This window comes from Panicum virgatum, chromosome 5K (genome assembly GCF_016808335.1).
Source record: "Panicum virgatum strain AP13 chromosome 5K, P.virgatum_v5, whole genome shotgun sequence".
Classification (NCBI taxonomy): Eukaryota; Viridiplantae; Streptophyta; class Magnoliopsida; order Poales; family Poaceae; genus Panicum; species Panicum virgatum.
In genome coordinates, this window is record NC_053140.1 from 7284731 (window position 1) to 7416485 (window position 131755).

The following is a 131755-nucleotide window of genomic DNA, read 5'->3' on the forward strand; positions in this document are numbered from 1 at the left end:
AGAGTGTCCAGTTCGATGTTGCGGAGGATGCCATCATTGGCAGGCCGGCTCTCTACCGCTTCATGGCCATTGCCCATTATGGGTATTTGGTCCTGAAGATGCCTTCCCCTATCGGTGTCCTCACCGTGCGGGGTGACCGCACCACTGCCGTCACTGCAGTTGAGAAACTGCATGCTCTGGCGGCAGAGGCTGCACGTTCCGAGGAGGACCCATCCACCTCACGAGCCAGGGCGCCTGCAAAGGCACCTAAGGTTTAGCCGTCCGATCCGGACAATGTTCCCGTGAAGACCGTGCAGATCGGAGCGGACTCCTCCAGAACCACCCGCATCGCGGGAAACCTGGAAGAGAAATAGGAAGACGCGCTTCATCACTTTCCTCCGGGCAAATGTGGACGTGTTCGCCTGGGAACCGTCACAGATGCCCGGGATCCCCAGGGAAGTGATCGAGCACCATCTGAGGATCTACCCCGACACCACACCGGTACGCCAGAAACCTCGGAAGCAGTCCGTGGAGCGGCAGAACTTCATCCGTGAAGAAGTCCGCAAGCTGCTACACGCTGGCTTCATCGAGGAGGTCCACCACCCAAGTGGTTGGCCAACCCGGTCGTCGTCCCAAAGGCCAACGGGAAGGTTCGGATGTGCATCGATTACACCAGCCTCAACAAGGCATGTCCTAGAGACCCCTATCCTCTTCCATGTTTCGATCAGATTGTGGACTCCACCTCCAGGTGTGACCTTTTGTCTTTCCTAGATGCATACTCTGGTTTCCACCAGATTCAGATGTCTAGAGAGGATAGGAAACATACTGCTTTTGTAACAGTGGATGGACTTTATTGCTATATTGTCATACCATATGGTCTGCGGAATGCCTTACCCACGTTTGTGCGAGCTATGAACAAAACTTTCTGTAATCTAATTAGAGATATAGTTGAGGTGTATGTCAATGATATTGTGGTCAAGACTAAGGTAGGGTCAACACTAGTTGAGGACATGTCCCTCGTCTTCAACCGACTGCGCGCCACGCGCACGAAGCTGAATCCCGAGAAGTGCATTTTCGGCGTCTCGGCAGGGAAGCTGCTGGGTTTCCTGGTCTCACATCGAGGCATCGAGGCAAACCCAACCAAGATAAAGGCGATCGAGGCGATGAGGCCTCCTGGCCGCATCAAGGACGTCCAGAAGCTTACTGGATCTCTGGCCGCTCTTAGCCGCTTCATTTCGAGGCTGGCTGAGAGGGCCCTCCCCTTCTTCAAGCTATTGAGGAGGTCTGGTCCATTAACTTGGACTGAAGATTCTAAACAAGCCTTCTAGGAACTGAAGCAGTACCTCACCTCACTGCCAGTATTGGTGGCTCCAGAGCCAGGTGAGATGTTGTTTTTGTATCTTGTTGCGTCTGCAGAGGCAGTCAGCATGGTGCTGGTCGCCGAGAGGACGGAGCAAGCTCGCCAGGGGGACACCAGGGTCCCTCCGGCCAAGGATGGTGAGCTGGGCCACGGACATGGGGGTCTGGCCACCACTCCTCTGTCTGAAGGTCCGGACCCCGGACAAGGGGGTCCGAAGGAGCCTCGTCCCAGTGGGAACCTAGAACCGCTGGGGGCCCAAGGACCTGACGTGGTGGATAAGGGCGAGCCAGACACGGTGGCCAGGGTCCGGACCATCTAGAAGCCAGTCTACTACGTCAGCGAAGTCCTCCACGAGGCAATGGCCAGGTATCTTGAGACGCATAAGCTTATCTATGCCATACTTATTGCATCCAGGAAACTACGCCACTATTTTCAGGCACACAGAGTTGTCGTAGTGACCTCTTACCCGCTGAGAGCGATCCTGCACAACTCCAACGCCATGGGCAACATCGCCAAGTTGGCAGCAGAGTTGGCTGAGTTCCAGCTGAACTTCTAGCTCTGCCATGCAGTCAAAAGCCAAATCCTGGCTGATTTCATAGCAGAATGGACTCCTTCCCCAAGCAATTCTAGGGGTCCGGACCTCAACGCTGGACCCCCGGAGCCGGAAGTCAGGACACCAGTCTTCACCGAGCCCCACTGGACACTCTTCTTCGACAGGTCCGTCCGCAAGCAGTGGGCCGGAGCTGGTGTGGTCCTCATCGACCCAAACGGAGATCAGCTGAAGTACATGGTGCACCTTGAGTTCAAGGCCACCAACAACATGGCGGAGTATGAAGCTTTGATCTTTGGCCTGACATAAGCCCTGTCTCTGGGGGTCCGTCAGCTCCTGGTGAAGGGAGATTCTTAGCTAATCATCAAGCAGGTCCGAGGGGATTGCAATGCAACAATCCCCAGCTCGCGGCATACCTCATTCACGTGAGGAAGCTCGAGAAGGACTTTGACGCCTTGGAACTGCAACATGTTCCCCACGAATTCAACTCAGTAGCAGATGATCTCTCCGTGAGAGCATCTACCTGGGCATCCGTGCCCGAGGGCGTCTTCAAAAGACGGCTGCTGAGACCTACCGCCCAGCCTGCCGAACTGGGTGAAGGGGATCAAGCTAGCACCTCGAAGCTAGCGGTCCCGGCGGCATTCCATCTATGGTGCTCGCCCAGGGTTGTGTGCACTGTTGAGGACCCTGGAGACCCCATAGCGCCACTCCCACTTACTCAGGGAGGTCCCGATGCATGGATCTCCGAGATCCGGGACTACCTGAAAGACAATATCCTTCCTGATGACGATGTGTCCGCTGAGCGCATAGTACGATTGGCTAAACGCTACGCGGTGGTAGAAGGGGATCTGTACCACCGTGGCGCCAATGGTATCCTCATGCGGTGCATTTCCCAGGAAGAGGGCCGCGAGTTGCTCGCGGAGATCCATGGAGGCGAGTGTGGAAGTCATTCCTCATCTCGCACGCTTGTTGGTAAGGCCTTTCGGCATGGCTTCTACTGGCCGACAGCACTCCAGGATGCGTTTGAGCTGGTAAGGTCCTGCAAAGCATGCCAGTTCCATGCAAAACAAATACACACACTGGCTCAAGCTCTGCAAATGATCCCGCCCTCATGGCCATTTGCCGTATGGGGCGTGGATATCCTGGGGCCGTTCCCCCGGGCCGTCGGCGGGTACCGGTTCCTCTACGTCGCCATTGACAAATTCACAAAATGGCCGGAGGTTACCCCTGTGGTGAACATCACCAAAAAATCAGCAGTCGCATTTCTCAAGCCATTGTGTGTAGATTTGGCGTCCCAAACCGCATCATCGCGGACAACGGGACCCAATTCAAAAGCAGACTCTTCAAAGAGTACTGCGAGGACATCGGCATCCAGCTATGCTTTGCGTCCGTGGCACATCCCCGCAACAATGGATAGGTCGAGAGAGCGAATGCAGAGGTCCTTAGGGGACTCAAGACCCGCACCTATAACTGCTTAAAGAAGCATGGTGCAAAATGGGTTGATGAGCTTCCGTGTGTACTATGGGGCAACCGGACCACGCCCAGCCGAGCCACCGGGGAGACCCCATTCTTCCTGGTCTACGGGGCTGAAGCATGCATTCCCCTAGAAATTCACCTAGGCTCACCACTAATCCATGCAGGAACAACTGCGGCGTGACGATGTGGACTTCGTTGACAAACGAAGGTGGCGAGCAGCAATCCGAAATGCACGCTACAACCAGGCGCTCAGGCGCTATCATCAACGGTTCGTGCACAGTAGGGAGCTCCGGGCTGGGGACCTCGTCCTAAGGCGGATTCTGAACCGAGCAGGGCTCCAAAAACTCTCCCCCAGCTGGGAGGGTCCCTTCAAGGTTACAGAAGTATGCTGGCCCGGAAGCGTTCGCCTTGCCATAGAAGAAGGGGTGCCACTACCCAACCCATGGAACATAGAGCATCTGTGTAGGTTTTACACATATACAGAGTAGGAAAATGAATTTTTTTCTTTTGTAATAAGATAGAATTAGCGTGCGGTCCAGAGCGGTGGGGGTCCGTCCTCGTAAACCCGGCCTCTGGCATCCATCGCACCATCGGCTAGCATTAACGCGCGGTCCAGAGCGGTAGAGGTCCGCCCTCATAAACCCGGCCTCTGGCATCCATCGCGCAAGCCATGTATATCAAGTTGCAAAAGAAAAGATTTGCTCCCAGTTCTGTTTTTGTGTCAAAATTTTATTTCGCATTTCGATTCGCGAGCTTTTCCCTCTCTAACCCCCGCGCGGACTTCCACTCTTGTCGCTACAGCTAAGATCTGTATTGAGTTGCCGGACTGCTGTCCAGGTCCAGACCCCCTTGCTGCTGGGAGAGGGATCTAGACCCCTAGGGACCTGCTCTGGAGAGGGGGTGCTTGTTTCCTGGGGTGGTCCAGAGTCCTGTGTAGCCACTTAGCCGGTTCCGTACCCAAAGCCTACACACTCCACCACCCTGTAACAAGTGCTCTAGTACCCAGAGCTGGGTAATTAGGGGCCCAGACCTCGTTCTAGCTCAAGGGTTGGCTTCCTAAGTCCTACACGACAGTTCCAGCTCCATATCTCAAAGGATCGAGTACGACAGAATGGCCTCACCCACTGCTAGGGAGGGATCCGGAATGTCGGAGCCAGGTCCGGTAAAGTCGTGTTTGTTTCCTGGAGTGGTCCAGAGCCCTGTGTAGCGCCTTGGCCTGATTCCGTACTCTAAGCCTACACATTCCACCACTCTGTAACAAGCATTGTGCTGCCTGGACCTGCGTATCCAGAGCCCCGGACCTCATACTAGCTTGGGGGCCGGTCCAGAATAGGTCCCGCGGGCCTGCTACTAAGCTTTGACTTTGAGTGGTATGCAGGTTAGTCCTTGATTGGTGGTAGCTAGCCTCAAACCATTGAGCCTACCTACCAGGGGGTCCCGGCATCCGCTTTAAGGCTTCATGCAGATCAAGATCCAGTCTCAGTGGTAGACAGACTCAAAACAACTGAGCGTGTCTCCCAGGGGGCCCGGAGTATTCGCTTTGAACCAGACACCAAGAATCGATTCTGCATGCGTCAAACAGCTAAGTTGCAGTATCATTACTACCATCCCAGCGAGTTTGATTTTCCTCTCTATAGTTTTTTCTGCTATATAGGGAATAAGTCGCTCGTTTGACTTGCAATCTATGCTACACCTATGCCCAAAGACACTTGCTCAACCTCATACTGGGGTCCGGAGCATCTTCTCGACTCGGATGGCCGATAGGTTCTAACAACTGAACCTATCTACCAGGGGGCCAGGGCGCAGGGGTGATACATACCGCAAACCAGAGCAACTGACAAACAGCTAAGTTGAAATAAGCAAAAGTCGATGAAATAAGCAGCTACGAAGTCGACGACATCCCGCACGCTTTCCCGAGCGGAGGCCTCCGTCTCCGCCACTGGACCATCGATGATGGGGGCTAGCGAGATGGCAGGGTCATGGCTCCGGAGGCAGGTCAAAATGTACTCCGCCACCATCTAGCACAGCTCGCGACCCTCGGCTTCATGGTGGCCAGCAAGGATCGGCTCCAGGCGTCGGAGTCTATCTGAAGCAGAGTTCAGCACTGGGAGGGCGTCAGCAATTGAAGTTGGCGGCTCCGCCACTTGGATTGGCCTCATTCCAAGTGGCACCAGAGTTGAGCTTGCTTCGCTCGCCCAGTCGATGATTCGCTGGGCCCCCATGTGCTGGTCCTCCTGCAGCTTCCGGACTGCCTCCTGGACCGCCTCCTGCACCTGGGCATCCAGTGCTGCCTGAGCCGCCTCCAGCTGGCGGGCCTTCTCCTGGAGCGAGGCCTCCTTCCGCGCTGCTGACTCCTTCAAGGTCTTAAGACTCTCGCGCTAGCGCGCAAGGGCCTGCTCCATGCTGGTGGTGAGGGATTCCCGCCTGGCAAGGGACTTCCTCTCCCTCTTGAGCTCTATCTCGGCAACAGCCTGCTGGCTGGCGGTCTCCTGCAGCTCCTGGCGCCATTCATGCAGGGACTTGGAGAGTTTGTCGAGCTCCAGCTTGCGGACCTCGAGTCCGTGGCTGCGAGACTCGAACTCAAATCGCTGGGCCGCAAGGCTGGCCTCCTCCTTGGCAATGGCCTCCTCTCGCAGCGCCAGGGCTTTCTCTCGTCCCGACACAGCAAGCTCCCGGTCGAACACCTTCCGGAGCCCTTTCCTGTAGGACTCAAGGTCGGCCTCAAGCTCGGACCATGCGGTGGAGGCACGGGAGGCTTCGGCCTTCGTACGCTCCTCCAGGCGGATATGCCAGTCGCTGAGGTGCTGACGCTCGCTCTCTAGAGCTGCCCGCTCCCGCCGGACCCGGACCAGCACCCGAGGGAGGGGAACCGCATCCTCCTCTCGGGGACCCTACAAGAGCCGCCTACCAGAGACCACCTCCAGCTCTTCCTCTGCTGGAGGTTGGGAGCTGAGGGAGGGGATATCCGACGCAGACGTCGGGACCTCGGGTACCGAGGTGCTCTCCGTTGCCGCGCCCGCTGCCGCTGTGCTCGCCGTCGCCAAGCTCGGTGTCGGCGTGTCTGCTGCCATAGCCGGGGCCTCGGGGGCCACCGCGTCGGGCATTGCGGCGCCTGGCACTGGCAGATCCGCCACTGCCGCGTTGGGCACCATCGAGTTAGTGGAGGTCGCTGCACCCGAGCTCCCCACATCCGCCGTCACTTCTGCCGTTGCCGCCGAGGCGCCGGTCGCCTGGACCCCCGCTGACGAGCCAGTGGCGGTGGAAGAACTGCCTAGGCGAGAGGCCCTGGCAAACAAAGAGAAGAAGCCCTTCAACAAAAAGTGAAGCACCAGGAATAAGAGGAGTGAACAGAAGAACTCTTACCCCGAAGCGCCGGGTCTCCAGCGTCCACAGAGGCTGGGCGACTGCTGCTGCCGTGGCGGCGGCGGAGGCGCACCTCGTGGCTACTGTTGCTGCTACATTGGTGGTGGCGCTTGTGGTGGAGGCTGCTGCTACTGCCGGGGAGAGGCACCTCCCGGTGGTGATGGTGGCTGCCGTGGCGGCGGCGGAGGCGCACCTCGTGGCTGCTGCTGCTGCTGCTATTGCTGCCGGGGGGAGTCACCTCCCGGTGGTGGTGGTGGCGGCGCGGCTACTCCAGGGGTCCGCGTGAGACGGGGGCCCGGGAGCTACCCTGGCCCGCATCCTCAGCAGTCCTCTGACGCTTTGCGGTGGGCTCCATAACTGGGGTCCTGTCGCTGTGGTGCAACCTGCGCTGGCTCGCTTCCTCCGGCGATGCGCCGGAGCTGCTCTGGGCCTGACTGGGACCGCTCGCGGCGGAGCTACCAGCCACAGCCTGCTTGCCCTTCGCAGAAGAGCCAGACCCCGCGGCGCTCGGCACGGCCTGTTCCCAGGACGCACCAGAGATCCGGATCCCACGGTCCGGGTCGCCCCCAGTTTGGCGCGCTGCTAGCCCACCGTCGTCGAGGGTTGGCAGGGTGGCCAGCACCGCAGCCCTCAGCCTCGAGTCCTCGCAGATGGGAACGACACCCTGAGGGAGGATCAGGTGCTCCGGGATGAAGAACTCCCCCGTCACCGCCCGCACCAAGACCTCCAGGCCTTCCTGGGTCAGATCGCTGCCCTCCCAGCGGTGGGTCCTACTGCAGTCTTGGAGTCTGGTGAAGCTCCAGCCAGGACGTGGCCGCTACTTCAGAGGGGCGATCCGGCGCTTCAGGAAGTCCCCGAGCACGTGCAGCGAGGTGAGGCCGCTCTCCGTCAGTGCCTTGATCTTGCTCAGCACGGGGTCAAACTCCGACGGCAGGGACGGCTTGGCCCTCCAAGACTGGCGGTCGGAGACGGGTCCCCCGGTTGGCATGACGAGGCGCTCATTGGCTTCGGTGGTGGCGATCACCCACTCCTTGCGCCAATCCTCCCACTTCCCGCCAGTAAGCCCGGGAATGTAGGGCGTCCGCAAATCGCTCCTCGTCTGGAAGTAGTACGCCCCCACTTCATCCTTGCCCTTCCCAGACTTCACCAGGACGAAGAAGTGGCGGAAGAGAATGACGCAGGGCCACACCCCCACGAACATCTCGCATAGGTGGACGGAGATCGACGTCATGAGGATGGAGTGGGGTGTGAGATGCTGGAGCTGGAGGCCGAAATCCTCCAGCAGCAGCAGGAAGAACGAAGAGATCGGCAGCCCCAAGCCGGTGGAAATGTGTGAAATAAACAGCACAAATTCCCCGGCGCGCAGATCGCCGAGGGGAACCGAGCCTGCTCGAATCCCCCTGGTAGCCTCATGTGGACTCCACCTAAGCAGGCGGCGCACCGTGTTCAGTTCCTCCTCGGTTTGGAAACGACGGGGTCGAACGAGGGACGCCATCCTGCTGTGGAGGCGAGGAACAATCTGCGCAGAAGAGCAAGGGGCGAGGAGGCTTGAAGGCAAAGGGGCGCAAAGGTTTGGAAGGAAGAAGGCGAATGCGGAAAAGTAACCGCGGTTGCGGTTCGGCCCTTTATGAAGCCTGACCCAAACCGGCGCGCCCCGGAACCGTCGCTGGAAGCCAAGCGACGCTCACGCCTGGTGTTAACCGCCCGGTCCATGACAAGGGGGCCCAGGCCCATCTGTCAGGGAGGGCGGGTAACAAACAAAGGTGTGAAAAGGCGGGATATGAACCATCGCCCACGCGCGAAGCGAGGCGGAAGCTGAGCTGATGTGCGCGCACAAAGCGCTGACAAGACCAGGCTTTTCGGGAACTGCGCTGGTGGTAAAGATCCCATTTACCCCGGCCGCAACAATGTCGAGCGTCGCTCGCGTGACTAGGTGTACCACTGTATGTGGGGGCCACGAGTCAGTAAGCCGATGCGATGTGATGAGGCAGCGAGAAACTCGATGGATGGTCAAAGCCGGACAAGACTCCTGCAGCGTGCATAGTCTAACGCTAGAGGCTTCAGTTATGCAGAGCCAAATCACAGTAGTGGCCCCACCTGCGGGTTCGTCGCCTCTCCCGAGGTGGGCCCGGGGGCCACTATCGGTACCCTGTAGCAGGGATACCCACTCCTACTGCCGTAAGGCAGGACTCTCGTAGTCATCCGTAACTACGCCCTAAGGGGCGGAGCAGCCGGGCCCCACGGGTCAGGCTCTTACCTCAGCGGGCCAACTGCCCCGGACCCGCCCCCCGCTCTGGGACGGGTGTAAGGATCACCGGGGTGTCCGACCCTAGAGGTGGAGGGGGTGAATAGGGTCGCTAATCGCTTTTTAACCTATGGCTCAATCTACTTGCATAAGATAAACCTAACACGTCCTATACATGCTAGCTATGACTAAGCTTTATCTTTGCTACTCTCTACTTACCCCAAAAAACTTGCAACCTATAGCCAATCCTAAACAAACTAACTAGGAAAGTAAAGGCATGCAAGATAGAGTAAATGCGGAAACGTAATATGGTAAGTAAAGAGGTAAGTGCAAGAGGGATGCAAACTCCCGAGTAGATACGGTCATGTAACGTGGTTCGGCACAAACGCCTACGTCCATGGGACACCGAGGCTCTTCCGATCACCGTCTTACACTACGCCACCAAGGCGATACCGGCAAGCAAAGGCAAGTGCCCACAAGACACCGAGTCTCATGCACCGCCACCGTCTCTCTCGGTCACCCAGCCAAAATCCACTACGGAGCTTCTCCACCAAGGAGGGGGTCTCCTCTTCCCCCGCACAAAGTGTCGTTGCCACTCCACACCAAGTCGGAGGATCACACGACGGATCACAAGGATTGCTTGCCGCAGCAAGACTTCTCTCAAGGGAGCTCTCGCAAGAACTAATCCCTATTACAAGCACTAAGCACTCTCACAAGTGTGCTTAAGCCTATATGATGTACAATGAAGCACTATGGTGGTTGGAGATGATCTTTGGCTCTTGTAAACTTCCTTGGACTCCAGCCCTATCAAATGAGTCGTGGGGTGGCATATATATAGCCCACACACCCCAAACTAGCCGTTGGAAAAAGGCTGACAAAAAGAGCTATCACCGGTTAAACCGATGCTCCTGTTTTTGTCATCACCGGTTTAACCGGTGAGTGCATTTTCCAACTAGCCGTTAAACTTCAACGGCTACCTCAATCGACCGACGTAATCAACCAATGCAGCATCGGTTTAACCGGTGAGTATAGTTGCTGAAAAACTAACTCTCTGGACAACTGCACCGACGTTCACCAATATCTAATCGTCGGTTTAACCGGTGTATAGATTTTGCTTCAGCTGCTAGGTTCATTGCACCGACGTATTCAACTTTCCTGGCGTCGGTTCAACCGGTGTTACCAAAGCTCCCAGACGTGCTCCAAGTCAATGCATCGACGTATGTAAATTTCTTAGCATCGGTTCAACCGGTGATACTAAAATATCTCTGTCTTCGGGCCTAGCTACGCCTATCTTCTCTTTGTCATCACTTCAACCTAAAAGCCTGGGAATGTTCATCTTAACAATCATATTAGTCCAAGTGTTGTGTGTGTCATCAATCGCCAAAACATTATATTAAAATATGGCATGAGAGGCCATTTTCGCTACAACGGGTCCGGTGACGCCACGTGTCCCTGAGGAGGGGAAGCTTCGAGGCAACAGCCGAGGGCTCGGACCCCCCCCATAGGGGTCCGAGACCTCCCTGCGTCCGTCCAGACCTCCCACGCGCGTAGAACCAACATACCGCCGGGGCGGGGTCCGGGGGCGCCACGTGTCCCGCAGGCGCAGGCGCAGGCGCGAGTCTTCCGTTGGAAGACTCGCCCACCCACCGCATTCAATAAGGGTGGTTGAGGCGTGCTCTGCCGCCGCGGCACGCGGGACAGCCTTTGTCAGGCCTCACTGTAGACCGCATATTACCGAGGTACACAGTGCAGCCGCATGCGCCGCATCCGCGCAGAACCCGTCTGCCGCATTAAATGGATACGATGGCACGACACCTTTTCATCATACCGCCTACGCCGCAAGCTACACGGCCCGTTCAGCTACGCTACAGGCAACGCCGCAAGCTACACCCTGGCATCGTTTCGACAAGACAGGGCATGGCTATGCCGGACGGAGGATTCCCACGGGCAGAGCAAGGAAATTTAGGAATGAGATCTCCGTCGCCTGCAATGCCATAATGTCTGTACAGTATCTCATTTTATACAACATCGTTGGGCCCACCTGTCAGGGACTCAACGGCCATGTACGCGCCTCCCTTGAGATATAAAAGGGAGGCGCTCGCTGCACACAGGAGATAGGCTAAGAGACATGCCAAGACTCTCACAACACATGCTCGGTTTCACGCCGAACAACCCTGCTCTCAACCTCTTAGGAGCACAAGCAATACAACATACAGTGGACGTAGGGTATTACGCTCCGACGGCCCGAACCACTCTATACCTGCTGTGTTCATCGTGTTCTTGAACCGAGATTGAGCTAATTCTAGCTAACCCCCGAGTACTCACCCTCTGGGTTTGCACACCCGACTGTGGGTTTGCATACCACGACAAGCATCTAGCTCTTTTTTCCGCTTATCTTGCACCACCCTTTCAAAATGCTTAAGAAATCGAATGATATCAAAATCAGATTTGAAATGCCTCTTCAATTCACTATTTAGACTCTCACTCAATTGTGTACTTCTCATACCTAATGTGAGCACAGCCTTCATGTAACACTCAGCCCATTTTTCTTTCACCTTGTATATACTATCCAACCAACTTTGTTTGCTCGCCTTTGCCCTTATAGTGTTAAATGCTTGTTCAAATATTTCCTCATCTTCGTGCTCAAACATACATGCACTAAAATCTGCAAGAATACTTGGTTCTTTCTCATTGTCTTTGGTTGTCTGTTTGGGAGAACTACTAGATTCTTCCTCGTCGGCTTCAGCTAGATGTTTGACAGCATTCTACATAATATGAAAAGTGCACAAACCATGCCATGCTTCTAAAAACACTTCCTTAACTGCTTTTCCCATTGCAGCATCTTAATCAGTATAGATTATTTTAGGTTGCTTGCCATTATGTGCTTTTAGGAAGGTCTCAAATAACCACTTGAAGGACTCAAATGTCTCATCGTACATGAGAACAATACCAAAAACCACTGTTTCCCTGAACTGATTGAACCCAACAAATACACCAAAAGGCCTGCTTTCCTTGTTTGTTCCAAAAGTAGTGTCAAAACTGACAACATCACCAAAATATGCATAGTCCGTGATCATTTTGGCATCAACCCAAAATATGTTTGCTATTTGTTCATCCCGGTCCATATGCAATGCATATTGGAATGACGGGTTCTCGGCAATTTTGTCTTGAAAATACATGAGCATGCTTCCTGCCTAACCATATGCCATGTCTCGTTGACGCTTGCCTCATAAATAATTCATGTGGTCACGGAGAGTGTAACTGAGATTAAGTGAGCCACCAACTTGGATAATAGCCAACTCATGTGCTGCTTTTGGCCCAATTCCCGCATCATCGGCTGTCTCAATTTTGAAACCCTGTAACTCTGAAATTTTCCTTTGAGACACCATCAACTGCGAGGTTTCTAGCAACTGAAGGATGTGATTGTGCTCCAAAACTAGATCAGCCACTTTATATTTTCCCATCTCTTGATCTAGTACAACACCCATGCGAACTTGGCAATGGGTTCTAGTTTTAGCTCTTGGACACTTTATTAGATGATCCATTTTATCTTCCTTTCTATGACCCTTATTTGCACAAACATATCTGCAGGAGGTAACCTTCCCATCAGATTTTCTTTTGTTTGTGTACCTTTTTCTAACTTCAAACCCTTTTTGACCTCCATAGCGAATCCAAAACGTCCAAGCCTCATCAACAGTATTGAACTCCATGCCGATTTCAGGTAACAAACTAGGCAGCACACCCACTCTACAGGAACAAAAAAAAATGGTTGCGTGGTCATTGAACAAGTAAAATCAATCTGATCTAGTGAAAAAGTAACAAAAATGGCTTCACAAACCTAATTTCTTCCATCTTAAATATGCTGATTTAACCTTGCTCCAGGATTCTTTGATGAATTCCAATGGTCTAACGAGGGAAGGTGGAGGAGAATCAAATCACATACAAGAGTTTGCTGGAAACAATCAAGTCACGGAGAAGAAAAATGAGATAGACTGACCTGTCCGCGGCCGCCTAGTCCGATCGTTGCCGCGCACGGCTCATTGTCCAGGTACGCCGCCGCGCACGGTCGTCCTGGCGCCAAAACGACGAGGCGTGCCGCCAAATGCTCCTTTTCGCGGTAAAAACTGAGGACTCGGATCCTCCTATTGGGCCGAGGCCCAGTGTCGGGAGGAGCCAACCTCGCCAGCCGAGACGCGCGTGAATGAGCCCCGCAGCAGGAGAGCTGGGCGCGTGAGCCATCCCCGTCGCCTCGTTGGATCCTGGTTGGGCGGCCGGATTGCTTCAACTGCGTAGTGACATCGCGCCGCTAAATGTCAGACGATCTGAATCGGGGGGGGGGGGGGGGGGGGAGTGGAGGAGAAGAAGCTCCAGAACATGTCGAAAGCTTTTTGGCTGGAGGTAGAAGGTTGTTGTCGCCTTTGGATGCTGATCCAGCGGTGAATAAAAATTTGAGTGTAGAAGATTGCAAAATTGCTCGACAGTGTTATAGGTAACATAAACTATAACTGTTGTTTGTTTTTTATTGTTGTATACCTCGCGGTTTCTAAACACAACTCCAACATAGCCAACACAAGGTATTTTAAATGATAAAAGTGCTTGGTGGGTAGATGAAAATGCTTGGTGTAAAAAGTATTTGAATTTTGGTAGAAATATTTTTCTTCTGTCGGGTACCATAATTTGGGGCACCCTAACTTAGGGACTAAAACACCCCAAAATACGCTGAACACGATGAAGCTATTGGCCCAAATCCTTTCCACGAGCCAAAAAGCCCAAACGCGCACTCGAGCCACGGCCCAACACCACGGTACGACCCTTCCGAGGCCTCACCAGCCGTGGAGCGAACTCCGTCTTGCTCGAGGGCTCCATGCTGAGACCCCTCGAGGCGCAGGCAATCTCCGCCTCATCCGAGGCCCCCTGAGCAGAGCCCTTCACGTGGCCTCGGCGCGGGGGAATCTCCGCCTCGTTCGAGACCCCCCCCGGGCAGACTGGGGCTGTGTCCCAACCACCTGATGGGACTGGCTCATTTACTGCTAACCACTCCGCGGTATGAAGCGGGATGGCTCCGATCACCATGCCGCTATAACTGGCGCGGTGTGGATTAGCGGAACACCATGCGGACATGTCTGACACCGCCCCGCCACTGTGCCGCCAACTCCTTGTACTTCTCTCCTCTGCAGGATCCTTGGCAGGCATGGGCAGCGACCCTCGGACGCGGTACGGCCCCTGACCAGGGCAATACCGCCGTCAGCAGCACACTCGACGCCTCACCTCGTCAACGCGGCGCACTACGCACCTCTACAGCAACCTCCACGCCGCCGACTGATGCCACAGGGCAAGGACACACTCCGGGCCTGGTCAAAAGGATTCGCAAGGACGACGACCACGCTCTGCGGCACGCCCCACAGCACTCGGCAACTGGAGCTACTAACTGTTCCCCCCGATTCGGGGAGAAAGGGACAACTCCAGAAGATCACGTACGCATGTAATCCTTCCCTCCTTGGGTCTATAAAAGGAGGGAGGAGCACACGTTCGGGCACGGGCGGACATACGCAAATAGCCGCTCACATTCACCACTCCAGATATTGGCACTTGCCTCAATCAACTCTAGCGCATCCAAAGACTTAGGAACTTCTCTCCCTCTCTCGCTCAAGCTTGTACCCCCTACTAAAAGTACCCCAGTGCAAGATAATACAGTGCTCCCCTCTCTGCTGGACGTACGGCCTCATCGGCCGAAACCAGGATAAATCTAGTGTCTTTGTGTTATCTCTTGCATCAACCATCTAGGGACTGGGACACACAGCATTATTACTAGTTGGTGCTAGGCCGCAAGGTCCGGACACCGACATCTTCTATCAATTTCGTGGGCCTATATCCTCTTTCATCAAATCTCTGGCCTGACAAGTGGGACCTGTGTGAGAGGTATGCTGGGTCTAATCTTGGTGAGAAAATATTTCAATTTTTATAGTGTAGATAGATTTAGACGCTTGCATTATATTATTTCTTTTAGTGGCGGAGTCAGAATTAAAATCTACTTATGACGAACCTACGGACCTCCATGCAGGTTTCATGATACAGGAAGCTTACAGATGAATAGACCTTAAGAAGGTTTGTCGGCCAATAGATATGATGGCTGTCGTGGCTCGTCGTACTGGTGGCTCCACTGCTAGTTGCTTTTTAGGGCATGGCCAAAGGCGTCGTTAGGCTCTCGATAGCAAACCCACGTAGGAAAGAGAATGAAGGAGAGAGAAGATGCCATCGCTAGGCGTAGCGAATGCCGCTAGCACAAAGTTCCGTAAAAAGTGAGCTGACAAGTGAAAGGGGAGAAAACGGATTGGTGAGAGAAGAGAGAAGAGAGAAGATAGACTACAGCCTTAAAAATTTGTAGTACTATAGATAGTCTGTTGATAAATAAATTGTAGCACATGCTATATCCTAGATGGATCCTACGTGGACACTTCTATAGTAAGTATCTTACTATAACTGCTGCGGGTGCCCTTAAGTCCCTACAAGATTCAATACAATTTCCAAGAGGTTTGTTTGGGTGGCCGATGGGGCTTGGACTGATTATGCGGCTCTGACTACGGACCGACGGTGCATTAATATGATGGTTCTGTTTCCCGTACGTGAAAAGGGACTGCCGATGAAGGTTTTGCCAACCCGTGCCTGAAAAATACAAAGATCATATCGCCCACTCTCGGCAACGTTTTGATGATGAGTTTTACTATTTCTTTAGGAGCCACTTTAGCTCTTGCTCAGAGAAATAGTAAAAGAAGCCTAGCCTAGGAGTCACTTTAGCTCTTGCTCAGAGAAATAGAAAAAGAAGCCTAGCCTATTCTACGCATATCTCAATTGGGTTATATGATGTCAGCTCTAGGTATAGCTTCTTAAGAACCTGCTTTATTCCATTTGATCACTCATGATTATTCAAAAACTTTATTGTTCTTAGGATCCGGATTCGTTATTCATTCAATGGAATCTTTTGTTAGATATTCACCGGATAAAATAAAAGTTAGAATATGGTTGTTATGGGCTTGCAGTGAGTGGGCAGAGAAGCGGTATCGGGCGCATCATGATAAGATAAGCATAGTCTTGCCGGGCAGATTAAAGTAATCAAATGTTTATTTTGAACCAACAAGGCAGGAGATGGCAGTGACGACTGTGTTCAGTGGGGTCTTCCACGTTTCTTGCAACTAAAAATCAAGCATCATTTCGACAGCGTAATCATTCGATATACACATGGTCTGCAACAGCAGAGAGCCTCTCCTGATGCAACTTTTTGGTCCGTGCTTCGCTGCATCAACCAATGGGAAGAAGTGGGCAGAATTGAACTGCATGGCACGGTAACCCGGCGTCAATTTAAAGTATCTGATTTAAGTATAGAAGTATAGAACGGATACTAGCATCAAACTTGGCCACATATGAAAAGCTATCAGCGAACATTACACAACAAAGTACAACAACGGTGAAGAATTGTGCACTGGGCAGCATGGTACATCCATAACACTGCTATTGGCAACATTACATCAACATTGCACACTCCACAGATGTGATGCGGATGACTCATAAACTTTCATAGCAAATGTGTGCAAGCCCTCAAAGAGTTGTCTTGCTGATGTTCATAGAAACTATATTTCTGAACAACTACAAATTAATTAGAAAAAGATTGTGTTAGTCATCATCCTTAATTCTCTTCAGCAGTCTTGCAGCCCATCGGCGTAACCTTTTCTTGAGGGTGAACCCCACCACAACACCAACTGCAAAGCTAATAGCGCTGACCTTTGTACATGTTGCCAGAGAAACAACCCGGCTGCAATGCAGAATAAACTAACATTAGGAGAAAAAATAGCACTTCTGATGTCAGGCTTACATATAAACAACACTGTATTGTTGGTTTCATCAGGCTAGCCACATTTTCACATCAACACAAGCAAGAAGTGGTATATTTGGTCATGTCACACATATTAAGTATTAACAGAAACAACTACGGTTTTTTATGCCCCGGAGACTCTTCTGATATATAAATATGTGCAACATGAATATCAATCACTGATGTTAAGCTCTTCAGCTTTGCTGACACTGAAAGCCACAGAGAGACACGTGGCATGTTCTCAGTGTACTTTGTTACACATTTGCAGTTCGATGATACTACAGTTTGCTTCAGCTGAAACTGCAGTCAAAGTTGATCACCAACCAGAGATTAAGGATTTAAACCTCACAAAACTTCGATACACCAGCTTTGCTGAAAGGCTAGGCATACCTTCAATGAAACCACAAATAACTAGTAGTTGATTTATACATTTTAATAAGCATATAAAATTAATACATCAAGCAATTACTTTCAAGTTTCAACTTAACTTGGCTGCAACTGTGGGCTTCAACTTAAGTTACCCTTTCATATAATTTAAACTTCTGGGAATTAAGTTATAATAAAGTGCAATGCCTACTTAACCATGAATCATTCAGAAATTGCACGATACCTGGTACTAGTGTTGTAAACATAACAGACAGTATAAGCTAAGCCCATATGTTGCAGAATGCTGATTGGAAAGAAAGATTCAGAAATGCAGTTACCCTGCATTTATCCAGGATAAAACCAGAGCTTCATAACTCAATTTATGCATGGCTTGATCTTCTGTAACGTGGGCTCCTGTAAATCCTAGTTCTCTGTAAGCTTTGCTCTTTTTATTTTTTATATGAAAAAATCGATCTTGCTAGGGACCTTTTGCCCCACGGCTTCCCGTAAAAAAAAAAACATATGTAATCCAAACTGGCTGCAGTGAACTGATTCCATGAAGTACGGTAATAAGATCAGAAGAACTCTAATGCAGTAGGGGATAAAAACTCTTAAGGCCCTGTTTGGCAGTTGGGGATTGGAAGAAGTACACTGCGAATTCCAGGCGGTCGCAACAAATCAGGGCAAACAGCCGAGCAAGCATAAATCTTATGACCGAGGAAGCAGAAAAGGTAGGGGATGGAGGTAGGAGTCCGCGTTTAACGGCTTACCCGGCGGCCCTGGGCACAAGAACCTGCTGCGCCTGCTCGGAGAAGGCGGCGGCCGAGCGCGACGAGGAGTTGGCCGCGTCCTGCGCCGCCGCCTGTAGCCTCTCCACGGCCGACGCAACCGCAGCGGCTGCTGGCATCTCCGGGGATCCCTCGCTCTACCGCCGCCGCCGGCAAGCCGAGGTTTGACCTAGGGTTTAGCTTGGAGCGCCGAGCCGATGTGCAGAGACGCAAGGAGGGTACCCGTAAACTGAAGACTGCAAGTCTGCAACTTTTTTTTTTATAAGAAAAGGACTGCAACTTGAAAGCGGAGAAAGAAATGCAAGCTATGCCTTGTTGTGTTGTTTCGTTTCCAAGAAAATCGCCATAGCTTCAGTTTCTCAGCCATGTTTGGAACTGAAAGATTCCTTCAGCACTTCCAATGAAATTCCTGCGAAATTTCAGGACCCCAAGATGGAATACATACGGTCATACCTGCAACAAACTTTCACCTTGGGACTGATACGATACATGCATTGAAGAGAAGCAACAGGCGTGTCCCAAATACGAGCATTCTTTCAACCCGCAGGAACAGCAAAAGAAAAATAAAAGGCAAGGCAAGGTGTCCATTCACTTTCAATATATATGCAGGACGCAGCACAGAGCAAAAGAAAATAATCAAATCATGATGCGGTACCATTTCTGACATTGCCACCTTATCAATATACACGCAACAAAAAAAAAGGCAAAATTGTATTCCTTGCTGCTGCTGCAACTCATCTTACAACAGAGTAGTGTAGTAAAACAAATACATCACCAGAAAGATAATGATAAGTATCTCAGGCCTCACTAGTTAAGAACAGGCACGAAACAGCACGGTTTCCAGATCTCTAGATATAATCCACAGAACAGGGCAAATGGCCAACCCAGTACAACTACAAATGGGGGTACAAGAGCTAGTCATGGTCATGGTAACTGGAATCTCATTTTTATTTCTTTTGTCTGAGATGATTGAAGTCGTACTTTTTTTCACGCTTGTTTGACTTGTGCGATCCACGGCCGTTGCTTTGTGAAGACGACCTACCATCAACATTGGTCTTTTGTGGGGTATCAGAGGGTGTTTCCATATCAAGTTCAGGCTGTTTCCTCTTCAGTTCATTCAGAGATATGCTTTCTGAACTGTCAATGTCAAAACCTCTAAATCTTGATCCTGGTACATCATCCCCTCTGCATTTCATTGCAAATGTATCATGTTAATTCATTTCGTCCAAATACCAAACAGAAATGATGCATCCATAAATATGTAAAATTTCCAAAGCAAGTGCTCACTGCTCTTATGGTTAATACTGTGCCCACAGCCCTTTCTATGGAATCCTGGTGCATATTTTACTGATGACATTGAAGCTAATTTTGACTAGCAATATTTTTCCAAAACAAAAAACAAAGGTCAATTTTAAAAGCATGGGCATATGCTAGAATGAGCTTCATGTAACCATGTATGCAAATCATAAAACTTTTGTAGCACACATGCAAAACATTCAAAAATTAAGTTACCCTTGCAATTCTCATCATCCCATTCATTAATACAATCTAGCATAAGTATGTTAGCGGATACAAAGCTCGCATCTGGGTAGTCAAATAACATGTGCCTCAATAAAAGAATTTCACAGGTTCCCTAAACATTCTGATCCAGACATTGGTGTTCATTGTGAATATCTCAGTAACCCACGTGTTCCAACAAATTGAACTTGTGTCTTACCATGACCCTGACACACCTTGTGCTGACTGCTTAGTGATTAATTTAAGAGCTTCTGCTGTTTCTTATTTAGACAATTACTGAGTATCATTCATTAATTAAAGCTAAATGTATATTGCGACTAGGGGTGGTAATGGGCCATGGCCCTAGTGGCCTCTTCACAGCCCAACAAGGCCCTTAAATTATTTAGCTTAAAATTGTATAAGATTAAAGCCCGGCCCTTTTAGAGCCCGACCCTTAAATTTTCTAGTTCAAAATCTTGGGCCCTTTACCACCCCTAATTGCGACAGATGAAATTGCCAAATAACATAATAACAAGAAAGCTAACCTGCTAGAGTTTGCACTATCTTGATGATGATTGCTAGGCGAAGCGGATTTTGATTCACCATCACCTCTGGCCTCTTCATTTAGTTTCTACATATCTAGGCTTTTGTAAGGGAACACAAATCTACATGGGCACAATAGCCACAATGACATGTACAACAAAAAACCTTCAAGACTCACATCAATGGATGGATTGAAATTTTGGAATGACATTCGACCCTTGACAGCACCTGGATGTGGATTGCCCTCCATGATAACTATGCTGCATAGAGAAACAGTACTGGTTTGGTCAAGCACCTACAGGTAAAGCTAGCTGTAATCGTTCAAGAGTTTCGCATAACCTAAAAAAATGCTTGTATCTTTTATTGTACAAAGTGAATGTTGTACAACAGCCACACAGTATGTAACACTCTGCAAATGCATTCCAAATGCCACTCTGACTACATAACTGCATAAGCAACTTTCTCTTCATATAACTAAAGTTATTAATACTGTAACAAAAAACGGGTGCAATGTTTATCAAACTCCCATGTGCAGTTCAATTTAATTGGATCAAAATTAAAGGCATACCCAAAATGAAAAATCCACGTTCACGGCGCACAAAATTTTCATGCTCTCCATACAAATTCGGAGAATCCCAAATCTCACATACCATGCTGGTCAAATAGAAGACTACGACAACGAGAATGAATAAGAAACGAAGCTTCCAATCCCCATACCACTTCCTAGCGACCTGAGCCGACGAGCCGAATACTCCACTCGGCGCCGCCGCCACCACCTCCTCCTGCACCTCCACCTTGGCCTTCTCCTCCACCTTCTGCGCAGCCGCGCCGCGCTGCATAAACTGCACCCCCACGCCACACAAACACAGCCAACCCAGTGAGATGCCCAACCATCGCGACGGAATAACGGAGTGCGCACCAGACAGGGGGACTCCTCACCTTTAGATTCCTCAAGGTACTCGATATCTCCCGCTTAGCCGCCATCGCCGCCGCCGCCGGCGGTTCGATTCCTCCACACTCCCTCTAGGGTTAGGGTTTAGTGGGCTCGCGGCGTTGCGGAGCCGTCGGCGAGGCGGAGCACGAGAATAACCAGGGGGACCCAGATGGTATGCGGCTGCGTGCCGAACCCGCTTACCTCGACGGCAGAGAATGAAGTGTGGGACCCAGATGCCAGTGGGACAAAGCTCGCGTGTGTTTTCTCAAGTGCAGGTCCGCCGACATGTGGGCCCGGCTTGGTGTCCGGTGGGCTGTGGCCGTGTTCGAATCGGTTGTGGAGCGGAATCCGCCGCCGACTCCGGTCTGCGCCTGCGCCTCCCATAAATATGAGCCTTCACGTCGGCTTGCGATTCTACTAGGTTTTGTTCTTCGATTCGATGCCCGTGCGAAGTTGACAGAGAGATCAGAGAAGAGGATTGGATTCGGCCGGAGGAACGAGTCCCCGCAGATTTTCTGATGGTATGTACTGGCCTTATTCAGAACCCATCTCTCAAATTCCTTTTGGTTACGGTCAGTCGTTTTCCTCAATTCCTCAGAGTTCAATCAATCTGTGATGTGTTCTTGGTCGATCTTGTTCCTTTTGCTTGTTTTGCGAATCTGGGAAGGGATTGTTCTGCGATGCAGAAAAATAAATTGATTGATTAGGCTCATTGCTGAACTACTGCCGGTAGTTTGCATTGACAATTTGGGGAGCATGCCCTTGATCTTCAACTAACCGTGTTCTTCACGCGCAGGATTTCCAGGAGTACCTTTTTTTTTGAACGGCATGGGGGGGGGGGTTGAGAAACCCCACCTACTATTCATTGAACTGTAAGGTTGTTACAAAGTTTAACCTCGGCATTCCGAGGGGTGAGAAGTACATGAGAGGGTTAGAGAGAAGCAAAGAGAGAAGCTAGGTAAGACAGCCCGCCATCCACTCACGCCAAGCACGAACTTCAGAGCGAAGCTTCCTATACCGGCAGCTCCAAGCATCGACATCATGCAGCACTTTCCTGAGGACAGCAATCGGAGAGTTGGCATTCTGGTCGAAAATCAGTGCATTACGCGCCTTCCAAACGTGCCAGAGAATTAGGAGAAGCATATCAACCTACACTCCTTTCGGAAGATCTTGAGATAAGACAAGTTCCCAAGGTCGTCTGTAGACATCACCGTGGAAACAGATCTGCAGCAGGTCCCAGACCCCCCTAGCAGCACTGCAGTCACAAAAGATGTGTGCATCTGTTTCCAGCACCCCAGGACATTGCTCACACCAAGAGTCATCCAAGGTTCTGATATTCCGGTGCTAGAGATGAGCACGGGTGTTGAGACGGCCATGGAAGAGGAGCCACGCAAAGAACTTAATCTTGGTTGGCAGCTTGATATCCCAAATCTGCGAAACATCCGCCGGTATGGTTGGGCCCTGAAGTACCAAGTAAGCTTCACCGGTGGTAAAGGGGCTCCTATTAAGTGTCATGAGAGTGCGAACATCAGGCTTGTCCTGGAGAGTGATCTGTGCAAGACAGTTAGAGAGGATCAGAAATTCATCCTCGGCCGCACGCGTGAGGCGGGGGTGCAGAGAGGATCGGAGGCCTGAAGTCATGACTGTTCGAACAGCGACATCTTTCTGAATGCAGTGGGAGAACAGAACAGGAAAGGTTTCAGAGAGTGGTGAGTTCAGGATCCAATTGTCGAACCAAAATGATGTGCGAGCACCATCACCAAGCAGGACAGAGGTAAGGCCGCGATAGCGTGGGAGTTCCTCCTTCACAATCGAGCAGAGATACGAACCGGGAGTGCCAGTGAGACATGGCCCGGCGTGGGACAGAAACCACGACTTCCAAGGAAGCGCATCAGGCACATGTAATTTGTGGACGAACTTCATAAGCATGCAGTGATTCATGTTAGCCAAACTCTTGATGCCAAGACCTCCACATTCGCGCGCCCGACATACGCGGTCCCAAGCGATAAGGCAGTTAGCACCGGAGCACGCGTCCTCACCAGTCCAGAGGAACGCTCGGCGTTTGGCATCAAGAATCTCACACACACTTTTTGGTAGGAGAATGGAGGACATGTAGTATATGGGGAGGCTCCCAAGGATGGCATTGACCAGAACGATCCGGCCACCATAACTAAGCAGTCGCGCCTTCCACCTGGCTAGGAATCTATCGAAGGAGTCAAGAAGAGGTTGGTAGTCAGCAGGACGAAGTTTTTTGGGTGAGAGAGGGAGACCAAGATAGGTTTGAGGGAAGGATGACAGTGTGCAACCAAGCACATTTGCCATGGCAGAAGCAACATCTGGAGGCACATTCATCGGGACAAAAGTGGACTTGTGAAAGTTTATGGAGAGTCCGGTTGCCAGAGAAAAGTTTTCCAAGATTTGTTTCAGAGTTTGCATAGAGCCAACGTCTCCCCTAGTGAGAATAAGAGTGTCGTCCGCATATTGGAGAACGGGACAAGGGAGGGGGGGATCAACAGGATGACACAAGTCGCCAGCCCGGGAAGCTTTAGAAATGAGTTTTTGCAGCACGTCTGCAACTATGATGAACAAGTAGGGTGAGAGGGGGTCACCTTGACGGAGACCACGGTGACAGGTGATCCAGCGACCGGGAACGCCGTTCAGCAGCACAGAGGTTTTGCCACTGGAAAGGATGTTTGACACCCACAACCTCCATCTTTCGTCGAATCCACGCGCACAGAGGATTTTGTCCAAGCTGGACCATTCGACAGAATCAAAGGCTTTCTTGAAGTCTAACTTCAGAACTGCAGTGGGCACTTTCCTCTTGGAGCAGCAGCTCAAAAGGTCAGCGGCATACACAAAATTCTCTGCGATGCTTCTCCCATGAACAAAACCGGTTTGGTCAGCGTCCACGATGAGAGGGATAAAGGGTTTTAGCCGGTTGACCATCACCTTGGAGAAGAGCTTCATGGGACAATTTTGCAGAGAGATGGGGCGAAAGCCGTCAGCAGTACGGACTCCTTTTTTTTGGGATGAGGACCAATAGAGCTCGATTCAGACCATCCATGTTCAAAGACCCATCAAAGAAACTATTAAAGAGCTGCTGCACTTCATGACAAAGTGAAGGCCAAAACTTTCTGTAAAAGGAAGGACCAAATCCATCAGGCCCAGGGCTTGAACGAGTGTCCATAGCAAAAAGGGCGTGAGTGATATCAGTCAGAGTGAAAGGTTCAGAAAGAGGAGCCGAGGAGAGATCCAAATTGGGGTAAAGATCCTGGAGGTCGAAATGCCACACTGTGGTGCATGAACTCCCCAACAAATTCAGATAGAAGTCATGCAGAATGGAGCTCTTAGCATAATGTGAAGTAGCAGCAAGGCCATCGACCTCAAGACAAGCAATGGTGTTGTACCGACGCCGTCCAGAAGCTGCAGCGTGAAAAAATTGGGAGTTCTCATCCCAATCCAAAGCTAACCGAGTGTTGAAACGTTGACGCCAAAACTCAAGTTTTTCAGAGCGGATATCTTGCAAACTCCGCACGGCGAGGCAACGGAGAGCAGCTTCAGAGGCATGCAGCGGTCGTTCTTCTTCAAGAAGGTCAAGGGCGTCGATGACAATCTTAGTGTCACCCTCGCGTTGCTCCAAAGGTCGCTGGCGACGGGACCAAGAGCGGCAAGCACTACGGCAACGTTTCAACCTAAGCACAAATGTTTTTGCTGGGCAACCGTGAAGAGGTTGGTCGAGCACCGATTGCACCAACGTGGGAAACTGACTGTTGAGGAGCCAAGAATTTTCGAAACGAAAGCAAACGCTTCGAGGCACGCGCGTGCAAGCACAGGCTAGGAGTGGAACATGATCCGAAGCAAAGCGGGTCAGGGAAGAAAGAGTAGTGTTTGGGAAACAAGCATCCCAATCAAGATTGACGAAGCATCTGTCCAAGCGCACTAGAGTAGGATTGTCCCGACGGTTGCTCCATGTGTATGCCCGATCCACAAGAGGGATCTCGACCAGGGCGATGGAGCTGATGAGATCATTGAAGCGAGTAGCATCAGACAAGTTGAAGGAACCAGTGTTTTTGTCAGCAGGACTCCTTGTGAGGTTGAAGTCGCCAAGAATCAGCCAAGGTCCAGAGATCAGATCAGCAAGAGAGGCAAGCTCGGCCAAGAATGATGGCTTGTCCTCATGCAGGGTGGGTGCATAGACATTGGAGAAGGTAAAGGTTGAACCATCAGCCAGCACAGCGAAGCTTGTAGTGAGAGTGTAAGAGAGTTTAGTTACAGAAACAACAGAGCAAATGGATGCATCCCAAGCAGTAAGAACACCACCAGCAGAGCCCACAGCGTCAAGAGTTACGCAATTCTTGAGGCGCGCAGGGAGGAACGTGCGTCGTTTCAACGGGGACAGGCAAGAAAGTTTGGTCTCCTGGATTGCAGCCACAGAGGGGCGCGAGGAGATCAACTCCGCAAGAACATCGTCGCAGCGGCACGATTGCCCCAAGCCACGAACGTTCCAAGAGAAAAAAGACAGCGATTTCGTCAACATGGGACACTGGCAAGCACCAAGTAACAGAACGAACTTAACATAGTTGACGAGACGAACAAGAGAGCGTACAGGATACACCGGCCGCCTCTAAACCACCAAACGCGAACAAGAACCAACTGAAAGGTAAGCACACAACAAATCACCATACGCTCACGACCTAGCGTAGGGAGGCCGAGCAAAGCATCAAGCCAAACACACACGAGGCGTACCCACAGGCAGGGAAGCGACCCTCTAACTAGAACAGAAAGAACTACTGGACGCTCCCTAACGGAGCAGGTACAACCCAAACAGTAGGACAGAACCACCATCAAGCCACCGTGCCCACCTCCTCATCAGAGTCGGAGAGAGCAGGAAGGCCGCAAGCCCGTCCCAGGCAGCTCAGCTTGGCGGAGGAGATCCTGCGTGGTGGGGGGCGCTCGAGCATCCCTGACCGCACGAGCGCCTCCCGCATGCGTGCCGAGGCACGAGCGAGATCCAGCTGAGCAGCCTTGACGCGCGCCACCTTGGAAGTGGCATCGACGTAGAACGGGTCCTCCTTGGCAGCAAGGCGTAGACTGTGACGGCGCGTCCGGCGGCGGAGTCCTGAGCACGCTTGCGCTGAGCACGGCGGCGGCGGACGTTGACCTCGTGATCTTCCTCCGCCAATAGGTCCCCCAGGGAAGGAACAGCAGACGGCGACCCACGGGTCACACCTTCCTCAGCCGGGCGCGCACGAGTCGGCCACGACGAAGGCAGCACCGGCGACGGAAGATCGCGGATCACAACCTGCGGAACAGCAGCAAGCGACAGGGCACGCCACAAAGCCCAGGCAGCGCCCGAAACAAAGGACCATAAGGGGACAGAGGGGTACAGGGGACGCCCGAGGGCGCGGCAAGTCGCGTGGGCCGGCCCCGTTGGCCGCCCGGAGCCACGAAACTGACGCGGCCCATCCCGTGGGGAGGAGCGCAGGCCGGGGGGCGGCCCAGGTGGGGAGCGCTCAGACGAGTACCCGCCCGGCAAGGCGCTGTGCCCATCGTCGTCGTCCCCCCAGTCGGAGAAGTCCGCCTCAGCAGGGAGAGGCGCACCGTCTGGGTGCGCCCAGAAGCGCACAATGCGCACCTTGGCGATCCCAGCAAGGGAGCCGCCCAGGTTGCGCACCACCAGGGAGGGCTTCACCTCACGCTCGTCGTCGAGGAGTACCAGCACGCGAACAACAGAGTAGTCAGCGATGTCCGCCCCGGTGGCCGCTTCAGCCGAGCGGGCGGCCACCACCTTCAGGCACTCCTTGTCGATGCAGCAGACGTGCCCATAGGCCTGGAATGCACGCGTGATGCGCTCCCTGGTCCAGTGCTCGGGGGGGGGGTAGTTTGTTGCCGCGAGCACTGCGAGGCGGCGGTAGCGGCAGACGAAGCGGAATTCCGCCTCCTCATGGCGCACCAGGCGGAGGATGTGCTCGGCGAAGCAGATGGGCCCGCGGCGCAGAGTCTCCTCCCGGAAGAAGGGGTGGCGGAAGACCACCATCATGGCCCCGTGGGAGGAGGGAGCCAGCCTGACGGGAGGGTCGCCGCCACGCTGCTCCAGAGCGGAGCGGATGAAGAACCCTGGGTCAGGGCGCTCAGGCTCGATGAAGGCGTAGGCGAGGCGGCGACATGGCTCCATGTCCACTGGGGGCAAGTGGACCTCAACAAAGTCATCTCCAGTGGCGAAGTTATCGCCAGCGGATGGAGCAGTAGGAGCGGCGGGGAAGGGGGAGGCGGCACGCCAAGCACGGGGGCGGTGGAGGTGAATGGAGGTGGCGGCAGGAGAAAAGGCGACACCGGCAAAGCGGGTGGTTGGAATGCGGCGTCGTTCCCCGGGATCACCATCGACGCGGGTGTTGCGAGCGGGTGATGTGGTGGAGGAGAAGGCATCCAGGCTCTGCGCCTGGTCATCGACCGTCGGCGATCGCCCGAGCGCCGAACGCCCAGGCGGGAGTGCACCGGGAGGAGGTGGCACACGGGGGCGGGGCGGCGAGTCGGAGCCGTCGCTGTCCGGAAGCGCCGCCCTTCGAGCGACCCGCGCCCAGAGCGTGGCCGGGCCGGCCATCGAGCACGCCGCGCTGCGGTGGCCGTAGCGAAGGCACTGGCGACACCGAACGGGGTCGCGGCAGCTATCGACTTGGTGGTCCGTGGCCAGACACCGGAAGCACTGGTTGTGGAGGGAGGGTAGGGACTTGGCACGACGAAGACGGTTGCCAATGGCGGTTTTTATAAGCGAAGGAGCGGAGGAAAGCAGAGCCAGGAGGTATGGCCGCGCCATTCCAGGGTGGGACTCCACTCGGGAGTCCCCGGCGAGCGGCATGGCGGCAGTAGCCTCGATGTGACCTCCGTTCGGCGCGTGGGAAGACGGACATCCGCCCGGCGCGCGAGGTGACTGCCCACCCCTGGAGCTTGAGGGCGGAGCAGTGCCGCAGACAGTTCGCGGGGAGGGAGCGTCATGCGCAATTGAGGTCACCCTGATTTCCAGGAGATATGGAGCAGTGCCGCAGACAGTTCGCGGAGAGGGAGAGTCAAGCGCATCAATGGCGGCGAGCGACTCCTCTGTCGGGGGGTTGGCCGTGGAGTGAATGCCCGGGAGAGCCTCGGGCTCCTTAGTGGGCTCAAGTTGTGGGCTGCGTGCGGGCAGCCCAGACGAAGCGGGGGCCACCCCGGCCACCCGCCCCCCCCAGATTTTGAAACTGATTCGTGACGTCATCCCTGGCATGCTCAGTGCGAGCAACTCCGACGGCCATGGCGGAGGCAAGAGAGGGGAAGAGGAGAAGGGAGAGTCGTCCCACGACACAGCGCCCGCGCGAGACGATGTAGGCAGCCATATTCCTGTTCCCAGCGCGAGCAGAGAACAGATTTGGAGCGAGACAGAGCACATGAAACCGGATTCCGGGCCGGGAAAAGCTGAAATTCAGGGCGTTAGCAACCTGAAGCCTGGAGAGGGAGTTGAGGCCGGGCGCCGGACGGATCCAGAAAGTGCCCTCAGGGTTACCATCGCGAGCAACAGCAGGAACCGCCAGTTGTTGAAAGTGGAGCAGGGCGAAATCAGAGAAGCACACACCTGGCAGAGAGGAACCGAGCCGACGTCGTCTCCCATCCACGCGAAGGGGGGCACCCCCCGGGGGCGTAGGCCGGGGAACGCCGAGGAGCCCAGCGGGGGCACAGCACGTGGTTGGGGAGGACCGGCCGCATGGCGGTTGGCGCCTTCCGGGCGCCGAGAGGGGCGTCGCTGACGGCTGGGCAGTGGGACGGTGGCACCGAGGGGGGTGAAGTTGGGAGGAATGGAGGTGGGGAGCGGGAGGAGTGGGGGCGAGAGGAGTTAAGGCGGGGAAAAAAGGGCGGGGGAGTGCCGTGGTCGCCGGCGTCCAAGGGGCGGTCGCCGGCGTCGCCCGCAAGAGCGCCAGGGGCGCTCCCAGGGGGGCACATTTGAGTGGTTCAACCTATTTCCAGGAGTACCTCGACCTGCAGCATCGGACGTACGTGCAGTACTACCGCTGCCTGTCGATGTCTCTCCTGAACAAGGAGAATGTCGACGAGGACGGGAACTGGGGTAAAGCCTTGGCTTCGCTATGTTTCTTCCTCCAATTTCTTTCCTGCAGAACGCCGATTCTGATTCAAAAATTTTTTTTTTACCTTCTGATGATGATGTTGCTTGTAATGCTGCAGTTATCATGCCGCCATCTGCCCTTGATCGCCTCAGCCGCCTCAACGTCGACTACCCGATGCTGTTCCAGATCCAGAACCCCAGCACGGAGCGCGTCACGCACTGCGGCGTGCACGAGTTCGTCGCCGAGGAAGGGTTCATCCACATGCCGACCAGGGTAAGCATTTATCAGAGTTGCAGGCTTGCAACAGTTCTTGGATAATGATTTTCAATCGCCATGAAAACGAAACTGATGTAGCTTGCATCTCTACTCTTTTTCTTTTCTCCTGTTCAGCTGATGGCGCACCTGGGTGTCCAAGAGAACGAGCTCGTGCTGGTGAGGAACACGCTGCTGCCCACGGCCACCTTCGTCAAGCTGCAGCCGCACACCACGGACTTCCTCGACGTCTCCCAACACAAGGAACTGTGAGTGCCTGGCAACGAAAAGCTTTGATCTTTGTTTTTTTTTCTTCAGGCTTTGTGCCCTGGGTGAACATTCAGCTAACGTTTGTCCTCTGAATTCGCCCGTGCAGACTAGAGTACAACTTCCGCAAGTTCATCTGCCTGACCGCCGGCGAGACGATCGCGGTGACGGAGGGCGAGCGGCGGTACTACCTGGACGTGTTGGAGGCGCGGCCGGCCGACGCGGTCCGCACCATCGACACCCACTGCGCCGTGGACTTCGCGCCGCCGCTCGACTACGTGGAGCCGACGCCCGCGCCCGCGCCGGCCCCGGCGCCCGGCGCCAGCCAGGCCAGCGGCAACACTCCCCGGTTCACGGGCGTCGCGGCGCGAATGGACGGCAAACCGGTGGAGCAGGCGCCGCCCGCGCCGGTGCCCGTGGGCAGGCAGGGTGACCAGCCGCGGCAGCCGACCCATCAGTTCACCGGCGTCGCGGCGCGGATGGACGGCAAGCCGGTGGAGCTGCCGCCGCCTACGCCGTCTCCGGCGGCGGCGATCGCCGGCGCTCTGGGCGCACCGAAGAGCAAGGCTCGATTCGGCGCCCCATCGGCGGCTGGCAGCGGCAATGGGCGAGGCGTGAGCAAGGCGGAGGCGGCTGGAGGCAAGGAGCAGGAGAAGCGCTTTGTCGGGACTCAATATTCCTTGAAGGACTGATGAAATAAAGATCATCCTTCTTGTTTTGTAATTCTCGCGGCCATCTAGAACAGAGGTGTGAATTTGATTTGATTTCTCGAGGATTTCAGATTTGCTCCTGTATACTCTGGACAAGTTCAAGTGCATTGGAATTGAACTTGTAAAATCTTGTCTTAGCTCACATAAAAAGCGACGGCAAATTTTTGAGGTATTGTTTGCTCGTAAATTCTATGTAATTTTTTATTCTGCTGATTTTCTGCACTAAACTGTGCTCAACGAAAATTACGTTCAGAAATAAATTTTCAAATTGTTCTTTTAATGAAGTAATCTTTCATTGCAAGGGGATGTGTAGTGCCTAAAGTTGATTTGTGACCTTTGGGCATGTTTTGATGGAGCATCTCGAACAGATTACTCATCACTATTTTCAATATTTAAAAAAATGATGTGTTTGGTAATTGAAAATACCCCAGCCTTCACCAGATTACTAATCCAATCTCCATTGCCTAATTTTTTTTGGTAATTATCAAAACACACTCCCCTCTCACCTAAATGAGGAGGATTCATCCCTCTATCATATTTTTAGTGGTTGGATTTTGGAGGTATGCTGCACCCATTACAAAGATATAAAAGTAGTTATTGGTAATGGAGAAAGAGAGTATATTTTAGTATGAGGTATAAGTAATATGTTGGAGGTGGTCTATGGTCTGATATACTAACACGCTCTTGGTTCCATCCTAACCCAATATTGCATATGAATATATGTGAAAATTCAAATTGTTCGAGCAAAAAGCATCAACAAGAAAATAAAGTACAACGTATAGCACTTTGTAAAATTGTAGCATTCATATATGCATCATACTAAGTCACAATCGAGTGACACTTTGGTCACCGGAACAGCCTCCAAAATAGAGTTTAACTAATAACTTCTATAGAACATCTATGTTGGGATCTTCGGCTCGATCACCAAACAGAGGAAGTGAATTGCGGACGAAGGTTAAAACAAACAGAGACAAGTCACACGATTGCCCCAAATGTTCCAACCCGTACAACATTGGGTGGGGGGTATTTATACCCCCAACCTCATTACATCATTTCTGAAATGCCCCTCCGGTCCCCACAAAGGTCAAGAGATTACATCAGGGGTTTTTGGTAATTTCTCTAGGTTGGACAGTCTGACTTGAATACTCCTACTCGGATTACATGTTTCTTGACCTTGGTGGACCTTCGGAGACCTTCGGTAGTGGTGCTCGACCGGCTCCGTGCGGCGCCGCCTTCATCGTTCGCCGCTCTTGAGTCATCCTCTGCACCCGAAGGTTCTCGTCATGACCTCCGAGAGCATGCCCCCGAGTGGTCGTTGAAACCTCCGGGTTCCGTAGTGTGCGGTGGCCCTCAGCGACGACTTTCGACAAGTTTCGAGAGACTTCGCCTTTTCTCGTCCGTCACCTTCGCGCTGCCCGAAGCACCCCGAAGATTAGGGCATCACCTTCGGACGCCGGACCTTGGCGAGCTCGTTGATGCTTCGTATCTTCGTTAGACCTTCGCTCAACCTTTGGGTCGACCCACCTTCGCCAGCGGGCGATCCCCAACAATCTACAAGACACACATAAAGTTATACTTTTATCAAACTAAATTTAAAGGCAAATCTACTTGTATTATTTTCAAATATCCAAAACTAACACACACAAAATAATATGCATCCTAAGTTAGAAATGGCCTAGTACACAGCCCAAAAATGTTCTACGCCGTTATAGTTCAAAATCTTCTGAAGACTGAATTTTTAATTAGAACACATAGACCTCGAAGAAATCTCTTCTACAGCAACGTATCCAAGTGGAAACGACACGCGCATGTGCTGTGGTTGCAGAATTTGAACAGGCAAATACAGTATAATCAGCGAGTATTTATCTTGACTTTACTATACTGTACTGTACAGTCTGTACATGAGTACATCCAAAATGTTTAGGCCTTGTTTAGTTGCATAATTCCAAATTTCAAATTTCCAAACTATTACATGTATGAAGTATTAAATCTAGACAAAATAAAAAACTAATTGCACATTTTGCTTGTAAATTGCGAGACGAATCTAACGAACCTAAGTAGGCCGGGTTAGTTAGTTTCTTTAGATTCGTCTCGTAATTTACAGATGAGCTCTATAATTTGTTTTGAGATTAGTCTATATTTAACACTTCAAATGTTAAAAGATTCTCTTTCAAAATTTTTACGAAACGTCATCTATACGTATAGATGTCCATGTAGCCCGCAGCCCGTTAGCCCGCCCGAAGCACGGCCAATTTGGCCCGGCCCAAGCACGGCCCGGCCCGGTCCAAACCGTGCTCGGGCTGGCCCGGCCCGCTCCCCGTGCCCGGGCTTGGGCCGTCACCCCAGCCCGTGTGCTGGCACGGCCCGGCACGGAATTAGCAGGCCGGCCCGGTAGCGGCCCGCTAACTTCAAAGGCCTACCGAAGTATTAAACATACAGCCCAGCCCACAGCCAGTCAACCCTAGCGCCCCCATCCCCCGACACCGTCTGACTCCTCTATCCCCCGACTCGACTCCCCGCCGCCTCCTCGCGCAGTGCTCCTCCACTCCGCGGCTCCGGCGCTCCGCCCTCGCGCCGCAGGCCCCGCCCCACCCGACTCCTCGACTCCGTCGTCCGCCCTGCCACCTCCTCCGCTCTGCCGACCTCCTCCGCTCCGCTGACTCCGCCCCGCCGCCTCCTCGGCTCCGGCCGGCGGCGGCGGGCTTCCTCGGCTCCGCCCGCTGGTCGGCGGCGGCGGGCTTCCTCAACTCCTCGACGCCGCCCCTTGCGCAACCCTAGCCGGCTCGGCTAGCCCCTAGATCTAGCACCGCTTCGTGGGCTGCCGTCGCCGTGGCCGCGCCTCTCCGCCGCCACCGCCGTCGCCTCGCCGGTCCCGCGCCTCCTCTCCACCGCCGTCGCCGCCTCGCCGGTCCACCGCGCCGCCTCCCGCGGCCGAGCACCGGCGCCCCATCATGGGCCGCGGGGGGCCCGAGCCCGAGAAGCAGGCCGGGCTTTGCGGGCTGGCCGGGCTTTGCGGGCTGGCCTGGCACGAAACAGGCCCACGGGCCCGTGCCTGGGCCGTCAGCGGAGCCCGTGGGCTGACCCGGCACGGCCCGCTAATGAATAGGGCTGGGCCTGGCACGGCCCGGAGATGACCGGGCCTGGACGGGCCCGGGCGCAGGCCGGGCCAGGCGGCTCGAATGGACATCTATATCTATACAAGACCTTAGCATGTCAATTATGCGAAAAGACGGGGGGTTGTCCGCTAATATTTCGTGAACGCTGGAGGTCTGGAGCTCGCTAGTCGGGAGCGAAGAGCCGAAGAGGACGACGCAGCAAAAGGGGAAGGACAAGCCCCTGCCAAAAGCCCCAAACCCCTCTCCGCCCCCGCCTCCGGCGAGCCCTGCCGGCGGCGGCGGCGAGATGTCGTCGATGACCCGCCCACGGCGGGAGTCCGACTTCGCCAGCTTCCCGTCGTGCACCCCCATCGTCATCGACAACGGCGCCTCCACCTTCCGAATCGGGTACGAGGCCCCCGCCGCGCCGGGGGACTCCCCAAACCCTAACCCTAGCGGGCCTCCGAGGAATTCCTGTAACTCTGTGGTCGTCCCCCCCGTGCAGGTGGGCGGGCGAGACGGAGCCGCGCGTCGCGTTCCGCAACGTCGTGCAGAGGCCGCGCCACCGCAGCACGGGTACGCCGCATTACGTCTCTTAGCATGCTAATTCGTCGGTCTGGTGGCTGGTTGCTGTGTGAAGGTGTCGATTTTGTGTTCTGGTGTTTGCTCCCTGCTGTTCGGCTTCAGAAATTGAGTGTGCCGCTTCACGCTGGTGATCGAATTTTACTTTCTTCCTAGTTGTCTCGAACAGTCGTTATTGTTGTGGGGGATACAAGAGATTTCGCTGTTTTGTTTGTTTCTGTAACTTGTTCGGCAGCAAGTGGTCGTTTGGACGGTTACAGAGCTTGATTCCGACACCATTCAAGCTGATTCCAACTGGTTTGCTGCTTAGGTGCTGTCCGCCCCCTTCCCATTTGTCTACAGGAACTAATTATGTTGTAGTGCACGGGAACTGGATACAACATCAGAATTTAATCGGCTGTGTAGATTTGTTACTGTTGTTCTTTATGATCTCATGTTACTAATGGTCCATTTCCTGTACACGTACTGCAAGTAGTTCTGAAAGCATTCAAAAATACTGGATAATTGATAGTTAGTGTTTTGTTTGTCAAGCGCTTTGCAGGCTTCGTATTGTTTTAGATGAATATGTGAAGGGAACAGAATATTTTGTGTTGCCTATTTGAAGCTCTCATTACTGTTTCTGTTTGAGTCGACAGACTTGCAAGAGGATTCACGAAAGTTCACTCACTGTAATTTACTTTCCATGGTACAGGTGAAACTGTCTCAATTGTTGGGGACACTGATCCAGCTCTAATGAAGTTCTTTGATTGCACAAGATCGGCACTTCGCTCTCCATTCAACGATGATGTTGTCTATCAGTTCGAGTACATGGAATATGTTCGTTACTTCTCTAATATGATCACATTTAATTTTGAGATCGATCAACCAGTGATCAGTCTGTTTTGTTATCCTTCTCTAGAATTCATTAAAAACATCACATTTTTTTTATAAAGTACTCTACAGAATTTCTATTGGGTAAAATCATTTATGTATTAGAAATACACGTAAAATTATAGTTTCTTTGCGGTGGTTGAAAGTTGACAGTAAACAAAACATTAACAAAGCTAAATGATCCCTTTAAACTTATTGATAGAGTATTCTCTTTATTATTTAGCCAATTAGCCTAGTGGTTATCATTATCATAATTCATATGCCCCCCTCTAGAACAGCACTAGATACCTATTGCAATCTTATGGCTCAAAGACATAAAGGACAGCATGCAACATCTTTAATTTTCTGGATCATTATGCTTACACTCTACGGTGTATTCTGATACAATTTTATTTTTGTGCTCCAGATTCTCGACTATGGCTTTGATCGATTAGGTGCCACTTCCGAGGTAAATTTGCATTGTGTCCTTGCTTCTGTTCAAAATATTTTCTCTTTTTGTGTTGATATTGACTTGTTACTCTCTTCTCTTTTGTTTTTCATTTTTCTTTACATTGCATTTGAGATTTGACACATAAGAAAACTGCCAATTCAGCTAGCTCTTGTTGAACCACAGAGGATCATGGCTTGTTTATCAGTTTATGTATGATGGAATAAACTATAAGCAGTGTGTGATTTGATGATAGAGTTTTTCACTAGATACAGATTTTAGCATGGAAGGTCCTCATGTTGTAGACTTGTAGTTGATACAGAGTTAATCAGTAAAAATTTCAAGTCTAGTGTCTTAATGTTTTCAAGAGGAGCTGGAGTCCCAGCTTCTCATTACAGGTAATGCAAATACCAGAAACGAGTGGTATTGACTACTCTATTTTGACTACAAAATGAGCGTGGGTTATTAAATCTTTTAATAATTTTGTTCACCTTATCATCGCATGGTAACAGATATAGCCCATTAAGAGTTGGCTTCCTGAATCAGCACTTTCATGCTCGCATAGTGTAACCGCTGCACATTGCTTGAGTTACGTTTACTTCTTATTGGACATGCGTACACTTATTAAGTTCGAATGATCAGAATGCTTGCAGTTCCTACCATATACTATCTGTCTGTATATATCCTCTGAATCTTAGAACTTTGTGCCATTTCCTTCTTCAAACCAACTATTATTTGGTTGAGCGTGATTGGAAGTTAATGATGCTTGACAGGTGGGCCATCCAATTCTTATGACAGAATGTGAATGCAATCCATCCTTTTCTCGAGCCCGAATGGCAGAACTACTTTTTGAGACATATGGTGTGCCATCCATTGGTAATAGTTTCTGTGATCTTGATATGTGTCGTTATGAACTGCATCTAGTTGTAGTTACTATTTACCTTCTCATAAGGCTGGCAATGCTCATGCTGTTTCTTACTATCTGAATTGTAGCATTTGGCATCGACAATGCATTTAGTTACAAGTACAATCAGAAACTTGGGAACTGCGGCGAAGATGGGCTGGCTATTTCATGTGAACATGGAACATGCCATGTTATTCCAGTAAGTTCTTGTCCAAGATACGCCTTTCACCAATGGCCACCATATATAAATCCTTTTGGCATGTTTGCCTCATTTTTCCTTATTATATCCAGAAAAATAGTACGGTACATATGTGTAGGAGATAGCACTGAATGCATTACAATATTTACAAATCAGGTTGAATATATTTAACCACTAAAACTGTATATATTAATAAATGTGTTTTGAAAAATGAGAAACAACCACCGCCAAGACCTATTTGCTCATGGAGCTAGAGTTGGATGCATTTTTGTTGATATCCAAAGGCGCTCTCATTTTCCTTACATTTTTATGGGATTGTCCACTGATACTCCTAACCAAATAATTTTCTTCAAGTTTGCCTTAATCTAGTGTGTAATTCCAGGGAGCTTTGGGAAAAAAAATTATTTCAGTACTCTATTGGGATTCTATATATCAAATCTGCCATGTTAGATCCATCCTCGGGTTTTTTTAATCAGCTCCTTGATCATGGTCCCTGGAGAAATCTGCTATATTCTTTGAAGTATCTCTGTGAAATATTATCAGCTGAAAATTGCATTTTCCATACTTCATTAAATTGCTGCTATTTGAGCTAAAAACTTTCTTGGATTTGCGTTTCAGTTTTTGAAAGGGCAGCCTGTATTGGGGGCATGTTGCAGAACCAATGTTGGTGGATTTCACGTTACTGATTTTCTGAGGCAGCTTCTCACTCTAAAATATCCCTATCACACGTAGGTGATAGCAGTATATTTCTGATCTACTTCATGGTCCTCATTTTTTCCTACCATGTAACAGTACCATTTTACATTGAATAGGGCAAATTTTACATGGGAAAAGGCTGAAGAGCTGAAGAAGGAGCATTGTTATGTAGCTCTTGATTATTTGTCAGAGTTGCAGATATTTAAGGTAAGGAATTTGTATATATTTTATTATTGTTCTGTTCTCTGATAAAGCTTGGAATTATTGAATTCCTGTTTCAGATGCATTTATGTAGAATGAATATGGCTTTTCTATAGGATTCATTTTGCTTGTACTTCTAGTTTGTGATTGTGTTTTTTTTTCTCCCAGAGTATATTAGTTATATGTTTTCTAGTTATTTGAACACTCTTATAACACAATGGATTGATCACTTCACTTTGCAGAACAACAAGGAAGAAGCTGAAGAGAAAACGAGGTATTGGCAGCTACCATGGGTTCCCCCACCAAAGGAAGAACCGCCATCGGAGGAAGAACTTGCAAGGAAAGCAGCTTTGAAGGAAAAGGCTGGTCAACGTTTGCGAGAGATGGCTGCTGCAAAGAGATCTCAGAAGATTGTGGAACTAGAGAAGCAACTTTCTTATTTGGAAGAATTATCGGAGCAGCTTGATGAAGCTGAGGAATCAGAAGCATCAGCTATTCTAGGTAGATCTGGATATCTTTCCCAGCAGGAAATCAAATCTGCTGTTTCGAAAGCAACACAGTCCCTAAGGAAAGCAAAAGGAGAGTCCAATGGCAACGAGGAGAAAGCAGATGCCTCAACAGCTGATAAATATCCACTTGTGTCTGTTCCGGACGAGGAATTGACACCAGAGCAGGTGTGTGTTTATTAAGTTATTATTAACAGAATTTTGTTCATGTGCGTCTGGGATCATCAGACATCAAATGTTTTGTGCATACTGCATATATGTATTCTCATAAGTTGATACCCCCCAACCACTGACCTTTGTTACATTTCATATTTTTGTATTTTTACCAGTTAAAAGAAAAGAAGAAACAGATATTACTCAAAACTACAACAGAGGGTAAATTGCGTGCCAAGCAGAAACGTGCTGAAGAGGAGGCACTGCGGGAGAAGCAAGAAGAGCAGAAGCGTGCGTAAGTTGTGATTTCACCAGTCTAAAATTTATCTTCCCTGTACCCTTATTTTCATCCAATGATAAGATCCTCCTATATGAAATTGGCGCTCTCGTTGATTTTCCATGTAGTTATTCCAAAACCACCCTCAGAAGTTTCATTATTCTTCAGATATTGCGCTTCAGTATCCAAATATAGGCCAAAACTAGGTTCTGTGTTTTGCCATACTGACCCTTTAAAAACTGCATTACCAAGCATGTTTTCAATCTTGCGTAAAGTATGGTCCTGTGTTTTTATGAGCAAAGGACCAAGTCCTGTTGCTTGTTTGCTGCATTGAACATAAAGACAAAAAAGTGGCAGTGCACTGTATGTCATCTTAAATATTACGGCCAAGAATTCAGTATGAATACCTCCTATCATAGATATCAAGAATACAAGATGATCTACATTATGGTTAATGTGGATAAATTATCTCAAATTGTTCTAAATATTTGCCAGACATTCTTTACTGCTCTTGTAATGTGTTACATTCAACTATGTAGGGAGAACCCGGAGTTATATCTTGAAGAGCTCCGTGCCCGGTATTCAGAACTTTCTGAGAAATTTGAGCAGAGAAAGCGACAGAAAGTTAATGGCGGCCAGACAAATGGGAACCATGGTTCATCTGGTGGTGTAGGCCGTGGAGAACGGCTAAATGCAGCTCAGAAAGAAAGGATGCGGCTGCTTGCCTCTGCTGCATTTGATCGGGGTAAAGGCGAGGATACTTTTGGAATGAGAGATGAAGATTGGTTAGTGTACAATAAGATGAGCAAAGACAATGATGATGACGGAAATGATGATGATGAATCAGAACTTGTTCGGATTGCGTCAAAGCTCCAGGTAAAATCTCTGTTTCAAGCTTTCCTTCTGGTGGTGACCAACTTATACTATCCTAGTTTTCTTCCAAAAATCAACAGGTCAGAAGTCATTTGATGTTTCCTTGTGCAGGAGATCGACCCTACATTTGTGTCCAAATCTGAAGCTGTTCAACTTACTCCAGAGCCTCCCAAAATCCGGCCTCTCACTGCAGAGGATTATAGAATTGCCATTGGGATCGAGCGGTTCCGCTGCCCTGAAGTGCTTTTCCAGCCTGGTATGATAGGCATCGATCAGGCCGGCATCGATGAGATGGTCAGCATCTCGCTCAGGAGACTAATGGAGGACGAGTCTGTCAAGCAGCGCCTCTGCCAGTCCATTCTTGTCACTGGCGGGAGCTCCCTGTTCCCCGGCATGATCCCGCGGCTGGAGTCCGGGATCCGGCAGTATCGACCATACCTCTCACCACTGAAGCTTGTCAAAGCAGCCGACCCCATTCTCGACGCGTGGAGGGGTGCTGCTGCCTTTGGGGCGTCCAGCAAGTTTGGGAAACAAACTTTCAGCCTAGCTGATTACAGGGAGCATGGCGAGAACCTGTTCCATCGGTACAACATTGTCTACTCGCTGTAACTCCTCTTATAGCAAAAGGCATGCCTTTAGCGGGTAAACCACCTCAGCCAGGCTATTTATTTGACCACCGATACGGATTGATGTAGCAACAGTTTTTTCGTGAAAAATGCAATTAATGTTCTTCAGTTATGCTGCATTTAGCGTTGTATACTATTGGGGGTAGGAGGGTGCTCGTGTGTTTGTTTTTTGACATAGTGAAGGAATACCATAAACTTCAGAATATGCGATGCCTTCCTCTAGTCTCCTAGAGGCATAACTTGGTCAAGAGCATGTTAGCTGAAGGCCATAAGGAGAGATGGGCGTTGGCGTTGCAGTCTAATGCTCTGGTCTATGGCAATTGATATGCTCAACATCAATCTAATGCTGGATGACATTGCGAAGAAACCTTCGATTATATTCCACAAAAGTGATCTATCAATCCTGAGAAGGTAGTATATCAAGGTGGCATTGAAGTCGTCAATTCTAACCGAGTAGGAGGGCGTTCATTGATCGACCTCTGGTTGGCTATTAATTTAATAATAACTAACCTAATAATTCGTATAACACAGACGTCAAGATGGCCGAGTTGGTCTAAGGCGCCAGTTTCAGGTACTGGTCCGAAAGGGCATGGGGTTCGAATCCCATTCTTGACATCATAAATTTTTGTCTCTTTTGTCTTTGAACATAATTATTTCGGGGTTAAGTGTATTTTTTTGGTTTTTTCTTTTGGAACACGCTTCTATCGTTTCTTTCATCCAAAAGTATCCAAAACCGGCCATGCCTATTTTGGAGGAAAATTGAGGGTGACCAGGGGCGTTGTTTTGCAGCAGTGATGATTAGACACCTAGTGGCATCGTCAAGAGAGAAAAAAAAAACAAGAAAAGCATTGCACATCTATCACGTCGAAGCTATGGATTTCGTTTTATTATATGTTTCTCATCCCTACATTAGAGGGCCCTGAGGATGCGGCGCCAAAACCTCGCCTCCCTCCAACCACCAAACCCTCCCCAAGAATAGCGGGGCACAATGCAACACCTCCCCCAAAAATTCACCCTCGCAACAGCTATAACTCTCAACGTTTCCGTCAAGTTTGCCAACTTTAGGATAGGCCGAGCAAATCCGTTTCTTGCCTTGCACAGCTTAGCTCCTCCCAAGTTTTTTTTTTGATTTGGATTTGGATTTGGATTGGGTGTTGTTCCTGCACAACCGCGAGGAAGATCAGCAGAGAGATGAAGCGCGGGATCACCACCAAGATCAGCACCAAACGAGGAGAGCACCTCGTCCAAAATGGTAGGAGATCTTTCCATGGCTGTCGGTTCTTCTCGATTCCGCCTTCAATTCGTCGTCGCTCTCCCGAATTTTCAGTTGAAATTCTGACTCGAGTTGGCGACCGACCATTCGTTTGCAGGCCAACATCCATATGATGAATGGGAGGAGCAACAACGATACTGGCCTTCGCCGCGGGCGCCGCCGGTGAGCCCGACGGAGTCCCCCCGGACCCCGGGCGGGAGCCACAAGAAGGCGGTGCTGGGCAAGGTGAAGAGCAAGGCTAAGAAATGGATGCACATGCTGCGTCACAAGAAGAAACCCGCGCAGGAGGAGATGATGTGGACGCCCAGGGCTGGACCCAGCGCGGAGGACAGCATCAGCACCAGGGCCAAGGAGGAACGGCGAGACGCTGGGTACCGTGGAACCCCCAGGAAGGCGCAGCATCCACATTTTTACAGTATGTCAGTCACAAGCTCTCATGGCACCGGATCAGTTGCTGTTAACTGAAATGAAGTATCCAATACTTGTGTATCTTTTTAGTTGATGAATCAGTTGTTGTTAATTGAAATGAAGTATCTAATAATTGCAGCCGGTGATTCGGAGAGGGCGTCTGAGGTGTTCATGGAAGCAGCACCGAGACAGAATTCACCAGTCCCGAGCCCTACAGCACACAAGGAACAGCCATACTTCAAGGTCAGCAGCAGGTTCGAGTCAGAGATGAAGGAAGCCAACGAGATGCTGATGGAATCAAAGCAGCTCCGCATCAACACAGCCAAGCCCAAGACTGTGACGTTCGCGGCGACCATAGAACGCGAGCTGGGGAGTGAAAAGGGTGGCTGGAACGACAGGGAGCTGTCTGAAGCAGCGACCGAAGTAGTGCGAAATGCACTCGCTACAGTCTATCAGGTGGTGCTCAAGATGATGGCTAAAATCCAGGACACAATGGTGGCGTACAACATTGATAGAAGGCACATGCTAGAGAAGCTAGTAGCAGTCAATAGATACCTGATGTTGAAGCTGGAACCTGGGCAAGACGATAAAATACTCTCGGAAGTAATTACTGATGCTATCCTCAATCTGTTTGACGCATGGAGCGAGTGTGTTGAGCAGCCTTTGGTACAAAGGGCGAAGGACCTCTCTTCTTGGTTTCTGCATGAAGGAAGAGAAGAAACACCTCCCGTTTCACTACCGACACGTTCATGTGCGTTCGAAGGTAAGATTATGTGCTAGATCAATTTGATCCATCAGCAAAGCATTAGTACTGAATTACCAATGACTGTATTCATGCAACGCAGATGCAGAAGAATTTTATTCCTTAGAGAATGAACAACAGCTTGAAGCATGAGATCAAAGACATTATGAAAGTCAGCAGAGTTTGTGTACCTAACAATACCAGGAAGCTGAACGCAAAGTCAAAGAGCATGCCCCGAGCTTACTTTGTTCATAGAATTGTCAGTCAAAACATACAATAGCTGCAAGTGAAACCAAAAGGTGGTATCCGCAGCTTTGTACCCAGAAGCTTGAGTGAGAGAATACAATCAGCAATCTTGATGAAGCTCCTCATCAGTAAAGCTTGGCATCATGATTGTATGGCAAATTGTATTCACAATGTATGTAATTAGGAATGACAATGTATAGCATAGACGTTGAAATAGAAATCCTCAACTGCAGAGCAGCAGTTATGGGAAGAGGTACATTAACATTTCACTGAATATGCACTTAAAACTCACATTCGCTATCCAAATGAACTCAGATACATCGTATCATAGTTAACACAAACGCAATACAAAAAGGTAGATTTAGACAAGAAAAAATGCCTGCTTTCATTAAGATCACAAAGCAAAAGGTTGCTTAGTCTTGCTGGAAATAACTGTTACATACACAAACCGTCTCATTTCTTTTAATACAACAACATTAGGAACACACACAGAGGATGCATTAACCCTGTCTGAAAGTCGACCATTGGATGCATTAACCCTGTCTCTGTCCCTGCCCCTGAAGCTCATAGGATGAAAAGGTGAATCCAGAATTTTTTTCTTATTGGTACACTTCAGTTCAAGCTTCTGAAATGGAATGCACATGATAAGACAGAAGAGTTTACAACCAGCCCATTGTATTCCTGAATGAATCTGATCCCTAACAGGAAGTCGGCCATCAGATGCATCAAGCCTGTCACTGTAGCTCATAGGACGAAAAGGTGAATCCAGAATTTTTCTCATTGGTACACTTCAGTTCAAGCTTCTGAAATGGACTGCACATGATAAGACAGAAGAGTTTACACCAGCCCATCGTATCCCTTAGTGAATCTGCTCCCATGTCATTATGATTTGCAACAAAATAAATTGCAGAAAAATATTTATTACCTGCTACTTGGATCATAATAAAAGCCACTAATGGATCCATCGCTACAAGAAAAGCAGACGTAGTAGAAACCAGCAATGGTTAACCCACAGTCAACTCCAACATTGACAAAATATTGCTCCTTCCATCTCTACATGCAGTATCCAAGAAATGGTAAATAAAATGATTATACATAAATAAATAAAAAATTTCAGGCAAATAGGCAATGTCATACCATAAATATATGAGGATAGTTGCTAAGGTCTAACGACTTGCCACCATCTGTCTCAACCTGACTCTGCAGGAAAGGCATATAATGACTAATGAGAAACAAATCATCATAAAATTCATGATAATGGACAATTCCAAATTAGGTAACCAATTACCAGAAGAGGCGTAAATGATGGGAACTTGGACCAGTGTCTTATATCATCCTCTGGTCTACAAAATAGTAGAAGATGTTTTTGCAAGTAAGAATACAAAATGCTGTGAGACACCAGGACATATATAGGGATGGTATTAACATAAAACATAAACACTCACGATGCTTCCCATTTGCCAGTGAAAAATGTGTAATTTTTAGCATCTACTATCTCCCCCTCCCAGAATGTCACTACCTGTGGACAGACAGCCAATACATGAAGTTAAATTCATGAATCACATACTGAAAGAAAAACAAGGACATGCTAGAAGTTTCTCGTAGTAATCTTAAACAACATCATATTTCTGTATAACATTTCTTAAAATTCACTCTTACACTCTGGCAACACATGTATTGTAATTCCCTAGTTTGTAAACTCTATGGTGCACAAGGTGCACGATTGTTTATTCAGTAAACCTAATTAATCTTTGTATTGAATGCATAACATTAGATTTCAGAGTTGAAGTGGAAGAGCAAACAAGTTACTCACAGGTGTATCTGCTAATGGAACATTAAGCGCTTCCATTGTTCCACATAAATAACCCTGTTCAAGATCACAACCATGGATGCGCACATTAACTTTCCATGCTTCATCCTTCTGCAGACTTGAAACATTCTGAGTTCCAGCAAAACACTGAAAGAAAGATACAGGTGGGTTTGGTCACAGGACAACTCTTCAGGCTCAAAGATAAAGTTCAAAAAATGCTCATAAGCTGTACTTGGGTGGTACTGGTACGCAACAATACAAACGCTGTTTGCACAATTGACAGAAAAAAAACTATAACCTACGGTCCTACATCCCAGAACATCAAACAGAAACAGGAGGATAAGCAGAACTGCAGCTATCTGACAGAGCACATCCAACAACAGTCTGCCTTTCATTCCCAAGAAAACATAAGCAGCAGTTGCCTAGAACCATGTGTAGCAGCGATGAAGCCAAAAAGGAGAATTCCTATTTGCTTTCCAAGAGGACATGGTGGGAGATCGCAATTGATACCAAAGCAGCAACGAATATCAGCGACTTGCTTCTTATTGGATCACAACCTTTACAAGGATTCTGTTCTTAGGCTAAATATTCTAATAAGAACAAAAACACTTACTCTTCCGGCACTTAGGAGTGAACAACTAGGAGGAGACGGGTGTACAGAATTTGTCTCTTGGCCTGCAACGAGTATTTTAATCAGTATTCAGTATAGCAAGTTGAGCTATGGAACTCAGAAAACCATCACAGAGGTAGTCAAGGTTTTAAATTGCAAAGGAAACTTTTAATTCTACTAGAATTATTAGATATCCAAAAGGAGATGCTGCCAACATATTTTTAGATTAAATAGTTCTTCCAGAAACATTGTATCAATTTATTTTCTGACAACCAGTGATCAATACAGGATTAGCATAAATGGTGTCATGTTCTGGGCACATGATCTCATATGAACAGCAATCCATAATTTCGGGACGCCCAATGGCACATGAATGGCCAAACCTAGGCGAATATTAGAAAGACTAGATTATCAGGGGGAAGCTTTCCCGATGACATTGGAACCAGATTTCAAACACTTCCAAGGCTCAAAACATCATAACCTGCTCAAACCACTATCCCCACCTGACACTTAAATTTCGGCACAGTGTAAATTCTCCAAAGCAATAATCAACGCGGTGGAAAATGATTAGACGGAAATAAGTACCAAACTGAGGCCACGCAAACTCCACTAACTTAGGTCAATCTAGATCAGATCATCAGAAACAGCCTCGAATTAGAATCCGGCGAAATCGCATGACGTGGATCGATCCCAGGCTACTAAGAGATTAGGCTCCGATAAGATCTATCTAAACCTGGTTCACAGAGCAGACCGGATGCGCGCATAGCATATATGTCGGAAGAGATGGGAGGGGGATAGGGCCGTGAGGTGACCTGGGGAGGGCTGCGACGATGGAGTTGCGGTGTCCACCACCCTCACCGGCATCGCGGTGGCGGCGGCGGGCGAGGTCGCCGGCGACGAGGAAGGAGGAGGCTGCCTCGCGAGAAAGACGGTTGCGGTTCGCTGCCTCTTTCTCTTTCTGTTGGATGGGGACAATTTTGTTAAAGAGGGAAAATTGCAAAAATGTCCTTGTAAAGTATAAACCCACTTTTTTTTCAGTTTCAAGTTTATACCTGGATGAGATTTGTTCTTGAGAAAGTGTGTAAAGTCAAGCTCAAATTTTTGTGAAATCATCATCAATCTCTCTAAGACAAGAGTGTGGGTTTTACATCTTTTCCAGCATGGAAAATGGGAAATAATAGAAAGATATTTTCTAAGCTCTATCATTCACCTATGAAATGAAAGAAATAAATGGACAATCCAGTGTACGTGGGCCGGCACAGCGAGCCGAGGAAGTCTTTCTGACCCTGTCTCTACAGGAACTGGCGGCCCATGATCTTAAAAGTCCTTCCTATAAAAACTCGACCGGGACAACACCGTATTTTATTAAGAGCAACTCCAGTGGAGTGACTAAATTTGAGTGACTAAAACTTATTTTAGTCACCCACTTTTCAAGTTTAGTCACTCAAAATGTAATCTCTACTCCAGCAGCACCGACTAAATAGACTAAAAAATAGTGGGTCTTACTTTTGGTAGCCTAAGAGCAACTCCAGCAGAGCCTCTATTTGGATGACTAAACCCACATTTTAGTCATTTTGCTCAAAATTCCATCTCCAGCAGGGCTTCTATTTGGGTGACTAAAATGAGGGGGTGACTAAATTTCCTCTCCCACCCCCTCAATTTGGTCACCCTCTACTTAGGCTACCAAAAGTAAGGTCCACCATTTTTTAGTTTATTTAGTCGGTGCTGCTGGAGTAGAGACTCCATTTTGGATGACTAAACTTGAAAAGTGGGTGACTAAAATGAGTTTTAGTCACTCAAATTTAGTCACTCCACTGGAGTTGCTCTAAGTAGAGGGTGACCAAATTGAGGGGGTGGGAGAGGAAATTTAGTCACCCCCTCATTTTAGTCACCCAAATAGAGACCCTGCTGGAGATGGAAATTTGAGCAAAATAACTAAAATGTAGGTTTAGTCACCCAAATAAAAGTCCCGCTGGAGTTGCTCTAAGAGAAATCAATCGCTGTCGAAATCCTATCCTAGTCAAGAACCTGGTCCAGGCCGGTGAGGGGAATTTTTGAAACTTGGATTCAAATTTGCTTCTACGGAGAGTCAAATATAGAATCTAAAAGAGTGCTACTAGACTATAGAGCCATCTAACCAACTCAGCTAGCTTAAAAATCCTCCATGATCTATCGTCATATCTGTTGGCTTGTTAGAAAGTCGCACATGGGGTTGCCGGCGCCAGATTAGATTTTCTCTAACGTTGGCGTAGCTACCCTCCCGGCCGTCGTGTTCACGTGGCAAACTAACAACCGAGTGTAACAACTCATAGCGAGGTTGATGCCCGTGGAGTTTATCGTTTATACACATCCTGAAGGAGGTAGGAAAAGCAAGGTAACAACAAGAACAGGTGAGGAAAGAGATGGAAATTAAATGACAGGACGTCCGGATAGGACGTGGAGATAACGAAGAAAGCAACGGCAAACATGTTGAAATAAACACACGCATGAAAGGGATACGTGCAGCAGAATCGTAGGCAAAAAAATCTCTCCCTCGCTCCAAAGAAAATCTGAAAGATTTGGCTTACCTGCACAACTTCCCATAATCGATAAAAGAGAAAGATATTCTTGTTACACTCCAGGATGATAGAGGGTAAAGTACGAGTAGTGTAACTTTCATAGAAATCTAATTTTCAATGTTCAGCTCTAAAGCCAAACACTACACAAACTCTCAAAGTACTCAATGCGGATAAAAAACAACTCCGCCTTGTCACCTTGATTTTCATCCTACATGGTGTTTGTGGGGCATGGTCTTGGCACCACCGTTTTCATAACAGTTTTCTTGACGTTTTGAGGTTGAAATATGGGCTCTGCTTTTAAAAGAGTTGTGTTAAATGCGAATGAGCGTAGCTCGGCTAGTGAGGTTTCTTGTGATGGAACCTTCCCAACCCTCGACTCGACATGGGTGCTTGCAATTTTCTGAATTTATTCTAGGATTTAATCGGTGATATTCTGTGACGTGCCCGTCAACAGCAAGGCACATATGGAGAGTTCATCAATCTTAAAGATTTGCCACCTCAATATTTTAGAGGTGCTCACAGGGACGAGGATACGGTGTGTGCGTGTGTGTGTGAGCATCTATATCGTGTTTTGTAGAAAAGGAGTTATTTTAAACCTGAAAATATTTCTTCAATTAAAACAACCTTTTGAAGTCCATCTAGTTTTTCCTGAACCAAATCTATTTATTTTTAGCTATGGCGAATATAATAAATTTTACATAGACACTGAAAAAATTAGATTAGCATTACTAGATCCATTATGAAAAATATTATGTATAGATTATAAGAACCATTAGTCAAACCTTATCGATTGTGTTGATCCAAAATGACCGAAATTTCCAATAGTAGTGAATACTCTCGTCATTTTGAATTACAAAGGATATTTCATTTTGTCAGGATAAATTTATGACTGACTGTTTTCTTACTTATACACTTTTCTAATAGAAAATTGATGTAGTTATATTGAAATTGAAAATACTTATGGTTTTGTATATGCAAAATAAAGTAATCGAGTCGTTAACAAAACAAATTTTGTCTTGTAATTCAAACTGGGGGATTAAATTATACCTTCAAGAAATATTAAGAAAAGAACTATGTTACATTTGGAAAAAAACTGATAAAAACAATTATTTGAACTGTGAAGTTTGTATTCAACCTTGACTTTATCACAAAAGTTCAAATTTTAACCTCCAAATTCAAAACCAACAGCTCATCATGTCAAAACCACAGCACATTAGCACAGTGTGGAGTTGAACAACACATATTATGGTTTTGGAGATAGAAGTTGAAAATCGAACTTTACCGTGTTAAGATAAGATTGTCCTACTAACTCATGCATATGAAACATGCTTGATAACTGTAACATGAAGGGTAGCCTATCTTTTCTTCCCCTGCTACTAGCTACTAGCTACCTACTACTCATCCTGCATTTGTTTTGCGCGGAACCTCTTGTCGCTGCCTGCTATGAATGAATCGCTTCCCTTGAGGGCTGAGGCACAGTGCATATGGCCTCGACGTGGCGCACCAGCTACCGTGCGTGCGTGACGAACTAGCTAGCCGCAGATGGATTATTATAGATAGAGATGCCGCATCGAGGGCGAGTGCTTTATCCGAGAGGTAGAGAAGCGCCTTGTTCGGCTGGCGGATTCAGCCGGATTCAGCCAGCCACAACAGTATTTTTCTCTCATGCAAAATCAGCCCAGCCACCAACCAACCAGCCAGCCAACAGTATTTTCCTCTCACGCGAAATCAGCCAGCCATCCAGCCAGCCAGCCAGCCGAACAAAGCGCTTCGCCTCAAGAAGACGAAAAGGACTGCGCAGCAACAGCATATATCCAGCAGACAAGCACAGAGCTGCAAGGACACAATCATGTCCACCTCCTTCGAAAGGGACGGCCCCGGCCGCCGGAACCTAACAAGGCCAACGTTCTTCACACATGTTGTGTTCGTCTCTATAAGTCTATATAGGTAGCCTATCGATTGGATCGAGGCGCACGGCTGCCGACACACAGATCACTGACCGAAAGGGGCAGCGTCGCCAGTCGATCGCCGCCCATGGGGATCCTCCGGCTCCTGCTGCCACTCCTCCTGCTCCTGCTGCCCCCCGGCCTCCGGGAGTACTTCTCGCCGGCGATCAACCCCGTGCCGGAGCAGGATGGTAGTAGCAGTGCTGCTGCTCCTGCTCCCGGCGGCGGCGTCGTCCTCCACCCGATGGTGCTGGTGCCCGGGTTGACCTGCAGCGAGCTGGAGGTGCGCCTCACGGACGCCTACCGCCCGACCCTGCCGCACTGCGGCGCCATGAAGGGCAAGGGCTGGTTCGGGCTCTGGGCCAACTGCTCCGACATCCCCGCGCACCACTACGTCCCGTGCTTCATGGAGCAGATGAGCCTCGTCTACGACCCTGCCGCCGGCGACTACCGGAACCTGCCTGGCGTTGAGACGCGCGTCCGCAACTTCGGCTCCTCGCGGGGCTTCCAGAGGAACCCAGAGCACACGTACGGTAGCTAGCTCTACCTGGAGCCTGGAACTGGAGGTCGAGCTCAAGCATACATATCGTGAACCCAGAGCATAAGCACACTGACTGCTCCTTAATTTGCTCGATCTTGTGCAGGGACTGGTGCTTCGAGATCCTCAGGAAGGAGCTGGAGAGGATCGGGTACCGCGACGGTGACACCCTCTTCGGGGCGACCTACGACCTCCGCCATGCCCCGCCGGTGCCCGGCCAGTCATCCGAGGTCTTCACCCGCTACTTCCGGCAGCTGACGCGCCTCATCGAGGACGCGAGCAGGAGGAATCAGGGCAGGAAGGCCATCCTCTTCGGCCACAGCTTCGGTGGAACGGTGGCGCTGGAGTTCGTGCGGAGCACCCCGATGGCGTGGCGAGACCGGCACATCAAGCACCTCGTCCTCGTCGCGCCGCTCCCGGCGGGAGGATTCGTCAAGACGGTGCAGTACTTCGCGTCCGGGTCGGATCTCCTCTTTGTCCCGGGAGTCGACCCGCTGACCCTCACCCTGCGGCCCATGTGGCGGACCTTCGAGTCCGCCATCGTCAACTTCCCGGCGCCGGCGGTGTTCGGGCGCAAGCCGCTCGTGATCACCAAGGACCGGAACTACTCCGCCCACGACATGGAGGACTTCCTCGCCGCCACCGGTTACGGCGCCGCCGTGGAGCCATTCAGGAGGCGGGTAGTCCCCAAGATGGGCTATTTTCAGGCGCCCATGGTGCCAACGACGTGCCTCAATGGGGTGGGGATCGAGACGCCGGAGCAGCTTGTGTACTGGGATGGCGACTTCGACGCGGACCCGGAGACGGTGAACGGCGACGGGGACGAGGACATCAATCTGGCCAGCATGCTGGCATTCGATGAGCAGATGCGCCAGCAGCCGGAGCAGAACAAGCTGTTCAAGACGATCAAGCTTCATGGAGCTAAGCACGGTACGATTGTGACGGAGGACTGGGCGCTGAAGAGGGTCGTGCAGGAAATCCTTGAAGCCAATCGTATCTAGGGCTCTAGGCGATCATAAAAGAAGAATCTATATAGTGGGCTAGCTAGATGATTGGATCTTTATTATCATCCAATTATCTGCAGTGTTTGGACTTGCACGCATAGTAAATTTCTTTTTGCTCGTTCGAATTCGCGAAAACATGATGCAGTAGTTCAGCTCTCTGTTGAGCCAGTACATTTGTTTTTGATCAAATTGCAGTTTAGCTCTTCCTGTACTCGTAGGATTGTCTTACCTAGCCCTAGCTTTTAACTTCTTGCAGATTATATATATTTTTTTCATCTTTATAAACGTGCAATTTCAAGGGGCCATGGATTAAGTAAAGAGTATTACATATGTTTGAGCCCATAAGAGGCTACCTTAGGTGACCCAGCGTTCTTGACTTTGCAACCAAATCAGGAGCAGAAAAGCTAAAGTCATGCCTCCTGTCTCTTTCTCCTCACCATTAATTGTTTTCTGCATCTGTATGTTTGTGCAAGCGTCACACAGGAGCCGAAAGAGATGCATGGATGCTAGATACTGTGCTTTCGGCGACACAACTCAACACGACAAAAATCTGCTTCGATAGAGATGACGGCAGACATGGCGATAGAGGATCAAGATCAATCAAGAAAAGAAAAGAAACAAGAAAAGACTACGAAAGGGATGGAACGAAGAACCAAACAAAATCTGCTTCGACGATAGAGATGACGACAGACATGACGATAGAGGATCAAGATCAAGAAAAGAAACAAGAAAACACTGCGATTTAAGTTAAAAAAAATAAAACACTGCGAAAGGGATGGAAGAACCAAACAAAATCTGCTTCGGCCATGTGTGTCTCTAGAACAACAAAATCTGCGAAAGTCCGGAAGCCCGTGCGAGAGTTAGTGGGCCTGAATCCTGATTGGGTCGGCCCATAACCCTGAATGGCTGCCTGTTTGAATCTGCAGAGGCATGCAGCGCGCAAATATATATCCTATTTAGAAAGTGCATGTGCATGCAAGAATTAATTAGTGTCAAATATGAATAATATATAGAGGCAAACATGGTCATTTTACCTCCTGGTTAATTTGTCTTAAAATTCCTATAATGACTAGTTTTATGGGACGAAGAGAGTATCCCGATAGATTTACTGTAGTGTTTGCTTAACATGCCGTTGCTACTTTTGTAAACTGGTAACACCAGTACCTATCTTTTGCTTTGAACTCAAAGCAGGGCTAAAAGGTCTTTGGTCTGAAAAAAATATGCATCCGGTCTCATTTTTTTAAAAATACACTCCCTATATTAATTTACATGCTCTTTTTTTAACCGCTCCCGTCCTTTTCTTTATCTTCAATTTTGTTGACTACTCTTGGAGATGAATGAATCCAGCATTCATCTTTTTAAAATGTTGGAGGCGGCACAGAAACCGCTTCATGGTCAAACAAAGGTTTCTCAGCTGGACGGCATTGGACGGCTAATGGCCTTGAAGTCTTAGTTTAGCCTGAGTCGAGACGCCTTCGATAGTATGTTGACCGTTTTTGAAAGTATGCTTCCAAAAGATCACATTCTGCCAAAGTCAATGTATCAGGCGCAGAAAATTCTCGGTGCACTTAAGATGCCATATAAGCAGATACATTCTTATCCAAATGGGTGTATCTTATTTAGGAAAGAGAATGAGAATGACGCTTACTATCCAAAATGCAAAGCCTCTAGGTTTCTCAAGGTGGACGCTGGTGATGGTCAGCCTACGAAACAGCTCACGATTCCTGTGAAAATTGTACGGTACCTTCCGTTCATTCCGAGGATCCAACGACTGTTAATGATCGAAAAATCCGCGCAACAGATGACATGGCACAAGAAAGGTGTTCGATACAACCCTGACAAGATGGTGCATCCATCCGATGGTGAATCATGAACCCATTTTGATAGGATTCGTCTTGACAAAGTTGATGAACCTTGTAATGTACGTATTGCGCTTGCAACAGATGGGTTCAGTCCTTATGGGATGGTGGCCGCCTCGTACTCATGTTGGCCCGTGTTTGTTATCCCTCTGAAGGGTTGAGATATTGTGTATAAGGTATCGCCACACGGCAAACTTTCTGTCACAAACAATGAAGATTACAACAATGACAGAGAGTTCTTTCAAGAAGAAGGACTAGAAGAGAGTTTCAAGATAGACTTAAATGACGTGATGGGAATGGAAGTGGACAATGAAAGGGTTGTTGACCAGGAAGCCGGAGATGAGGCTGAAAATGCTCATGACTTAGAATTACTTGAGCGTCTGCGTTTGGGCAGAGACAGTGAAGATGACATTCCTCCTTCGGATAATGCTGATTATGTCGACATGCCTAATAGTGATGATAAGGATTATGATCCAGCTAATCCCGATCATGATAACTATTTCTAATACATGTATGAACCGAATTACATCCTCTATGTTAATTTGTAGTTATGTTTTGTTCATTTTGCATATTTTTCTACATACATATTGTTTATTTTGCATATTGTTCACTATTATTCATATTGTTAAGTACATATTATTCATTTTTGCTGATTTGTTCACTATTATTCATTGCAGGTAATTGAATCGAAATGCCAGGTGGTGGCAAGATGACTTTCCTGAGCTCCTTATACGGGACTGGAGGTGGATGGCAAGAGGCACCTGAGGGGCCCACTGCAGTAGAGGGGTCTAAGAGGCGTTGGGGATGAGGGCCAGGGAGAATGAGAGGTGGTAAGACTGGGGGGAAGGCCAGGGGAGGACGAGAAGGAGCAAGAGGGATAGGACACCTTCTCTAGAGGAGCCGGCGGAGGAGGAGGAGGAGGAACGCGAGGAGGAGGAGGAGGAGGAGACGAGGGAGGACCAGGAGGAGGAGGTGGCGGCGGCAGGAGATACGAGGGAGGTGTGGTTGTGAGGACCGTCGCAACTGCCGCAGCGGCCGATACCTCTTGCGAGACGCCCGATGATTCGACCAGCAGGGGATAAGTAAGTAACTTTAGATGGTTAGCATTTATTTTTCATTTCACATGTTGAAAATCACAAGACACTAATACCTTATCTTATAGACTTTTGCAGGAATTGAGTGCTCGTGCAGGAGGGTGCTCACAAAAGGAAGCCCAACGACATCCTGGGTCTTCTGTGCAGGGAGATCTTCCCTGGGCTCGTGATGCATGCCGGGGTCCTGGAGCCGGCATACACGTAGGACCACTACATCGCCGTCCCAGATGCAGAAGATCGGGAAGGCATGTCTTTCGGAGTACAACGAGTCAAACACTAAATTCTGCATTCTCACTAATCATCTAATTCTTTCACTTTGCTCGCAGTCGGCGTCACATGAAGACCAGGAATGCAAAGAGTTCAAGGCATACTGTATGGCTCACAAGGGCAGGGCGACGTCCGATGTCTGCTACAACCCGGCGGATCCACTCGAGGCCTATAGTAATCTGAGCATCCACACCCGCATCACTCAGTACACGGAGATGGGAAGGGTGCTCCATGGGGACACATGGGATCCGGCCACCCAGCCCCTTTCTGGAGAAGCCAACATGAGGGCTGGAGGAGGGAAGAAGCACGACCTTTACTGGCTCACCAATAACGTAGTCGACACAACCAGTACGCCTACTCTCTCCCAGCTTCAGGCAAGGACCACTGACTCGACCCCGCCAATATGCCCACGGCCTGAGACTTCAGTGGCCAGCGTGCGCGCAATCCAGGTTATTTCTGCTCCATTCATCATTCGTTGCTTTTAGTTATCTTTTGTTCGCATTGTAACATTTGGGTGAAATCTTATAGGCCCAGATGGATGAAGAGAAGAAGAGGCGGGAGGAGATCGAGGCGAGGTTGGAGGAGGAGCGGACGCTAAGGCAGAAGCAAGAGCGCAGGTGGCAGGTAGAGCGGATGCAGGAGCGGCAGAGGATGGAGCAGGTGCTTCTTGCTGAGCGACAGGCCGCGCAACAACAGATGCAGACCATGTTCGCCTACATTCAAGGTCTTGGCGCGTCGGTCAACTATCAACCGCCGCCAACGGTGTCCTGGCCTCCACCACCTCTGCCACAGATGGACTATCCTTCTATCTTTCCTCCACCTAGCGCTACAGGCACTCCTGTGAGTATGCATATATTTACTTGCTTGCGCATACATATTGACTTTGAAATGTAATCGTGTGTCAATTTCTTTTTTGCAGAATCAATCGATGGGGGCATCAAATGAGCCTCAGGACGAGCATTCGCCGGCACCGGCGTCGCACTGGCCACCTAGCTGATTTAGAGATGTTTATGGTATTTGTTCTACAGACTTGTGCTTGTTGGACTAGACTTGTTTCATTTGTTGGACTTGTGCTTGTTGGACGTTACACTTATGACATCGATGTTGGACTTGTGGTATTTGTGATATTCGTGCTATGTATCGTGAGATATTTATGCTATTATGCAATATTTGTGATGGATGTGTCGTATATATGCTATAGTAACTGTCTCACTTATGACATCGATGTTGGACTTGTGGTATTTGTGATATTCGTGCTATGTATCGTGAGATATTTATGCTATTATGCGATATTTGTGATGGATGTGTCGTATATATGCTATATTAACTGCCTGGAATGTATATATGCTATATTTGCGATGGATGTGGCTATTACGTAATAAGCAGAAAATTAAAAAAAAAACAAGCTTTGCCAAGTGTTATTATCCAGACACTCGGCAAAGCGACCATTTTTCTATTTTTTGGAAAACGGCTTTGCCGAGTGCCAGACTTGGGGCAGTCGGCAATGAGTAAAACTTTGCCGAGTGCCTCGCGAAAAGCACTTAGCAAAGTTTAAACTTTGCCGAGTGCCCAACGGAAAGCACTCGGCAAAGTTTAAACTTTGCCGAGTGCCCAACGGAAAGCACTCGGCAAAGTTTCAAACTTTACCGAGTGTATTACGTTTGGCACTCGGCAGAAAAAACTCGTTACCACCCCCTTCCTTCCCATCACGTTTGCTGTGCGACCGTCCCGTTTACTTTATTTTGCCGAGTGCGACCTGGCACACGGCAAAAGTTTACCGATTGTCCAAGAAATGGCACTCGGCAAACCCTGCTTCACCGTTAGTTTAAATGCTGTGTCATGTTCGCCGAGTGCTGCACTCGGCAAAGTAGTTACCAAGTGTATTCTGGGTTTCGCCAAGTGTTTGCGGCACTCGGCAAAGTTGCACAGTCCGGTAGTGCCACCTACTATTCAATTAGGATCTTGTGAGTTCGGCTACAAGTAGAACCCATAGTCACAAAGATTCAGGGTCGATGGGGTCGAGAGATGGGGTTGAGGAACGAGATACGGTCCTCGTGAGAGGTTTTTGCAAGGCGGGAACGAAAAAGACCCCGCGTTTTTGGGACGGGATCAGTGTTTCCGGATCGAGAAATGGTACTCTGGACCCCGAATCCTGTGCCTACGGTAGAACCTCGGCATACCGAGGGGCACGAATACATGAGAAGGAAGGGAAAGAGAGATCAAGGGAGGGAGGGAGAGACTAGCAAGTTACAATCCAATCTCGCCATGCCTGTAACTCGGCCGCCAGAGTAAAAAAAAAAGAGACATTTGATTTATTTTCTTCTAATCTTTTGCACAAGCCATAAAACAAACTACACATGTACCAATAAGAAAGGGTAGCACTCACTCGGGCAATCGTCGTCCAATATAAATAGCTATCCACAGTTAACCTGATGAGGACACAAAATCTTTAAATATGACCATTCAAGTTGAACGTAAGAAGATAAATAGTTGAAAATATGGCGTTACCTAATATCGGTTATATAGGCCCCGGTTGGATCTATGGCTAATTTTTATTTGACTAAAAATTAAATCTAGACAATCCAAACAGGAAGCTAATTTTAGGCTAAATATTAGCATATCCAAAAAACTAGGTAAAAATTAAAATTGAAAAATTGAGATCAAATTCAGATCCAACAATCTCTCCAAACTCTTCGGCTCGGTACGTGGCGAGCAATCCTACTCAGGGTGGGCGTTCGGGTTACCCGAATTTTTCGGGTTGGGTATTTCGGGTTTGGTTAAATTCGGGTTTTTAAAATACTATCCGAAATTTATTTTGAAAAATCAATACATGACATTTCGAGTATCCGAAAATTCGGGTTCGGGTTTACCCGAAATACCCGATAAAAAACCAGCATAAGAAAATTATGAGAAGATAAATTAAGAAAGAACAACAAAGGAACTCGAAAAAATCTATCGCCTGCTTCTAGCTTTGCATCCTCATTAAGATTGCCTGTTAGCTGGAACGGAAAAGAAAAGAAGCAGGTGGAATGGAAGAAAAGAAAGAAACAAAAGATCCATTGAATCCTCTCAGGTCCTAGCACCATCGAGCATCCAGTACCACACACACGACATCACCATGGGTCCGTGGCCCCGCCTGGGCAACAAGCAATAAACAGAGTCCTCCACGAGGCAGCTTGCGGAAGTATCAGAGAGACAGGACCTCCATGGGGCGCGAGCGGCGCTGTGGTTGACCAGACGCGGATAGGAGAGCGACGTTGGGGGCCTGCACACTCGCACAGTCACGCTGCCGGTGGGCGACTGGGCGGTGCCGGCGTCCGACGGTCGAGTCCCTCCACGCCTCCACCGGGTCGAGACGAGGACGAGCTGGGACGGCGGCGCCGTCACAGGGAGGGGGGGGGGGGGGGGGGGGGGGGGCGTGACTGTGTAGGGGTTGGGGTGCTAGGGTTACTACTACAGTTTTATTCGGTGGAGGTTTCGTGGGCTGGGCGGTGTGCAATGTGCATATTGGGCTTTCTGGACTAAAAATATTTAGCAATGGATGTTGTTCGGATTTTCGAGTATTTCGGGTACCGTGACTTAAAATCCGAGTTACCCGTAATAATTTCGGGTACCGTGGGTTGAAACCCAAATTAGGATTCGGGTTTTTCAAGTACGGATTCGGATTTTTCGGGTTCGGATTTCAGATTTCGGGTAATTTTCCCACCAATAAATCCAGCTCCCTCCCATATGTGACTGGTACTACCCTCCACCGAATCATATTATCCGATCCGGTCGGCCGGCCTGTCGCTTTCCACCCTCCCCCGGTCGACGCCATCTCTCCCCAAGCTAGCGCGTCCGCTCGTTGCCTGGGAACCCGGCGGCGCTCCTCTCTCCGTCCGCAGGAGCACCATCCTCACCGCCGCTCCAGTTCCCGGTCGCGGTTCCCCTTCCCCAGACGTTGCTCCTGTAATCCGCTCCCAGGCCGCAGCTAGCAGCACCATGACACCATCCCCAGCCAGCCTGGAGGACCCCACAGTGCCTGGACTCGACGTGGCACACCAGCTGCTACCGTGCGTGCGTGACGAATAAGCAGATAGATAACACTGCAGATAGACCATGCATGCCGCATCGAGGACGAGTGTTCCATCGGAGAGGTAGAAAAGATCGATCCTTTCTTTTTTCGAGCAATATCGGGGGAAGATCCCACGCACAATTTCATTGATTGAGGGCTTATACAAGATGTGCCCGGCATGCGGGGTACGTAGTACTCTGTAGTACATGAGTTCTCCCACACGCTTGCGTGGCGATCGGTGCGGCCGCACACACTACTACATAAAGCATTTTTAAGGACGAATAAAAATATATTTTTTAGAGGCAAATTGTGCCCTCGAGTCTTGCTAGTTGGCAATTCATCTTCATGCAATCATACGTGACTCACGCACTCGAAGCCGACAAAGTGACAATGGCAGCAAGTGACGACAATCGCGACACCCAGACAGGCGGCATACAACGATCACGACGCCGCGCGACGACATCAAGGTAGGTAGGCGACGTTTTTAAGGGCATTCTGCAACTGCAAGCAATTGTCGGTTAGACTAAAGAGACAATAGCTCAAGGACTCGAGGTAAATAGGTAATTTTTATTCTCCAACTAATACTAATATACTTCTGTGTTCTTTGTATCTTTAACAGTTTATATTTTTTGTACTTTTCATCTTTTGTGCCATAAAGATCGATTGAAGTCATGTCTTCAGCAAATCGATCTACTAGAAAATATATGATTCCGTCAAATTGCAATTAATGATTTGATCGTCATGATAGCACTTGAGAGTGATATGTTGGAGAAGATTGATTCTGTATCATTTAAGATTTTATTTCAAGGAACACGACAAGAATAAAGTTATTTAAGTAAAAATTATGCAACTAAGATTAAAGAGATACTATTATTTTTGACATGATTCGTTCCTAGATAATATATTATATCTAATATTTGTTTAGCCCATTAGATCTCACTTTACAGTTTTGCACTGGATTCTAGTTTATGCCGGCCTGGCCCTGTCCCTCAATGGAAAGGAGCGAGCGCCGAGCGCGCGCGAGAGTGAGAACAGAGAGAAATAGAGAGAAACAAAATTAGTAACAACTTTATAACTAAGTTTTCCACACGAGACGATCGGGCTTCAACTGAGTGAACCTACAGACCCAAGCGTCAATGTCCTGGACAACCCACCAAATAAGGTCGTCTGGCGCAGCATTCACGGGGACCTACTGGTTGCGTTTATGGGCGCAACTGCAGCGTAAAGATATGATAAAGGTGTTGTTCCGAAGAGCGAGTCTTGCATTGGAGGCCGTCGCCTTGGAGATAGCCAATCACGGGTGAAAACATAATCTTAGGGTTGGTTTAGATCATTTTTTCTTTGTTCATTTCCTAGTTAGCCAATAGACGGCTATGTCTTGTAATAATTATTGGGCTGTGTACACTTTGTAAAAACCGGAACTCATTTCCATTATCTAAAAAAATCGATGTGGGCGAAGATCATCGCGTTACGTGCCTTTCAGATATGGCAGAGGAGGAAGCAATCGTATAATGGCCGGATTTGGAGCAAAACCGAGCGTGCTCCAAGTGCATTGTGAGATAACTCAGAAGCAACAAGAGAACTCAGCAGTGACAAATGCAATTGTTAAGGGTTTTCTTCCACCTTTAGAAAAGTTCAGTCTCTTCCTCGTACCCCTCCTCATAGTAAGAGAGTTTATTTAGAGAAGGCTCCATGGTTCCGGCGGCAGCATGTGGGGAGAGCCAGAGCCCCTCCCACCCCACAACTGGATCCGCCCCTGTCGCCGTCCAAAGAATCAATGAGCCGAAAATGATAAATAATGACGGCGCAGCAGCATCATCAAGAGATCTATATAGGCGACATTAGGCGTACGGCTGCCGGACACACAGAGCACTGACAGACCAATAACAAGGGCAACGTCGCCAGTCGATCGCCACATATGGGGTTCCTCCGGCTCCTGCCACTCCTCCTGCTCCTGCTGCCCCCTGGCCTCCGGGAGTACCTCTCGCCGGTAAGGCTGGCTAACGAGCCGGCTCGGCTCGGCTCAGCTCGAGCTGGCTCATTATGGTAACGAGCTGGCTCGGATCGGCTCGTTAACAAACCGAGCTAAAAGGCAGGCTCGGCTCGGCTTGTTTTCCAGCTCGAGCCGGCTCATTTGGCTCGCGAGCCAGCTTGAATAAATAGCCTGGACCTGGCTCATCTTCCTCCATGGCTGCGGGGAGAGGGAGCTTGAAGCTGGAGGTGCCGTCGCACTGAGCAGGTCTTGGCGAGGGCGCGCCAGGGCGTCGGCAGTGAGGCGCGCAGGGGCGCCGGCCGTGGTGCTGCCCACCTTCGCAGGGGCGCCGGCCGCTAGGTGCCCAGAGGGCAGGGCGCCGGTCGTGTCGCTACCCGCCTGCACAGGGGCGCCGGCTACGGCGCTACCCTCTTGCGCAGGGGCGCCGGCCGCGAGGGGCCCAGGGGGCAGGGCGCCGGCCGCGGCGCTCCCCGCCTGCACAGGGGCGCCGGCCGCGGTGCTGCCCGCCTGCGCAGGTGCCGGCTGCGGCGCAGGCGCTGCCTGCCTGCGCAGCGGCTGTTGGGGACTGGAGGCGGGTCGCTGGAGGGGTGCCCAAGTGTTGGGCGGCGGCCGGCGGCGCCGTGATGGTCGAGGAACAGAGCGATGGTGGAGGCTGGAGCCTGGAGGCAGGTCGCCGCCTCGCCGGAGGGGTGGCCCGGCCAGGGACGCCCGGACGAGCGAAGGGGGGCGTGGGGGCTTCGGGGCGACCAGGGGTGGCGCGACGCGACTCGCGCAGTCGCCGTCGCCGCTCCGCACAGGGGAATCGCGAGGGTCAGGGAGGGGAGGCGTGCTAGGTTAGGGTTGATGTTTTATCGCGCGTCGTGGGCTGTTGGCTGGGCCGGCTAGTTGGGCTTTGCTCGATTCGGCTCGCGAGCCGCTCACAAGCCAGCTCGAGCTGGCTTGCGAGCGGCTCGCGAGGCGAGCTGGCTCGATAAAATCCCGAGCTGAAACCTTGGCTTGGCTTGGTAACAATTCTTAACGAGCCGAGTCGAGCCGAGCCACTAATGAGCCGAGTCGAGCGAGCTAGCGAGCCACGAGTTTTTCGTCCAGACTTACTCAGCCGGCGATCAACCGCGCGCCGGAGGAGGATGGTGTTACTAGTAGTACCGCTGCTCCCGGCAGCGTCGTCCTCCGCCCGATCGTGCTGGTGCCCGGGTTGGTGCGCCTCACGGATGCCTACCGCCCGACCCTGCCGCACTGCGGCGCCATGAAGGGGAAGGGCTGGTTCGGGCTCTGGGCCAACTGCTCCGACATCCCCGCCCACCACGACGTCCCGTGCTTCATGGAGCAGATGAGCCTCGTCTACGACCCCGCCGCCGGCGACTACTGGAACCGGCCCGGCGTCGAGACGCGCGTCCGCAACTTCGGCTCCTCGCTGGGCTTCCAGAGCAACCCAGAACACACGTACGGTAGCTAACTCTACCAGGAGCTCGAGCTCAAGCATCCATATTGTAAGGAACATGGCCCGTCTAGATCATTATTTGTGATTTTAGTGATTGAGTGACAACATAATTATTGGGACTAATGAATTTATGAGATCACATTTGTAGGTGTTATTAGGTCCCATGGATATGAGTCAACACGTCTAATTCATCGTCGAGACGCAATGTTCAATCCATCGTCAAGACGCCATGTCCAATCTACCATCAAGATGACAAGCCCAATCCGTCATAGAGGTGTCAAAGTATAGTATAGGTGCCAAAAGATCGCCACGATATATTGGACGAGAAGTTGCAGATTCAGCTGCACCAGTTAAACCGATGACCTCACCATCGGTGCATCTGATGGTTGTCGGAAGATCTGAGTCAAGTGAGGAAATCTTAGTGGCACCGATTGAACCGACGAGGTCAAGACGAGCATCGGTACATTCAACGTACTATGTTCCAGAGACAATGTAAAATGCAGAGGAGTTATGCCTTCAGCACCGGTTGAACCGGCGGTGCATCGGAGCATCCCATCGGTGCAATGACGTCAGCTGAAGAAGGAGGTCCAACGGCTAGTTCAGATGCTGTGAGTGACCGGTTTAACCGACACCCAGTCATCGGTTAAACCGATGGTTCCGCAGACGGTGCGTCAGAAGCTCAACGGCTATTTCAAATCTGAGAGTGACCGGATGAACCGACGCCACCCCATGCAGAGGCATCGGTTCATCCGATAGTTTGCTGATTTCAGCTATCCATTAGAGCAACGGCTCCAAGACTTGGTGGCCTATATATACGCCTCACCCTAGCTATTTTGAGGGATCTGGAGACTAGAGAGACCCCATATATATTGAAGAACACCTCCAAGCCAACCCAAGTGCATATTGATCATATTCTTAGGTTTTAGCACTAGCTTTGTAAGTGTAAGTGCTAGATTAGCTCTTGAGAGAGTGAACAAACAAGGTTGTGATCCTTGTGGCTGGTTCTAGAGTGAACCAAACTTGTACTTCAGTGCGCCAACCTCCTTGGAGCATTGGTGGCTTGCCGGCACGTCAACGACCCTCCGGCTTGGTGTGGAGCGGCGTCGGCAACATTGTGCGGGAGACGGAGATCCTTCCTTCGTGGGCAATCTCCCTTAGTGGAAATCGAGATCAAGGTGACCGTGATTGTATTCACGGAAGAGACTTGATTGCCGGGAAGCGATACTCTTCGTAAGTGCTTCAACAACGTGGATGTAGGGGCGTCTTTGTGGCAATCCGAACCACGTGATAAATTCTAGCGTCAAGAATTTGCTTCCTCTCATCCCTCTTCTTAAGTTTCCGCATTTACTCTTGCAATCTTTGTGCTTTTACTTTCATAGAGTAGTATCTTGATAGGATTGGCTATATATTGCTAAATTTTTTTTGGGATGATGATTTCACACTAAAAGAACCATAGTTGCACATTTAGTTAGTATAATCTAGTTTATGTTTTGTGCAAAATTAGTTGGAGCTATAGATTAAGATTTTTAGAGAGTCTAATTCACCTCCTCCCCTTTTAGGCTAGAGCACCCGATAACTTTCACATATCAACTGCTCCTTAATTTGCTCGATCTTGTGCAGGGACTGGTGCTTCGAGATCCTCAGGAAGGAGCTGGAGAGGATCGGGTACCACGACGGCGACACCCTCTTTGGGGCCCCCTACGACCTCCGCCACGCCCCACCGGTGCCCGGCCAGCCGTCCGAGGTCTTCTTCCGCTACTTTCGGCAGCTGACGCGCCTCATCGAGGACGCAAGCATGAGGAATCAGGGCAGGAAGGTCATCCTCTTCGGCCACAGCTTTGGTGGCACAGTGGCATTGGAGTTCGTGCGGAGCACCCCGATGGCGTGGCGAGACCGGCACATCAAGCACCTCGTCCTCGTCGCGCCGCTCCCGGCGGGAGGATTCGTCAAGACGGTGCAGTATACTTCGCATCCGGGATGGACCTCTTCTTCGTCCCAGGAGTCGATTCGCTGGCCCTCACCCTGCGGCCCATGCTGTCGGCAACTTCCCGTCCCCGGCAGTGTTCGGGCACCGGCCGCTCGTGATCACCAAGGACCGGAACTACTCCGCCCACGACATGGAGGACTTCCTCGCTGCCACCGGGTACGGCGCCGCCGTGGAGCCGTTCAGGAGGCGGGTAGTCCCCAAGATGGGCTACTTCCAGGCGCCCATGGTGCCGACGACATGCCTCAATGGGGTGGGGATCGAGACGCCGGAGCAGCTCGTGTACTGGGATGGTGACTTCGACAAGGACCCGGAAATGGTGAACGGCGACGGGGATGATGAAATCAACCTGGTCAGCATGCTGGCGTTCGATGAGCAGATGCGTCGGCAGCCGGAGCAGAACAAGATGTTCAAAACGATCAAGCTTCGTGGGGCTAAGCACGGTAGGATTGTGACGGAGGACTGGGCCGTGAAGAGGGTCATGCTAGAAATCCTCGAAGCCAATCGTATCTAGAGCTCTAGGCGATCATAAAAGAAGAATCTATATAGTGGGCTAGCTTGCAGCTAGCTATTTGGTTGAATCTTTATAATCATCCAATTATCTGGAGTATTTGGACTCGCACATAGTGAATTTGTAGCTGAATAATCACAATAAGATCCAAATATGGGCTTAGTTTGTTTAATTAGTGCGCTCTTTCTTTCTCATGCTTTCGGATATTCATTCAATGGTCAATTAGCAATGGGTGTTTCCCGAGGAAATTGGGGCCACATTCCAAACATTTCCAAGGCTCAAAAATATCATAACAGCAAGTGCAATAATGGACTTAAAGTCATACTAATCAGCAGTTTTGCTGATGTGAAGGAGAGAAGGGAGGAGAGAGAAGAGAGCTTAGCTTTTGTTCTAGCACCAAGCTTGCCACGAAAGCAAATATATTTGTGGGCCCAAATAGAAGTGTATGTGAGGAAGAGTAAGAAAGACCACATAATAATAAAAAATTTTATAAGAGACAAATATGAGACAACTAGAAATAATCGCGGCGTTGCCGCGTATGGCCAGTGTGTGTTTTAGGATTAGGGTGATTGGATGAGTATGTAGGTTAGCTATGCGTCGATGTAGCTGTCGCTATATATATCTATGCGTGTTTATATATTTGTATCTACGGCATATATTGCAAGTATGTTATGTTATTTGTGTATCTTCATTTCAAGTATTTATATGTGTGACATGATGTACTTGTATGTGCGAATGTACGGAATATCATGTACCATATATAGTGAAGTACTATGCTATTTATATGTATATACATGATTATTTATGTTCAAGTATTTGTACTACAGGTTAGCATTAAATAAAAGAGTCAGGAAACAAAGAGTAAGAAAAAGGGTATGGATTTATAGGATTTTATTTTAGATTTTTTTTGTTAAGATGGAGGAGATATTTTTTAGTTCATATGCGAAATAAAGTACACTAAATCATATGATATTTTAAGTTTATTGCATAGAACTAGTCATTAGAAACTCATCAAAATTGGTTTGGTATTTTATGATTTTTCTATGATTTTGTATGAATTTTGAAAGATCTCTAATTTAAAAAGAAAAAATAAAATCGTATTAAAGGAGAAGAGTCTCACGGGCCGTTTTTGGCCCATTCCAGGTAGGCCGGCCCAGCAAAACAAAAGATAAGCCCATAAGAAGGCACGAACTGCGGGTTGATTTTGGTAAAAATCGAGGTTTTTTTTGAAAAATAAACTAAGAGATGAAGTAGGACTGCGGGTTGATTTCGCTTAAGTATGAGGGCTTTTTTGCAAAAAAGCCGCGCTTCGCCTGATCTGGGCCGTCCACGCGCTCGATCCGATGGCCGAGATCGGCCGGCAACGTGGCCACGTTAGTTGGCCATCTTTTGGTGCAAGAATCATAAGAAAGAGATTATTGTATGACTTGGCTCTTAACACTTGGCTTATAGCCAAGCACTTGGCTCTACAATTAACCACACTCTTAACCAGCAGCAAACCACTATCCCCACCTGAGACTTTAATTTCGGCACAGTGTAAATTCTCCAAACTAATAATTTACACTTTGGAAAATGATCAGACGGACTAAATCAGTATACCAAACTGAGGCCACGCAAACTCCACTAACCTAGGTCAATCTAGATCAGATCATCAGATAGACAACCTCGAATAATTAGAATATGGCAAAATAGCGTGACGTAATAGATCAATCTCAGGCTACTACTCCCTCCATTTCAAATTATAATTTGTTTGGCCTTTTTAACCTCAAGTTTGACCACTAGTCCTATTTAAAAATTTATACAAAATATTACTTCTTTTATTGTGACTTGCTTTATTAATATATGTTTTTCAAGAATGACTTAAATTTGACTATGTTTGCACAATTTTTTTTGAATGAGATGAGAGGTCAAATTTAAAGTCAAATAAGTCAAATAAATTATAATTTAGAAATGGAGGCAGAGATTAGCCTCCGATAAGATATAAACCGGGTTCATAGAGCAGACCGGATGCGCGCATAGCATATATGTCGGAAGAGATGGGAGGGGGATAGGGGCGTGGGGTGATCGGGTGAGTCTTCTCTATAGTAACTGTAACACCCCAGTGTTAATTTTTATGCTAATTGTATGCTAAGTTGCTAATTATACCTAAGCATTATCATTAGCGTTAATCATGTATGCTTAGCTAAATTTCAAATCTTGACTGAGCTTTGACCACTGTTATCTCCCTAATCCAAGACTCGAATCAATTTTTATCCAACATCAATGTTGTAGAACATTTCTTCCTCTACAACTTTCGTTTTGGCCAAAATTCAAGTTTCAATGCAAAATTTTGAGTTTTTGCTGGTCAAAATCGAGTCAAACGAGTTCAAACTCTTTTCCTTTACTGTGCTCGCCTGCGACGTCGTACGCCGCCCGGCGACCACGCACAGCGCCGGTGATCGCCATGCGTCGGCCGTCGCGGCGATCCTCGCACGCCGCGTGGATGTGTTCTTATCCTTTCCGGCGCCAATCAATGCTCCCCTCTCTTTCTTCGTCCTCGCGCTCGAGTCGCGCCGAGCCCGAGCAGAGCCGCCGCCGGTGCCGCGTGGCCACCCCCTCGCCGCTTCGCCTCGATTTAGTGCGCCTCAACCTCCCTCTCCTTGCCCCGAAGCTCCGCCGCACCTCCCCAAGCCTCGCTCAAGCTTCGCCCGCCCGGAATCGGCTCAGCCACCATTGGAGCCGCCCGAAGCTCCTGCTCCCCGTTGACCCCTCACCTCCGGCCATCCCCCGCCCAAGCCAAGCCCCTGAATGGGTTCCCCTCGTCGCGCTGAAGCTTCCCGGTCTGACCCCGCTCGCTCTCCATCGCCGGAGCACCGCCGTACGCCCCCCCGGCCGCCAGGCAACGGCCACCGCGGACAGCACGCCTCCGGTCGCCTCCTGCCTCGCCAAGACCACCCCGAGGTAGCCCGTAACCTCCTCTTGCTCCTCCCCCTCTGATCCTCGTCGCCGGTGAGCACCATCGCCGGAATCAGGCTCCCCGTGCGCTCCTTTGTTCCTATTTCCGCCCAAGGGCCTCGTGCAGGAATAGATAAAAGTGCAGGGGTCTTTTTGTGAAGTCATAGACTCATATGAATAATGTCACGAAGGGCCTTTTCAATATTTTAGCTGCAAACTTTGAAAATCCGTATAAAATAGTAGAAAAATGCTAAAAATGCAAAACCAACTTTGTTAGCTTCATCTTTTAATGCTCTATACGATAGAATCATGAGATGTGTTGTTTGACAACTTTTATTGTGCAGTTTTATTTATGCTAGATAAATGCTTTTGTAGATTGTTAAATGCCCTAAATGGAGTTAGGAGCATGAGAAAAATATAAAACCAGATGGGTTAGCTTTGTTTTAGCCTGTAGTGCTTAATAAAATACTAAACTTGCTGTTTGGTTAATGTTTCTATGATGTATTGATTTAATCATCGTCAATGTTTGTTTAAGCTTGTTTATTTAGTATTTGCAGTTCTGGAAGTCCAAAAATCATGAAATTTATGCAGTAGCTTACTCCTTGAATGCTTAGTTCACTGTAAAAATTTCATGTCCAGAAGCTGTGTGCATGTTTGCAAATATGTTTTATTTAGATTGTCTTGTTAAGGCTAAATTAAATATTCTTGGTTGCCAATCTTTGTTGGTAAATTTTTGCGGCATGCTTGATCAATACTTTAACCTGCTGGTAAAGTTTTGCTACCAGGCTATGGCTGCAAGTTATGTTTTCTTCTTCGTTTAGTTTTTAGCTATAGCTTTACCTTTAGTGTTGTTGCTTAGAATTTATTTTCTGCATGTATAATTTCAGCAAATTGCTTGGTTCAGTTTACGTTTCAGGTCGTTGCGTTTAGAATCAGAATATGAGTTACTTTCATATGGCTTGGTTCTATGTGCTTTTTAGTTGAATAAAAGTCCCTAGTTATTCCATCTTGCTTATGTCTTCTTTTGCTTAGCTTTTCTAAATAAAGTTAGTAATGCTCTTTGGGTGGAAATCTTCTGGCTAAAATAGGTTAGATCTGAATTTCTCCTAGTGCGGCGCCAAACCTTTTTTCGCTTTGATCTTATTGCCTTGTTTGCTCATTAATTGTTGCTGGTCGTGTCTCTCTTTAATAGCTTTGTGTTGCATCATGACCACTCATTGAAGCGCCCCGACCCGAAGATCAAGGCAAAACTATGTATTATTTACCGAATAAAGTCTCCAGCACAATACATGTTACATCAAGTGGAGTCCAGAGTCATACAGAGCTTTATTTAACACGTACATAAGGAGTAAAGTGACAACACAAAGCTACACAGAACAACCATAGGATAACAACTAGCATAACGACATGCAGGACTAGCTCTTCATCCATCACGGCTCCACTCGAAAAGCTTGGGTGCGGACACGATCTACTCGCAGTCTTCCGGCACAAAGTCAGGATCCTCTGGAGAAAATCAACAGGGATGAATACAAAAGTACTCAGCAAGCTCCACCTCGCCCTACGGGAGGGGAATGACATGCATGATACACATTAAGCACAATGCATTAGCAATGCCACTCATGGTATGTAACTCTTCCCAACACAACCCACAGTAGGTAGCTCACTAGTTGTCAGGACCACACTGTAGCCTATCCATACCGTGGACACGGGCCATTCGAATGGATTATACACTCTGCAGAGGTCGTACACTGTACCCACACGCTCGACTGCCCGAACGGACAACCGACATAGCCGACACCCAGCCGTGGTCACGCCCCAGCCCGGCCGCACAAACCCTCGGGCCCTGACCCCAATGGTCTATACCCGTAAACCATCCCTGCGATCGTCAGGCTAACCAGTGGGATTAGGCTAAGTCCGGCCCATACCGAAACCTGTGGTCATACTAAAGTAAGCTAGGTGAGATGTCAAAACAACTCGGTCCTTATGGTTCACCAGGGCAGCAACCATCCCTCAACATGTCAACTCGAGCCTACCACCACGGTAGCACTCACCTGCCAGTCTACCACCACGGTAGCGCCGGCTCCAGCATACCCAGCTGCCCTAGCCTCAGCCAAAACCCTTCATATCCTAGTCTCAACTCTGGATATGCATAACTACTCATATGCATGTATGACCACACTCAATCACTCAAGTACCGATATATGTAATCGATCCTAAACCAGGGCTACAACTAGACGTCCTCACATGGATGCAACCGCTCACGTAGGGGTCGATGAAACTTGCCTTCGCTTACGTACGCGTCGGCGGTGGCGGCTTCCTGCTCGCGGTACAGGTCTTTTGGCTCCGGTTCGCGGTACTGGCCTTCGTACTCCTTGGCAGGCTCCTCCTCGGTCACTCCGTGATCTACGGGCAAAAACGGCACAACCGGCAAACAAACACAAGCAAACTATAAAATAAGCTCAAATGGAGATGAAAATAGGAGGAATAAATAGTATATGATTTGAGGAGAGTTTAGAAAAAAAAGTTACGTGAAAAGGAGTTGATATGAAGGAGATATTGAGTTTACAGTATTGATTGGTATTCAATTCTGAAAATAGAATGATTTGGATTAAGTGCTCACGGCCTGATGGGTGTTTTGGGCCTTTATTAGTATTGCAGAGTTAATGGTCCGGGAGCTGCCTGCCATCTCACTTTGGCGCGGAACAGCTCGAGGAAGAGGGTCAGCTGTTGGAGCTTCGTCTCGTGAGTGAGCTGGGCTCGTGAGGAGTGGTTCAGCTAGCGGAGCGAAGCGGCTCGGTGTGCTTGGGCTGATGATGGGACTCGTCACGACCTCGCTCCTTTTATAGGCGAGGAGAGCAGTAGCGGCGTCGCGCAGGGACGGGCGACGGCGTGGGTTGCGGCAGCTCGTCGTCAATGCGAACAGTGGCAGCGCTGAAGGCGCGAGCGTCGAGGCGGCAAAGCCGGTGAGGACGCTGCAACGGCGTGGGCGAGGTGGGGACGCGGAGGTGGGCGGCACGGCGTGGTGTCGATGGCAATGAGCGGTCCCGTCGTGGGGCCGTCGTGTCGCGCGTGCGCGAGCGAGAGCGAGCGCTGGTGAGGATGGCAGGGAGGGGCGTCGGCTTCTTTTATAGACGAGGTGAGGCGGTTCGCGCGGCGGAGAAAAAATCTCGGTCGGCACTGTGCGCGACGACCCCGATTTATGGCGAGGTGGGTGCCGCCATATTTGCATGACGGGTTATTTAATATTGTGAGCACTCTTGCCAGCTTACAGAAAATGGAGTGAGTGCTGCCATGACGGGTCATTTCAAGGTCAATGGTGTGGGTACTCTGTGGCTTCCAGGGGATGATGAAGTTATGGCGAAGGAGGTAGGCGCTGTCATGATTGTCTGGGAATTATGGCATGGTACAGTGACTTGAGAGGCTTCTATGGAAAGAGACGAGATGATTTTTTGTCGTAGGTGCAAGCATGCGTATGCTGGTTACTGAAGGGAGCGAATGTACTAACGCAGGGCGAGAGTATAAAATAGTTTGCCTAGTAGTTATGTAATACCTCATATAATGTTAGTATTATTTTACGTTACTAGTTTAATTGCAACATAAGTTTTATTTTAGTGATTGTTAGAAATTGAGGTGGCCCTAATACCCACTAAGTTGAGGATCTACCCCTATGACACACCAACTCACTTCAGAGTCGGTTAGCTTCTAGTCACTTAGTGTACCGGGTCCTTTTGACGGCAGAACCACCTTTTGCTTCCGGGTGGCAGAGCCTACCAACAGATGAAGCTGGCTTCCGGGTGACAGAGCCAACCTTCGATGAAGCCCAGACCCTTTTGTGATCCCGGGTGGCAGAGCCAACCTTTGATGGATCACAACTTATACACTAAGTACTTAAATTTAACCGGGAGACTAACACTTATAAAAACACTTACCTTATTGGAGCAACAAAGTTACAAAGGAACACACACCTTTAAGTGGCTAGTCTAGCACTCACCCTTCTAGCCCTACCACAACTCATCTACCTTGCTCATGGATGGATGCCATGGCAAGGAGGGGGGCTCTATTTATAGGCCAAGGGAAGCCATGGTATTAGGACAAGTGTCCCCCTTCTAGAGAATTCCAAAATATTCTAACATTTTCAAAATTTTACTTATTACCAATTCTAGAGTACTCTATGGAAAATATCTCACTCTTGCTTAGTGGAGAATGTTCTAGAGGGTTGCCTTGCATTTCTTTCAATAGTGATGAAAATTGGGATGTTACACTCATGCATCATGTGTTGTTTTCCTTATATTCCTGCACTTGCATCGTTGCATATCGCCTAGGTACACTAGATGTGCTGTGACATCCCGGAATTTTAAAATGCTAAGCAAGCAATGTTAAACCTGTCATCATACATCATTAACCAAGAAGCCTTGAAATGAATGCACGTGTATGCATGAATGTCTCTATGTATGTGTGTTTATGTGTATTGGAACTCAGGTGAGAAAACTTAAATAACTTTTAAAATGATGCAAGTTTGCATCTGAAATTGAATTGACATATCACTAACATCATGGTAAACCAAAGTTTAGTTGATGTCAAGGGAAGAAAATAAATTTTTACACATGAAATGACGAGTTATTCAAATCACAGCTTTTAAACATTTAAGTTATTTTTCAAATCGTAACCAGCAGGTTTTAAAAATGAATTTTAAACTGTTGCTCAAATGAATTTTTGCCCAAAACTAGTGTTATAGGTTTTCGAATAACGAACAACTTTCGTGTTCAAAGTTTTCGAGTTGCTACACAAAAATGGGAGGAAAAGTTGATTTCCGAAGTGTATACGACATTTTCAAATGCATTCAAGTTTCAATTTTTATCTTTTAAACAAAGCTTCAAATGAACTTTTGGCTAAAACGAAAGTTGTAGATCTCGAAATTTTGAAAAACTTTGGTATTCAAGAGTTTTTCATTTGAGGTCAAGAAAATGGAGAAAAATTGGGTTTAAAAAATGAAATTTTGGAACTTCGAGTTATTTACGAGTTTGCCATCACCTCCACCCCCCTCCTCTGCTCACGCCATCTCGTCGCCGGCATCACCACGCGTCGCCTCGTCGGATCGTCTCGTCGCCGCTTAACCATCCAACGAAGCCAAGTTTGTTTTCTCCTCTCCGTTTCGCCTCTTACAGAGTCGAGCTCCCCTCTTTCCCTTGCGCAAGCACGTCGCCGCCATCCTCCATGGCCGCCTCCCCCTCGAGCCGCCGCGGAGCCCTCCTTTTCACCCCCTCCCAGCTCCAACTGACCCCGGGAACGGGATCCCCGCTCCCAATGAAGCTCACCGGCCCGTTCCCGCTCGCCCTCGCCCGCCTGAGCACCTCCTGTGACAGCCATGGCGCCGCCGCCCATGGTCTCCACGCCGAGCTCCTACCTCCGGCCTTCCCCAGCTCCAATCGACCTCGGGGACGACTTAATCTCGCCCCAATGGAGCTCCCAAGCCCAGCCACCCCTGCCCACGGTCGCCGGAACGCCGCCGCCGCGACACAGTTCCGCCACCGACCACCGGCGCCTGTGGAGCCGCCGCCTCGGACCTTCTCCCCGCGAACCAAGGACACCAAGAGGTGCGGCTCAGTCCCCTCTACCTTTTCCCCACCCTAACCCTCGCCGCCGGCGAGCCTGGATGCCGGAAAACGGCCGCCCGACCCTCCCCTGTTCTGTCCAGTTCCGCCAAGGACCTCCCGTGAGAAGAAACAGAAATTCAGGGGCCTAGATGCAAAAGTTCGTTTCCTTTTTCTTTTGTTTTCAAAAACAGCAAACTTGTAAATTACATATAAAATCGTATAAAAATCAAAAAAATGCAAACTAAAATGTTTTGGAATCCTTAGATCAAAATCTACAACTTTTGTTACAGTCACATGTTCATATTATGCATCTATTTTAATCTACGGTAAAGATTAGATTAAATAGCACACAAATGTATCTACTGTAGTAGTCATGAACTAAGACTAGTTTTTAGACAGTGTGCTACACCATAGATGAGTAGCTTGATGTAAAAATTTAAGGACATTTTGACAATTATAGCTATAGGTTTCATTAGATCTTGATTTATGCCTAGGTTAAATAGAATTAAATCCACAAGGTTCTATACTAGTTTTCTTGGGCTGAAGTTTTTATAAAAGCCTTACATTTGTTTCTAGATGCTATAGAAAATCTTTGGGAATTTTTAGTAATGTATAACTAGTCCTTTCGATTTAATCATGAATAAACTGTGTAAATCGAAAGCTCTAGTTTCCTTCATTAGAAAAATCTCATATTTTTACTAGAGCTTGGTTTTCAGTACATGAACATGCATGTAAAATTTTAGCGCACTTAAGCTAGATTAATTTAGGCGGGGCTGCCACATGTGCGACGCATAGAACTGAAGGGCAAGGTTGGAGCCAACCAGAAGATGGTGGTTGGTGGACATATCCTGAAAAGAGAAGGACCAGCTGGAGCAACTGAAGACCCAGCCCAAGGTCGGAAGGGCCCAAGGCCTTGTTAGCACTAACATTGACTTAGTGTTACCCCAGGCAAGCCCCAGAGCATAACCCTTAATTTGAGTATTAAATGGTTTATTTATGTGTTTGTGCATTAAGTCTTCTAGGAGTTGAATGAAATCGTAGATGCATGATCCCTAGGTTTCCTTAGTTACTCTACTGGTATGTGAAGGTCGTTAGTACTGCCATGCTTAATTAGGATTCGGTAGAAGTCGAGGGATTTCCTGTCACTCGCGAGATATAGACCCTGGTTACTTATTGCAAGGTTACTTGAGAATGAATCAATGAGGAAAGAAAATGGAGACCGGGCGGAGATGAGTTTGGTTATGGGTACAAAATGGATGGAAAGTAAATTTTCGCCTATGTCGGTTGAGGACCGTACCGTTGTTGGCACATTGATCGAGGCTTGAACAATACTAACCACATGCCGGGAGTAGGAGGTAGTCGAAACTGGTAAGCTAATTATCTGAATTGCAACGATACTTTGAATCGCGACCTGCTACTCTGGGAGTAGAATGATGGCGGGTGTTGGTGTGTATGTCGCCTCCGGGTTCTCCGGGAGTTTGCCGTGAGGGGCCCTTCACCCGGGTTTTGGCAGGCGTGATTCAGACGTCGAGATGATGAAGGAAACAGTTGACATGTGTGGCCCGACAGAGTTTTCATGTGTCGTGTGATTTAGGTCCACCTTGCAAGGTTAAATCAGATCGATTTGTCGTCTCTCTCGGTTAAGAGAACCTTGATCTCTCTATCACATCGTAGTAAAGGATGGAAATGAGAATGGAATGAAGATGTTTCATTGGTTTTACTAAATGGTTAATTTGATCTACCATGTGTGCTCTAGAAATTTAGGCAAACCTCGTTGATATGGTTTATACTAAATCTGAGCTAAATTTTGAAAGTAATAAGGATCCATTGATAGTAGCCTTTTCAGCAAAATAAACTCTAGAGCTAAAAAGCTTTGTATGTCTAGATAGTGGGCTAAGTATACCCATGTCGGGTAAGCCTTGCTGAGTATTAGTATACTCAGGGTTTGTTGTCATCCAGTTTTCAGGTATTTGTTGCTGGTTGGAGCTAACCAGGATGCACACCGGTGGGCTCGATGTGACATCCTCACGTCTTCGTAGTATCGTATTTTTTAATCAAACTTCTATTTAATTTCCGCTGCATCTTGAACTCTGATATTTTACGTAAACTTGTTTGTAAAACTCCGCATTGTAAATTAAATTTGAGAATTTTTTTATCTGCCTGTAATTATCTGTGCTCGTCTTCGTGCGAGAATTCCAGTGTTTTTCGATCCTTAACCAGACAGACGACCGGATTACATTGTTTTAAGTGCGTGGTAACTTGATTAACTATTAAGATGATAGTTAGCGCACTTAAGCCGGTTTAATTTGGACAGTTCTGTTAAGGTAACTAAGGGGGACTCTCCCACTGATGTGTGGGCCGTAAGGGCATGGGGCCCATGTATCAGTGAGGGTAGTCCTTTTGCCGTTACTGTGGAGAAACTACTTCCGGGATAACCTGGGGAGGGATGCGAAGATGGAGTTGCGGTGTCCACCACCCTCGCCGGCATCGCGGCGTGGCGGGCGAGGTCGCCGGTGACGAGGCAGGAGGCTGCCTCGCTGGAAAGATAGTTGTGGTTCGCTACCTCTTGTCTGTTGGATAGGGACAATTTTGTTAACGGGGAAATTGCAAAAATATCCTTATAAAGTATGTAAACCAATTTTTTCAGTTTTAAATTTATAAAAATCACATAGAGGTATTAAATACCTCACCTGAACAACCATTATTTGAACTCTGATCCACTAGTTCTTAACCAAGGACACCAGCTACACTAAGGCAGCAGAAGGTGTGTAAACTCAAGCTCAAATGTTTGTGATATCCTGAAATGGATTTGTTCAATCTCTCTATGACAAGAGTGTGGGTTCTACATCTTTTCCAGCATGGAAAATGTGAAATAATAGAGAGATATATTTTCTACGTTCTCTTCCATTCATTCACCTATGAAATGAGCCATTTCCAATTCCAAGATTCTGAGTAACCGGAGAATCCAGTGTATGTGGGCCTGTGGCCGGCACAGCGAGGCCGAGTAAGTTTTTAATTTCTGCCCCCATGCGGATGACAGAATTTTTTATTTTAATCTTTTTTAATATAATATTTTAATAATAGCTCGTCCAGATCTAAATTTTCAAGAACTAGCCTTTTAGTCGCGCCAAGTCTCGTGGCGCGACTCCCTGAAGGGTCACGCCATATGCTTAGGTGCGACCGAGCTGCCACGCTGGCAGCGCGTGTGCCAGCGGGCTTGACGTGGCAAGGCTGAGTCGCGTCACATGCTTTGGCGCGACTGAGTCGCGCCATGCGCCGTGGCGTGACTCAGCCTAATACAGGCCCACCCGGCCAGCCTCCTCTTCCTCCTCCTCCCATTCTTTTTTCCTCCACTCCCCACTCGACCTGACCTCCATGGCGTCGCTCCTCTCTCTCCCCCTCTAGATCCACTCTATCCTCCACCCCATTCGAAGGGGAAACAAAGGGAAACTGATCCTTGAAGGTAACTCCTCCATTCTAACCGATTGGTTTTCCTCTATTTCGCGGATTTTTAGGGTTTGAGTTGGTTAGGGTTTTTGTAGGGTTCGAGTTGAAATGGGCCCAACAAGAAACCCTAGCCCGCGTTGTATTCTCCCTGTTTCCCTCATTCGCTAGGCTCCTTGGCACCGCCGGCCGCCGCCACCTGCGCCTCCCGTCGCTACCGGGTCCCGCCGGAGCGTGCAGTGGCAGCTGATGGGGCTGCAGCACCACGACCCGTCGGGGGAACTCCCCCTCGTGGTGGGGCTGCACGGCCCGCAGGACGTGTCGATTCTGGTCTGCCTGATGGGGGCGCTGTGGTGCGGCGGCGATCTGGCCGCCTACGCCGTGGACATGGTGCAGCTGATGGACCAGACGACGGCAGCCATCATCAAGGGCAGGGGCTTCGACGGTGTGACGGTGGTGGACGAGGAGGTGTCGGAGATGCGCAAGCTCATCGGCGAGGCGCTGGACGCGTACCAGGCGAAGTGCGGCGGGCCCGGGGACGTGAGGGTGCGGCGGCGGCTGCTGGCGCTGTCGTCATTTCCAGACATGCACAGCGACATCTGCATCTACGCCAAGGATGCCATGGCGGCGCTGGTGCTGCTGCCCTTCCACAAGGCGCAGCGGGTGGACGGGAGCATGGACGCGGGCCACTTCGGCTTCCGGCTGGTGAACCAGAAGGTGCTCCAGCTGGCGCCGTGCTCGGTGGGCGTGGTCATGGACCGGGACATCGGGAAGCAGGAGGAGGCACAGATGCAGGTGGACGACAAGTTCTTCGCGGAGTTCTACTGGAAGCACGTGGCGGGCGGCGGCAGGGGCATAGGGTACTTGGAGAAGCACGTGGCGGACGGCGCGGAGCTGGTGGCGGTGCTGCGCGGCCTGCAGTCGGAGTACCGGCTCTTCATGGTGGGGCGCGGCCGCGATCGGAGCTCGGTGCTGGTGGAGGGGCTGGATGAGTGGGCCGAATGCCTGGAGCTGGGCCTCGTCGGCGACATCCTGGCGTCCTCCGACTTCTCGCCCACCGCCTCCGTGCTCATCGTGCAGCAGTACGACGCCAAGAAGCACTACAAGGTCATCGACGACGAGTTCATGCCCTTGTAGCTAGCTAGCTAGCTAGCTAGACCACTATATGTAATGTTATGTAGATGGTGTGTAATTTGTGAGGACATGCTACTTTATTGTTACGACGAGTTCATGCCCTTGTTACGACGAGTTCAGTGTGGTGTTATTTCAGGTCTGTAATATTGTGGAGAGCAATTTTTTTTAAATGATAGATGTTTTGGCCTTGATTTTCTTATGAGAAGCTAAACTCGACTTAGCACTTCCTTTACTATGTTTGCTTTCCAAGTTGTTGTTGTTTTATACTTTATTTTCATACTCTTTTTAGTTATCTGGAGTCGTGCCATTTATCTTGGTGTGACTAGTTAGCAAATATTTGGCCTGGGCCAAATCTGGTCGGGGTCAAAGGTTGGCGCGACTCCTCACTAAGCTGCGCTGCTGGAAATGGCGTGACTCTTCAAAAAGTCGCGCCAAGCCACTCGGCGCGACTCGTAAAGGAGTCACGCCACACGACAGCACCGACCAGATCTGGACTAGGGTAGTTACGCGCCAATTAGTCACGCCAAGAGAAATGGCGCGACTCCCTCACATTGGTGCCGACCAGATTTGGCTCAAGATACTTTGGCGCCAAGGGAAATGACCTGACTCCTTGCAAGACAAGATACTTGATTGCCAATCACAAGATTATAGATATCACATTACCAGTTTGATAGGACATTACAATATACTTGATTGCACAAAGTATCGTCCATTACACGTCTAATAATAGTAGTACCAATACATGACCACAAAGTGTACATTACAAGTACACTACAAGAATAATTCAAATTACAGTAGTGCTTGATAGATAAACAAGATCCATGTGCAACAAAAGATGCTTTCTTCCACCGCTTCCTGACGCCGTTGGGGGCCTGTCTGTCCACCGCTGGTGTTGTCCGAGGATGTGTTCGTCACGGGAGGGCTATGCGACGGACCTCCACCACCTGCGTCAAGAATAGATCGAGGCACAAGCTTTCAGATTCAATTCAACTGAGAGAGATGAGGAGCGGAAGTGCTAGGAACATTCAAAGGCAGAGCAGATCACAGCACAGCACACAGAGGCAACAGCAGGTGAAAGAGATCACCTCTGCAGCAGCTCTGCAACAGCAGCAGCCGGTATCGACAGGAATAGAGAGAAGGCATCGCAAGCAAGGTATATATGCATGATCCATCCATGTATCCATCAGGAACAGCGAATCAGGACACCGCGGCCGGCCAAACCCGACTCGGAAGCCACGTCAGGTACCACCGCACAGTTCCCAGCCCCTGCCACCACTGATGCCACGGTAATGCAACGGGAGAGCAATTGCGAGGCGGCACCGTACAGATGGGGACCTTAATCGACATCCGCTCGAGAGAATGGCCCGCGCACAGCCTCGATTCGGACCCGCCATCTCAAATCCTAACCAACTCAAACCCTAAAAAATCCGCGAAATAGAGAAAAATCAATTGGTTAGAATGGATGATTTACCTTCAAGAATCGGTTTTCCTTCGTTTTCCCTTCGAATCGGGTGGAGGATGGAGTGGATCTAGAGGGGGAGAGGGAGAGACGGCGCCATGGAGCTCAGGTCGAATGGAGAGTGGAGGAAAAAAGAATGGGAGGAGGAGGAAGAGGAGGCTGGCCGGGTGGGCTTGTATTAGGCTGAGTCGCGCCACGTGGCGTGACTCAGCCGCGCCAAAGCACGTGGCACGACTCAGCCTTGCCACATCAGGCCCGCTGGCACACGCGTGCCAGCGTGGCAGCTCGGTCGCGCCGAACCATGTGGCGTGACCCTCAGGGAGTCGCGCCACGGGGCTTGGCGCGATCAAAAGGGCTAGTTCAGACTATTATTAAAATATTATATTAAAAAGGATTAAAATAAAAAAAATTCGCGGGTGACATAGGCCTGGTCTCCAAGGGAACCGGCGGCCCATGATCTTAGAAGTCCTCCCTGATCCATCATATCCTCTCGCCGCCGGCAACGCCTCGCCGGCGCCAGCACGCGCCAAGACCAGCTCGCTGACGTGTGTGCGCTGCCTGCCTTATTGTCGTTGATCCCTTGCTCTTTTTGCTCGTTATTAGAAAGTCGCACATGCGTTGCCGATTTTCTCTAACGTAGCGTAGTTAAGCTAACCTCTCGGGCCGTCCGTCGTGTTTACGGGGCAAGCAAGCAACCGGGTGTAATGACGAAAGATGCCTGGGGAATTTATACACATCGTAAAGGAGCTAGCAAAAGTAATACTTTCTCCGTTCCAAATTGTAAGTCATTCTAATTTTTATAAGAGTCAAAATATTTTAATTTTGATCAAATTTATATAAATAAAATACTAACATTTATAATACCAAATAAGTATTATTAGATTTGTCATTAAATAAATATACTTTCATAGTATATCTATTTGGTGATCTAAGTATTTGTAATTTTTTTCTATAATTTTGGTCAAATATAAAAATAGTTTAACTCTTCAAGTAAATTGGAATGACTTATAATTTGAAAATGAGAGAATAATAATAATGGAAGAGGTGGAGTAACAGATGGAAATTACAGGACGGCTGGACGGTGAAGAAGAAAGCAACGGAAATTACAGGACGACTGGACGGTGAAGAAGAAAGCAACGGCAAACATGTTGAAAATTGAAATACGCACCCATGAATGGGATACATACGTTAGAATAGTAGCCAAACAAAATTTCCTTCCAAAGAAAATCGGAAAGATTCGGCACACCTACGGAACTTCCCATAATCTCCATGTATCCGCAAGGAAAAAAGTCAGACTCCTATTAGGTTTTTTCTATAATCCTACTAAGACTCATACCTTGTAAGGACAATGCAAGTACATTGCTACACGTCAGCATTCTCATAGCTCGTCTCATACCATGCCACATATGATTTTTGGTGATGTGGAGGAAAGAGAGTGAGGTGAGAGAAAGAGATTGTTGTTTCGTGCCGCCTCATAAGCTAAATTTTAGAATTATGAGACAACTAGACCACCATTGTACAAGTTTTAGTTGCCATGCAACATACAACATTCCTTTTTTTATTTACAAAAATTAAGGAATTAAGAGTTTCTATAAGACAACCAATTGTATGATTGTCTAATAAGTCGTCTCAAAATTACGTGTCATACATGAGACTACCTATTAGACGACACCAATGTACTTGCCCTAATCCTACGCTATTCAGTGGCCTCAACCTGTCTAGATGTTGTATGCACCTTCGAGTTCATAATGTCGGTGTCACCCTGTCTACAACTCTACTACCTCGGAGTATTCCTCGGTGGGTGGGCGGATAAAACACCGATGTTTTTGTAATACAAAAATTGATATCATCATATAAAAATTGAAAATACTTATGGTTTTGTAGACGCAAAATAAAGTAATTGAAGTCTTATCGTTAACGAAACAAACTTTGCCTTGTAATTCAAACCGAGGGATTAAACAATACCTTCAAAAAATTAAGAAAAGAACAATCTTATATTAGGAAAAAACTGATGAAAACAATTATTTCAAGTGTGAAATTTGTATTCAACCTTCAATTACCATAAAATTTCAAATTTTAACCTCTAAATTCAAAACCACAGCACATTAGTGTTAGTATTAATCTCCACCAGTCAGCCCAATGGCCAACTGGACCCTTGACTTGCGTCCTGATCGGGGACGCCCAACCCGATAGATGGCTGGTGGGCCCCTATCGCGCAGCGCCAAATATAGAGGAGGTGGAGACCACGGCACAAGGCACAAGGTTCACTGCAGTCGCCAGTCCTCCCACCTCGAACCCTAATCCAATCTAGAGAGGGAGGTGCTACCAGCGACGAGAAGCTCCACTTCGCCACCACCACGACACCGCCGATGAGATGGCACTACCACTTCGACACCGCCCGACGCTGCCCGTGTGCAGTCTCCATCGACGAATGAGATCGCGCCGGAGTCATGGGCGGCAATAACAGTGACAAGGTGTGTCGCACAGAATAGAAAATCATGCCGATCTACTCCTAGAGGTCCTAAAGAATCTAACAGTTAGCACAGTGTGGAGTTGAAGAACATGTATTTTATGGCTTTGAAGACAGAGGTTGAAAATCGAACTTTAACATTAAAATAAGATTATCCTACTAATTAACTCATGCATATGAAACATACGTAATAAATTGTAACGAGGAAGGTAGGCTATCTTTTCTTATAATCATACTCTAGCAAAATTCAATAATAAACTCTTCAGAGAAATACTATGGCGTGAAAGAATTAAACAAGAATAGTACATTTCAGAAACCTACAATTATTTCCGCACGTTTTGAGAACTATAATAATTCGAGATGTCCAATGCACAAACCCACAATAATTTTCGGTTAGTTGGAAAAGAAAAACTTCTACGCCCCCTCATCAACTGTAGGGAGATATATATTCCTATTTTTCCTTTCTTTTGAAAAAAAAAAGCTAGCACTGTTTTGTTCTTCTTTTTTGCTGTTTATTAGATGCGCGAGTGGGCTCCTTTCCACTGCATGTCTGCATGCCTGGATGACCCCGTGCGTCTCCAGCTCTCCAATATGGAGAGGCACAGTGCAAGCATGGTCTCGACGTGCAGCTCCGTGCCTGACGAACAAACCGATCTATATATATAGGAGTATACGCCCCTGTGAAAGAAAGGTCGTAGCCGAGCTATATATACAGATCACTACTGACAGACCAACAAGGGCAGCGTCGCCCGTCGATCGCCACACATGGGGTTCCTCCGGCTCCTGCCACTCCTCCTCCTGCTCCTGCTGCCCCCAAGCCTCCGGGAGTACCTCTCGCCGGCGATCAACCGCATGCCGGAGGAGGAAGGTTATGGAAGTACTAGTAGTACCGCTGCTCCCGGCGGCGGCGTCCTCCACCCGATGGTGCTGGTGCCCGGGTTGACCTGCAGCGAGCTGGAGGTGCGCCTCACGGACGCCTACCGCCCGACCCTGCCGCACTGCGGCGCCATGAAGGGCAAGGGCTGGTTCGGGCTTTGGGCCAACTGCTCCGACCTCCTCGCGCACCACTACGTCCCGTGCTTCGTGGAGCAGATGAGCCTCGTCTACGACCCCGCCGCCGGCGACTATCGGAACCTGCCCGGCGTCGAGACGCGCGTCCGCAACTTCGGCTCCTCGCGGGGCTTCCAGAGGAACCCAGTATTCACGTAAGTACGGTAGCTACTACGACCTCTCTCCCTGGAGGCTGGAGTGGTGAACCCAGAGCCACTACACTGACTGCCCGTCTGCTCTTGTGCATGCAGGGATTGGTGCTTCGAGGTCCTCAGGCAGGAGCTGGAGAGGATCGGGTACCGCGACGGCGACACCCTCTTCGGGGCGCCCTACGACTTCCGCCACGCCCCGCCGGTGCCCGGCCAGCCGTCCGAGGTCTTCTCCCGCTACTTACGGCAGCTGACGCGCCTCATCGAGGACGCGAGCAGGAGGAACCAGGGCAGGAAGGTCATCCTCTTCGGCCACAGCTTCGGCGGCACGGTGGCGCTGGAGTTCGTGCGGAGCACCCCGATGGCATGGCGGGACCGGCACATCAAGCACCTCATCCTCGCCGCGCCGCTCCCGCCGGGAGGCTTCATGAAGTCGGTGCAGTACTTCGCGTCCGGGACGGACCTCCTCTTCATCCCGGGAGTCTACCCGCTGGCCCTCACCCTGCGGCCCATGTGGCGGACCTTCGAGTCCGCCGTCGTCAACTTTCCATCGCCGGCGGTGTTCGGGCGCAAGCCGCTCGTGATCACCAGGGAGCGGAACTACTCCGCCCACGACATGATGGACTTCCTCGCCGCCACCGGGTACGGCACCGCCGTGGAGCCATTCAGGAGGCGGGTAGTCCCCAAGATGGACCACTTCCAGGCGCCCATGGTGCCGACGACGTGCCTCAACGGGGTGGGGATCGAGACGCCGGAGCAGCTCGTGTACTGGGACGGCGACTTCGACGCGAACCCGGAGACAGTGAACGGCGATGGGGACGAGGAAATCAATCTAGTCAGCATGCTGGCATTCGATGAGCAGATGCGCCGGCAGCCGAAGCAGAACAAGCTGTTCAAGACGATCAAACTTCATGGGGCTAGGCACGGTACGATTGTGACGGAGGACTGGGCGCTGAAGCGAGTCATGCAAGAAATCCTTGAAGCCAATCGTATCTAGGGCTCTAGGCGATCATAAAAGAATCTATATAGTGAGCTTTCAGGCATGCAGCTAGCTAGATGGTTAGATCTTTATAATTGTTAGCAACAGATTGTGCTTGTAACTGTTTGGACTTGGTTCGTCCGTGTAAGTAGCTGGTATACCGTGCATACGTAGCTAGTGCTGTTGTGCAGTCAGTGGTATAAATGCCCGGGCGCACAGACCTTGTACTCTATATATATGTACATCAAGCACATGAATACAATTGTTGTTGCTTCAGTCGCATTCTCTGCTCCTACAATAATTATCCTATTATCTGGAGTATTTAGACTCGCACATAGTTAATTTTTAGCTGATTTATTATTATAATCATCATATGATCCAAAAATGGGCTTGCATATTAATACAATAGTATTAAAAGAAGTCACCATGGTCGCTGAGACAGTCTAAAAATTTCCATGTTAATAAAAAAAGAGAAGAATATGCACGGTTAAATTTTATAAAGATCTAAAGGTGCGGAATAGTCCAATGAATCCATATCAGTTTCGAATATGGTTAATATATGTACAAATTTGGAATTAAAAAAATAGAATTTTGCTCACTATTATCTCGATCTCTATCTCTACTATTTCTAAAGCAATCAATATTTTCTTGATCCGGCAGTCCGAATCCTAATCGGAACTCGAGCAAATCAATCGGAATCCTAATCAGAACCCTGCCCAATCAATAATCCAAATCCCAAATAGAAACTGGGATCGATGAATATAATATAGATACACGTTAGAAGTCAGGACGGAGCCGGATCGATGACAAGGGCTCCAGAAGACCTGCCGTCAACATTGTTGCATCCTTGAAGCCGCATCCGCACGAGTTGCTGAAGTCTGCATCGAACTGGCTCCACATCTATCGTCAACAACTTCACCATCCGGACCGGGAAGAAGGGAGTTAGGACTGAGGAGAGCACAGCGAGCAAGAACTAGAAGGCACCGTGGCCCCTGTGTTTGTCTTTGGCGGTATACAGGTTGACCTTCCACTCCGATCCCCTCCTATGTTTTTCATAGATCACATACATGCATGCCCGTCCATGTTGCTGTGGAGCCGTGCACTCGAGGCCGGAGGCCGGAGCTACGTTGCCATGGCGCCTAGCGCTCGAGGATGGAGATCGGAACTGCGCTGCGATGATGACGGCATGCGAGCGCTGGAACTCAGATTGGCCCCGAGATTAATGGAGTCGCAACGACGAGTCGACGACCACCATGGCCGCCCGGAGACCGACAACGACAAGGATGCATGAGATGAGATCCTCTGAGCTGCCGGAGAGAGCGCGCGGAGAGATGACACCAATGCCACTTTACGTCCAGGTCATTAGCAAGGCCATCTAGCTCGGCAGTACACACGCCAGCAGGGATGACGGGGCCCAGGAGGACGCTTGAGACGATGCCGTGGTCTACCGGGGCACCGCACGGTCATCTACCTTGAAGCTGGTGAAGATGGTTCCAGCAGAACGAGCATCATCGATCGTATGCATCCACGTACAAGTTGTTAACAAGCAAGCAAGACCAGTACTACTTCAACTCGAAGACATTCACGAGTGGAGCATAACTGCCCAGCCATCAACTTGTGATCACGATTTTGTTACCATCCATCTTTCGTAGCAACTACCTCGTCCATGACAGAGCTGCTATAACATCAAGTCATCAAACCCAGTCCGGCTCACGTTGTCGTGCATGCATCTACAACTTACACCTACCTACAATGACTACGATACTGTTCGAGACCGATGAGGTTGGACGATACGGGCAGAGATGCCGCTAATGCTCTAGCTGCACTACACCGTCTCATATAGGCTCCGATGAGATCATGGATGACGCCAGCTTTCACACACCTACACCTACACCACTGAAACGACCCGGGTTTCCGAACGGAGAACCCGAATCCCTGTATCGTCGTGATAGTCTCTGGATCAGTAGCTATCACATACTGAACTCATTTCAATTAGATATCACAGACATACAACGCTGAAAAATCATTATATAGATTTAATTATTACATAACCCAAAGGGTTGTGGTACGAAAATTTGAGTACAAGCCCCTCGGGCTAATGGAAAACAAACAGAAATCAGAAGCGGTAGCTATTCTTCTGGGCACCCTTCGTCTTGATGTCTTTCCTCCACAGGCAGCACTCGAGCGTAGCACGAACCATCCTTAGCTTTATCCTTCGTCTTCGAGCTTGATCTGCGAGTCGAATCCTGCATCTATCAGGCTATCCCCAAGGATGGGATATGTTCACGTCACCATTCGTATGCAAGATTTAAGTGGATGCAAAGGTATAAAAGTAGCCAATGGAGGGGCTGAGGTTTCCTATGCAATCAAGTGTGTGTGTGTGTGTGTGTGTGTGTGTGTGTGTGTGTGTGTGTGTGTGTGTGTGTGTGTGTGTGTGTGTGTGTGTGTATCACCCATCCCAGGTCAGTGCAGGAACTCCCTCTCCTTGCACCTCAACTGACTTCACACGGGGGAAGTGGACTAGAGGGAGGTAGAAATATCAGGGTTACTACACTAAATGAAGTAATAGAAAGAGTAGGAATGTACATGACCGAGTACGCGGCTATACGTATAGATTTCACCCTGCAGGGGTTGTACATCTATACCCACTCGGGCTGCAAGTCGGGGATCAACCGACTGAGACACAGCGATAGATAAATTTGAAATAAAAAAATATACTAATACCCTTATGGTTAGTAGATAGATTGTGAAACAAAATAATAAATCACCATGTTCATCTAGAAGGACTAGAAACTCCCACATTAAACACTGGAAGAGCTAACAAATAATAATTATGGATAAAACTATTGTATGAACAACAAATAAAAATATCTCAATAATTTATTTTCAGACATATAAGTAGAAAAAAGCTACCTACATACCCGCGCTATGCATCTTTGCTAGTTTGTTATACTAAAGATGTACTCAACAGTGACAGTGTGGAATTTTACATGTGAATAAATTGGAGGTGTCGCTGTTGGAATATCGTCCAGGGATGTACCACTTAACGATATGGATTGTTCATGGTATATTCAAGCTGCAAATATATCCTAGACCCTTTTTTGCGTGTGGTTAACAATACTGAAGTGTTTTTATTTCTGGCCGTTTGAATTTGCAAAAAAAAAAAAACAAGATGCAGATCAGCTCTATGTTGAACCAGTACATTTGTTTTTGATAAAATTGCACCTTAGCTCCCTGTACTTACAGGATTGTCTTACCTAGCCTATAACTTGCAAATTATTATTTTTTGTTGTACACTATGTGTGTGGTATAATAATATTAATATGCGAGGAGATAGCTATTAGATGAGAGGGGAAAACACACAAGAGGCGAAAGAGATGGGTGCTACTGTGTTTTCGGCTACGCAACTCAACCACACGATGACATTCTGGCAGTGGTACGGTTGACGGCAGCCATGACGATAGAGGATCAAGATCAAGAAAAGAAACAAGAAAACGCGACAAGACACTGCGAAAGGGATGGAAGAACCTAATGAAATCTGCTTCGATCGTGTGTCTCTCTATCTTTTTTTTTTGAAGAAGTGTGTCTCTCTATCTAGAACAAAAAAAATATCTGCGAAAGAGCCGATTTGTATTGCATGTAGATCAACAAGGCCGCGGCACGTCCCGCGGGAGTTTGGAAGCCCGGCGTTTTTCTATTTTTATATTTTTTAAAAACATTTTTTACAAAAATATATTTTTGGTTTCACAATTTACAGTTCTATACCCCTACCGCCCGGCAGGGGGGCGGCAGGGAGCCTACCGCCCGTCTGCGGGGCGGCCGGCCCCCTACCGCCCGGCAGGGGGGCGGCAGGGGGCCTACCGCCCGTCTACTGCCGCCCCCTGCCGGGTGGTAGGGACCTATATGTAATTAAAATTTGAGTTCTATCGCATGGAGGCCCCTACCGCCCGGTGGAGAGGCGGCAGGCAGGCCGACCGCCCGACAGGGGGGGCGGCAGGCTCCCCCCAATATAAAAGCTGAGGTCCCCCACACCTGCATTTGCAGCAAATAACATTCATAGAGAGAAAAAGGAGAAACGTGGTGTGAGAGAGGGAGTTACAACAGCGAAGTTCTGCCGGATTCCACACTTGTGATCTGCAGGTAAGTTACGTAATTCTACAGAAATCACCGTAATGAACTTGAAACGCCACCTTGCTCGACATATCTGGCCATTCAAAGACTTAATTTTAATTAAACCAGTTTCTAAAACCATGGTACGGCTTCAATTATAACCACTAATCCGAACCCTAAGCGGTTACAATTATAAAAAACACTAATCACAGAATTAAAAATACAAAAAAATTAGAATGACAAAGTTGAGAAATATTGGTTACCTGCGGTTCGGATCTAAAATCCGGCAGGGCTTCGCTGTTGCAACTCCCCCCCTCACCCCACGTCTCTCTTTTTCCCCTCTATGGATGTTGTTTGCTGCAAATGCAGGTGGGGGGCCTCAGCTTTTATATTGGGGGGAGCCTGCCGCCCCTCCACCGAGCGGTAGGGCCCTCCATGCGATAAAACTTAAATTTTAATTACATATAAATCCCTACTGCCCGGAGGGGGGGGGCGGGGGCCCGCCGCCCCGCAGACGGATGGTAGGCCCCCTGCCGCCCCCTGCCGGGCGGTAGGGGTATAAAACTGTAAATTGTGAAACTAAAAATATATTTCTGTAAAAATAATTTAAAAAAATATAAAAATAGAAAAAACGTGGAAGCCCGTGCGAGAGTTAGTGGGCCTCACTGGGTCGGCCCGTAATTCTGCAGCCCATGTAAAGGATGGATATTTTTCGGCCGTTTTGATTTTTTTTTTCTCCCAAAGGAATGGCCGTTTGAATTTGCAGAGACACGCAGATGCAGGGCATCACAGTTGAGCTGTCACCTTTCCTTTCCGGAAGAGTACTCATCAAAGGATGATATTGGGGAAAGGGAAGCAACTCCTCTGCAGTATTGCCCCCCTCACTGACGTATGAGACTGGGCCTACGCGTTAGTGACTCAACTGCATAGGGCAGTACTGCAGAGGATCCTGGGGGGGAAGGGCATGTAACTTAGTGGCTACAAGAACCGCAAATAACATCTGAGATTTGGGGTTCGACTCTACATGAGATCGAATATTTTGGAATTTACATATAGTGGTAGGCGATATTCCTGTCGACAGCGAGACACTTATGGTGACTTCATCAATCTCGAGGATTTTGCCGGCTCAGTCTTCAAATATGTTCATAAAGGTAGGGTTTGCGTGTGCGTGTTCATAAAGGTGTGAGTGTGCGTGCGTTGTTAGTATATGTGTTATATTGTGTAATCTAAAAAAACAAAGGATGATAGTGTAGTGTGCCTGTGCTCTCATAGGGCATGTTTGTTTCCACGTCCGCGAGGCTTATCTGCGAAAGAAGCAGAAAAAATCTGCCAAACGGCGCACCTTTGACGCGCTTAACTCGTCCACCGGTCCGTAGTTTAAGCGGGATTTGTAGCGCGTCCTTGAGAATCACGTGCGCATTGGCTTATTGTGCGCTCGTGTTTCTCAACCGCAGTCCCAAACAGGACCATAGTCTCATCTCATGTGCATCCGGTCTCCACTTTTTTTTAATAAAAAAAGTAATTCTCTAACTGTCATTTATATGTTCTTTTTAACTGTTTCCGTCCTTTTCATTCCCTTTTAACAAGCACATACATGACGGTCGCGCTCGAGTTCGTGCGGAGCACACCCATGGCGAGGCAAGCATATCAAGCGCCTCATCCTCGCCGCGGTGCCCCCGGCGACGGCGGGCGTCGTGCCGACGGTGAAGTTCGCGGCCTCCGGCCCGGAGGTGCTCTACATCCCGACCGCCCCGCCGCCGCCCCAGCTGCCGATGTGGCGGACCTTCGAGTCCGCCGCCGTCAACTTCCCGTCCCCGGCCGTGTTCGGGGCGCAGGCCGCTCGTGGTCACCCGGCCGCGGAACTACTCGGCGCACGACATGGCGGAGTTCCTCGCCGCCGCCGGCTTCGGCCGCGACGGCGTGCGGGCCTTCAGGAGGCGGCGGGAGGTCGCGAGCATGGGCCGCTTCCAGGCGCCCATGGTGCCCACGACGTGCATCAACGGCGTGGGCAACAACGAGACGCTGGAGCAGCTGGTGTACTGGGACGGCGACTTGGATGCGCCGCCGGGGATGGTGTACGGGGAGGGAGACCGGTTCGTCAGCCTGGTCAGCATGCTGGCGTTCGATGAGCAGATGCGGCAGCAGAGCCAGCAGAACAAGCTGTTCAAGTCGATCAGGCTCGAGGGGGCTAGGCACAGTACGATCGTCACAGATGGCTGGGCGCTAAAGCGGGTCATGCAAGAAATTCTTGAAGCTAATAGGGTCTCCGGTTAGATTCAGGTGGCTGTTCTTTGACTTGTTGCATTGGTGGTGTTTGCTGTGGATTTTCAGAGTGATCGAGTTGTACTGAGTTGTATGGGATGGGTGACGCACTGCCCCAGATGCGTGGTTTTGGATCCGGTTTGCACTCCAGAAAGTTAACTGGGCTGGGACTTTGTTCTTTTATTTTCTTTTTCCCAATAAAATATGTTGAAAAGTATGTTGATCCCTGTTGGAGGGGTATTACAATATTATTCAGGGTCATAGAGGGAAGTACATTTTTGTTTTTCCCATTGTCAAATAGAAGATTGTCATGTTTTTTTCCATTACAATTAACTAGGTAACTTTTGTACAACCTCAAAAGCGAAATATAGCTTGTTTTACCTTTTTTTTTGTTTTACCTTCTTTTTTGTGCTTGGATTCAAACTAAAGTGAGAGGATTTTGTCCAGCAGAAAACTGAAAGAAACAATAGTAGTGCGCGTGTGTGCCATTGGCTGTGAGAAACAGCCACCGTGGCGAACTGCGATTGGCTGACCGGCCAAGCAGCGCCACCAAACAGATAAGACGGGTAAACACACAGCCACGTAAGGAGAGAGGAACAAGCAGCTCGGCGGCCATGGACATCCTGGGCGCCCTCAAGCTCGCCCCGTCTCCGCCCGCCCTAGCCGGCGCCGCGCCGCCGGCGACGCCTGCGCGCTCCTCATCCGTGCACTTCCACCTCGCCAATGCCGGCGCCGCCGCCCTCGTCGCCGCCTCGCTCCTCGTCGCCGACCCGTCCCTCGCATTCATAGTCGGCCTCTCTCCTCCGTCGCCTGGTTCGAATTCTCGCAAGAATTTGGGGGTAGGGGTGTTGACGGGGCGCGCGCACGCGTGTGGCCGCAGGGAGGAGGCCCGTACGGGAAGCAGGTGACGCGGGGGCAGGACCTCACCGGCAAGGACTTCAGCGGCCTGACCCTCGTCAAGCAGGACTTCAAGACGGTACTGCGATTGCCAATCTGGCCTTGTTATTTATTTATTTATTTCGGCCCTTACATTTTTGTTGGTTAGATCACATGCTTGAAGAAAGGCATGAAAGCTTCGGAATTTCTGTGCATAGACAAGCATGTGTTTTTTAGTTAAATACACCAGCAGCCCTCAAATTTTTCCTGAGGTGTCATTTAGGTCCACGACCCTTCAAGGGGCATGAATATATACAAAAAAATCCTTAAATTTTATCATCTTCTGTATCTACATCCTCCTCGTCTCTTTCACCTCTCTCTCTCACCGCCGGCATTGGGAGGAGCGCGCGGGGGCTCTGGGCGCTGCCGCTCATTGCGCTGGTGGCGGCATTGCCCGAGGTGATGCGCATGTCGCCATGCTCACGCTCTTGGTCGGTGTCCTCGGCTGGGGGCTGTGCGGGGCCGCCACGGCGTATGACGTCACGTCCTGGCCCATCGCCGTCGCGCAGCCGCTCTACATCACGCGCTGCTGCAGGTGCCCCGGGGGCTCTGGGCCTTCACCAAGCTCTCGCTCGCGTCCGCCATCATGCTCTGCCTTGGCCGGCTCCTCTCACTGCTATCTCGACACCCTGGCTCGCCGCTCCCTCCGCTCGGTCTCGAGACGGCGGCACGGCGGAGCAAGGGCCGCCACGCACCATCCATCCAGATGCCATCGCCGCCGCGCGCCGCATGGCCCAGCCGCGGAGCGCCGTCGCCCGCCATGCTTTGCTCTAGAACCAATCACGCGTGAGGCCTTGTCGAGACCCCGCCAAGCTTCCTCGGCCGTCGCCCAGGCTGTCCCGCGCCGGAGTCACCTCCCTGTTGCCCGATAGCGTTGCCGCCCGCGAAACAGAGGAGCTGGCCGCCGGGCAAATCCGCCACCACCACCGCGACTCCGGTCGATTCCTCTGGCATCGGGCTCCACTGCGACCTCGCCGAGCCACCCCACCAGTCGTCCCGGCTCGTCGACCCTGGAGCAGCTCGCCGCCAGAGCTGCCGCGGGCACCACCGCCAGCGCACGGGGCCAGGCCGCTACGGCGGGCCCCTGGACGCGGTCACCCTCCACGCGGCGGCCTGGCCCCTGTGCGGCGTGAGCGGGTGTGGGCTGCCGCGGCGGCTCCCATCTCCGGACGGCGGCAGCACCAAGGCTAGATCTGGGCGGCCGTTGGCTAGGCGGCAGCGGCAATGCGGGGGCGCACGGTGGATCTGCTCCACGGCACTTGTCTCCGACCTCCTCGACTCAGCCCCACCGGCTTGCGGTTGTGCCTCGGCGCCGCGCGCAGCTCCGCCGGCCTTGTTGCGCTGCGCCGACCGCGGTCCGGCCCCGCTGCCGCCCGCAGCTCAACCGGCCGCGGCGCGCCCCGTCGCGCTCTCAACCCCGCAAGCCGCGGCCGCTCGCAGGTCCACCCAGCCACGGCCATCCAGCACCGCCGCCGCGCGCAGCTCCGCCAGCCGCGGCGCACGCGGCTGGGCCGCCCGAATCCGTGCTTCCAAGTCGACGGGCTGCAGAACCTCACTCAGCTCGAGGTCTTCAACGCGGCGGGGTTCGCTCTCCAGGGGGCGGCGGCGTCCGCGGTGGCCACGAGCTCCAGTGGAAGGCGAGGAGGCAGGGGGCGGAGGCGGCTCCACGCACTACGTAGGAAGCAGGGGTGGCGTGGGGAGAGAGAGAGAATGGGAGGGAGGGTGTGAAGGTAGAAGATAGCACTTTTGGAGGGTATTTTTGCATATATTCATGCCACATGACGCCATCTCAAGGGGTATGGACCTAAGTGGCACAACTTAACAAGTTCAGGGTGCCAGATTTCGATTTTGCGAGTTCGTGGACCTAAGTGACACCTCAGGACAAGTTCGAGGGCCGCTGGTGTATTTAACTCGTTTTTTTCCAGAGTTTTGTGCGTGCTTTGTTTGAATGCCTTCTGTTGCTGCAGTCTATACTGAGGCAGGCTAACTTCAAAGGCGCGAACCTGCTCGGCGCGAGCTTCTTCGATGCAGACCTCACAAGTAGTACTGCATTTGCTTGCTACCACTGCACATTCCAGATTTTCTCCATTGGACAGCTTATGATTTGGTTATGGTTGTAAGTTACTGAATATGTCTGCCGATGGATTCAGGTGCTGATCTCTCTGATTCTGATCTTAGGGGCGCCGATTTCTCGCTGGCAAATTTATCAAAGGTACAATGTTCGTGATCATTGTCAGCATGGTCAGACTACCAGTTTCATATATGTCAGCATGGTCAGAGTCAGACATTGCTATAGCTAGTGACTGTATTCAGATCAATAGCTGTTTAGTGCTTACTAGCTTACAGGAATTGGTTTTACAGCAACCTCATCAATTGGTTTTGTCTCCTTCCATTTTACAGGCAAATTTAACAAATGCCAACTTGGAAGGGGCACTGGTCACAGGAAACACTTCTTTCAAAGGCGCTAAAATAACTGGGACAGGCAAGTGCTCTTTTGATCATCTTTCTTACACTGACCTCCTGTCTCAACCCATAAGCAGAACATTGACATACGAGCATTTCCACCGATCTAAAAATTCTCATAAGTAAAAACAAATTCCCATGGGATTCCATGCGTAAATGAGGAAAAGTTGCACCAAAGTTCTAACAGGATCAAACGTTAGGTACTCAGGTCAACGATTTTGCTGGGTTGAAGTATTGAAAAACCAGCCGTTTCATGAACCTGCAGATTTTACGGACGTCCCTCTGCGAGACGACCAACGGGAATACCTCTGCAAAATCGCTGATGGGTAAGAATGCAGTGCGCCCACTGTTGACTTGCGTGGACTTTTTCTCTTCTCTTTTTTGAAAAATAGACATGCGTGGACTACTAATGTGCAACCACTTGTCCATCAATTCAGAGTGAACTCAACCACTGGGAACGACACAAAGGAGACCCTGTTCTGCAGCTGATCGGCGAGGCTACTGCGCTAGTGGCTGGGACTGATTTTAGCGGTTGTTTCGTACGCGTATCGATTTTTGCGAGCACACGAGGATTGTAAATTGGGCTATAGAGAAGAGATGCTGCTGCAAGTATTTGCTGGTGATTACATCAAATCAACGAAAATAAAGTCCGCGTCACTTGATGTAATCTGTGCAAGTGACCATGTACTACTTCGTATCGTGTATTGACAACACAGGTGCTGACGCTTTTTTTTCCTTTTGTTTTCCTATTTTAAGCACTCAACTATGTTAGGGTCTGTTTGGAGCATCGCGGCTTCAGCTTCACATATTTTGTGCAAAATAAGGGCCCGATTGGTTGGATGCCAATTTTTGCCAAGCTAAAATCATGGCAAGCCAATATATTAGCTTACAAAAATTAGGGCATGCCAAAGTATTTGCAAGAAATTTAGGTACTTATTTGATTTCTTGCCGACCAATATTCTCTTAAAAGAAGAAGTTTCCAGTAACTTGCCATGATTTTGGTCAAAATTACCAATTTTTAAGCATGAACCAATTGATAGCCAAATTTATTGGCATGCCTTGATCTTGGTATGGCAAAAATTGATAGCAAAACAAGCAGGCTCGAAGATATTGTAGCGTGCCGTTTTGTAAGTCGGCATAAAAATAAACTACAAGCCGGTGGAACTATTTTTTATTGGCTTCACTCGTTTCAGCTTCAGCCCCTTGGAGCTTCTCCAGTGGGCGAACCATGGGCTGAGGTGGCACCTGGTGAATGGATTCATCCACCGGAGAAAGCTGATTTTTACCATCATCTGACAGAAGATTCGACTCTCGATTGGGAGTCGGACTCCTGAGGAATAAAAAACAAAATCAAAGCTGTCTGCGGTGAGAACCGATGAGAAAAAGGTGTATTGTGGGCCCTTTGATCAGAGTTGCATTAATGACTTCGGAGGAGAGAGAAAATCTATGTTAATTTAAAGCATACGTAGCATCCATGATTCGGTTCATACGAATCAAGCACTGCTGATGCCCTTAATTCTGTATTTCGACCTCACAGGTGAAGCTGTTTTTGTGAGAGCCCTCCCAAACAGTCTCATTTTTTTTTTCAAATATGCTAGGGTTAGGTACACTGAGTTCTGGATCGATGATGCCAATGTCAGGTTTACAACTTAGATCTACAAAATTACTGGTGTCCATTCGAGCGTTGACTAGCGTACAAAGCACGATGGGTTGGGCCGGAACCCACCCGGGCCAGGCCACCAGACCAGAACAGAAATAAAAAAACCCATGTGGCCCCACCGGTCAGCGTCACGCACGCCACGACGCGCCGACGACCGACGTCCCCGAACCAAATCTCCTCCTCCGGCCCGGGCCTCGGAATTCGGGCCGCGCCCCACTAACCCCCGATCCCGGTCGCTAATGGCGTGCCTAATCTGCCACAGCCTCCGTCGTATATAGCCGCGGCCGCCTCTCTATTCCCCCGCGAGCTCCATCAGCGAAGCATAATTTCCATTCCCGTGCCCAGCTCGTGCCTGCCCCTCCTCCCTATCGCGCCGGATCGCCACCCACTCGCTGCCCCTCCCCCCACCCCACTTCGTCCCGGCCTCCCCGCCTCAGATCCGTCCCCAATCCGGCAACCCTAGCGCGCCGGATTCCTCCCTCGCGTCCTTCCCCGCCCGCCCGCCCGCCCGCCCGCCGCCATTGACCGAGGTACCGCCGCCGCGTCCTCCTCGCGCCACAAGGGGTTCCGATCTGCGGCCCGGCGCGGGGGGTGTGGGTCCGGCTCGCCGGCTGCGGATGCATCCGCGTGCGTGGATTCTCGCCCGCGCCATTGTGGGGGCTCGCCTCGTTCTGTTTCCGAGTTTTCCGCTAATCCGAGCGGTGGTGTGTGCTCGCAGGCCATCGAGGGGAGGAGGAGGAGGAGGAGGGAGCCTGGCTGGCCGGATTCGGGAGGGAGGCGAGGAGGATGTCTAGGAGGTCGGTGAACCCGAGCCGGCGGGTGTCGGACGGGGGCCTGCCGTCCGTCGGCGGCCTGCTCCACCACAAGTCGCGCTCGCCGCCAGTGCTCACCATTGCCCTCGTCGTCCTGGTATTTACTCCCCTGCTCTGTGTTTCCCGGATGCTAATTGCTGATGCCGTCGGTTGGAATTTGCTCTGATGCTGACGGTTTAGTTGCTCACGTCTGCAGGGCGTCATTCTTCTCATCGCCTACTTCAACAGCGGCACAGGTCGGTTAACGGCTCTCGGTTAGAGTCGCTGGCTTACTTTTCCTAATTAGTGCTGGGTTATGGAAAGTTTATAAATGCTAATTGGCGATAGAGCATGGCCTGTGGCCTGTTCAGATTTAATCTTCGACTTGCTTAATTTGTAGAGCAGCGAAAGAGCATGGCTTGTGACTTCAAATTAAGTTCATTACTTGTTCTCCTAAGTCAACCGTTTGAATGTGGGCACACACCTACAATGCACCGTTGCTAATTGTTTGTGAGAAATGATAATTCATATGCATTATCACACAATGTAGAAAGCAGAGTGACTACGTCATATGTCATTCAGTTAGCACCTACTAATTATAATTAATCTTATAGGTGTGTATTGTAGTTTTATTCCAAAAGACTAAAATAACACCAATCAGTTTTTCCTTCATTCCTTGTACTTCTTGCTTGACTCTTTCCCCAATGTCCAGGTGTAACTGTTACGAGCAGAGAAGCTGTGAGCAGGTCCGAAGGTACATTTATCTTTTGCATCTCTTTCTCAAGTTACATCAATTACTGCTGTCATTTCAGAGCATCCTAATGCAATATGATTTCTTCCTTAAATTTACTCTGCTGATATGTCATTGCAGTTGCAGCTTGGAATTAATTTTGTACTCTCTGACTTCAAGCTGTGCTTTGCTATTATGACGTGCCCTTCTTACGCTCAACTAATTTTTCTTCATTCTTTTTCTTTCTTCAGCAATCACACAACGCCCCCTATTTGCCTATGTTCTTGTAAGCTTATCATTGCTAGTTGTGCGGCAACCTCAAAGTATCTTAGACACATTCCTATGCCAACTCCTTAGAATCATTTTCCTCAGGAGAACCTATATCTAGATATTACTCCCTCCATGTTCCAAATGCTAGGAACTTATGATCAATTATGGGCACATGGTAAATAGACGATTTTCCCCTTGAACACTGGAACTATACCATAGAACTGTAATTTTTGTCGTGATTCTTGTTAGGACAGCAAAACATTTTTCTGTTGTTGATTAATCTAACTACCGTTTGCTCAGACCCGGATATGCCAATTGCAAACCCTGTAAATTAGGGTACATGATTTATGACATTAATCATTATGAGGTTGATACAAACCAGCTAGAAAAAATAAATTTGCCAATACCCGCAAAAAAAAATGCCAATAACACAGTGAACAGTTGAATTTTTATTGTTTGGTTCTCTTGTACATCTTCTTTGTGTTTTAGCTTCCAAAATTACTGATGTGGAAGCTTTATCCTCCTATTTATCTCTGACTCTTTGTTTATGTCTGCACCCAGGCTCTTGCACATCAGAAGTTATGCGGGCGCTTCCTTATCTTAAAAAGGCATATGGCAGTGCGATGCAAAAAGTGCTCCATGTAGGCCCAGATAGTTGTACAGTAGTTTCTAACTTGTTGAAAGAAGGAAAGGTTGAAGCTTGGGGGGTGGAGCCTTATGATTTGGAGGATACTGACAGTAGTTGCAAAAGCCTTGTGCGCAAGGGCTTTGTCCGCATGTCTGATATTAAGTTCGCCCTTCCATACCGCCCAAATTCTTTCAATCTTGTTGTCGTGTCAGATGCTTTAGATTATCTGACCCCAAGATATCTGAACAAAACACTTCCAGACTTGGCAAGGGTTTCCACCGATGGCCTTGTTATATTTGCTGGTATGTACTTCTTGAAACGTATACTGCCTGTTATTGTTGGGAGAACTTATATTTGACATACACATGCCTATAGATGTACTTTTTCATGGTATAAGAATCCTTTCTTTTCTAGAAGTGATCAAACAAACTCTTTGTCCTTTGCTCTCTGCAAGTATCGCATACTACTGATTATTTATCTTCATTAGGTGGCTGTTACATTTGAAGATAAGAAAATTTTCTTGTAGAATAATGTTTGATCTGCCATTCTTTTTTCCACATCTTTCTATTAAGAACTGCAGGTATCTTAGTTGTGTCTTTGGGTAGTTATATTATCTTTACCAAATGGGCATAACAAAAAAAATCTGAAGGATGAACCTTTAAGGTAGTGTGTGTTTGTATTCTAATGTAACCAATGGAAATCTGGTGCTAGTGCAACACCAAATGATAATACATCTTGGAGGTCAAAGTGGTATGAACTGCTAAGGATTAGTGTTAGGTCTCTGTAGCAGGTACATGATTGAACTCCTGGGGTGGGTACTGGAGCTGAAACTTTTTTTTTTCTCAAACACGCAGGAGAGCTGCGTATCTTTGTATTAAGAGAAAATGGAGCTGAAACTTTGATGTTCAAACAGCTCTAGTCTCCTTTCTTTAGTGTTGTGTCAATCATGGTTGGCAACTCGCTAGTGATGTCCGCCTAGGCCCCTGAAAGCTGTTCTACTCCTGTAATATTTCTTGTATAATTTTTTAAATATTTAAACATAGCTTTTGGAGTATACCCAGTGCATGCATGTTTTGTGACAGTGGATGGCATAGATTATCTGAGTAGTGTTTGTTTCATTTCTTCATTTCAGGCAATCCAGGTCAGCAGAAACCTAAGGTTTCAGAACTACCAAAATTTGGGAGACCGGTATGTACTGTTGATTGCATACAGATTTGTTGTTTGTTTTGCATATGCTTTTACTGAGCCAAACCTATTGTTCTATGTGTTTCCTGTTCATGATGAAAAACACTGTAGGATTAATTTTGCAAACACTGTAGGATTAATTTTCCGCAAAGAAATGCTGATAGTCTAAAATGCTACTGCCCTGCTTGGTCCTCTAATGATATTGTTTGTGTGGGCATATTTTTGTCCGGATCTTTGATGTCGTAGAATTAATTTGGATCTTATATCTTGACTAATGTTTGTTGTGCCGTAACTTGGGACGCTTGTCACCTTTTGTCAAGTCTGTCAGTCCATTACTGTTACTGAATATTGATGGTCGATCTTGTTCAGAACCTGTTGATTTGGCCATTTTATTGTGTTATGTAAATACATTTACTTTTTCCGCATCCTAATAGGATATCCTGTCGGTGTTATTGATGGCCAGTCTTGTTTGGAGACTGTTGGTTTTGGCTGTTTTGCTGTCTAATCCAAGTTTCCTCATCAACGGTGGAATATAGTACTGTACTTAACCGAAGGCTAGATAGTTTGTCGGTGAAGATTTTTCATGACTATCAGAGCAGATTCCTTTGCTGACAAAATCTCTCCGGTCTCTTTGCAGGCGAAATTGCGGAGTTCTTCATGGTGGACTAGATACTTTGTCCAGACTGGCTTGACAGAGAACGAAGGACCATTGAAGAAGTTTGAAGAGGCTACATCCAAGAACGAATACAAACCAGATTGCCAGATCTTCCACCTTAGTACGTAGGATTGTGCTCGTTGAGGTGATGCTCGTCCACATCACCTTGGGTCATGGCCGCACCAGTTTTGTAAGCAACATCTTTGCTTACCTCTCCGCTGACTTGCTCATCTTTCATGCGGAGGAACCAGTCGCACAGAAGAGCCAGCCTTCAGCCTATAGGTAGCTTATGTAGAGAGAGGCTTTACCACTTGATACTAGAGGTTCACTCTGGGAATTAAATTATGTGTTATTGAGGATCGCAGATTGAAGCGCGGATGATATATACGTAAGAACTACACACTGTTGTACCTTGTTTTTCTTGGTGTGTTGATTGTCTGGACGGATTCAAATGTAAGCTTATGATCCAAGAGAAGCAATTTGATCCCTTGCCGCCCTCCCTTTGTCCACACCTAAGAAATAGTAGCACGTCGTTTTCGGTAAGTTGGATGATGCTTCAAGTCGACCCATTCTTCCTGTTCCGATACCTGAGAAAGATGGTCTACCAAACTTTGGATTAAACCTCAATTCATTGATCCAATGATAAGGTTTTAGTTGAAGTCTCTGTCGCAAGCTTCACCAAACAAGCCCCGGACGCCATAACAAACATCACTAGAATTTGTCCTAACGTCAGGTAACTTGTCCCCAACCTGCATGTATGCCATGATACTCATCATATGCTATATATACATTTTCTGTGTGGCCCTCCAATTTCTTCAAGCACAAGCCCATTTAGGTCATCTTTTATGCGGAGCACTGGATTATTCTTCCTCCCCTCCCCCCAGACCAGAATCAGAAATCCAGCTTATTTCCACCAGCAGACACCAGACACCACAAAATCATTTTGCCCCCACCCACTTACTTGTTCCCACAACCAATATTCTTTTTTTTTGAAAGGATGCAACCAATATTCCAACTTCCAAAGCTGCTACGCATAGATTATAAACTACTCCTTCCTTCCTCTGTCTGTCTGTGGCTGGCATCTTCCTCCTCGATAAATATCAGCTTCCTGGCCTGTGACCTCCACGCCGCGGGCATGCGACTCACCCATCACCTTCACATCCAGTCCAGGCACATTATCCTCTCCTCCTCGTCCAGTTGATGTGGCTGCTAGGGGCCATCCTCTCATTGACCATTTCCCCAGCCCTGCTTTGCATTGGCGGCCTGGCTAATCCAGTTGTTCCCCACTAACCTCCGGTCGAATTGATTAGTCGAAGCTGGGAGCACATCTCTGCCTCGCTAATCGCCTTTATAAACCCCCCTTCCCGCACCTCTCACGAACAGAGAGAGCAGGAGGAGTTGTTGGCTTGCCCCTTTGGAGCTTTTCGCTTGGTGAGCAGAGGGAGGAAGAGGAAGAGGAAGAGGAGCCGTCCGTCCATGGAGGGCCTGCTGCCGTTCCTGTACCGGGCCATCCTCCACCTCGCCAGCGGCGGGGAGACGCCCCTCGGCAACCCCTTCCGCAACGAGTCGCCGCCGGAGTCGCCCCTCGCGCCCTGCTACGTCCGCCTCGCCGGCGCGCCGGCCTTCCTCTCCTCCACGGGGCGCGGCTACTACGACCGCGGGTGAGCCGGCCGACGGGGTCGTCGACTCGTCGTCGCCGCCGCTTGGGCGCGACATGCTGCGAGACACGATACGAGGCGTGCAAGGAGGAAGAGGAGGAAGAAGAAGAATTCTTCCGTGTGTGAGTTTGTGAGTCTTCGTTGATTCTGGTTTTCTCTTGGCTGCCGCTTCTTGGAATTGCCTTTGTTCTTCCTTCCCTTCAGGGGCGAAGCTAGCTAAAAATTGACCATGGTGCACTGCTTAAGGGACACGTGAAATTTTATAAAAATACATGGTGAATTTGAATTTGGTTAGTGGTAGTATTTTCTTTACCCTGGTGCAAGTGCACCATGGTAGGTGAACGTGGCTTCGCCCCTGCTTCCCTTGGCTTCTTGGAATAAAGGCAGGGATGAATGGATGATGAGTCCAAAGGGGGGCCCTGTGAAGGAGGCTCCTCTGCCTCTGCCGTTGTATATACGTGATCAGTCTGGTGCTCGCCAAATTGCAGGCGCTCAGACACGGCGAAATGTGAAAGCTGCTACTGATAATCTGATGTATACATGTTTGTGATTTTGGCGTCAAGGCGCTGGCGCTGTGATGTTCTTGTCCAGTTTGTGCATGACCTCTTGCTGCTCCGTGGCCTCGGAGGCCTCTACTCTTTTTTTTTCTCTGTCTTGATTTCTCGTTCTTGCTTTGCAAATCAGTACGTCCTGTGTGCGGCTTCATCAGAAGAAGTTCAGAACATGTAATTTGAAAAGGCAAAAGGAGCATGATTGTGCTTGGTCGAAGCTGTTAGCAGTTAGCACCAATTCAAGGGGAAAAGGAACCCGGAAGAAAACAAAACATGCCATCTTGTCGATCAACTACTACCATTGTTTGGCTCGCCTAAAAACTTTGAGGAACCAAATAATTCCCTTTTAGGACCGGAAAAGCTCAACTTGAAAAAGGCGAATTTACATTATGATTGTGCGGGAATTATTCAGTTTCTCGAACAATCCGTCGCAAATTCGCCTTCCCAATTGCAGCGTTCCAGTGTTTCTACCAAAATTCATCGGCGCACACGAAAGCAATAATAAATGGCAACTGGACAAACGCCAAACGCGGCCGAAGAAACACCTCAACTGTCGCTGACGTGTGGGCCATACACCCCCGCCTCCTATGTGCTGCAATAAAGCCGCCCCAATCCAAAACCCAACCAAACCCCCTCTTCCTCCTCGCCTTATCCCCTCCGCCGCTCACCTCCACTCCGCCATGGCCTTCGTCTCCGTCTCCGTCTCCGCCTCCGCATCCGCCACCCTCCTCATCTCCGTCCCGTCCACCGGACGCGCCGGCGCCGGCGCATGCGCCTTCCCGCAGCCCCGGCGGACCCTCCTGGCCCCGCTGCACGCGGCGAAGGGCGCCAAGTCGGTGCCGGTGGAGGTGGTGATGGAGAGCAAGGTCAAGGGGAAGAAAAAGAAGGGGTCCGGCGCCGGGAACCTCCCCGGAGCGCTCGATGTCGAGATCAGGGAGGCGCAGGAGTACCTCAACAGTGACGAGCAGGTGACTCCCTCGTGTTCCCCTCCCACATTTGCAGCTGAATCATTCGGTTCAGGTCCGATTGCGTGCTATGTTTAGCGATAGGATGTAATAACCTCGTTGACGTTCTGGGATTGCGCGAGTAAATAAGTGCCTTACACTTCTACAGAGAGGGAGCTCGTGATGTTTTCCTGAAACATTGTCAAGTTCTAATGTTCTAGTGCTGTCTGTGTGAATGATAGGTAAGAGTTTACTGCTGACTGATAGGTAGAAACTAACAGGAGTGCTGAACTCTAGTCGCCGATTTGCCACTAGTTTGACGTCGATATTTTGCCATGTTAGGAGGAGGAGCTTAATTCGCACGCACAGTGAAAAATAATCCCCATTGTTTTTTACCACTTAATGCTAGTTCGCATAAAGGATTTGCTTTACACAGATAGTTTGATCATCAATTAATTATGGTAGAAATTGAGCAGGCTTATCTCCCAAAAGGATGTGTCGGTAATTTCTTGCACTTGTTGGTTGTGGATTGAACCAGTTCATATTCTACATGGATATCATTTCACAATGTGGCATCAAAATTCTGTAGTTATGTTTTTTATATTCTGTAAGAGGTCACACTATACTATAGATTTGTGATATGAGCTGTTATTCAGAGACCTGCTTTGTTCTTTGCATCTGCTCTCACTGCCCCGTCAGATTATCCAATTTTTTTACTTTCTTGAATTCGTTTTTCTCAGATGTTAACCTGAATATCTGTGGAAGAGTCTAATTACGTAAACCATTTCTTAATCTAATTATATAAACAACCTTGACGCCTCTCATCTAGGTATTTCTTTCTTGTGTCTGCTGCCTGCTTCATGCATATATACATATAACCAATAAAGCATGCTGATGGTACTTCTTTGCGTGTATGTTCTGTAATAACCTTTCATATGAATTACAGTTTAACTTGGTTTCATGTTACCACTTTTTTTTATAATAATATCCCCAATGAAGCTTTTCTTCTGACCAGCTTGAAGCCTGCAATAATTTAGCCGATGTCAAATCATCCAATCATTCTAATGATTTTAGGGGAGTGTGACCTTAAATTAGTGGGACCAATGATTGAGTTTGTTGAGGATTTGCTTGGTTTCAAGTTTTAAACTACCTTGAGGCTCCACGTGAGAGTAATGTTCAAACTGATATTGAGGTTGACTGATTATCTGGTCATGCACACTTCTGAAAAGACTTTAAGCAGATATTACTTTCTGCAAGATTTAAAAAATGAAGCATAAAGTTTGCATTCTGTTACGACACCATTCCCATGTTTTGCAAGTGCTCACACTTTTTAGCTGTAGCTGTATGCCTGTATTCATTTATCATTATGTTGACAGGAACCTGTTCCAGACAACTTCCCTTTTGAAATCCTTGATGAAGATGGTATGAGCGTGGTTATTTTGAAAAGGGACTACAAGGATGAGAAGATTGAGGTTGTTGTCAGCATGCCTAATTTAGAAGGGGGTCCTGAGTTTGATGATGAGGATGGTGAGGGCGATGGTGAGAGTGCTGACAAGGATGATGATGAAGAAGAAGATGAGAGTGCTGGAGATAGTAGCATTTCTTTGAAGGTTGTAGTCTCCAAAGCCTCTGGCCCGAAGCTTGAGTTCACCTGCACAGCCTTCCGTGAGGAGATCACCATCGATGATATGCTGATATTAGAGAAAGCAGATGATGATGGAGAAGAGAAGTTCCCATACGAGGGCCCTGAATTCACGTAAGCAATAGCAGTTTCCGCGTTCAGTTTTCGGTTTCGGTTTTATAATTATGAAATGCTACCTCTTAATGCACTCATTACTGGTTCGTTTCTATTACAGGGAGCTCCCTGTGAATGTGCAGAAAGGCCTGTTCAAGTACCTGGAGCCACGGGGTATCACGCTGTCAGCTACCAACTACATGCACGACTACATGGTGACCAAGCAGGCCCAGGAGTACATCCGGTGGATGAGGAAGCTGAAGGATTTCGTCCAGCAATGAGGAACAGCAACGTGAATTGGCAACATTGTTTTGGTAGCAGCATCGCCTTAGTGTGTTAGATGAATATTACAATTACGCAAAGCTTATGACTCCCTAAAGGAGAGGGAAAGATGTATCTGTCTCAGTGAATCTGTATCAGCTGGCGAATCAGGAGCATGTAGATTTCTAGTTGCATTGTTGCATTTCAAGAAAATTAAAAATTACTGGTTACTTCTAGCTTTAGCTGTTTACCATTTCTGTGCTGCTTCTCTGGGTATATGTCGCCGAGTTCTGATGGTTGATTTGCTGTGACAGAAAGGAGCGTACTCCCTCCGTTTCAAATTGGAGGTCGTTTGACTTTTTCAACCCTAAGTTTGATCACTCGTCTTATTCAAAATTTGTGCAAAACACTATTTTTTTTTGTGGTTTGTTTTATTAATACAAGTTCTTAAAGAATAGTTTAAACTTGATTATATTTATATAAATTTTTTGAATAAGACGAGTGGTCAAACTTGGTGTCAAAAAAGTCAAACGACCTATAATTTGGAACGGAGGGAGTATTCTGCTTTCTAAAGATATTTGTTTCGTTTGAAACGGTGAAGGAATAATTGAATCAGCTTTAGGATATTCTTATGCGAACATCTTGTGGCGGTCTTAAATCCAAGTTGTTTTAGAGTTTGAAGGTATTTGACAAAAATCATATTTTGCCAAAAAAACAATTCCTTTATTCTTCCGCAAGAAGCGCATCCTGGGCCTGGGCAGAAAATATATGGAACAAAACAGGCTAGAGATGAAGCTGACGGATAGGTCCCACCGCTTCCCTTATTCTTAAGCCTCGCAATCCCCCACGCCTTCCGAGAAGGATAATTTTGCTCCTGGACACTCTACAATATTGATTTTTGCTGGTGGACACTACTCAATTTTGTCTTTGCTTATGGACACTTTTTAAGTATGTATATTTGCTATGAGACACTTTAGTCATTAAAATAATGATTTCATGGTTTAGAGAAGAGAGAAAACAAGTAAAATGACCAAAATACCCCTGCAGTGCTATTTGACTTCCCTCTCTCTCTACTCACTCTCCCCTGTTTCTTTTTCCCCGCAGCAGAGCTCGCCGACAGGGCGCGCTGCGCCGTGCTCCTCCTCCCCTGCACGCCAGCGCTCGCCCAGCACCCGCATGCCACGCACCGCGGCGGCGGTCGCGGGGCCTTCTGGCCTGCGGGAGGCGGTGCTGGTCGGGGGCCTTCTGTAGGCGGCGGCGACGTCGTCTCCTGTGCCGGGGTGCAGCGCCCCCGCTCGCCGATCACGGAGGCCGAGATCCGCGCCGAGTTCGCGCACCACGACGGCGCCGTGGCCCGCGTCAACAACGGCACCTTCGCTGCTGCCCGGCCACGGTCCTCGCGGCGCGCGCGCGGTGGCAGCCGACCGCGCGTGGCCGCGGCGGCCACCCCACCGCGCGCGGCCCCGGCGGCCGACGCGTCGCGCGAGGCCGCCGTCAGCGGGAGCAGCGCCGCGCACGCGTGCTCCACGCCCGTGCCGCCGGACTCCAGCGCGCGGCAGAGGTGGGGCACCACGGCGCCGGCCTCCTCCGCCAGGAACCGGCACGCGGCGCCCGAGGACGCGAAGGCGGCCAGCACGGCGACGGCCCGCTCGCGGAAGGACGGAAGGAGGTCGCCGCCGGCGGAGTCGAGCAGCGCCGCCACCGCGGAGACGGCCGCCGTCGTTCTTCCACCAGCCACGGAGGGTGTCGAAGGAGCCGGCGGGGACACCGTCGTCGCCCATGTCGCCATACACCCCCCCCCCGCTGCAGGCCTTAGCCTTATCATCTTGAGCATGTGGCGGATGACGCTGCCCCCGGAGCATCGCCTTGCGCCAGTGGTTCAGGGGGTCGACGACGCCCGATTCATGGGCTGGGGTGGAGCGCGGCAATGATTTGTGTGGGGTTGGGGCGGAGCTACACGAGCAGGGTAATTTTGGTGGGATTTGGGGCTGGCGGCGCCGCTGCTTGGGCTGCAGATGGTGGCCGGCGGCACCTCCTGCCTGTCACCGGTGGTGAACGAGAGGATGGGAACGGACGTGGCTTGGAATTAGATGGAGAGGATAAGATGTCAAGGGCATTTTGGTCTTTCTTTTAATTCTCTTACTTCTTTTACCACAAAATGAATATTATAATACTTGTAGTGTCTTACAGCAAATATATAAATATGAAGAATGTCTATTAGCAAAAATAAAATTAAGTAGTGTCCATAAGCAAATATCAATATTAAATAATGTCCATCAGCAAAATTACCCTTCCGAGAAATGCTCCCAACCCCTAAACCCCGCCGCCGCTCCTCTCGCCATGGCCCTCTTCGCCGCCGCCCGCCGCGCCGCGGCATCCGCGGCCCCCCTGATCCTGCGCGCCTCCTCCTCCACGGGGGCCCACCACGGCGCCGCCCTGCTCCGGCCCCTCGCCGCCGCCGCGGCGCGGCCGCAGCCCCGCGCGATGCCGTTCTCGTCGGCGCCCGCGACGAGGCCCAGCTCCGACGCCGAGCTCATCAGCGTCATCGACTCCAAGATCAAGTACGCCGAGGACTGCGACGACCACGACAGGGTAAGCGAGCCGAATCCCCTATGAGTAATGTAGCGTATTTCGGATGTTGGCGTAGAAGCCCAAGAATTAATCCTTGTTTGGCGCCCTGGTCTCTTGTTGGTGAAAGTCCAGTCACGCTAGCGAGCAAATTTATGGCCTGTTTGGTGGATTGATTATTTGTGTCATGTATTCTGCTGTAAGCGCTGCGAATTGGGATCTGATATTAAGGACAAGGAGGATGTTTAAATAGTATTGTTGTGTTGGTATTTTGGTCCAATCCGTATGTTCATTCCGCGAATGGGAGCGTAGCCCTGTACTCCTGCTTGCCGTTTACACTAAGCTCGTAATTCTTCTGCATGTTCCGACAACTGATTCTTCTGCTCTGAGGCTGAATTTAGCTGTATTAGAGTTTTCCTCAGCAAATTGTGATATTAATTGCAACTCTTCTCTTGATTGTAATCAATTTTGGTGTCTTAGCTTCTTCACTTACTAAGTCACTATATAACTATACCAATACAGAAATTATACGGTTGCTAGTACAAAGGTTTTTTTGGCTTTACTGACCTGACAGTTCTCTGTCATTGAATACATGTGCCTGTTGTCACTTTAATTTTGTTGCTGTATGATTTGTGGAAGCTGATGAATATTTGCTGCTGCTTGGTGTTGTTGTGTGTATTAGTTTGAACAGTGTGGTATTGCCATTGTGGTTCACCTGTGCCAATCTAAAGCATCCATGCTTTGAGTATTACAGATGTCCGGTAGGTAGCAGAGAAACAAATGAATTTATTGCAGTTGTCGATAGCTAGCAGGATAGAAGAGTCTGCCTGCTAATTCAATGTGTTAGCAGTTTACCTAAACTTGTACGATTTTTGGTATGCAGAGTTGAGAAATGGAGATTTATGTATGTGACCCCCACATGATCGTTCTGATGTCAACCAAACAGTTCTAATCTTGGGCAGAGAACCTTGCATTGTCGTTTACTAATTACTATGTAGTTACTATATAGAGAGCTAGCTGTTCATTTTTAGCAGTTTTTGTTTTTAGTTGGTTTCTCATTTGTTCGTCTTGAAATCAGGTTGAGGAGATTCCAGATAATGTCCCTTTCAAAATCACTGATGAGAAGAGGATGAATGCAACATATCATTGTGATCAGATTGAGGTTGTGGCTCACATGCCCAGCCTAGTCACTGGAGATGAGCCTAATCATGACCGGGATGATGAGGATAAGGGCGAGGAGGGAGATGACAGCAATGAAGATCAAGGCGAGAAGCCCCCCAGTCGAGAGTCCCTTACACATTCACTATCACCAAGGGTGATGGCCCTGTCGTTCAACTCAGCTTCTATTCTGATGATGATGATGATGATGATGATGATGATGATGATGATGATGATGACGACGATGACGATGACGAGGATGATGATGACGACGACGACGACGACGACAAGGGCGAGGAGGGAGATGACAGCAATGAAGATCAAGGCGAGAAGCCCCCCCAGTCGAGAGTCCCTTACACGTTCACTATCACCAAGGGTGATGGCCCTGTCGTTCAACTCAGCTTCTATTCTGATGATGATGAAGAAGAGTGTGCTGGAGAGAGTAGCATTTCTTTAAAGGTTGTAGACTCCAAAGCCTCCTACCCGAAGCTTGAGTTCACCGGCACAGCCTTCCGTGAGGATATCACCATTGATGATATGCTGATAGTAGAGAACACGGACGATGATGGAGAAGAGAAGTTCCGCCCTAAATTCACGCAAACAATAACAGTTTCCACGTTCAGTTTTTGGTTCTATAATAATGAAATGCTAGCTGCTAATCCACTCAAGTCTTGTTCGTTTCTATTGCAGGGAGCTCCCTGTGAATGTGCAGAAAGGCCTATTCAAGTACTTGGAGCAACGGGGAATCACGCTGTCAGCTACCAAGTACATACACGACTACATGGTTACCAAGCAGGCCCAGGAGTACATCCGGTGGATGAGGAAGATGTCGTCCAGTAATGAGGCACTGCAACGTGATTTGGCAACATTGTTTTGGTGGCCTAGCCTTAGTATGTGTTTGAGGAATATTACAATTACGCAAAGCTCATGACTCCCTGAAGGAGAGGGAAAGATGTATCTGTCTCAATGAATCTGTATGAGCTGGCGAATTAGGAGCATGTAAATTTCTAGTTGCATTATTGCATTTCAAGAAAATTAAGAATTACTGGTTACTTCTAGCTTTAGTTGTTACCACATGTGTGCTGCTTCTCTGGGTATATGTGGCGGAGTTTTGATGGTTGATTTGTTGTGCAGAAAGGAGCGCATTCTGCTTTGTAAAGATATTTGTTTCGTTTGGAACGGTGAAGGAATAATTGAATCAGCTTTGGGCTGGGCTCATATTCTTCTGCATACGTATTGTGGCAGTCTTAAATCCAAGCTGTTTTGGAGTTCGAAGGTATTTGACAAAAATCATATTTTTCAAAATGATAAATTGATGAGTTGTTTAGTCAATTGAGCACAAGAAAACACACTGCCAATTGTAAGCTGTAGTATTTATCCTTTGGGCTCTCGAAATGTAATTCGCTCTGAGTAGAATCTTGGAGTGGTATTAGTTCCAAAAAAAAACAATTCTTTTCTTCTTCCGCAAGAAGCACATCCTGGGGCCTGGGCAGAAAATATGGAACAAAACAGGCTAGAGATGAAGCTGACGGATGGGTCCCACATCGCGTCCCTTCTCCTTAAGCCTCGCAATCCCCACGCCTTCCAGAAGTGCCCCAACCCCTAAACCCCGTAAACCCTAGCAAGGTTCACACGCCACCGCTCCTCTCGCCATGGCCCTCTTCGCCGCAGCCCGCCGCGCCGCGGCATCCGCGGCCCCCCTGATCCTGCGCGCCTCCGCCTCCACCTCCACGGGGGCCCACCGCGGCTTGGCCCTGCTCCGGCCCCTCGCCGCCGCCGCGGCGCGGCCGCATCCCCGCGCGATGCCGTTCTCGTCGGCGCCCGCGGCGAGGCCCAGCTCCGACGCCGAGCTCCTCAGCGTCATCGACTCCGAGATCAAGTACGCCGAGGACTGCGACGACCACGACAGGGTAAGCGAGCCGATTCCCCTATGAGTAATGTATCTTAGTTCGGATCTTGGCGTAGAAGCCCAAAATCCTCGTTTGGCGCCCTGGTCTCTTGTCGGTGAAAGTCCAGTCACTCTAGCGAGCCAATTTATGGCCTGTTTGGTGGATTGATTATTTGTGTCATGTATTCTGCTGTAAGCGCTGCGAATTGAGATCTGATGTTAGCGACAAGGAGGATGTTTAAATAGTATTGTTGTGTTGATATTTTGGTCCAATCCGTATGCTCATTCCGCGAATGGGAGTGTAGTCCTCTACTCCTGCTTGCCGTTTATGCTAAGTTCGTACTTCTGCACGTTCGAACAACTGATTGTTCTGCTCTGAGGCAGAATTTAGCTGTATTAGAGTTTTCCTCAGCAAATTGTGGTGATTTTTTTACACATCTGATTTTAGTTGCAACTCTTCCTTTGATTTTATTCAATTTTGGTGTCTTAGCCTTTTCACTTGCTATATAACTATACCAATCCAGAAATTATACGGTTGCTAGTACAAAGATTTTTTTTGGCTTTACTGACCTGGCAGCTCTATGTCCTTGAATACATGTGCCTGTTGTCACTATAATTTTGTTATTGTATTGTGGTTTTATTTGTGCAAGCGATGAATATTTGCTGCTGCTTGGTGGTGTTGTGTGTATTAGTATGAACAGTGTGATTGGCATTGTGGTTCACCTTTGCCAATCTAAAGCATCCATGCTTTGAGTATTATAGATGGTCGGTAGGTAGCAGAATCGAATGAATTTATTGCAATTGTTGATATCTATACGGCAGGATAGAAGAGTCTGCCTGTGAAATGATGGTTCTTATGTCAACCAGCCAGTTTTAATCTTGTGCAGAGAACCTTCCATTGTCGTTCATTTTAAGTATTCTTTTTAGTTGGATTCTCATATATTCGTCTTGAAATCAGGTTGAGGAGATTCCAGATAATTTCCCTTTCAAAATCACTGATGAAAAGGGGATGAATGCAATTACCCTTAAAAGGACATATCATGGTGAGCAGATTGAGGTTGTGGCTCACATGCCCAGCCTAGTCACTGGAGATGATCCTGATCATGACCGGAATGACGAGGACAAGGGTGAGGGGGGAGATGGCAGCAATGAAGATCAAGGCGAGAAGCCCCCCCAGTCGAGCATTCCTCTCACGGTCACTATCACCAAGGGTGATGGCCCCATCCTTGAATTCACCTGCACTGCCTATCCTGATGAGGTCATCATCGACTCCTTGTCCGTGAGCCAGCCAACCGGGAACGATGAAATTGACTTAATTGCATATGAGGGTCCTGATTTCAAGTAAGGAGGCAACTAAACTAACTAGTTTTTTTTTGCATATATTAGTGCTTTAATGTATCCCTGTTTTATGCTGACAATCAACATTTGCTTGTCTGCTTCAGTGACCTTGATGAGAACCTGCAGAGGGCATTCCACAAGTACCTGGAACTGCGTGGCATCTCACCCCTGACGACAAACTTCTTGCATGAGTACATGATCAACAAGGACAGCCGTGAGTACCTCCTCTGGCTGAGGAAGCTGAAGGATTTCTTCAAGCAGTAGAGATCATGGCTGTCACTTCCCTCTTCCCAGGCATGAGATAGTCAAGTTTCTTTGCACATTCAGATTTTGGAGCGACAAGCTGCTTATAAGGTTGGAACGTACGATATTTCGTAAATGTAGGATTCGAAGTTCTGTTGCTCTGCTCTTTATTATTACACCCACCGCCCCCTCACCCAGTGAGAGGGCGGTGCCCCAAGCGTTAACCTGATCCTGATTGACACCTCGTGGTGACAGGGCCGCTGCACCCTGATTATATCTTGATCGTTGCGTTGTCTATTGTTTATTGATATATGGAGTAGATGCTTCGATTGATTAGTGCTTTGCCAGAACCGGGTCTGCCCGCCCGGCCGTGGCACACATCTCCCCCTCCCCACCGCTTCTCCACGATGGCCTGGCGCACCATTAGGCTCTGATACTGAGCTAATCCGAAACACTCAGCTGATAGTTAGCTAAGGCTTACGATAAATTCTTCATATAACCTGAACAAACTTCATTTGCATAAACAATGCTTATGAAGATTCACATGCTGGCACAACAATACATATGATTCACTGCACGTTAACAATTTGCTTATTTTTTTTCGAGATGGGCTCACCCCATTTCCATTTCATAGAAAACAGAAATACAGAAGTTTGAACAGCAAGAAATAGAGAGGGAGATGGGGGAGGGGGGGAGGGATAAAGGCCCAGTGCCTCATTCAGAGACCCAAGATCTGATTCGGATGCTCTGTCAAATTACAACCAGTAGTCCTAGGAAGAACAGAACAAGTTCATAACAAGACATGCTTAAACTACCGAACTAGCGAAAAGGCAAAAGACTTGAAGTAGCAGCACCGAATTCACTCGTCAGCCTCCTCGTCTTGGTCTTCATCCATCGCAGCAGGTAGGATCCTCAACGTGCTTGTCGGTTGTTGAGCCATCGCCTTTTGCACGCACGCCAGCAGCGTCTTGACACCATCCAGAAGTTTTCCTGGTATCTCCGGTGGGTATAGGCCTGCCCAGTATGTCATAAAAGAGCAAGCATGAAAAATTATTTCAGACGGGTGCTTAATCAATTTCTTGTCAAAGCATGCTTTATTTCGGCACTTCCAGATTTCCCAACAGATAGCTGCAAACCCAAGATGGTGAACTGCACTACCCTCAGGTAACCATTTATTGATCCACGCATGGTATTGCAAGACATTACCTGGTATATTATTTGCTCCCAGGCAGAGTGCCACAAACCCCCAAGTGACTCGGGCCACAGGTCATTGGAAGAACAAGTGATCTACTGTCTCAAGTTGAGAACAGAAAGAACATGCAGGGTTGCCAGGCCATTTTTTTTCTGACAATATTTTCTCTGGTTAGAACAACCTTGTTTTCCAAGAGCCATGTAAAGATTTTAATTTTATACGGTAGTCTAGATTTCCAAATATGTTTGAAACATCCTCTGGGCTGGCATCTAGAAATGCGGTCATAAACTGAATTGGTGGCGAATTTTCCATTGCCATTCCATTTCCAGATTATCTTATCCTGGGTATTTTCAAAGTGGAAAGAGTAAACTTTGTTTACCAATTCCAACCACTGGCGGCAACCATATGTTAAAGCTAACTCGTCCATCCAATTGTAAGAACTCAAAAACAGTAATCTGTTTGTTTGCACAGAGATCAAAGAGCACAACAATTTGCTTATACCAAAATATAAGCAAGAACATCATGAATAACAGTAGCCATAATGAATATGATGTGCTATTATTAGTTGCTTGTATGACTGTGATCTACATGTAATTTCCAACATTTGACTTCAGAACTTTCAGTTTTGTCCACTTAACTATACCAGTTTTCTGAAGCGACTTGGTACTTCTGAAGTGCTGATCACTGCGAAGGAATTCAATCCATATACGAGTATATCTGAGAACTCACAGTTTCGAATGTCAAGTGTACAATTTTGTTTGCTTTCTAGATTTAAAGATTAAAGGAAAATCATATTTTTCAGAACTGAACTTAGCAGGCAACAGCCTATATTGATTGAGAGATTCATATATGATAATGTGATCCTGCAATCTCTGGTATTCGCTAGTGCTTGCTGATGGTGTAGCGGTGCTCTAGTCAGAACGTAAGACAAAAGGACAAGATTATAAAATATCAATGCAAGAAGAAAGAATACACTAGAGCACATGAGCCACAGTGGTGAATGACAAACTTGCTCAGTATTACATAACTAATGAAGCAAACATAACTTCGGAAGTATCATGGAGCGAATTAGGCCCAGCTCAGCATAACTTGAAAGATAACTTGAAAGTTTACTACTTTTGAACCCTGTGATGAAGCATCATAAGGTTGGCAGCATCAACAGAACATCATGCTGACTGGAATCAAGGAGATAATATATTATATTACCAGAAGTATTGCCACGTCAAACAAGAAGTGAGCATCAGGTAAACAAACATGACACTCGAATAATAAGTTGTTCAGTGTTGACAGATGACAGATAATAAGTTGCATATGCAGGAAATAAAGAACAGATGTGAATGCAGAAAACCCCACCATACATAATGTGTTTAGTCACATATACTAAAAACGAGGACCTGACAGCTTAAAACGTGACAACAGCTGTTAGAATATCAAAGCAAACAGAACAACTGCATCCACTCGAATAACTCTCCTAGTATTAGGCTATTAGCACCTAATGAAGAGCTTGGTTACATACAAGATACATGACTAACCAATGTCGCTGGAAGCCACAAAGGAACACCAGCAGTGAGAGTACCAAATTGATGTAGACTTTGGAGGTCGAACTGTCCAAGTCACCACTGCCCAAAACTGGAGTTCAGGCCCTATTCAACACCATTACTATGAAGGCACTGATGCCTTGCCAACTTAGCATAAGGGAAGCTTCTCTAGCTTTCAGTGACCATCGGAAAGAGGCAAAGACCATTCCACAAAGCAGGGAATATAGAGCAAACATGGGGCCAGAAAGTATTCTTCAAGAGTGCAGATAACATGAACTTCCTTCTTGTCCATATCATACGACATGAGTTCATCACGCAACCCACCAGTAAGGTAAATCAAATTACGCTCCGGATGTGCTGCAACCAACACGTAGAACTCATATCTGCTGCGATGATGCCTTCCAAGGAGGTGCGTGATGCTCACAGAATGTTCCAGGGTCCACTGCTCATTGCCATTAGCCCCCAGTGCCCAAACTGATAGCTGGTTGTCATTACGAAAATCCATGTGCATAGCATACAGTCAGCCCCGAGAATGCGCGATCAAACAGTCATCCTTTCTGATCTTGGGCCGTATGTAGCTGTGCGGCATGCGGATTTTCCGCCAAGTCTTGCCTTCTGTGTCTACCGACGCTAGTGATAAATCAGTGGTAACTGAATAGAGGGTGTCATTAAATAATATGGTGTCTGTATCATGGTCCACTCTAGTGTAGTCGCCCCACTCACTCTGCCTGAAAACCCAACCTCCAGTTTCCGACGAGTAGATCTCCATTCCAGTTACTCTGAAGGATTCACTCGTCACGAACATGAAAACATAGAAGCAGGAGGGCACGGCCGGGTCGAACCCCAAACGGACAAAGTGCAGAAGATGCCTAGCCTCTGTAGGCGGCAACAGGATCCATTCCTGAGTCGCGGGATTCGACACGACGTACTCTGGCTCAAACGGAGACGATCTCCAGACTTTCCAGAGGAGAAGGCTGCTGCAGCACTCCACGAACATGGGACCTGTATAGCCCTCCAAGAGAGGGGGAGAGGGGTCGGCCAGCGTCGTCCTCTCCCGGACAAGTTGAGGAACCGGGGGCTGTTGTGGTCGTCTTCCTGACGGGGGAAGCAGAAGAAGCCGGACAGGGTCTGGGGCGATTTCTTGCGGAGGTCCGGGTCGGAGCAGAGGGCGAGCCAGGATCTGGACACGCACTTGAAGCGGCACAGCGACCTGTAGGGCACCCGCGAGAGGATCTCGAGGACGAGGTCCTCGGAGAGGCTGGGCACGCGCTGCTTCTTCCTCGACCTCCTCGCCATCCGATCTGCGAGTGGTGGGGGATTGGGGTCATCTTGCTTCCCCATTTCTTCGATGGAATGGGTGTTCTTGGATCAAAGATTAGATGGAAAAGAAGGGCTAGCAAGCTAACCTCAGTGGCGAAGCTACAGACCGGATGGCCTAGCGCTAGCCGGAGGCACCGGGAGCGGGATGCTGGGCGCCGGCGGCGGCTCAAGGGGGGGGGGAAGCAGTTTGCAGAGGATGGGGAAGAAGTTCTCTGTTCTGTTGGCGGTCTTCAGCCCAGCCCAATAAAGGGTCATGGGTAGCTCAAAGTTGAAGTCACACACAACACAAGTACTCAACTGTGGCTTTTGTCAAAGCCACAGTTGAGACAAGAATACCTTTGCCCCTTCAAATAAACATTTGAACACCATAACCGGGGAATATTTGAACAGCATAACATGGCAATATGATATTTACCAGCCGGATTGATAGCAAATGGGTCAAAGCAAGCAGGCTGGACATCGTGCTTCTGGGCCAAACCGGCGCAGCGCTCCTTCCTGTGTTGACACCGGATGCTGAACGAATGGCCAGCAGCCATTTATGTCTCTCCGAGGTAGCTGTAAACTACTTCAGATGAACTGTACGTATCATCCCCGCCGCCCTCGACCGACGGCGTCCCCACCGCCTAGCAACCCGCCGTCGCCGTCGTGCTTCCCTGCCCCCTCTTCTAAGGCCGCCGATGGCCAACGCCGCCCCATCCATCCCCACCCCTAACCTGGCGGCCATCACCACCGCGAGCTGGAGGAGGAGGAAGAACAGTCGCACGGGCCCACCTGCAGCGACTATCACCCTTCTGCGACGCATCGGCTCGCAGCAGCATGCGCGATGAATAGACATCGCAGGGGAGGTGGGGTTGACTTCCTTGTTCTGTTGGTGGACTTCATTCAGCCCAGCCCCAAGGAAGGGTCATTGGTAGCCCAAAGATGAAGTCTCACACAAAGATGAAAACGCGTTGCCATGAGCCAGGCCATGACATGAATTGCAGTTAGCAGTTGTGCGAAAGGGCTTGTAGCCTAGTGGTTATAAGAGTCTCGGTAGCACTTGAGGTCCTAAGTTCGACTCCCCATGAGAGCGAATATTCTTGGATTTAACGGCGCTGTGCATTAAGTGGTAGGCGACGTTCCCGTCGACAGCAAGGCACCTGTGGTGACTTCGTCAATCTCGAGGTTTTGCCGGCTCAGTCTTCGAAGATGCTTATAGGGGTAGAGTTTGTGTATGTGTGTTCATAGGGGTGTGAGTGTGCGTGCGTTGTGAATATCTGAGTTGTACTGTGTAATCTCAAAAAAAAACTGAGCGCTGCTGTTTCTAAGTTGTAACGAACAAAGTTGGGATGTTTTTCTTTTCTTTATTCAGGTTTTGCCGCTTCACCATCTTCATGTTCTCCATATTTTTTATTATTTTTGTTTTTGGTGTATGCTTACAGTTAATACTCTTACTTTAGGTTGGTACAGTTAACTTTGAGAACGTGCAAAGGGCATTCAACGGAACTGAGTGTCAGTGTAAATTTCTTGCAAGAGGTCTTCAATCCATTTTTATAACTGTAAGATTTTTGGGCGATTAAGTGGGATAGGAAAAATCACATGTACCCTGTTAAAGCACTACTGGATCCGCCCCTTCTAGAGGGTGAGTCACATTAATTAACGAAATGATTCTGTAAATTTACCCTCGATCCATTATATTTGAGGACGAATTTCAAACAATGGACGGTGGAGTACTACTTTTAAAAAACAAGAAACATAGTTTCAAAGTAATGATGGTCTAGACATGCATCCACATCCACAGCTATTTAGAGAGTATCAATATCTGGCGGCACCATAACGATTAATAACAACCTATTATTCGCAAAAAAAGACCTATTGATTTGGAAGCTGAAAGCAGTGCAATCGTGGTGCTGGTGCTCTGCTTCTTCTCCACTGTTGCAGCCTTATAGGCATGCACATGCAGAAAGTTATTATTCTGTTTGAAACGTGAGTATGAAATACTTTTCCACGCGCGATGTATTTCTTCTGATGTAATTTTTTTCTTTATTTGGCAACAACTGTGATACAGGTGCGGCTATGGTAGCTGCAATTGACTTGTGCATGCATAGAGTTGAACGAATAGACCTAATCACTATTTTTATAATTCGGTCGGTGCATGCACCCCCAGCTTTGCTCCTGCTATACTGGATGCATTCATGCATGGTAGAAGTGCTGGTACCATGAAACAAAATCTTTACATGAACATGAAGGTCCTTTCAATTCAATCTGCACGGTTCTAGGTCACGAAATCTACGACGGTCAGTGGCAGCTGCGAGAAGAACATAGCGCACTCGTACCTGATCCTGCAGTCCTCGCTGCAAAACACACACCAGTCGCACCACGCTTCCCGCGAGCCGCAGCCGCTAACCGTGCATCCATGGCTGCCGTCGTCCACCGGCGGCGGCGCCACCACCGCCGGCACCGGGGCCTCCAGCTCGGCCATCTTCCACGTGGCCTGCCGGACCGCCTCCACGGCATGCGCGCGGCACCGCACGCACTCCTCATTGCTCCACCACGTGGTGGTGTTCTTGCTGCAACCGCCGCCAACACCGACGCCGCCGCCGGCAGCCTCCGCCGCCTCGCCCTCGACCTGCCTGATGTGCCGCGTCGCGGCGCCGCTGGCGTCGCCGGCCTTGTAGAGGACGAGGGCGAGCACGTAGGCCGCCACCTTGTGCCCCGCGGCGGCGGCCTGGCCGAGCAGCTCGGCGCCGCGCGGGCGCGCGCGCCGGTGCGCGAAGACGAGCGCGACCCCGGCGAGGAAGCACGCCTCCGGGTTGCCGGTGGCCGACAGGCTGCCGACGACGGCGAGGTAGCGCTCGGCGTCGGACCACAGCATGGCGGCCGCCTCGCGCTCGAGCGCGACGCGCCGGCCGACGGCGCGGTCGCCGCACGCCGCGCGCATGGCCCGGCAGCTGGCGCGCAGGCTGCGGAGGTCGTCCACGGGCCGGGGCGAGGTCGCCGCGACGAGCCCCGCGATCTCGACCGCCATGTCGCGCGGGAGCGCGTGCGCCAGCGACGCCCGCCGCGCCGCCATGCTCCGGGTGACCACCACCATGGCGGCTAGCTAGTCGACGATCGACGCGAGCTGCTGATGGCCTACACGATCTTCGACTATTGGTAACCTAGCTAGCACCTGATGATCTCACGTACAAGTGCGCCCGGCATTGGCAGTTCATACGCGCGGAGATATATATATATATATATATATATATATATATATATATATATATATATATATATATATATATATATATCCTACTGCTAGGTAGCTAGCTCGGACTTGGAGTAGGATCGGACAAGGACGCCGACGCGTGTCATCGTATGGAAGAAGAGGCAGATCAGGATTGTTCTTGCCCATTACTATCGGCGGATGCGGATCCGTTTGTGTCATGCCATCATCGTACGACAGTATTGCCTTTGGTGCTGTCACCGGATCTGGTGTACTCCATCCGTCTCAGAATAAATGTATTTCTAAAGTTTAAAATTTGTCTCAAAATAAATACACTTTTGTGAATAAAGCCTCCTCTAGTGGCCGGCGAAGTCGCCAGCTGAAGGATTTGTTTAATCGATGAACAGTACAAAAAACATTCACGCTAGCACTGCGCTAACCGTCTAGCGAGAGTGCTCCCCCTCACATGCACAGACTCCAAGATATTGATGCTGCTGCGCCGACCGGAGAAATTGCCCATGCCAGCGGCAACGGCCGGAGAAATTGCCCATGCCAGCGGCAACCACTAGAGGAGGCCTAAGACAATCTAACTTAGTTGTCTTTTTGCACTTTTTTCTCTTCCAAATATGCAATGATTACATCTTTATAGGAGTATATATGTAATTTCACACGAGCATTGATCGCTGTGTCCGAACTCTAGAAGTGTATTTATTTTGGGACCGGGGGAGTATTAGTACATGTGCAGCCCATAGACGGCGGTCTGTCTCCAAAAGACTGCAATCTGACATATAGACAACTAAAAAGTCAGGTCATACAACCCAGGAACGAAGTGTCAGCGATCAGCTCTTTAATGCTCCACATTAGCTACAACCTGTGCATGCCCGCACACGCTGTCGAGACTCCTCGCGACGCTTGGGCCTCGGAGCAGGGGCCCTCCCCGTCGTCTCACGAGGCGACGAGGCGACCGTGTCCAAGCCAAAGCGAGGTGTTTTTTTGCAAAAAACGCGAAGATAGAGGCGGACCAAGACTACGCGTTGTACGTGCCCTTAGCAGTGATGAGTTTTTGACACGTACATACAGTAGTTGAAGTTTTTTTTGTCTGCATCCAACACGGTGAAATCATTGCCACGTGGACATGGCGCTCCCGATCGATCGATCGATGCTGCCTACTCGATCAGGTATTAGTTTTGTTTGGGACAGCAAGGAGATGATGATATGTACTCCTACGACGTGTATGTGATCATCAAGGCGAAACTCTTGCTGTCCCTACTCGGCCTGAATACAGATCGAGCACGTTTACGTGTGTATGTGCTCAAGGTGAAGAAACTCTTCTCTGATTCGGATTGATGTTCGTGCGCGATGCTGTCGCGTACTCGTGTGTGGACATTTTAGCTAGACCACCGTGTCTGGCTTTAGCGTACGACGGCATCCCTGCAACTGCGGCGGCGGCGGTCCACGGCGGCCGGCGAACCGGCGAACCGCGCGCGGCGAGGCCCACGCGGCGGTCACAGGTTGGGGATCGGAGCGCGCAGACGACGGCGCCGCCCTTCCCGCAGTGAAAATTAAACGGAGAACGAAGGCGCCTCGCCCCGCGCCGCCGAACAGCGGCTGGCTCTCTAGCCGCCCGCCGTTTACGAACGGGCACCGGCAGGCAGGTTCGTACGTGGATACCTGCACCTAGCTGATCCTTGTATTGGAAACAATTCAGAGGCAAGGCTGATCCTTGTATTGGAAACAATTCAGAGGCAAGCTACGGTTGCCACAACTTCAGCTCCTTTGTTGAGCAGCTTTTCCGAAGTAACTGAAACCATTTTGAAAAATGTGTGCAAAGTGGCTTCTTTAATCTGGTTATCAAATATCTATAATACCCTTATTTTTTTGCTATTTTTACTTTGTTTCTTTCTATTTTTTCCTCATATTTTCTTTCTTTCCTTCACATCCTCTATGTTCCCCCTATCCTCTTCTTCCATCCCGCACGGCCTCCGCCTCTACCTGTGCTCCCACCTCCTCCCGTTGGCCTCGGGCTACCACTGCGCCTCGCGCAGCCACCTTGACTCCTGCTCCCGCCGTCGCTAGCCTCCTCCGGTCGGTGGGCACCTTTACCCGCCACACGTCAAGCTTTCATCGCCTTGCTCCCCCCTCCTCGCGCCTCACGTAGCCGGCCTTCTTATCGCTTGACCGCTACTGCCCACTGCCTCTACACTCATCGCCGATTGCCGGCGGACACGACCCATGCGTCAAGCTTCTGTCGCTGCACCTTGCTCCCCCTCCCCACTCGCATAGCCGGCGTCCCCATCGCCGACCGCAACTACCCATTGTCTCCGCACTCGTCGTCGGCTACCGCCGCCTCCACACCGCCGCCGCTCAGCTCTTTGCGCTGATGAGAGCAGGGTTAATGGTTTCGCTGGCAGCCAATTGGAACGACTGATACAGTAACAGTGGACCCTGCTATATTTAATGCGCAGCAGAATGCAGCAACAAATAGAACATATGTGTATGCAAGCAGCAAAACGTTATTCTCTCTCCTGCTTTCTCTTTCCGCTGTCTAAAATTTCACCGGCTCCAACTCGGAGGGAGCAGGATGCTTCTAGTTCTGGGACGTTTCTTGGCATGTTGCTATTGTCATGTTGCTCCGAGGGAGCATGATGCTTCTAGTCCTGGTACGTTTCTTGACATGTTGCTATTGTCAATCGCTGGTTTTGATATCTCTCCGCGGTTCTCTAGGTCCACTGATCTCTGCTCTGTTCATCTGTGTTCTGCTGCAGCTTAGGGTTAGGGATGAGGACAAGCTTGAGCCCCCAGGTCAAAAGGGGCTCATCGCAAGGTGGGTTCACCCCTTTGTCTCGGCTAACGCTCAGAAATCACGGAGGGATCAGAGTACGGGTGCGCGTCTCCAGAATTTGGGTGGCCTTTGAAGCACCAGATAGGCGACCAGAGGGACGGTGAATGGGAGCCTCAAATTCGATTTGAAAAAACCAAAGAGAAAAGTCCCGATTACACCCAACGCACCTCAGACGAAAAGTATCAGTACTGCATAGCTCAGAACGACTATCAGCACTAGGAATACTCTTGACTCACAATCGGAAGCTCGATCGGAAGATTCCCGCCTCCACGCCGTGGCCCTAGACGCCGTTCCCGCCTCGGCCTTCTGACGGCCCTAGACGCCGCCCGACGCCCGTCACCTCCTCGCCCGCAGCGAGGCCCTAGACGCCGTCGACGCCCGTCGCCTCCGTCAGTCCCGAGACCGACGCCCGTGCCTCCACGACTTGGCGTCTTCAACCACCGTCCACCTCCTTGGTTTTGTGGCGCAAACCAAGAAACCCGCCTTCCGTCGCCGCTTGCGCCCTCGATCCAGGAATGGACGCCACAGCTGCCGCCCGGCCTGAGCTCCTCCACGGCAACTCTCCGTCGACACTCGACGCCCGTGTACCTGCAATCCAGAGACCAAGCGCACGATCACACCGCACGGTTGACAATTCACTCTTCACAAGCAGGATAGAGTACTCAACATTCCTCAATCTCCCCCTTGATGAGTGCATTGTCAACACACCACCTGTAACCAGAGAAGTGATAAAAAGAAACAAGAAAGCGAAAAACTCAAGCAAGTGACACAAAGCTCAGAAAGACAAGACCAGTCACTTACTCAAGCACAGATCGATCCCCTAAGACAAGGGCAACGGATCGACGCAATCGATCAAAAGTCAAAACATGACTCCTCAAAGACAGAGGTAACGCTCGACGCAGTCATGCTGGAAGTGGAAAACAAATCTCCCCCTTGTTCGATCACTTCTCAAAAAAAATTCTCCCCCTTGTTGGCACATGTACACATCAAGCCTAAATAGACCTAAAGCTCCCCCTGAAACTGAGACTCCCCCAGAACAGATGTCATGCCATGAATGCAATGCAGGAGGTGTAAGTGAAAGCATTCAGGGATACAATGATATGAGCAATATCTAGTCACAAGCACGTGTGCATCCATAAACAAGACCTGCATCTAACTCAACAGGGTATATCAAATCAGTCTAGAGCTAGGCAAGTTCAGTTTAGGAGAAATAAAAGCATCACCCATGATCTAGCATTAACAAGTAGGGAATGAAAAACAGTGCTAATCATACTCATACATTTGATCCAAACTCAGCCAAAACAAGTTGCAAACATTCATTTTTCAATCAAATTTATATCAAGTAAATCTTAATGCCAGGGGTTGAAAGCTTGTCATGCTTCACTTAGCAACGAGGCCAAGCCTATGCCAAAAGACAATCAGAAACTTAAAGCACTCGTTTCAGTCATGCACAGCCTTGCCCGGGTTCTCACAAGTGCAAAGTGAGCCGTCCCGAAAGCTCGATCAGTGCGACAAGCAATCCCACCTGGATCTTTTCAATCCATTTCAAGAGCAGTTCAAGCAATTTTATCAGATTTAGATCATTTCAAGTATGAATTGCTGAACGAAAGGCTACACTAGTATGAATAAGATAGCAAAGCACATCAACACACCCTAACATGCTAGTAGCCAAAACAGGGTGATCATGTTTTCAGATTTTCAAATCAAAATAGCTTAACTCAGATGATGTCATATACACAGTGGAGCAAGCTATACATGATCAAATTTATCAACTCACACTAGCAGGCACTAGAAGATCATAACAATGTATACAAGAATGCTAGTGCAAGTGAGACAATGCAAAATGCAAACATGTACAATGCATATGCACAATGCAACTACCAAACCTAGAAAACCAAGAGAAGCAAAAACAAGGACCTACAAAGCTAACCAAACAAAAGTCAGCGATCAAAAGGGGTAACAAACCCCAAGCTCCCCTCGCAAGCGTGCAAAGGTGTCCTGCTCTAGCAGTTTGGTGAGGATATCTGCGGTTTGCCTCTCTGAAGGGACATGGATCAGGTCTATGTGTCCTCTCTCATGGTTGTCTCGCAGGAAATGGAATCGGATATCTATGTGTTTGGTTCTGGAGTGTAGAACAGGGTTCTTTGCAATGCTAATGGCTGACATGTTGTCTACAAAGATGGGAACCCTACCGAAACTCAAACCATAATCCTGCAAGGTTTGTTTCATCCAAAGTATCTGGGAGCAGCAGCTAGCAGCGGCAACATACTCAGCTTCTGTGGAAGAAAGCGCTACGCTAGCCTGCTTGCGAGAGGACCAAGACACCAAAGATGTACCGAGAAATTGACAAGTGCCGGATGTCGACTTGCGATCCAACCGACACCCACCAAAATCGGCATCAGAAAAACCCACCAAAACCAGAGAAGAATCCGCAGAATACCAAAGACCAAATTCAGGGGTGAATTTAAGATACCTGAAGATGCGTTTCACCACCTGCCTGTGGGAGGTGCGAGGAGAAGCCTGATAGCGTGCACAAAGGCAGACGCCGAACTGAATGTCCGGTCGCATTGCCGTCAGGTACAGTAGGGAGCCGATCATGCTCCTGTACTCCTTCGGGTCCACCGCCTCACCGTCCAAGTCCTCATCAAGCGCCGTCGATGTGCTGATCGGAGTCGGTTGAGGTGACAAGTCACTCATGTCGAACTTCCGCAGCAAATCCCTAGTGTACTTGGCTTGATGGACGAACGTGCCCTGAGGAGTTTGCTTGATCTGCAGCCCGAGGAAGAACTGCAGCTCACCCATCATGCTCATCTCGAACTCCCTGGACATCTGCTCAGAAAACTTGGAGACAAGAGCATGAGAAGAGCCACCAAAGATAATATCATCCGCGTATATCTGAACTAATAAAAAATTAGTGCCAGACTGCATGAGAAACAAAGTTTTATCCACACACCCCATTTTAAAACCCTGAGCCAGCAAAAATGTTTTCAGTCTATCATACCAAGCTCTAGGTGTCTGTTTCAAACCGTAAAGAGCTTTCTGAAGTTTATAAACACGGTTTGGAAACTTGGGATTTTTGAAACCAGGGGGTTGTTTCACATAAACCTCTTCTTCGATAAAACCATTTAAGAAGGCAGATTTCACATCCATTTGGAAAACTTTAAAACCCTTGGAAGCAGCATATGCAAGAAAGATTCGAATAGCTTCCAAACGAGCAACAGGGGCAAAAGTCTCCTCAAAATCAATACCCTCTTTTTGGCAAAACCCCTGGGCAACAAGACGAGCCTTGTTTCGAACAACCAACCCATCCTCACCCTGCTTGTTTTTGAAAACCCATTTCGTTCCGATGGGATTACAAACAGGTGGAGGCTCGACTAAAACCCAAACTTGGTTTCTTTCAAAATTTTCAAGTTACTCATGCATGGCATTGACCCAATTAGAATCAGAAAGAGTGTGTCCAATATCCTTGGGCTCAAAAGAGGCAACAAATGCTGAATGAGCAAAGCCAGCGATACTTGTTACCTTGGACCTGGTGACTCGCTCGTTGAGATCACCTAGCATCTGTTGAGGTGGATGACGTCGCTGAATGTGTCGAGGTGCTTCCCGCGTCGAAGTCGCCTCCTCCTCAACCAAATCTGGTGTCTCCTCAGGTACATCTGGTGAAGCCTGAGTCACCTGCTCGACCGGCCCCCGGGAAGTAGACGTAGTCGGGTCGGGGCTGTCGTCATCGTCTGAGCTCGTGGCGGAAGCAACTGGGTCCACAGCACGCATGGTAGCCTCAGGGTCGCCCTCCGCAGCTTCTTCCTCCTCATCTTCAAAGATGGAGGTGCCGAGCTCATCATCTCCTGCAACTTCAAAGACAGAAGAATTGCACGGTGCAGTCTCGTCGAAAGTGACCTCACAAGTCTCTCTGACGATGTTAGTATCAATAATCAGTACACGATACGCTCTAGAGTGAGAAGCATAACCGAGAAAAATACCGTCAGACGAGCGAGACTCAAACTTATCAAGATTTCCATCTTTCAGCACAAAGCACCGGCAACCGAAAACTCTGTGATGGTCAACACGGGGCTGGCGTCCAAACCGCAACTCATAAGAAGTCCTGTGCATGAAAGCACGCAAGAAAATGCGATTGGACACGTAGCAAGCGGTGTTTACCGCATCAGCCAGTATTTGCGAGGAGTCCTATGCTCATCGAGCATCGTCCTCGCCATCTCAACCAGCGTCTGATTCTTCCGCTCTACAACTCCATTCTGCTGTGGAGTGTAGGAAGAAGAATACTGGTGTTCAAGCCCTTGATCACTGCAAAAGGCGTCAAAACGAGAGTTTTTGAATTCTATGCCATTATCACTGCGAATCGCTCGCATGGCCTGGGGTAGCTCGTTTTTCAATCTCAAGATCAAGTCTCGAACAAACTCAAAAGCCTCATCCTTGGTTCTCATGAAAAAGACCCAAGAATAGCGAGAAAAGTCGTCCACGATCACAAGAACGTACCACTTCCCACCAACAGACATCACCCTAGAAGGACCAACTGTGTCCATGTGTAACAACTCTCCAGGGTGAGCGGTCATCACCTGATTAACAGGCGGATGAGAAGCGGCAATCATCTTCCCGTGGCGACACGGATGGCAAACAAGGTCCTTTTCAAACTTCAATTTGGGCAATCCTCGGATCAGGCCAAGTGAGCTTAGTCTCGACAACAAGTCAAAGATCAAATGTCCAAATCTCCTATGCCACTTCCACAAATCAGAAGAAGGACCAGCCAACAAGCAACGAGAAGGGCCAAGAGGAGTTCCAGAGAAGTCAACCAAGAAAACCCGATCGCGAGGTGTAATCCGGCAAACCAAATCTCCTCTGGAATCCAAAACATGCGAACAACCCTCCTTGAAGCGAACCTCAAACCCCTCATCAAGAAGTTGCGAAACAGAAAGCAAATTGAACCCAAGGTTCGAAACCAAAGCAACCTCTCTCAGGGTAAAGCGATCAGAAACTCGAACAGCGCCAAGTCCACGTAGCTTTCCTCTTCCATTATCCCCGAACAAAATGTACTCCTTTGAGCGCATCGGGGTGAGGCTGGAGAACCATTTGTCATTCCCGGTCATATGGCGCGAACAACCGGAGTCCATGATCCACCTGTTCTCCAAGCCTCCGACCTGCACATCAGTAGTGAGACAAAGGGTGAGCAAATGTCTCAACACTAGGGTTAGCAAAGTGAGAAGCAAACCAGTGTCGAGCCATTTGCTCTACAGAAGGGTTAGCAAAACCAAACAAAGCGTATCCCTCGTCCCGTCTACCACGTGACTGACGAACACCACCGCGAGGAAAGCGTGGTGCCTCGAAACCTCCTCCAAAGCCTCGGTCCCGTGGTCCATAGCCGTACTGAAAACGACCAGGACCACGACCGGCAAAGCGACCACCCGCTGGAGTACGGTAACCACCACCGTCTCCCTGACCTCCACCTACACGGCGCGCCCTAGCATCTTGCCTACCACCACGCCGAGGAGGACCATGCACCCGAGCAGAGTACATGTCCGCGTTCCGTCTCTCCTGCTCACGCCTCACATCCCGCTTCCTTCTAAAGCAAAACTCCTCCAGGTGACCTTCCCTGTCACAGTACTCGCAGTGGTACCTCACCTCACGCTTGGGAGGTGGAGGCCTAGCCTGCGGAGAGGGAGGAGCAGCCCCCTTCTTCTGGGCAACCTGGGCTGCGGTAGCAGGGAGCGTGTTGAGGGGATTCCTCAGCTCATTGGGCTTTGGAATCCAAACCTGCTTCTGCGGAGGTGCTTTCGATGGTTCTTTAAGCACACCATCCGCGGGGTCAACAAGCGAAGACTGCGTGCTCGTACTAGCAGTGTTTCCAACAGCCTTGCCGATCTTACCATACAACTTGTCAAAGTCTGACTTCGTGTATGTGTACCCGACTCCAAATCCATCACCACGCTTGAACTGCTTAATCATCATGCCCAACTGCGGCTCACTAGCAGAAACCCAACTAAGAATCGCCCTAAGATAGGTATTCTCATTCTCCAAGTTGGCTTTCTCTACCGCAAGATTATCCAAATCAGAGATCAAACTAGGGCAAACAGAGCAGTCAATAGGTGGACTAGACTCCACGACCTTAGTCTTCCCTAAAGACTTAACCAAGGCGTTCTTCTCATCTAGCTCCGACCTAAGCGTGGGACAAAGCTTGCAAGCACCAAGCAGAACTGGCCTAAACTTCATCTCCTCTAGCTCGCACACAATAGTAGCAAACTTGGACTGCAACGAAGCTAGATCGGACTTAAAGATAGGACACTCATCACATTCAAGTACATCGCTAACAATATGAGCGTCCTTAACCAATTCTAGTTCATGCTTGGCCTTAGCGAGCTCATGAGACACGTCAGCAAGCGAAGTCTTAGCAACATCTAAGTTCGCGATGTTCTCATCATGCTTGGCACGGAGAGCAACAAGATCATTCATGTGAGATATGCAGCCAGCGCACTCATCCTCACTAGATTTCTCCCTAGCACAAGCTAGCTTAGCCCTAAGCTTTTTACGCTCTCTAGCTGCTACCTTAAGCAACCTCTTCTGGTTGTCGAGAGCGGCGTACAACTCCCTAACCTCCGTATCAAGCAGGTCGATTGTGGAGTTTACCTCTGAATTGCTCTCGGATCCAGGAGAAGAGTCGACGTGCGTTGGTGTAGCATGTCCACCCGAAGACGCACGAGCACCATCGGCTTCGCCCGCCATGGTGCAGAAACCCTTGCGCCGACCGGCCGCCAAGCACAGGCCGATGAAGCCGGTGGCTTCCTTGTCCCGCTTCTTCTTCTTCTTGTCGTCGTCGTCGGAGGTCGGTGAAAAAGAGCGGTCGGTGTCGGAGCTCTTGTCGAGGTCGCTGAGCTGTGCCAGAAAGGTCTTCTCCCGCTTCTTGGCCTTGTACTGGAAGTGCTTCTTGAGCGACTCCTTGTCGAAGCATCCTCCCCGGTCACGACTGCGGTGCTTGTAGCGCCGACGCTCCTTGTTGGAGCCTCCCTCGTCGCGGTCGCGGTGGCGGTGGCGGTAGTAGTCGAAGTGGTTGTTCTGGCCACCGCCGGACTTCTTGGGGCAATCGGCGATGAAGTGGTTCAGATCGCCGCAGTTGTAGCACCCGGGGTTCTTTTTTCTCTGCCTGTTGTGGTAGACGCGCTGGAACTTGCTGATGAGGAGGCATAAGTCGTCGTCGCCCAGCGTCTCCAGCTGCTCATCTGTAACAGAAGGCAAAGAGGCAAGAGAAAAGCCAAGAGCTGAGTTAGCGTTAGAGCTCGATCCACCAGGGCCAGTCACAAGAGCAATACTCTTGGAAGGAGGGGCACCATTGAGCTTGGCTCGTGTCTGGTTATCCACCTCTGTGGCCTTGAGCTTGCTGAAAAGCTCGTTCACCGTCAGAGTCTCATAGCCAGCAGACTCAATGATGGTGTTCACCTTGAGATCCCACACACAAAGATCAAGTGCGTAAAGCAACTTGAGAGCCTTCTGGTGCTCTGTGTACTCAAGGGCATCAGCAGATCTATTCGCATTGACTTTGTTCACAATCGACTGAAAACGACTGAACATCAAGTCAATGCTCTCACCCGGCTCCTGTGTGAAGTTCTCGTATTCACGCCGGTGAGTCTCGAACAGTCTGGCCTTCACCTGAGGTGTGCCCTCGTGGTAGTTCTCAAGGCACGTCCAAATCTTGTGGGCTTCCTGAAAACCCTGGACGTGTGAGAACTCCGCACGAGAAACGCCAGCGAACAAGGCATTGACAGCCTTGGCGTTAGCCTCGTGCTCAGTCACTTGAAGAGGAGTGACCCGAGCGGCAAGCACCACGTAAGCCTGGTTCTTGGTAATATCCCAGACCTCGGCTCCCATGCTCTGCAAGAAGGCTCTCATGCGAACCTTCCAGTAGGCATAGTCCTCGCCGGAAAACACCGGGATCTTCCCAAGACTCGCCATGGTCGCCAAATGGTTTTCGAACCGGTTAAGATACTGAAAACCTCAACTAAGCTCTGATACCAATTGAAGGACCAGATAGGCGACCAGAGGGGGGGGGTGAATGGGAGCCTCAAATTCGATTTGAAAAAACCGAAGAGAAAAGTCCCGATTACACCCAACGCACTTCGGACGAAGAGTATCAGTACTACATAGCTCAGAACGACTATCAGCACTAGGAATACTCTTGACTCACAATCGGAAGCTCGATCGAGAAAAGTCCGAACAAAATCTCACAAGTTCAACCACGCAAACAAAGATTGGAGCAAAGCGTTCGGAAAGCCAAAATATCTCAAAAACTCGAACAAAGGGGTTAGAGCATGGATAAAACAAAAACTAGAAATACTGGAATGAAATCTAGCTAACACAAGAACAACTAAACTAATTTTTGTTTTGCTTTTTCAGGTTTTAATTAAGCAGAAAATTGATTAAACCTAGAGCAGGAAAATAAATCTAGAGAAGGAGCTAAGCGACTAATACTAGAAGGCGGCCCTAAAACATGATTTGCTACTCAAAAGGGACCTAAGAAAAATCTAACAAAATCAACAGAAAAAGAAAAGACTGGTGAAGCAATTCATCGAACACCTTACGGGCAGAGTTGTGCTGATGAAGAACGAACACGATCAGAGTTGGGATTTCCCACACACGCACTCGATTCATCTCCCTGCACAAGAATCACACAAACACGAAACCACAAAGCTGCTGAATTTTACCGTTTCCTCCTCTAGGTGCCCTGCACCGGCAAGCGCTGTCACACCCTGAAATTTTTGGATTTCAGGATGTGATTAAAATTAAAAATAAAACAACAATTTTCTCATAATTTTAAATTTTTCGCAACATTTATGTTTCTTCGCAGGGAATTTAGTAAGAATAAATAAAAAAAATTGGTTGTTTTTCTAAATCTAAATGAGGTTGTTTGTTTGCATTCATGCAGCTTTGCATTGTTTTATTGCTTGTGGTTCGATTTGAATTTGAGTTCGTGGAGTTTAAATTCAAATCAAATTTGTTGAATCTTTTTGCAAAAAAAAAGGAAAATAGAAAAAATCTTTTCGGCCCAAACTAGCAGTCCGCCCCATTTCTTTCCTTGACATACAAGCCAAGAATCCCCAATCCATCCCTATATAAGCACCGCCCCCTGCTTATTTTTTTCTCTGCGCAGAGCTCAAGCCGCCGCCGGCCCTAGGCCCCTCCCTTTTTCCTCCTGCGCCGCCCTGCACCTGTCGCCGGCCCTGCCCTTGCGTTGCTGCCTGCGCTGCTGCCTGCATTGCTCCCTGCGCCAGCACCTCTGTTCCCTGTCGCCTGGTGCCCTCCCTGCACTGCTCCTCCCTGCCTCCCTATGACGCTCCTGCTGCCTGCCCTGAATGCCGCATGTGCAGGAGCCTGCACCTCCTTGTCGCAGGTGCTGAAGAGGGCCAGCACCCAGCCATGCATGCATACGCCCCTTGGTGTTCAGCGCTGGTTCCAAAAGCTCACCAATCAAACAAATCGCTGCCACCATGGTCTCGCGGGAACAGACCACCGGCTCCTTCTTCCGGTTTCGATTCCCACCGCTACATTCATCTCTACCATGGGTAAGCAGTAAAACGGTTTCCCCTCGATCTCACCGTTTTAGATTCGTTTTCGTTCATTCTTGTTGCGTTAGTTTTGTTTTAGTGTAATCTATCGTTTAGTAGTGCTTTTAGATCGTAGATCTTGTTTTAAAGTAAATATAGATTTAATTTGATTAATAACTATTTGAAACTAGCCTTTCTAATTAAAAGTAAATTAGAGCTCTATACCGGTTTTCACTAATTAATGTTAATTCGATTAAATATCAACTTAAATGCATCTTTTATATAACCTGTTTAGTTCCAAACCACGTATCATAAAGTTTTACACCTAGATGTTCTCACTTGTCTTTTATTTGTTAGTTAAATAATTAATTGGTATAAGTTATGCATAAATTTTATAAGTTCAACTTCATCTTTCTGATATAAATTCATATGGAATATTTATAATTTGGATATTTCTTTCAAATATCTTTTACATGTGATTTTCTTAATTAAAATAAATCCAACTTATAGTTTCTTTCTGTCATAATATAAATCTTTCGGTTACTGTATCTTTTCAACCTTAGTTCCGTTCTTAGTTTTTCTTGCGCTCTTGTAGTCGTAGCAGCGAGCCTTATTTTTAGTACGTTCTTTTAAAGCATTTGTTTTGTATTGGTGTATTATTCTTAGTTGTACTTGTTGTTTGCTTTGTATGTTTGCTCGATGATTGCTACGAGTAGAAGGACCGCCGTTCGAAGATTGAAGATCAAGAGTTCCAAGTGAGCAAAAGCTAAAGAGCAGTAAGAGTAGCTTTTCGTTGGAGAAAGGCAAGTGACCCTAACCATCTTTCTGTCTATGCTTATTTACAAGAGTA

General features: G+C 49.0%; 15 protein-coding genes, 1 long non-coding RNA gene, 1 other non-coding gene and 2 pseudogenes across 19 annotated transcripts; 14 read left to right on the forward strand and 5 right to left on the reverse strand.

Annotated features, from left to right (window-relative positions):
- Positions 1-16381: 16381 nt before the first annotated feature.
- LOC120706009 lies at positions 16382-18236 on the reverse strand. The gene is made up of 2 exons (XM_039990570.1): positions 17977-18236; positions 16382-16780 (listed from the first exon to the last, which is right to left on the reverse strand). Exons 1-2 carry the CDS (start codon positions 18111-18113, stop codon positions 16642-16644), a joined length of 276 nt encoding a protein of 91 aa, XP_039846504.1. The 5' UTR covers positions 18114-18236; the 3' UTR covers positions 16382-16641.
- Positions 18237-18687: 451 nt separating this feature from the next.
- Positions 18688-21201, reverse strand: LOC120706008. The gene is made up of 5 exons (XM_039990569.1): positions 20974-21201; positions 20752-20876; positions 20213-20294; positions 20037-20122; positions 18688-19179 (listed from the first exon to the last, which is right to left on the reverse strand). Exons 1-5 carry the CDS (start codon positions 21016-21018, stop codon positions 18942-18944), a joined length of 576 nt encoding a protein of 191 aa, XP_039846503.1. The 5' UTR covers positions 21019-21201; the 3' UTR covers positions 18688-18941.
- Positions 21202-28700: 7499 nt separating this feature from the next.
- On the forward strand, positions 28701-30448 carry LOC120709633 (ubiquitin recognition factor in ER-associated degradation protein 1-like). The gene is made up of 5 exons (XM_039995314.1): positions 28701-28797; positions 28881-29060; positions 29177-29331; positions 29449-29579; positions 29687-30448. Exons 1-5 carry the CDS (start codon positions 28701-28703, stop codon positions 30267-30269), a joined length of 1146 nt encoding a protein of 381 aa, XP_039851248.1. The 3' UTR covers positions 30270-30448.
- Positions 30449-33506: 3058 nt separating this feature from the next.
- Positions 33507-39815, forward strand: LOC120706010 (actin-related protein 5-like). The gene is made up of 12 exons (XM_039990571.1): positions 33507-33790; positions 33888-33958; positions 34656-34780; positions 35241-35282; positions 36035-36137; positions 36255-36364; positions 36983-37092; positions 37177-37267; positions 37504-37935; positions 38097-38215; positions 38737-39073; positions 39182-39815. The coding sequence occupies exons 1-12, from the start codon at positions 33690-33692 to the stop codon at positions 39677-39679; spliced, it is 2139 nt and encodes a 712-aa protein (XP_039846505.1). The 5' UTR covers positions 33507-33689; the 3' UTR covers positions 39680-39815.
- Positions 39816-40229: 414 nt separating this feature from the next.
- TRNAL-CAG lies at positions 40230-40311 on the forward strand. The gene has a single exon. It is a non-coding gene; the product is annotated as a tRNA-Leu (tRNA).
- Positions 40312-40430: 119 nt separating this feature from the next.
- LOC120706012 lies at positions 40431-42838 on the forward strand. Its single transcript, XM_039990573.1, has 4 exons — positions 40431-40948; positions 41067-41384; positions 41517-42140; positions 42223-42838. Exons 1-4 carry the CDS (start codon positions 40888-40890, stop codon positions 42270-42272), a joined length of 1053 nt encoding a protein of 350 aa, XP_039846507.1. The 5' UTR covers positions 40431-40887; the 3' UTR covers positions 42273-42838.
- Positions 42726-45743, reverse strand: LOC120706013 (glucose-induced degradation protein 4 homolog). 2 transcript variants are annotated; one of them, XM_039990575.1, is made up of 8 exons: positions 45598-45743; positions 44789-44850; positions 44179-44322; positions 43811-43884; positions 43654-43708; positions 43503-43565; positions 43291-43418; positions 42726-43178 (listed from the first exon to the last, which is right to left on the reverse strand). In XM_039990575.1, the coding sequence occupies exons 1-8, from the start codon at positions 45647-45649 to the stop codon at positions 43100-43102; spliced, it is 657 nt and encodes a 218-aa protein (XP_039846509.1). In that variant the 5' UTR covers positions 45650-45743; the 3' UTR covers positions 42726-43099. The 2 variants fall into 2 exon arrangements, with proteins under 2 accessions (XP_039846509.1, XP_039846508.1); XM_039990574.1 differs by having other exon boundaries at positions 42734-43178; positions 43503-43568.
- A 3437-nt stretch (positions 45744-49180) lies between these two features.
- LOC120706011 (lecithin-cholesterol acyltransferase-like 1) lies at positions 49181-51123 on the forward strand. Its single transcript, XM_039990572.1, has 2 exons — positions 49181-49817; positions 49934-51123. The coding sequence occupies exons 1-2, from the start codon at positions 49378-49380 to the stop codon at positions 50826-50828; spliced, it is 1335 nt and encodes a 444-aa protein (XP_039846506.1). The 5' UTR covers positions 49181-49377; the 3' UTR covers positions 50829-51123.
- Positions 51124-60023: 8900 nt separating this feature from the next.
- LOC120709634 lies at positions 60024-64096 on the forward strand (annotated as a pseudogene).
- A 12159-nt stretch (positions 64097-76255) lies between these two features.
- LOC120709635 (cation/H(+) antiporter 28-like) lies at positions 76256-77143 on the forward strand. The gene has a single exon (XM_039995315.1). The coding sequence runs from the start codon at positions 76256-76258 to the stop codon at positions 77141-77143; it is 888 nt and encodes a 295-aa protein (XP_039851249.1).
- A 4604-nt stretch (positions 77144-81747) lies between these two features.
- Positions 81748-83529, forward strand: LOC120706015 (lecithin-cholesterol acyltransferase-like 1). The gene is made up of 2 exons (XM_039990576.1): positions 81748-82274; positions 82371-83529. Exons 1-2 carry the CDS (start codon positions 81835-81837, stop codon positions 83263-83265), a joined length of 1335 nt encoding a protein of 444 aa, XP_039846510.1. The 5' UTR covers positions 81748-81834; the 3' UTR covers positions 83266-83529.
- Positions 83530-88841: 5312 nt separating this feature from the next.
- On the forward strand, positions 88842-89870 carry LOC120706016 (annotated as a pseudogene).
- A 299-nt stretch (positions 89871-90169) lies between these two features.
- LOC120706017 (thylakoid lumenal 15 kDa protein 1, chloroplastic-like) lies at positions 90170-93824 on the forward strand. Its single transcript, XM_039990577.1, has 7 exons — positions 90170-90407; positions 90500-90595; positions 92523-92595; positions 92706-92767; positions 92956-93037; positions 93284-93344; positions 93456-93824. Exons 1-7 carry the CDS (start codon positions 90234-90236, stop codon positions 93505-93507), a joined length of 600 nt encoding a protein of 199 aa, XP_039846511.1. The 5' UTR covers positions 90170-90233; the 3' UTR covers positions 93508-93824.
- Positions 93825-94975: 1151 nt separating this feature from the next.
- Positions 94976-99433, forward strand: LOC120706019 (probable pectin methylesterase CGR2). 2 transcript variants are annotated; one of them, XM_039990581.1, is made up of 7 exons: positions 94976-95208; positions 95397-95587; positions 95687-95726; positions 96182-96223; positions 97031-97399; positions 98230-98285; positions 98920-99426. In XM_039990581.1, exons 2-7 carry the CDS (start codon positions 95465-95467, stop codon positions 99064-99066), a joined length of 777 nt encoding a protein of 258 aa, XP_039846515.1. In that variant the 5' UTR covers positions 94976-95208; positions 95397-95464; the 3' UTR covers positions 99067-99426. The 2 variants fall into 2 exon arrangements, with proteins under 2 accessions (XP_039846515.1, XP_039846514.1); XM_039990580.1 differs by having other exon boundaries at positions 94988-95305; positions 98920-99433.
- A 2331-nt stretch (positions 99434-101764) lies between these two features.
- LOC120706018 (uncharacterized protein At2g39795, mitochondrial-like) lies at positions 101765-104362 on the forward strand. Its single transcript, XM_039990579.1, has 3 exons — positions 101765-102114; positions 103467-103846; positions 103947-104362. The coding sequence occupies exons 1-3, from the start codon at positions 101827-101829 to the stop codon at positions 104104-104106; spliced, it is 828 nt and encodes a 275-aa protein (XP_039846513.1). The 5' UTR covers positions 101765-101826; the 3' UTR covers positions 104107-104362.
- On the reverse strand, positions 104179-105875 carry LOC120709636 (skin secretory protein xP2-like). The gene is made up of 2 exons (XM_039995316.1): positions 105165-105875; positions 104179-104199 (listed from the first exon to the last, which is right to left on the reverse strand). Exons 1-2 carry the CDS (start codon positions 105873-105875, stop codon positions 104179-104181), a joined length of 732 nt encoding a protein of 243 aa, XP_039851250.1.
- Positions 105876-106379: 504 nt separating this feature from the next.
- Positions 106380-109030, forward strand: LOC120706020. Its single transcript, XM_039990582.1, has 3 exons — positions 106380-106678; positions 107733-108137; positions 108503-109030. Exons 1-3 carry the CDS (start codon positions 106427-106429, stop codon positions 108650-108652), a joined length of 807 nt encoding a protein of 268 aa, XP_039846516.1. The 5' UTR covers positions 106380-106426; the 3' UTR covers positions 108653-109030.
- A 372-nt stretch (positions 109031-109402) lies between these two features.
- Positions 109403-111591, forward strand: LOC120706021 (uncharacterized protein At2g39795, mitochondrial-like). The gene is made up of 3 exons (XM_039990583.1): positions 109403-109722; positions 110659-111041; positions 111143-111591. The coding sequence occupies exons 1-3, from the start codon at positions 109465-109467 to the stop codon at positions 111300-111302; spliced, it is 801 nt and encodes a 266-aa protein (XP_039846517.1). The 5' UTR covers positions 109403-109464; the 3' UTR covers positions 111303-111591.
- Positions 111592-113670: 2079 nt separating this feature from the next.
- LOC120706022 lies at positions 113671-115546 on the reverse strand. Its single transcript, XR_005688152.1, has 2 exons — positions 115418-115546; positions 113671-115312 (listed from the first exon to the last, which is right to left on the reverse strand). It is a non-coding gene; the product is annotated as an uncharacterized LOC120706022 (long non-coding RNA).
- Between the last annotated feature and the right edge of the window lie 16209 nt (positions 115547-131755).

Coding starts and splice junctions, on each gene's coding strand:
- LOC120706010 (XM_039990571.1), top strand. CDS start 33,690: ATGTCGTCGATGACCCGCCCACGGCGGGAGTCCGACTTCGCCAGCTTC. Junction 35,283..36,034: donor GATTAGGTGCCACTTCCGAG/GTAAATTTGCAT, acceptor GATGCTTGACAG/GTGGGCCATCCAATTCTTAT. Junction 37,936..38,096: donor AGGAATTGACACCAGAGCAG/GTGTGTGTTTAT, acceptor TATTTTTACCAG/TTAAAAGAAAAGAAGAAACA.
- LOC120706008 (XM_039990569.1), bottom strand. CDS start 21,018: ATGGCGGCTAAGCGGGAGATATCGAGTACCTTGAGGAATCTAAAG. Junction 20,877..20,973: donor GTACCTTGAGGAATCTAAAG/GTGAGGAGTCCC, acceptor GTGGGGGTGCAG/TTTATGCAGCGCGGCGCGGC. Junction 20,295..20,751: donor GCTCAGGTCGCTAGGAAGTG/GTATGGGGATTG, acceptor TTCTCTATGCAG/CATAGTTATCATGGAGGGCA.
- LOC120706017 (XM_039990577.1), top strand. CDS start 90,234: ATGGACATCCTGGGCGCCCTCAAGCTCGCCCCGTCTCCGCCCGCCCTA. Junction 90,408..90,499: donor ACCCGTCCCTCGCATTCATA/GTCGGCCTCTCT, acceptor GTGTGGCCGCAG/GGAGGAGGCCCGTACGGGAA. Junction 93,345..93,455: donor CTCTGCAAAATCGCTGATGG/GTAAGAATGCAG, acceptor CCATCAATTCAG/AGTGAACTCAACCACTGGGA.
- LOC120706009 (XM_039990570.1), bottom strand. CDS start 18,113: ATGCCAGCAGCCGCTGCGGTTGCGTCGGCCGTGGAGAGGCTACAGGCG. Junction 16,781..17,976: donor CTTGTGCCCAGGGCCGCCGG/GTAAGCCGTTAA, acceptor TCTGCATTGCAG/CCGGGTTGTTTCTCTGGCAA.
- LOC120706021 (XM_039990583.1), top strand. CDS start 109,465: ATGGCCCTCTTCGCCGCAGCCCGCCGCGCCGCGGCATCCGCGGCCCCC. Junction 109,723..110,658: donor ACTGCGACGACCACGACAGG/GTAAGCGAGCCG, acceptor TCTTGAAATCAG/GTTGAGGAGATTCCAGATAA. Junction 111,042..111,142: donor TATGAGGGTCCTGATTTCAA/GTAAGGAGGCAA, acceptor TGTCTGCTTCAG/TGACCTTGATGAGAACCTGC.
- LOC120706020 (XM_039990582.1), top strand. CDS start 106,427: ATGGCCCTCTTCGCCGCCGCCCGCCGCGCCGCGGCATCCGCGGCCCCC. Junction 106,679..107,732: donor ACTGCGACGACCACGACAGG/GTAAGCGAGCCG, acceptor TCTTGAAATCAG/GTTGAGGAGATTCCAGATAA. Junction 108,138..108,502: donor TGACAGCAATGAAGATCAAG/GCGAGAAGCCCC, acceptor TTTCTATTGCAG/GGAGCTCCCTGTGAATGTGC.
- LOC120709635 (XM_039995315.1), top strand. CDS start 76,256: ATGGGGCTGCAGCACCACGACCCGTCGGGGGAACTCCCCCTCGTGGTG.
- LOC120706012 (XM_039990573.1), top strand. CDS start 40,888: ATGAAGCGCGGGATCACCACCAAGATCAGCACCAAACGAGGAGAGCAC. Junction 41,385..41,516: donor GCAGCATCCACATTTTTACA/GTATGTCAGTCA, acceptor TAATAATTGCAG/CCGGTGATTCGGAGAGGGCG. Junction 42,141..42,222: donor ACGTTCATGTGCGTTCGAAG/GTAAGATTATGT, acceptor CATGCAACGCAG/ATGCAGAAGAATTTTATTCC.
- LOC120706018 (XM_039990579.1), top strand. CDS start 101,827: ATGGCCTTCGTCTCCGTCTCCGTCTCCGCCTCCGCATCCGCCACCCTC. Junction 102,115..103,466: donor ACCTCAACAGTGACGAGCAG/GTGACTCCCTCG, acceptor TTATGTTGACAG/GAACCTGTTCCAGACAACTT. Junction 103,847..103,946: donor TACGAGGGCCCTGAATTCAC/GTAAGCAATAGC, acceptor TTTCTATTACAG/GGAGCTCCCTGTGAATGTGC.
- LOC120706013 (XM_039990574.1), bottom strand. CDS start 45,649: ATGCCGGTGAGGGTGGTGGACACCGCAACTCCATCGTCGCAGCCCTCC. Junction 43,885..44,178: donor TTCCATTAGCAGATACACCT/GTGAGTAACTTG, acceptor GTCTGTCCACAG/GTAGTGACATTCTGGGAGGG. Junction 43,179..43,290: donor TATTATGATCCAAGTAGCAG/GTAATAAATATT, acceptor TATCATGTGCAG/TCCATTTCAGAAGCTTGAAC.
- LOC120709633 (XM_039995314.1), top strand. CDS start 28,701: ATGGCGGTTGGCGCCTTCCGGGCGCCGAGAGGGGCGTCGCTGACGGCT. Junction 28,798..28,880: donor TGAAGTTGGGAGGAATGGAG/GTGGGGAGCGGG, acceptor CCGGCGTCCAAG/GGGCGGTCGCCGGCGTCGCC. Junction 29,332..29,448: donor TCATCCACATGCCGACCAGG/GTAAGCATTTAT, acceptor TCTCCTGTTCAG/CTGATGGCGCACCTGGGTGT.
- LOC120706015 (XM_039990576.1), top strand. CDS start 81,835: ATGGGGTTCCTCCGGCTCCTGCCACTCCTCCTCCTGCTCCTGCTGCCC. Junction 82,275..82,370: donor CAGAGGAACCCAGTATTCAC/GTAAGTACGGTA, acceptor TTGTGCATGCAG/GGATTGGTGCTTCGAGGTCC.
- LOC120709636 (XM_039995316.1), bottom strand. CDS start 105,875: ATGGCGACATGGGCGACGACGGTGTCCCCGCCGGCTCCTTCGACACCC. Junction 104,200..105,164: donor GGAAAAAGAAACAGGGGAGA/GTGAGTAGAGAG, acceptor CCTCTCCTTTAG/GGAGTCATAAGCTTTGCGTA.
- LOC120706019 (XM_039990580.1), top strand. Junction 95,588..95,686: donor CCATTGCCCTCGTCGTCCTG/GTATTTACTCCC, acceptor TCACGTCTGCAG/GGCGTCATTCTTCTCATCGC. Junction 97,400..98,229: donor TGGCCTTGTTATATTTGCTG/GTATGTACTTCT, acceptor TCTTCATTTCAG/GCAATCCAGGTCAGCAGAAA.
- LOC120706011 (XM_039990572.1), top strand. CDS start 49,378: ATGGGGATCCTCCGGCTCCTGCTGCCACTCCTCCTGCTCCTGCTGCCC. Junction 49,818..49,933: donor CAGAGGAACCCAGAGCACAC/GTACGGTAGCTA, acceptor GATCTTGTGCAG/GGACTGGTGCTTCGAGATCC.